The sequence below is a fragment of the Panthera pardus genome, unplaced genomic scaffold (assembly GCF_024362965.1).
Source record: "Panthera pardus isolate Hobbes unplaced genomic scaffold, ASM2436296v1 HiC_scaffold_24, whole genome shotgun sequence".
NCBI lineage: Eukaryota > Metazoa > Chordata > Mammalia > Carnivora > Felidae > Panthera > Panthera pardus.
In genome coordinates, this window is record NW_026526810.1 from 111737588 (window position 1) to 111840451 (window position 102864).

The 102864-nt window shown below is 39.0% G+C and overlaps 1 protein-coding gene and 1 pseudogene across 4 annotated transcripts; one reads left to right on the forward strand and one right to left on the reverse strand.

Moving 5' to 3' along the window:
• Window positions 1-7024: 7024 nt before the first annotated feature.
• YLPM1 (YLP motif containing 1) lies at window positions 7025-82554 on the forward strand. 4 transcript variants are annotated; one of them, XM_019427166.2, is made up of 21 exons: window positions 7026-8070; window positions 17125-17361; window positions 18284-18463; window positions 19230-20224; window positions 37289-39409; window positions 42025-42145; window positions 49443-49863; window positions 49976-50068; window positions 50288-50483; window positions 51155-51273; window positions 52179-52333; window positions 56077-56139; window positions 56427-56546; window positions 57021-57197; window positions 57277-57360; window positions 57649-57732; window positions 59924-60004; window positions 63152-63203; window positions 68261-68391; window positions 81641-81823; window positions 82139-82554. In XM_019427166.2, exons 1-20 carry the CDS (start codon window positions 7195-7197, stop codon window positions 81785-81787), a joined length of 6453 nt encoding a protein of 2150 aa, XP_019282711.1. In that variant the 5' UTR covers window positions 7026-7194; the 3' UTR covers window positions 81788-81823; window positions 82139-82554. The 4 variants fall into 4 exon arrangements, with proteins under 4 accessions (XP_019282713.1, XP_019282712.1, XP_019282711.1 ...); XM_053889615.1 differs by lacking the exon at window positions 37289-39409 and having other exon boundaries at window positions 7028-8070; XM_019427168.2 differs by lacking the exons at window positions 63152-63203; window positions 81641-81823; window positions 82139-82554 and having other exon boundaries at window positions 7025-8070; window positions 68261-68385.
• On the reverse strand, window positions 47420-48360 carry LOC128773035 (homeobox protein NANOG-like; annotated as a pseudogene).
• Window positions 82555-102864: the final 20310 nt, after the last annotated feature.

Below are 102864 nucleotides of genomic sequence, written 5' to 3' on the forward strand. Positions count from 1 at the left end.
TAAAAAAAAAAAAAAAAAAAAAAAAAAAAAAAAAAAGAGTTGAACTTTGTTTCTTACAGAATTCAGAGCTTTGATGGTAGAATAGCTCCTGCCTTGGTTTCTTCCTACTCCTAGATCTAGTTAAATGACCTTTTGGTCTATTTTGTGACTTCCACAGTATCTTTTCAATACATTTTTTTAAGTTGCAGCTGTTGCTATGGATAACATCCAAAGAACTGTAATGGACACAACCATCCTCAAGGTCCGGGCTCGCCTACACTGTGATCCATTGGGAATGGTTGAAAGGACTGTCTACATGGCAACTGGCATTCCACATGAACACCTATGGGTTTCTTTACGATAAAATGAGAACATGACTTCATGGTAATAGGGAGGGGAAGAAAACACTAACGTTGCCCAGGTTATGCATGACCAGGTTACTCTAAGTCTAGACACCATCCAAAATCCTTATGAAATGCCTGCCGAAGGATGCATAGGTCCAATAGTAGATGATCTGCCTCTAGATCTTGTTGTTTAGAACAGGACATGCTGCAAGAGCTAGCAGAGATGTTTATTCCTCAAAATGGCATGTAAGCGATCAGCCAATCAGAATATGACCTCAAACCACTAACCAATCAAGTGCTACCTCCCAGCCCTCACTCAAGTCCCCCTAGCAACAGCAAGAATGAAACACAAAAGAGAGAAGTATAGCTGGATTATAAAACTACTCCAGAGAAGACTCATGCAAGTTGACTATGACAGCATTGACCGTTAAGAGCTAAGAGCTAACCCCCTCTGGAATCTCCTACACAAAACCTTCTGTGTGATTTGTGCTTTAATTCATCCCTTAGTTCATTTTGAATAACAGCGCTCTCTCTCTCTCTCTCTCTCTCTCTCTCTCTCTCTCTCTCTCTCTCAGAGAGCACAGGGGTGGGGGGAGAAAAAGAGAGAGAGAGAGAGAATCCCAAGCAGGCTCCACACTGTCAGCACAGAGCCTGACATGGGGCTTGAACTCATGAACCCTGAGATCATGATCTGAACCAAAATTGAGTCGGATTCTTAACCAACTGAGCCACCCAGATGCCCCAGAGCACTTTATATTTTTACTGTTATTTGCTTTTTTCATGCTAGATTAGTAAAAATTTATCTCTGAAAAATTGGCCTGGGGTTGGTCACATAATGTGAAATCAGTGTTATTAAAATGTCACCAGGAGAGCATTACACAATGAAGCTTCTTTTACTGGTATAGATAGGGGTTCTGTATCATAAAGGCGGCTGTGATTTTTGAAAATCGTGCAGGCTTAGAAGGTTTGAGTAGCCAACTATATCTTCGTTCCCTGAGAGTAAGAATCTAGGGCATAGGATTTCTATCGCATCTCAAACAATGCCCAATTGGATCTTTATCTTGAAACAATGAGGAGAAAGAATGTGGAATGGGCTGTTTAAACAAAGGTGCTGTCTCCCAAGTAGGTGCTGAAAGACGAATGGTGGCTGAGAGATGGGATGGTGGTCACGACAGCTAGAACCTACTATGCCCTGAAACCTTTCCACTTCCCTCCACCTAATCTCATCTTTCTCAGCTTTCTGCTAATATCACTTTTCTCCTTCCCACCTTTTTTTTAAAAAAAACCTTTTTTTAATGTTTATTTTTGAGAGAGAGACAGAGCACAGGCAGGGGAGGGCGGAGAGAGAGAGGGAGACACAGAATCTGAAGCAGGCTCCAGGCTCTGAGCTGTCAGGACAGAGCCCGACGCGAGGCTCAAACCCACGCACCGTGAGATCATGACCTGAGCCAGAGCCAGACGCTTAACTGACTGAGCCACCCAGGCACCTCTTTAACTTAAAAAAAAAAAAAAAAAAAAAAAGAGTGAAGTACATCATACAAACAAGAAAGCACGAAGGATAAACACACAGCTAAATAAGTTTTAACAAAGCAAATATCTGTGTAATTACTATTTGGCTCAAGAAATAGAACATTGTTAGCACTCCAGAAACCCTACTTGTACCCCCTTCCAGTCACTACCCTTTTCCTTCTCCCCAAAGGCAACCACTGGTGTCACTTTTAACATTACAATTTCATTTTGCCTATTTTTGAACTATATGTAAAGCCAATTATACGGTCAATATTCTCTTGAACTTCCATCTTTCAGGGTTTTCTTAGGTACATTCATTGAATTATACAAACAGAAAAGTGCGTAAATCCTAAGTGGCACAGCCTGAAGAACCTTTCACAAACTAAACATACCCATGTAACCAGCACCCAGATCAAGACACCAAACGTTACCAGAAGATGTCTTCATGCCCCCCTTCAGTCAGTATCTCTTCACCCCAACGGTCTATCCTGAATTCTAACACTACATACCAATTTTGTATATTTTTGAATTTATATATGTGAAAGCATACAGGACATATTCTTTTTTGCCTAGCTTCTTTTGTTCAACATTATGTTTGTGAGATTCACCTGAGTTGTCGCCATGTGGTTATACTTCGTTCATTCTCACTGTTCTGTATTCCATTGTATAAATAGACCACAATTCCATTATCCATTCTCATCTAGGTGGACATTTGGGTTGCTTTCCAGTTTTCAGGCCTGACAAGGAGTGCTGCTGTGAACATGCCTTCTGTATGACATCTACATGCATTATTACGGCATTATATGCCTAGTAGTGGGATTCCTGGGTCATATATGTGTCTGTTCAGCTCTAGTAGATACTGCCAAATAGTATTTCAGAATGGCCATCCTAATTTACACGTGCGCCGTCAGTGTCTGAGAATTCTATCCGTTCCACTTTTTGTTTTTAAATTTTTTTTAACGTTTTTATTTATTTTTGAGACAGAGAGAGACAGAGCATGAATGGGGGAGGGTCAGAGAGGGAGGGAGACACAGAATCTGAAACGGGCTCCAGGCTCTGAGCTGTCAGCACAAAGCCCGACGCGGGGCTCGAACTCACGGACCGTGAGATCATGACCTGAGCCGAAGTCGGACGCTTAACCGACTGAGCCACCCAGGCGCCCCTATCCGTTCCACTTTTTGGCTTGCAGCTGCATAACTCCAATCTCTGCCTTCAGCATCACGTGGGCATATCTGTGTCTTCACATGGCCATCTTCTCATAAGGACACTAGTCATATTGGATTGACCCTACTATAGGATGATCTCATTTTAACTAATTACATCTTCAACGACTTCATTTCCAAGTAAAGTCACATTCCCAAGTCACATTTTTGGCGGGGAGAGGGTGGTACGCAATTCAGTCCACAGCAGATGTGATGGTAGCGGGCATCGGTTGTTGATCCTAGTGGGAAAACTTTCAGCGTTTCACACTTAAGGATGATGTTTGTCGTAGTGTTTAAAAAGAAGTGCTCTTGGGGCACCTGGGTGGCTCAGTCCGTTGGGCGTCTGGATTTGGCTCGGGTCATGATAGCACGGTTCGTGGGTTCAAGCCCTGCAGCTCTCTGCTGTCAGCGTGGAGCCTGCTTGGGTTCCTCTCTCTCTCTCTCTCTCTCTCTCTCTCTCTCTCTCTCTCTGCCTCTTGTACCACCCCCCCCCCACCCCGCTCTCTCAAAAATAAATAAACATTAGAAAAAATACTCTTGAGGCACTGCTGAGGTCCAGCCCCAGCAGGTCCAGGGGTTCCCGAAGGATGAACGGCGTCAGCGAAACTAACAAGTGGACACAGACAACAGCAATGTGTTAGACTGGCCGCTTTATTGTGGCAAATGTGGCATTGTATTTGTTAGCAATTTCCTTGTAGCGTGCATCATCTATGTTTCTCGGCTTTACCTAATTCTAAAAATGTTCCTTTGTGTAATCACCCATTAAGGAACCTCATGGTTATTTCTTTGTAACGTTCCCTCCTGCCTTTTGCTTATTGATTAATTTCTTCATATTATTTTCATTACGTATCTATGTTTGTCTATAAAGCATTTGCTCTGCTATTTTCATGAAAGGTCATCTATCTCTCAACACCTCAAGTGGAACGTTTACAGGGATATGACTTCTTTTTTTTTTTTAATGTTTTTATTTATTTTTGAGACAGAGAGAGACAGAGCATGAACGGGGGAAGGTCAGAGAGAGAGGGAGACACAGAATCCGAAGCAGGCTCCAGGCTCTGAGCTGTCAGCCCAGAACCCGACGCGGGGCTCGAACTCACGGACCGCGAGATCATGACCTGAGCCGAAGTCGGACGCTTAACCGATTGAGCCACCCAGGCGCCCTGGGATATGACTTCTTAAGTGTTCCTTTGAACCATTTGCAGTACAAGGAACAAAGGTATGCGATTTGGTCTGGGGTGCCGGGAGGGAGCCAAGAGGGCCCTGGGAACCCATGCCTTATGCGTTCCCAGAGAGACAATGTATACCTAGGAACTAATGAACCATTCTGTACCTTAACCCACCAGGTCCAATCATCATCTGGAATGCCTCCTGGGGGCCACGTGGGCCTACGGGTTGGAGTAACTTGTATCCATAGATACATTCCTTTGTTCCCAGAGTGGGGATTTTGAACCCATTTGTCCCCTCCTTGGCTGGGAAATGTATGGGGCTATCCTTCCTTTAGGTAGAGGAATCTTTATAGGGGGTGGCAAGGGCTGGATGTAGGGCCGCATAATTTCCCTGTGGAATCTTATTTCTTTCCCCAATGGTTCTTTTCCCGAGGGGCCTGTCGTGGGCAATTCCCCAACTGACAAATCCCCAGGTACTTTCATTGGTAGGGTGGCTGCCCCGACCAATGCCAAGGCCAAATTACATAAAAGCAGGAGTACAAGAAGCTTCACTTTCAGTGGACCACCATGCAGTCCCAATCCGTCCACTGCCCAGGCCCTGCCATCAGGCTGGTTGGATAGCTTGGCTTTCGGCAAGGCGCATGAGTGGCTCAGTTGGTTAAGCATCAGATTCTTGATTTCAGTTCAGGTCATGATCTCATGGTTTGTGAGATCAAGCCCCATGTTGGGCTCTGTGCTGACAGCTCAGAGACTGCTTGGGATTCTCTCCCTCTCTCTCTGCCCTTCCCCCTTCTCCCCCTCCCCCCCGCCCTGTGTGTGTGTGTATGTGTGAGCATGTGCACTCGTGCTATCTCTGTCTCTCTCAAAATAAATAAACTTTAAAAATAACTAAATACTCAGGGTTGCCTGGGTGGCTCAGTCGGTTGGGCGTCCGACTTTGGCTCAGGTCATGATCTTGCGATTTGTGGGTTCGAGCCCCACGTCAGGCTCTGTGCTGACAGCTCAGAACCTGGAGCCTGTTTTGGATTCTGTGTCTCCCCCTCTCTCTACCCCTCCCATTCTCATGCTCTGTTTCTCTATAATAAATAAATGTTAAAAAATTTTTAAAAATAAGTAAATATTCTTCATAAGATTTGGGTGTTCCCTTTTATTTCTGGTTTGCTAAGCTTTTTAAAAATCATGAATGGCGGGGCACCTGAGTGGCTCAGTCAGCTGAGCGTCCGACTTCAGCTCAGGTCATGATCTCACAGTTCGTGGGTTCAAGCACTGCATCGGGCTCTGTGCTGACAGCTTAGAGCCTGGAGCCTGCTTTGAATTCTGTGTCTCCCTCTCTCTCTGTTCCTCCCCCGTGCATGCTCTCTCTCTCTCCTTCAAAAACAGATAAAAACATTTTAAAAAATAAAAAAAAATAAAAATCATGAATGGATGTTGAATTTTATTATATTCTTTTTCTTCATCTAATGCAATGACCATCTGATATTCTCCTTTAGGCTATTACTATGGTAAATAACTTGTATTTTTATATTTTTCAAAAGAGAATTTCAATAGCAAATATTAAAATTGCAAGTAAGTGGGATTTATGAGTTGGATAATATTTTCTTTCTTTCTTTCTTTCTTTCTTTCTTTCTTTCTTTCTTTCTTTCTTTCTTTTCTTCTTCTCTTTTTGAGAGATGAAGGGGCACAAGGGCAGGCATCTGACCTGGCCCTAATGTTCTGTTTCTTGATCTGGGTGCTAGTTACACAGTGTGATTGGTTTGTGAAAATTCACTAACCTGTACGCTTATGATGTTTAATTTCATGTATATATGGTATACTTCAAAAAGTAAAAAGAGAATGAAAAGCTCTCCCCTCTGAAAGATCCTTGGATGCCCCACTTTCTACTCGCATCCACCTCCTCAGAGAGGTGAAGATCTGGGTTTGCTAAGATGGAAGAAAGGTCAAATCTTTAAGTGGTGCACGACTGACACACTGGCACACTTAGCATTCTCAGAGTTAGGTTCTTCTTTTCTTTCCAGAATTCAGGGTGTATCAGCCTTGTTTTTCAGTAATTCACTCAAGCCAAAGTTGAGTATTTTGCTGACAGATTGGATTATTTTCTAGGTCACCCTCTCTAGACAATCTTTGCATCTGGTTTTTGCTATCTTTGCTTTAGCTGAGATTCCCCAACGTGAATTTTTATGTGTTGAGTTATTCTAAGGAATTCTATTTCTCACCTTTTACAATAACTGCAGATGTTACCTTTCATGTAAGTGTACACCATATATTGGTGTAGTCTTACGTTCTGTCTTCAGAATGTTTCTATTCTTCACAGATTCGTTCCTAATTGGAATTTTTGTTAGAACTGAACTGAATCTATTCATTGAATTTGAGAGGAACTGACAGCTCTACAATTTTTCCTCTTTTCATTCAGGATCATGGTAAGCCTCTCCATTATTTCAAGTCTAACTTATCCCCGTCGGATATGATCCTGTATGGTTCTGTAGTTTTCTTCATATAAATTCTACATATTTCTTATGAGAGTTATTGCTACTTGTTTCATGGCATTTTTGTTGTTGTTGAGATTGTTGCTATTGTGAATGGAACCTTTTTTTTTTCCATTCAAAAATGAACCCGTGGAGCGATACGATCTCTACCACCCCTTTCGGCTGTGAGACTCTATGGTTCCTCGATTCTATGAGAACATTCTACTCGCGCCTACATTATCCGAACCCGAAGGAAGATGGCGACCGAGAGTCTCCAAGCAAAGGGTCGCTCTATCTCGCCTTTGTTCTCCTCTCGGTGGCTACTGCGCAGGCGTAGTCGCCCCAGTGCCGTCCCCGCCTTCCCGGTCGCGGGCCCAGCTCGGTAGCGCCGGCGCACTGGCGTGCTCCGTTTACACGCTCCGGGGCCTGTAGGCGCCGCGAGTTCCGGCTGTCGCCGTCGCCGCCGCAGCTCCTGGAGGTCGGTTGCGACGAGTAACGGCGCCGGGACGAGCCCTGCGCCGCCTTCTCCGATATGTACCCGAATTGGGGCCGGTATGGCGGGAGCAGCCACTATCCGCCGCCGCCGGTCCCGCCGCCGCCACCGCCGGTGGCGCTTCCTGAGGCCTCGCCGGGGCCCGGGTATTCGAGCTCGACGACTCCCGCGGCCCCCTCCTCCTCGGGCTTCATGAGCTTCCGCGAACAGCACCTGGCGCAGCTCCAGCAGCTGCAGCAGATGCACCAGAAGCAAATGCAGTGCGTGCTCCAGCCCCATCACCTTCCTCCGCCCCCCCTGCCGCCCCCGCCTGTGATGCCGGGGGGCGGCTACGGGGACTGGCAGCCACCGCCGCCACCGATGCCCCCGCCACCTGGGCCGGCCCTCAGCTATCAGAAGCAGCAGCAGTACAAACACCAGATGCTCCACCACCAACGAGACGGGTCTCCTGGTTTGGTTCCCATGGAGCTGGATTCCCCCCCTGAATCTCCCCCTGTACCGCCGGGGTCATATATGCCCCCGTCTCAATCTTACATGCCCCCACCTCAGCCACCACCCTCGTACTATCCCCCGGCCTCGTCTCAGCCCTACCTGCCTCCCGCTCAGCCGTCCCCTTCTCAGTCCCCACCTTCCCAATCCTACCTGGCGCCCACCCCCTCTTATTCTTCCTCTTCCTCCTCCTCGCAATCCTATTTGAGCCATTCCCAGTCCTATTTGCCCCCTTCTCAGGCATCTCCTTCCCGCCCCTCCCAGGGCCATGCTAAATCCCAGCTATTAGCTCCACCACCACCGTCCGCCCCTTCTGGGAATAAGACAACTGTCCAGCAAGAGCCTTTGGAGAGTGGGGCCAAGAACAAGAGTGCTGAACAGCAGCAAGCTGCCCCTGAGCCAGATCCCTCAACAATGACTCCACAGGTAAGAAAGCATCTGCCTGAACTGCATCTTTCACCTAGAGGGCCCTAAGTGAGCAGGCCTCAGTGCTTTAACCAGTGCTTAGGCTAATTCCAGCACAATGAGTAGCTAATTTACACTCCAAAGGATTCCTTGAGAGTCAGAAGTCTGACATCCCAGCTTTTCAAGTAGCTAAATGTGGATTATTAAAAGAACAGTTCTTGAAGATGTTCCTAAACACCATGGAGTAGTGAGGTGGGTTAAGAGTTACTTCTCAGATGTATTCTTTGGTTTCCTCTGACTGACCTCCTAGATTCTGTTGCTCTCGTAAAGCGCTTTGTTTTAAAATTGTATTTTAAACTCAAATTTCCATTTGAGAGGCAGCATAAAAAAGAAGCTTCCCAAAGGGCTGATACCTGAAGTGCATATGAACCTTATGACCAGTTAGCTTCTTTAAAAAGTTATTTAGGGGGCCACCGATAGCTCTCAGCTACGTGAATTACAAGGTGTTAGCAAATGAAGAATGAAGTCATGTTCTAACAGAAGCATCCTAATTATGCTTATAGATACATATGCAATCCATAGGAAGTCTCTTCACCTTTTACCCTTTTGGGAGTATCTTGGTTATTTAAGGAATGGACCCATACATCCTTTTCTCACATCACTTAAAGTTGTAAGATATAGCCAGTTTGCTGCATTGCACTGTTACCATTCACTCCAGAGTAACTGCTGTGGAATGTGGCCAAGGTGGAAAAAAGTTAGTGATATCTCTTCCTTTATGAGAGAGCTGTTCCTCTAAACTTCTTTAAGTGATTCTTCCTACAGAGCAAAGATATCTAGGATAGCAGTAATAAATGAGTTCCTCCCTTAAGAAAAAAGACAGAACTAAAGTAAATATAGATAGATAACTTGTAGATAAGAGTAGATAACTTGTTATGATAACTTGTTATAGATAAGAGTAGATAGCTTGTTATGATTTCTTGAAATAGACACTTTTAGCAATTACTCATCCACCTTAGATTCCCTAATGAAAAAGGAGTCTTTTAATCTACAAGCTGAGATTTACATGTAAAAGGTTTCCAAAAAATAGGGATATGGTACTCTAATTTTGTGGTGGTTTGGCATTAGAAATTAAGAACATAAGTAAGTTGTTTTAAGTAAGCAAGATGTTGTGCTTGGCACATCATCAGGAGAAAACACTTGTAATGCTGGAGTAAAATAGAAGAAGGGATTCTGTTGGCTTATACCAAATTAGTACCATCCCACCAGGTTATTTCCCTCAGATTCCTCTAAAATAGAGACAACATTTCTGTCCCCCGTTCCCAACCCATTCTGAAATTACCAGTGCTTTTGTTGTCAAACACTCTCAGAGGTAGCCCAAGCCAAAGTACGACGTCTATATCCTCCTGTTTACTAGACAAACGAATTGTTTTTGGAGGGAAAGGAGGAGGAATCAGACCAGTCCTTAATACAAATACCATGAACACTGGTTTCCTGGTTTTGCTTTTCTGCCTTTGTACCCTTGTTTGTATTGAAGTTCTTTCAATGCTTTCAGTATTCATTGCCTCCAGTTTTTTGTGGAGATCCGGGGAAAAAAAGTGGAAGATGACTTGAGAAGTGTGGGGGTCAGACCAAGAAGGACCTTGTAAGCTTGTTTAGGCTTCCTTCCCTCTGTCTAGAATTCATCCCAACTTCCTCAACCCTCTCTCCCTGCTTATATAGTTGTATTGCTTTAAAGGTACATCTCAAATGTCAGGTCTCTTTGAAGCCATCCCTGAGCTCACCCACCTGGTTTGGTTCTGTTTTTCAGATTGTAAGTCCCTTGCAGACAGGGACTATCTCACTCATCTTTTAATCTTCTGTAGCACCTAGGACAGTGCTACAAAGTTGTCATGTTCTAGACTTAGGATACTTTGATTTATTAGATTATAAAGGTTTTCTTCATGCCAGTGCCAATCTCTTAAATGAACCCTTCTGCACATGTATTATTCTTTGCTTCATACTTTACTTTTGGAATATGTCATTGGAAATTTTTATGGTGAAAGATTATAAACATACACAAAAGTAGAGACAATGGCATGGTTCCCCCTATATACCCATCGTTCAGATTCACCAACTGTCAAGATTTTATCATGTTTACTTCATCTATACTTTTTTATTATTATTGCTGCTGAAATATTTTAAGACAAATCTTAGATCTCATGTTGTTTCATCCCTACATTCTTAGTCATCTTTCATGAAAAAATGGACCTTTTCTTAGGTAAATACATCATAACACCTACTAAAAGTAGCAACAGTTTCTTTGTATCATCTGATACCTGACCCATTTAGATTTCCCCTATTATCTCATCATACTAATGGAATTTAAAATAATTCTCTGATATCATCCATGTTAAAATTCCCCAGTGGACTCAGTCATGTTTTATTGGTTTGTTCAAATCAGGATCCAATATAGACACCGTGAAGCAGGATAATTCTTTGTTGTGGAGGGCAGTCTGTGTGTTGTAGGATGTGTAAGCAGCATCTCTGGCCTCTAACTACTAGATGTTGGTAGCAGCCCCCAGTGGGAAACAGAAATGTTTCCAGACATTACTAAATATCCCTTGGGGGTTAACATCACCCTCAGTTGAGAACTCCTGATCTAGACCACTCTCTTCTATTCTCTTTTTCTATCCCATGCCATTGAATTTGAGAAATCTATCTCAGTGGTCCTGTAGAATGTCCTGCATTCTGGATTTGTCTGCTGTCTCATAGTTTTCCAATCATTTGAGTTGTTCCATTCTCTTTCACAGTTCTGGTAAACTCTGAAAACTTAGGTTTAAGTTCACCTTTCTTTTCGCAAGTGTACTTCATAACCAGAGTGGTCCTGTGTGCTTCATTTGCATCCCATCAAGAGACACACAATGCCTGGTTGTCCCACTATTAGTGGTGCCAAGATTGATCGGGAGGAACAGTCTGGTCCCTCCATTGTAAACCTTCCCATCAGTTTTGCCTCTAATGTTTCATCCATTGATAGTCTCTGCCTGAGTAAATTATTTCTCCATTAAAGATTATAACGTAATTTTTTTTCTGTCATTTCTTCATTTTCTATATGGAATTCTGTAAAGAAAAGCTTTCATAAATTAGGACTATTTAATTAGAAATACGGTTGGTATAGGAAAGACAGGATAAGTGCTTGATATGCTTCCATTTAATTTCTAATTTTCAGAGTAAAGCATTGATGATTTAATGGAATGTATCTTTTTTGAAGCATTAACTTTTCTGTATGTTTAAAGGACTGGCTAGGTAAAGTGCATACTAGCCTTTACTTCATAAATTGTGACTTTATCCTTTTATTCTCAAAACTTACTTAGGTAAAGCTGTTGACTTTGATTAGAATTTTTAGTCATTTATTTAAAATTCAGCTATTTATTGAGTAGCAACTATGTACCAAGTACCTTCCTTAGTTTAGTACCAGAGATGAAATGGTGAAGAAAATTTACATAGCACCTGCCCTCATTGACTTGTTCCAATGAGAAGAACAAGCCATTTAATAGGTAATTATGAGCAGTACAAGGTGCTGTGGAATTGTAAAATATGCCTAAAATATCACTAGACTGTTTGATGAGGAGTGGCAGAAGGTGAGGTTTTTTTGCTTTTTTGTTTTAAGCTCACCATTGTATTTACAGTGCCCTGCTCAGGGTCTAGCACATAGTAGGTGAAGAACAAATATTTTTGTAAATGATTGGATATAGCTAAGAGCTATAACCGAGTTGAAGAAGTTTCCCTTTTTAAGTGATATTTAAGTGAAACCTGAAGAATGAGTGGGAATTAACCAGATAGCATTTAAAGTAAGGCTTACTGAAAGCTCAGGGTGTGAATGGTAGACACAAACCAGATCAGGGTGGGCCTATGAGGACTTTTGGGAAGTAGGATGACACTGAAGGATTTTATACAGTCAAATGTGACAGATTGGCATTTTTGAAAACTCACTGTGCTTACAGTGTGGAGAGTGGAATTGAAAAGATCAAGGGTGATTTAGAGAGAGCACTTAGAATAATCCAGGCAAGAGATAATAGTGGCTTGGACTTGGATGGTAAATAGTGGAGATAGAGACAAGTGGTAAGACTGGAGAAGTATTTGTATACTATAATCTAATTGGAGATTGAGTAGTAGTGGAAAGGGAGGTGGCAAGGATGATTCCTGAGTTTCTGGAATAGACTGCTAGGTACATGGTAGTCCCATTTACTAATAAAATAGGAAAACCTAGAAGAGGGGGAAGAGCAGGTCTGGGGAGGAGGGGAGTTGGTTTTAAACCTACTAAGTTTGAGGTCCTTGAGACACATGATTCCAAATGGAGATGTCCAATTGGAAGTTAGATACAGGTCTAGAGTCTAGAATCGAGACCTTGGAGACATGATAGACTTGTGAGTCATCAGCATAAAAATGGTATTTGGGGCACAGAAATAGCATCATTCAGACATGTCCTCAGTGACTCCAAAAGAAGGGTGTTTTTAGCTCTATTGTAGAAAGGAATAAAACCTGTCTGGCCTTCCTAATGAAGCCAGAGCCAAACTAGTGGTCAGTTCTTCTGATTGTTCCATCGTATCAGACAACTCCATCTCACATGGGATGTTAGTTCCTCCTGAGGTCTCCTAAGGAGTGTGTGTAGAGTAAGGATAGAGTTTAAAGGATATTGAGCCTAGCCCCGCAGAGTCTCAGTATCTAGGGGAACCAACAGAAGAAAGACCAAGTGGATAGATGGAAAGTCAGGACAGTGCAGTCCCACGGAAGTGCAAAGAAGACTGTTTCTAGGAGGAAGGAGTGGTCAGCTGTGTCACTACCACTGAGAGGTCAAGCAAGATAAAGACTGTGAGTTATCTTTTGCATTTACTGACATGTAGATTATTGTTGACCTTGGCAGGAGCAGTTTCATAGTGACTGAAGCCATATTGCATTGATTTGAGGAGTGATGGAAGGTGAGGAAATGGGGATGGTGAGTATAGACAACTCTTTCAAGAAGTTTGACTGAAGGAGAGAGAGAGAGAGAATGAGGGCAGGAGCTCGAGGAAGAGGTGAAGTAAAGGAGCATTATTTTTTAATTTTTAATTTTTTTAGATGGGACTAAGATTCCTGGAGTAGAATGTGCACTTCAAGAATACTGAAAATAAACACTTTAAATAAATCTAAAAGACGGAAAACCAATTCATTATTTTACCAGATTTCTCCCCACCCCTTGCTTTAGGATGTAAGACATAGGACTTTTAGTGTTACAGGCATTTATAATAACCTGGATAGGAAAGGCAACCTTCTAAAATTAATCTCTAAAACATCTCTCTCTCTCTCTTTCTCTCCCCCTTTCTCTCTCCCTCTCTGTGTCTCTCCTTCCCCTCCCCACCTCACACACTCTCTTGCTTTATACTTCCCTGCTTGGAAAATCATTTAGCACATAGTTCATTACTGTACCAGCAAGTGGTCAGTAAGTGTTGAATAAATTAGCATCTTTTTTGGTAATGATATTTGTGACAAATAGTTCTTACATCCTTTTTAATTGTCTTCGTTCAGTCTCTTCTTGAATGTGACATGTGCAATGATTTTCCTCTACCTATGAACTAACATCCCATGTGAGATGGAGTTGTCTGATATGATGGAACAACCAGAAGAACTGACCACTAGTTTGGCTTTGGCTTCATTAGGAAGTCCAGACAGGTTTCATTCCTTTCTACAATAGAGCTAAAAACACCCTTCTTTTGGAGTCACTGAGGACATGTCTGAATGATGCTCATTTGTAGAGCTTTAAAAATGTGCCAAAGCCTAGTCCTAAGATTGAATTAGATCTGGCTTCTGCTTATTGTGTTCATATGAAGTAGAAATTGAAATTGACCTACAATGCATGCTATCAGTACATCAACAACTACGCAAGGTCCAACAAGGTTCTTTTTTTTTTTTTTTTTTTTTTTTTTAGGTTTATTTATATTGAGAGAGACCGTGAGTGGGGTAGGGGCAGTGAGAGAGAGAGAGAGAGAGAGAGAGAGAGAGAGAGAGAGAGAGAGAGAGAGAATCCCAAGCAGGCTCCATACTGACAGCACAGAGCCCAGAGTGGGGCTTGATCTTGCAAACTGAGATCATAACCAGAGCCAAAATCAAGAGTCAGATGCTTAAGTGACTGAACCACCAAGGTGCCCCTCCAACAAGGTTCTTCACCCTAGACTAGGTCTAGGAAACATTGATAATAAGATGGGTATAAATTGATTTGGAATCTAGATCTTGTACAGTCTGTAGCTGTTGGCTTCTAGTTTATGTAAGGTGGTTTGCGTCTTTGTATCTTTTAGCGATGCTTTCAAAGCAACTAAAAACTAAAGGAAACTTTTAACTTCTGCTTGAAAGAGACTGAGTTTATTAATATTTTTAAGCTGAAAGATAAGACTGTTGCTGTTTTCATCAAATAGTGGAAGAAAGTTGAAAATGTTTTAATGGTACATTATTGTCACCTGCATGGTCAGTGTCCTGTTTTTTTGTTTTGTTTTTATGTTTAATAGGAAGAGTAATTATATCCCTGGAGCTGATGATTATGTGCATGGTAATTAAAAACAGAAAGGCCCAATCATGACCCAGACTGCAAGATGTAGTTAGTGAGATGGAATTTATTCTTCCCAATGGTTTGAAGCAAGGTTCAGGTCATAGAAAGGAGTGGCCTAGAAGGGAAGTCTTCATTTGATCAATAACCATTTATTGACATTCTCCTGTGCTCCAGCAGTATGTGTAAGCACCAGATAGGATATAAGAAAAACATGAGACAACTCTCTCCCAAGAAAATTCTATTCTGTGAGTGAAAAAACAGATAACATTATGTTTAGTGAGAAAAGAGTATATATTATGTATATATTTTATGCATCTTGTTTGCATGTGGGAAATTAAAGAGGATGTACAATAAAATATTAACAATGTAGGAAATCCTGGTTATCCAAAGATGATGAATTCCCCTGAATCTAAGGAAAATGAATCCATTTAACACAGGAACCAAAAGTTTATGGTAAAAAGTAAAAAATTTGACTTGGAACACAATCTTAAAAATCAAAGCCCAAAATCATAAGAAATAGCTGAGTCTTTTTTTTTTTTTAATTGTTTATTTATTTTGAGAGAGAGGGAGAGAGAAAGTGTGAGCAGGGGAGGGGCAGAGAAAGGGAGAGAGAGAATCCCAAGCAGGCTCCACTCTCAGTGCAGAGCCTGATGCAGGGCTCAATCTCACGAACTGAAATCAAGAGTCAGACACCCAAATGACTGAGCCACCCAGGCACCCTAGGAATAGCTGAGTCTTAGAATGAACAAAGACTGGTGTTGATTTGGTTTCTGTACTATAATTTTTGTGACAAAGTCGTATGGCAGTATTATATATTATCTTGTATTTTGGTTTTGGATATGTTGAAAATAATGTAGGGGTTTATCAATTTTCCCAGGAGCTGTTTTCAACCTTTAATATTCATGTCCTTCTCTTTTGCAGTTCTTATTCTAAAAAATGTTTTGGTTGTAATTGACAGGACTTAGGCTAGATCCTCAACTATCCGTAATGAGTTCCAAAGTTCTCCAACATCACTTTTGTAAAATCCTGCACCTTTATAATTATAGTAGAAATACATGCTGTTGTTAATTATGGAAGTATAAAGGGTATTACATTAGTGAATATTTTAGTGTTATGACAACTTTTTTCCTTATGCAACCTTGTAACCATAGGGAGTTATATAATGAATACTGGGAAAATGAAGATCCTGTAGTTATGTCTGCGTGGTGAGATTTTTTATTGATTTTAATTCATCAGTTACTGCTTATTTGTACAGTTGATTCTCCTTATTTGTGTTGCCAGGAACACTGGCAAAAAAGTGACCAGGAACATTGAATTAATGAATACTAAACCACTGCTCCCAGGGGAAATACAGGGTTAGGTTCCTATGAGCTTTTGGTCTCATGTTCACCAACCAGTTAATACATAACCTTGTTTTATATGTGTTCCTGTTTAATGACACCTTATTTAATGTATATTGTTGATTAACATTGAACTCACAGCCAATAGCACTATAACACATGGGTGTGAATGAAGTTAGTATCTACAACAGATTTTCTGTATTAAACACATCAGTCACAGCTTTCTTGCACTTAGGAACACTAGACAGCACACCACACTATACTTGGGGCCACTTTAAACAGCAAAATCACCAACAAAAAGCACAGAAATCTGAAAAATGTGGTCCTCAATAGACCATGAAAAGGACACTTATTTACAGTATGAGAGCCAAACAAAAAGGCAGAGCATGGCCTTGTTCTGTCACAGCAGGAAATGTGCAAGGCAGGCAACTCAGATTTTTCACTGTTCTGCCACGCATGTCCACAAATGACAGCCAGAGATTCCTGAGTATTGATTTTGGAGTTAGAAATAAATTTTAGCAAATGGGCAAATTTGCAAATATGGAAGCCATGAATAATGAGGATCAGTTGTATTTTCTAATTATTTCTGCATTAAACTCGTTTTTGTTGTAACTTTTTTAAAGTGGAAGCATAAAACAAGCTTCCAGAAAATTGAATTATTGGAAGTATAATTTGGAAGACAAAGCTGAGACTTTTAAAATAAATAGCATTCTAAAACACAGTAAATTCTTATTTATGTGTATATAACTGGGATATAACAGGTGTTTAAAAGAGAGAAGAGCACTGGAGAGAGAGAAGGCAGAGAAGAGACAGAACTACTTGGTTATATTCATTAACTACAAGACTCCTTGATAAATCCACACCAAGTAATGGCAGATTAAAAACAAGCAGCTGTGAATATTGAAAGCATTTATCAAAAAGACTGCTCTCACTTCCAAAAGCGTATGTGTTAAGAGAGTAGAGAAGTATGTTGAATTAATATATTTGCTTAACTTAAATGTGTAAATTTAGAGGAGGAATGGAAAGATCTCGTGTACTTATGTGCCTTTCTCAGTCCAGCTTTGCCTTTTCTTACATATAGACTTGTGAACACAGATACCAACGCAGGTCTCTGTCAACACTGAGTTTCAGATATGTAGGATTGTTAATTACAATTCTTAAAAATGGCTTCTGTTGTAGGAACAGCAGCAGTATTGGTATCGACAGCACCTGCTTAGTTTGCAGCAGAGGACAAAAGTACATTTGCCAGGACACAAAAAAGGTCCTGTCCTAGCAAAGGATGCCCCCGAGCCAGTAAAAGAAGAAGTTACAGTACCCGCCACCAGTCAAGTACCAGAACCCCCTTCATCTGAGGAGCCCCCGTTACCACCTCCTAATGAGGAGGTACCACCTCCTCTTCCACCTGAGGAACCCCAGGTAACCATAAAATTAATTACTTGGTGTTTACTAAATTATTCAGCTTTTTTTCCTGATTCATTTATATATACCTTTGTCAAAACGGATATATGTTTTTATGTATGTTTTTTTTTAAGTACATGTAGAATTCTGTTACAGAATAATCAGATGAATGCCTGATCAAGTTTAGAAAAGGCATTTTTTTCATGGTTTCAGTGAATAAAGAATTAGACACTCTTCTGAACTGAGAGTCTCTAAGGACTAACGGGCTACCAGAGTGTTTTCATACTGGCAGCACAGGGCAGTATTTAAGAGCTTCAGCTTCTGTTGTCAGACTGCCCAGGCTGTAGTCGAGGCACTGCCACTTGCTGGTGGTGACCCTGCACAAGTTAGTTAACTGTTCTGTGCTGTAATTTCCTCATCTGCAAAATGGGTGGTAGCTGTCTTACAGAGCTGTTGAAGCATGAAATGTGATAATCCTTGTCACTTAACATATTAACTGACACATGGAAAGTTCTCACTTTGATCCAAAGGTACCTTTTCTCCCAGAGGCCATGTGGAAACTTTATTGAGCCATAATGAGTACATTGTCGTCTATTGGTGAAAAGTGGCTAACGTGAAAAAGGTTTCTCTTAGAGGGCAAAGGACATAGCTGTAAATTGGCTTTTTGGGGGAAATGATCGCCCTACTTAGGGACAGCGGGATGGATTATTATTCCAATGAAGACTGTGGAATTTATAAACTCCTTTGTATTAGTATTTGTAACCCGTAGTCTAAATAGAGCCAGGTCTTTTATCTAAACATAAAATAGCTTTTCTCAGTCAGCCAGGGTTGTAGGGGTTCTGGACTTTATAGTATACTACTTTGTAAAATATTCAGGTTTCTTGTTAGTTTGGTTGCTGCTTTGTTACTTACATAAGAATATATTCTCTCTCAACTGTAGTCTGAAGACCCGGAAGAAGATGCCCGGTTGAAACAGTTGCAGGCTGCGGCAGCACACTGGCAGCAGCACCAACAACATCGAGTCGGCTTCCAGTATCAGGGAATAATGCAGAAGCACACTCAGTTACAGCAGATCCTGCAACAGTACCAGCAGATTATACAGCAGCCGCCGCACATGCAGGCAAGTGCTTCCTCCGCTGCACGTGGGAAGTTGCCCCAAGTCATTTAAAGGAGTTGTTATTCCTGAGAGAGATTTAAGTATGAAGAAGGAAGGATGTTAAATACTGACAAATAGATGTTTCCAAGGAGGGCCCAGGTAGTTAGCTATCTGTCACATCACCAGGGATTTGGGAAGTATGGTTTTATGGAAATGCTCTTGGGGTGAGGCAGGTATAGTGGAGTCTTCTGGTCATGTCAGCCCAGGTGGCTGTTAGAGCACTGTTGCTGAGGATCTTAAGAGCCAGAGATTCTTACCAGGTAGCTTCAGGTTGCCTACAAATCACCACAGTGACAGACAAGCCAAAATCCATCAGAAAGATCAAAGCAACCACCATAAAAACCTAAGGAAATACACCATAAAAGATACTTGTTTTTCTTGTATCTTGAAGATACAAACTTGTGTCTGTGTGTCTATAATAATGGATCATTTCTCAAGTTCTTAAAATGACCCACGGTAATATTAAAAACCTGAGAAGTAATTATTGCTGAGATAGGTATTTGCTTTGGTGTTTAGTTGGTTTCTCCATCTCGGTGATAACTTAACAGAAACGAGTCAAAGGAAGAAAGATCGTCACTGAAGAGATGTAACAAGCTTATCCTTAGTGTCCCAAAGTCTCTAGGGTTTTAATTTCCTAAGACTTCAAATGCCCTGGATTCATTAGTATTTTAACTTTTGATGAATTCTCCTCTATGAATGTCTTGAATAATTGTTACCCCTTTATTCGTAGACCATGTCTGTAGACGTGCAGCTGCGGCATTATGAGATGCAGCAGCAACAGTTTCAACATCTCTACCAAGAGTGGGAGCGGGAGTTTCAGCTGTGGGAGGAGCAGCTCCATTCTTATCCTCATAAAGATCAGCTTCAGGAGTATGAGAAGCAGTGGAAAACATGGCAGGGACATATGAAAGCGACTCAGACCTATCTCCAGGAGAAAGTCAATTCATTTCAGAACATGAAGAACCAGTATATGGGGAACATGTCAATGCCACCTCCTTTTGTTCCATATTCTCAGATGCCTCCACCTCTACCAACAATGCCCCCTCCGGTATTGCCTCCATCATTGCCACCACCAGTGATGCCCCCTGCCCTGCCTGCTTCAGTGCCACCGCCTGGCATGCCCCCACCTGTGATGCCACCTTCTCTACCAACCTCCGTGCCCCCACCTGTGATGCCTCCATCCCTCTCTTCTGCAGGGCCCCCCCCGGTTCTTCCCCCACCTTCCCTCTCTTCTGCAGGGCCCCCACCGGTTCTTCCCCCACCATCTCTCTCCTCAGCGGCACCTCCACCTGTCCTGCCCCTCCCACCATTGTCTTTAGCCACACCTCCTCCAGGATTACCTCCCCCTGGGGTTCCACAAGGGATACCTCCTCAGTTAGCAACGGCCCCAGTTCCACCCGCCTCCAGTTCTCAGAGTTCACAGGTTCCAGAGAAACCTAGACCAGCACTGCTTCCCACTCCTGTGTCTTTTGGTTCAGCCCCACCCTCAACCTACCATCCTCCACTGCAATCAGCTATTAGCCCATCAGAACAAGTGAATTCTAAAGCCCCTCTGAGCAAGTCTACTCTGCCATATAGTTCGTTCTCATCTGAGCAAGGACTTGGGGAGTCTTCAGCTGCTCCATCTCAGCCAATCACTGCAGTCAAGGACATGCCAGTGAGGTCAGGTGGACTGCTTCCAGATCCTCCTAGAAGCAGTTACTTGGAAGGCCCAAGAGGCCCAAGGTAGGTCTGCCTTTGTTTGGATGATTGGTTGGTTTGGCTTGGCTTTTTTGTTGATTTAGGCTGGGTAGGCCTTGGTATAAAAAGCTTTTTTTATATGATTTTTATATTCTCTTTGTACTTTTATATATATTCCTGGTTTACAATTAATAATGTTAGTGTTGTTCACTTACTCGATGTGACATAATAAAATCTAGAAATAGTAACATGCCCCATTTCTTTGATGTCACTGCTTTTATTCTACATGTAAAGATTATAATTCAGGGTGAACGTCATGTTTCAGAGTAATGCTTATCAATTTTTTATTGACCTTTTAGCTATAAAAGTAATATTTATTAAATTTATTTATCTTTTTTTTTTTTAATTTGACAAATAACTGAATTGGTAACTTCTCTTTGTTAGATAATATGCTAGCTGTTGGAGATAAAAATGAATAAGCCAATATTCTAGTGAAATAAAGCAGCAAAATTTAGTGTAAGGGTAAATAGGACTTTTATCCATTTGCTCAGCAGATATTTATTCCTGCTCTGTGCTTATGGCAGTGAATATAATAGAACAGACAAATCCCTGCCCCCATGGAGCTTATTTCCTGTATATTTCACTTAATCTGGGAGATATTTTCCTTTTGTCTGAACCACATTTTTATTTAGAAAAGCACACAGAAAAATTAACCAGTAGTTTCTGAGTTTCTTCTTTGCTTTTTAAAAAGTGTTAAATTCATTTTTTCAAGTTTATAGAAGTGTATTCTTCTACCCAAGTTGACCTAAATGTTAATTTTCCTATAGAAGAACATTTTCAATCATATTTTTTCCAATTGAAAATTGATAGAAATACATATTCCTTATACTAAATCTAGATAGTACAGAAAAATATTTTAAAAAGTCCCCTAATTTCACCATTTAGAAACAATAATTTAAAAACATATACATCAGAAAAATTCGATCGTACTGAGTATGTTGTCTTGTAAACGTGCTCTTTCCACTTAGTATGTTGATTAATTTTTCACCTCAGGGTCAATGTATCTACATTATCATTTTTAATTTAAACTTAATTTCAGCCTTTGGAAACAAAATATATCATTTGTTCCCCAAATTTGTAACTCTGAAAACAACATGGTGCAAAACTCCATCCAAAGTCAAAGCTATTTAGAGGCCAGGCAACTCCACCGTATAAGGTGTTGACAGTTTTCTAGACAGTTTATTTCTTGCATTAAACCTAAATGTGTTGCTGTGACTACTACCTGCTCTAGATCTGCCACTTTGGTGCAACACATAATTAACACGAGTTCCTCCGGGTACCAGAAGCCTTGCCAGAGGCTTTACATATGTTATCTCATGGAATCTTCTCAGCAGCCCGTGAACTAGGCAGGTTCATACCCTACATTTACCCTTTACAGACTGGGACTGAGCTGTTTGAGTAATTTGTTCAATATCACGCAACTGGGAAAGTAGAGCCTGAGTCCACACCCAGTGGGAGCAGAGTCCGGAGAGTCCCCAGAGTGAAAGCACTATTAGTTAAGCACTGTGTTTCATGCCGTGGTTCAGTGATATTCATACTGTCAGTGATTACAAGTGCATTTTGTAGTCTTGATTTAGTTGGAATGTGTAACTTTTTAATTTGTATTCTTACTTATCTCTTGGATTAGGCATTGCCTTGTAGATCTGGTGACTAATTTGCTATCAGAAAAGGACATTCTTAACACCTTGTGAAACAGATTTCCTGCTCTCTTTTTTTCTCTCATATTAATATTTTCTGTCTTGCCTACCAAATCTTGTTGTAAATTTAGCACCTATTTTAAGTTTTTTCTTGCCTTAAGGTACCTTAATAATTTCAGTGCTAGGAGGATCTTAGCAACTATCTAGTGCAGTATCTCCTCTGTAGCAACTCGTATATGTGCTGCATGTGGTGCTGTCATCCTGGGTCTTGCACCTATTTTTATTACTTCTTATTACCTGATTTATTCTTCTCCGTGATCTCATGAAGTAAACATAGACAGGAAGCTGAGATTTGGAGAGGTTATAAATGAATTGCCTCAGATGACGTAGCTAGTAAATGGTTGAGATAGAATTAGAATCCAAGGCCTTCTGATCCACATTGAAGTTCATTTTACTTCCTGTGACAAGTGGTTGATGGCCTCTGATTAAACACTGGCACTGTGATCAGGCGTACCACTATATAAGGTGTTGACAGGTTTGGGGGAAGTTTATTTATATTGAGTGAACCTGAATGTGTTGCTGTCACTTCTGCCTGTTGATTCGATCTGCCTTTGTGGTGCAACACATAATGAATTACCCTGTCCCCCTACTATAGTGTGTCCCTACAGTTATTTAAACGCCACGCTCTTGTCTCCCCGATCCTGCCTCACCTGCTCTTCTCTGCTGTCACATAAACTCAGATTCTTCTTTTCTTTTCACACTAACATTGGTTCTAGCCTCCTCCTGCCACGTTGTTCATTGTCTTGTGAAGGGCCTTTGGTCAGTCTCCTTCAGAACAAACACTTCAGACGCAGGGAGCCATAGAACCCATTACCAACTTTGCTATGAAGAACATAAATGGATAACTAAACAAATTGCTTTTGTTGGTCCTCACTCTCACAGCGTTGGCTTATGTTGAGCTTAATTAACACCCATTTGGCTTCCCTGGTCTTTTTCACATTAGCTGTTATTAAACCAGGTCTCTCTCATCCTGAACTTGTGCAGTTTTTGTTTTGTTTTGTTTTTCTCTTTTTCTAAGACTTGCTTTTTACATGTCATCTGGTTAGGTTTGGGCCAACCTTCTGGCCTGCTGAAATCTTAAGAAACATTGATTACATTGCTTTTAGATGTATGTTCCGCTCCAGCTTTTTCGCCTGCAGCTTAGATAAGGATGGCTTTTTTTGTTGTTGTTTTTGAATTGGATCCTGCTCACATCTACCCTGTTTTTAAAACCTTCCCCCAGTCTAGCTTATGTCATGTCCATTTCTATTATTCTTCTGCTTTTGCTCTCTGGGCTCATATTGAGTGTAGTTTGTGACTATTTCCCAAGCATAGTTCTTTTTTCTCTTGTGTAACTAAGTAAAAAAAACATATATCAGTGGAAACTGGTGAGTGAAAGAGAATGAGGTAGAAATAATCCACACTGTTAAGGAAACTTGTGAATTTTTCTTACTAGTTGAATCCAGAGTTTGCTATAAACACATAACTGATACGGTAAGCCACTCTGTTTTGCCTTGTTTTTTTTTAACACAGCTGGGTAGAAAAACAAGAATGCAGAACACAGATAACTGATTTACCAGTAACACACTATTGAAATAACACATGATTAAGGGGTGCCTGGGTGGCTCAGTCAGTTAAGTGTCTGGCTCTCAGTTTCGACTCAGGTCATGATCTCACGGTTTCGTGGGTTTGAGTCCCGCATCGGGCTCTGTGCTGGGAATACGGACCCTGCTTGGGATATTCTCTCTCTCTCTCTCTCTCTCTCTCTCTCTCTCTCTCTCTCTCTCTCTCTCTCTCCCTCTCTCCCCCTGTCTCTCTGTCTCTCTGTCTCTCTCTGCCCCTTCCCCACTCACACTGTCTCTGTCTCTCTCATAAATAAATAAACTTAAGAGAAGTTTTAAATAACACACTGTTAAGATAGAGTTTTTGCAAAATCCAGATTTAGGCTGCTGTTTAAAAAAACTGAACGTTTCCAAAAGGCAAGTGATAGACCTGCATCATGTGTAAATATCATACTACATTGTTGAGCATCTGGAGCAGCTATTTTGAAATTGTGTGTATGTGTGTGTATTGTTGGATTCATCAAGTCTTCTAGAAGACTGCCCTGCTCCAAGAATCTATTAGGTCAGTGGATGTTGGTTTCCTAGAACCTTTTATTTTTCAATCGTAAAACTTATTTATTGAAGAGTAACATACAGAGATGTGCACAATCTTGGGTGTGCAGCTTAGTGAATTTTGACAAAGGAAACACACTCATGTTACAGTACTGAGATCAAAAAATAAAAATTACTGGTGTCTGAAAAGTCCTCCTCATGCCCCTTCTGATTTTCCCTTGCCCCAAAGATAATCACTGTACTGATTTTTTATGCCATAGATTAGTTTTGCCTATTTTTGAAGTTTGTAGAAGTGGAATCATACTGTATATACTCGGTGGAGTCTAGCATCTTTCACTCGACATTATGTTATTGTGAGGTTTATCCATGTTTGTGTAGCTGTAGTTTGTTCATTCCCATTGCTTTACAGTATTTTGTTGTATGAATTTACCACAGTCTATCTGTTTTCATAGTGATAGTCATTTAAGTTTTTTGGTTATTATGAAGAATGCTGCTTTGTGTCTTTTGGTGTTGTATGTGTCCCTTTAGGTGCATCTGTGTGTGTGTGTGTGTGTGTGTGTGTGTGTATTTAATTTTGTTTAGAAATATACAAAGGATTGGAATTACTTGATCATGGGGTATGTGCGGTCCTGCTTTGGTAGATGTTGTCAAACAGTTTTCCAAAGTGATTGTATCCATTTATATTCTCACCAGCAGGTTTTTTGTGTTCCAGTTTTTTGGGGTTTTTTGTTTGTTTTTTGCATTCTCATCAACACTTGGTATTATTAAAATTTTAAGTTACAGTAATCTTGGTGGATGTCTAGTGGTATTGTGCTATGGCTTTAATTTGTATTTCCCTGATGACAAATGAGGTTAACTTCTTTTTCCATTTGATTATTAAGTTGGATTTCCTCTTTTACGAGATGCTTATTGAAATCTTTTCCCCATTTTTCTATCGGGTTATGATTTTTTCTTACTGATTTGTAGGAGTTCCTTATGTGCACGAGATAGCATCCTGTGTCTAGATTGTCTTGACTGTTTTTTCATTGTGCAGTCCTTTTTCTTTCTTATCTTCAGTATGCCAAAAAAAGTATCACCTAGATCCAGTGGGCCAGTTTTACTTTTGAAATTTTAAAGTAATTTTACAAATAATGTACAGAAGTAACAAAGGGATAGTGAAAAACTGCTTATTCAAAATTTTAATAAAAATTTTAGAAGAGCAAAACCCTGCATCAGGTAAATTTTGGCACAAAACATAAACATAAAAGATGAAATAATCCTGTCACTTATTCTTCTGGCAAAGCAGAATGGTCCAGGTTCTTGGCACAAAATATTATGTGATGACATCCTTGCAGTTTAATAACTAAGTGGATGATAGTGCTACATTTCCTTTCTGTCCTTAGAAATATATTGTTCATTCATCGAATCTTGAATTTGAGAATATTCATCTAGGATACTGTCATCTGAGGACTTACAGTTGGAGATTTTACTTACGTGATCAATGTCACATCTTTATTAGAGCTTAGAGTCCTTCTGTCTCTGTGTTTATTTTTTGATTTGGACACAGCTTTCTCTCTCACTTTTCTCTGCTGTTATAGTCAGGAAATGAAAAATTTTTAATTCTCAATTGTACTCAGTGAAGCCTAAAAGTAGGCTGTAATATTTTGGGCAATACAAAGCGGGGTGAGGTGACAGCCTATTTCACTTTTGCCTCATCTTTAGGCGAGTCCATCATTCCTTCATTGTCTTTGTATTTTAATCTTCTTTAGCATAGATGGGGATAACTGATAAGTAATGATGAGTAATGATTTTGAGGGTAAGGAAATTGCAGAATGCTTTAAGATTCAGAGAAAAAGTCACTTAGGATCCCATAATGTGTCTTAGATTTATGAAAGGTTCTAATAGACCCATATAGTAATTGCAAGATAATGTAAGTTTCATTCTGTTTTTTAAGGAGTACATTTTCTTTGTTCTTGGGAAGCCTATGAGAGAAAAGTCACAAAGTTTCAATCCTTATGATGGAGCTGTTTATTTTTTATTTTTTAAAAGTTTTTATTTAAATTCTAGTTAGTTAACATGCAGTATAATATTAGTCTCAGGTGTACAATGTGGTGATTCAACACTTTCATACACCACCCGGTGCTCATCACAAGTGCACTCCTTAATCCCCATCACCTATTTAACCCATTCCGCACCCACCTTCCCTCTGGTAACCATCAGCTCGTTCTATGTATTTAAGAGTCAGTTTCTTGGTTTGTCTTTCTTTTTTTCTTTTTGCTCGTCTGTTTTGTTTCTTAAATTCCACATATGAGTGAAATCATATGGTATTTGTCTTTCTCTGGCTGACTTATTTTGCTTAGCATGATACTCTGTAACTCCATCCACTTCATTGCAAATGGCAAGATTTCATTCTTTTAATAGCTGAGTGATATTCTGTTATATGGACACACACACACACTACAACTTCTTTATCCATCTATTGATGGACCTTTGGACATTTGGGCTGTCTCCATAGTTTGACTATTATTGATAATGCTGCTATAAACATTGGGGTGCATGTACCCCTTTGAATACGTATCAGTATTTTTGTATTCTTTGGGTAAATACCTAGCAGTGCAGTTGCTGGATAGCAAAGTAGTTCTATTTTTAACTTTTTCAGGACCCGCCATACAGTTTTCCACAGTGGCTGCACCAGTTTGCATTCCCACCAGTAGTGTAAGAGGGTTGCCCTTTCTCTGCATCCTCACCAACACCTGTTGTTTCTTGTGTTGTTGAGTTTAGCCTCCCTGACAGGTATGAGTATAATAGAACTATTAAAAAACAAACAAACAAACAAACAGTTCTTGGGGCACCTGGGTGGCCCAGTTGGTTAAGCATCTGACTCTTGATTTTGGCTCAGGTCATGATTTCATGATTCGTGGGTTTGAGCCCAGCACTGGGCTCTGCACTGACAGTGCAGAGCCTGCTTGGGATTATCTGTCTTTTCCTCGCTCTCTGCCTTCCCCCCCCCCCACCTTGTGTACACGTGCGTGTGATCTCTCAAAACAAACAAACAAAACCTTAAAAAAAAAAAACAGTTCTAAAACTAGGATCTGAACCCAGAGGGAACCCCAAGGGTTAATGGTGTCTTTTTTTTTTTTTTTTTTTGGTGAGAGAGTGTGCATGTGTGTGTGCACGTGCGAGGTGGATGAGGGAGCAGAGGGAGAGAGAGTCTTAAACAGGCTCCATGCCCGGCACCCAGCAAGGAGCCCAATGCAACGCAGGGCTCCAACTCATGACCCTGAGATCATAATTTCAGTCAGAATCAAGAGTCAGGTGCTTAACGGCTTAACCAGCTGAGCACCCAGATGCCCCTGGTGTCTTTTTTTTTTTTAAATTTTTTTAATGTTTATTTAATTTTGAGAGAGAGAGAGAGAGCGCGAGCGCAGGGGAGAGGCAGAGAGAGAAGGAAACAGAATCCGAAGCAGAGCTTCAGCATCCGAATCTGAGCTGTCAGCACAGAGCCCAACGTGGGGCTTGAATGCACAAACCGTGCTTTCATGACCTGAGCTGAAGTCAGACGCTTAACCAACTGAGACACCCAGCCGCCCGTGGTGTCTTTTGATTAATAGAAATTCTTGATTTTAATTTAGCAGTCCAATTTATCGATCTGTTTTTCTTTTATGGTTAGTACTTTTTTGTGTCCTGTTTAAGAAATCTTTGTTTACCCCAAGGCCATAAATATATTATCCTATTTTATCTTCTGTCTCGTTTTACCTTTTATTTTTAAATCAACAATCCATATAGAATTGATTTATTTGTTAATGAGGTATGAGGTAAGGATCATGGTTTATTATTTCTCATATGGCTATCTAGTTGACCCCAGCCCATCTTTTCCTCACTACTTCGTGCTATCTTCTTCATCGTGAGTCAAATGACCATATGTATGGATTTGTTTCTAGACTCTATCATTGTACCCGTGTCATACTGTTTTAATTACTGTAGCTTTAGGGGCGCCTGGGTGGCTGTCAGTTAGGTGTCTGGCTCTTGATTTTGGCTTACAGTTCATGGGATCGAGCCCTGCATCAGGCTCTGGGCTGACAGCAGGGAGCCTGCTTGGGATTCTCTCTCCTCGTCTCCCTCTGCCCCTCCCCCACTCGTGCTCCCTCTCTCTCAAAATAAACACTTTTAAAAGATTTTTAAAAAAATTACTGTAGCTTTGTAATAAATCTTGATACCTCTTAGTGTAAGTCCTCCAGTTCTGTGTTTCTAGATCAGAGGTTGGCAAACTTTTTCTGTGAATGGCCAGATGGTAAGTATTTTTAGGTTTTGCAGGCCATGTTTGGTCTCTATCACTTATTTTTCTTTCTTCCTTTTGTTTTTCACATTTAAAAATGTAAAAGATCACTCTTAACTGGATTTGGCCCTGGGGCCATGGTCTACTGACCCCTGATCTAGATTGTCTTGATTATTCTTGGCCCTCTCTGTTTCCCATGTAATGCTTAGAATCAGCTTGTCAGTTTTCAGAAACCTGCTGGAATTTTGATGAGCGTTGCATGGAATCTGTTGACCATTTTGTGGAAGAATTGACATCTTTGTAATATCTAGGCTCCTGATTGGTCATACATACTTTTTGATTGGTTTTCGGATTATAATTGTGGACCTCTTCTATTCTGTAGCTGTCTTATTTGGATTAGCAAGGGACTGTAAACAATACAGTTTTACTCTGTGCTTCCATTTGCCATGGTTGTTCCTATTTATAGCAATTACTTTTTGGAGGGAGAGTTTTGACTTTAGGGTTTTAGTTATACATATTAGAAAATACTTAGAAAAATCATCTAGCATGAAAACTAAAAGGGCAGGAATTTGACTCCAGAATTTAATATTTTGTAATTCCCATGGTCAGCTGATTTGAGTATGTTTATGTAAATATTGTGATAAGACATTTGTATTTCTGCGCATGCCTCTTAAGTTTTTATACCCACTTAGGGTCTGTTTTTTATGTTAAATCGTGAAATTTTTATACATACCTCTAATGTTTTCATACCTAGCTTTAGGGTTTTTGTTTTTTAAAAGTTTATGAAATACCTAACTGTATACAAATTTTCTAAATATTTAAACACCAAATATTTGTTTTACTTTTCATCTAACCAATGGGCAATACATGTGTTTTTCTGTGATTGTATTTAGTGACTATATGCTATGTTTGTACTTTATTTCAAATGTTTTTATATGTTAAAAAGGTCATAGCATTTCATTGTATTAATGTAAACATGGCTAATTTTTGTGCATATTTTAAAATTGAGTATCTCTTACTATATTTATTCCAAAGGCTTTAAAATTCTTTTATGAATACAAAAGGTTTTGATAGTCTAACATTTTGTTACATCCTTGAACTTTGAAAATTTGAAAGTGCAGTATTGATAAATAATTGCCATTTATATGTAGTGTCGAAAGTATATTTCAGTTGGTTTTTTTCTGACCCCCAAAATAAAAATAAAATGATGACCCTTGGCTGTTGATCAGCAATTTAATCTGAAAGCAAAGTACCCTATCCTGTCATGGAAATTGCATATTATATGTGCAGGCATGAGGCTTGCAGTAGTGAGTTAATTACCTTTTACAACCATGTCACCATGTTCTCTTTTCCTTATCTGTACGTTTAGTGCCTCTTGCTTCCTTTATCTTTCCCTCTGGCCATTCTTTATATGTGCTCTTCTCTTTGTTCAGAGTTCCTTTCCTGCCAGTTTTTGCTTTACTAATTCCTAGTGCAGGAGCACTTCAGTAATTATGTGTTGAGATCCTTTGGTGAGTCAGACAAAGGGGATACCTCTGTAAACAAGGCCAGCCATCATGTTCCATTTTATCAAGTTATGTTCTAAGTTTTAAGTAAATCAAATTGTTGGTTTACCTGTCTCACTCTTCCCTTGGACTATGAACTCCTTGAGTTAAGTATCCATTTATTTCCAGCACTAACATAGTACCTGACAGATGTTCAGTAACTGTTACTTATGCTGGAATGTCTCAGTTATGGATGAAATTCTCAAGGCATTCACAAATTGGTTAGGAAGGCAGTTTGTTTATATTCAAAATTTGATTATAATATTAGGTAACGAGTTGACAAGGGTTCTTACTGACTCTACCTTGTGGAGAATAGTCTCCTCTTAGCACTTCCATGAACCGATCATTGCTGAATTGAATCCAAAGCAGATGGTTTTACGCAACTTTAATGATCTAAGGTGTTTTTCCAGGCACTTTGAATTAATAAATGGCACTTCAAGAAATGGAACGAAACCCTCACAAGCCCTGAAACAGTATCATATATAGCTAAATAAGTAAATAAGTGGTCTCCCTCTTTAGTATTGTGGTGTGTCCTCTGATAAGTCTCTAGTCAGCTCCTGTCCCTGTGCCCAACAGTAGCTGTGCCAAGCCTTCACTGCTGTGCAGAGACCATCTGGACTCTTGTCTCCACAAACATTTTTCTTTCGCTTTGTATCTTTAATTTAGATTCCTGCCTCCCAGAGGAAATCAAGACTTTCAGGCCCAGTGAAACTCACTTCCCACCCTTGTGTTTACCTTACCTTATTATCCTCATCTTTCTTCTTCTAGTCTCAGAAGAAGCTCTTCTTTCTCCCAGTTAGGGCTAATCTCTCTGTGTCACTTAAACTCATTTTACATTTTTATCAAAGTGGTACATACATAGTTTTCAGAAATCAAGAAAAACAGGCAGCCACTGCCCCAAGCCACCCTAGATGTGTTTTCTAATGACATCTTTTCATTCTTTAGCTGTTTCTTTTGGTAGTTACCTTCCTATCACTAAAAAATATGCTGCTGCTTTCTTGAACTTCCACATTTTAAACGTTATATATTTACTCCCAGTTCTAACAGATTTGCTTCTTCCACTACTCTAACCCCGTATGTCTAATACGTGTCACTGTTTTTAGATAAGCAAACAATGTCCACTGTAGAGATAAGCAGTGTGTTATAATTATATTTCCTTTAGTGTAATGACTTTTCTAGAATTTCCAATTGTCTTCTTGAAAAATCTTTAAAATAATTCTCCAACCCTACTCCCAAAAGCACCATCTCTTTTTCTCTTGAGGTGATCTCTCTCCCATATTTATGCATCTTCTTGCTTTTCACCTGGCTGGGTTGGCTGCTTGGTTGCTTTCAAGATCTGCCATATGGCTGTTACTCCAGCATTTCCCTTGATTACCCTCCTGGGTTGGATTCACTGTTTACTGAATGTCATGGCTTCCTGTTTGTGGTTTAGTGCCTCTTTTTGCCAGAGTGCATGCTCAGGTAACTTAGTAAGAAATTGTGGTTTGGAGTCAAATTGTCTGAGTCTTGTGTGTCTGAAATGTTTTTTGTTTTTTTGTTTTTGTTTTTGTTTTTTTAATTTTTTTTTTAATGTTTATTTATTTTTGAGACAGAGAGAGACAGAGCATGAACAGCGGAGGGTCAGAGAGAGAGGGAGACACAGAATCTGAAACAGGCTCCAGGCTCTGAGCTGTCAGCACAGAGCCCGACGCGGGGCTCGAACTCACAGACTATGAGATCATGACCTGAGCCGAAGTCGGACGCTTAACCGACTGAGCCACCCAGGCGTCCCTGAAATGTTTTTATTCTAACCTCACACTTGATTATAATTTGGGTATAGAATTTAAAGTCAAGCATTTAAAATGTTTTAATTTATTTAAACTAAAAACAAAATTAGTTCACCCATTTCTCCTATGCCCACCCCTGCCTCTGGCAACCACCAATCTGTTCTTTGTATCTATGAGTTTGGCTTTTATCTGTCTGTCTATCTATCTATCTATCTATCTATTTTTAGATTCCACGTATAAGAGAAATCAGTATTTGTCTGACTTATTTCACTTAGCATAGTACCCTTGAGGTTTATCCATATTGTCATAAGTGGCAAGATTTCATTCTTTTTTGTGGCTGAATAATATTCGTGTGTTTGTGTGTCTGTGTTACACATACATACATATGTATACACACACCACAGTTTTTTTATCCATTCTTCCATTGATGGACCCTTAGGTTGTTGCCATATTTTGGCTATTGTAACTCATGTGCAGTGAACATGGGATGCATATATCTCTTCAAGTTAGTTTTCTTGTTTTCTTCAGATAAATATCCAGAAGCGTAATTGATGGATCATCTGAGGGTTCTACTTTTACTTTTTTGAGGAGCCTTCATACTGCTTTCCATGTGGCTGCACCTGTTTACATTCCCCTCAACAATATACAAGGTTTCTTTTTTCCATATCCTTGCCAACACTTATTATTTCTAACCTTTTTGAAAACAGCCATTCTCACAGGTGTGGGGTGATATTGTGGTTCTGATCTGTATTTCTTGGCTGATGAGCGATGATGAGTATCTTTTCATGGGTCTCTTGACCATTTGTACATTGTCTTTGGGAAAATGTCTATTCAGGTCCTCTGCCCATTTTAAAATCAGATTATTTGTATTTTTGCTAGAGTTATAGGAGTTCTTTATATATTTTGATCAGTAGCCCCTTATCAGTTACAAGATTTGCAAGTGTTTTCTCCCATTCAGTAGGTTGCCTTTTCGTTTTGTTGATGGTTTTCTTTGCTGTGCAGAAGCTTTATAGTTTGATGTCATCCCACCTGTTTATTTTTGCTTTTATTCTCCTTGCTTTTGATATCAGATTCAAAAAACCATTGCCAGGGCCTGTATCAAGGAGCTTACACCTATGGTGTTTTTCTAGGTTTTGTCCTAGGAGTTTCATGGTTTCAGGCCTTACTTTCAAGTCTTTAGTCCATTTTGAGTTAATTTTTGTGTACAGTGTGAGATAACACTGTAGTTGCATTCTTTTCTACATGACTCTTCACTTTTCCGAGTATCATTTATTGAAAAAACTGTCCTTTCTCCATTTTATATTCTCGGCTCCTTTTCATAAATTAATTGACCATATACACATGGGTTTATTTGGGGGCGCTCTGTTCTGTTCCATTGATCTATGTGTCTGTCTGTATGCCAGTACCGTACTGTTTAATACCATTTATGTACTATATAGTAAAGTTGAACATAATTATTCCTCAAAAGTTTAGGATCACCATTCTATTTTCTTCTGCCAGTCAATATAGGTGCTATACTGTTCTGATTCTCTTCCTTTTTAGATGATGTCTCCCTATTGCTAGAAACTTTATTCCCCCCTGGTATTCTAAAATTTCACAGTGGTTTTTTTGTTTGTTTAGTTTTAATAGTTATACTGATTATTTACTAAGCTAGACCTTTTCTGTCTGAAAATTAGAGTCTTTTAACTCTTAAATCTTTCTATTTCTTCATTAATTTTATTTTTCTTGTTTTCTGTTTTTCTGGAACTCCTCATTAGTAGGTTTTTGGACCTGCAGGATTGATTATATTTGTCTCTTTTTCATTTGATTGTACTTTCTGAGATACTTCTAATCTTTTTATTGCATTTTATTTGGAGAATTTTTAAATTTTTGTGCAGTTTTCTTGGTTCTGATCAAGTTTTATTCTTGATTTATGTTTACAGTATCTCATTATGAATCTTTCTGAGGATATCATTTGAGGGTTTTTTAAAAGTTATCTTCTGTCTTTTGCATTATCTCTGTTTTTTCTCCAGATTTATGACCCGTTTACCTTTGGTCTCTTCCTTCCATTTTGGAGACATTCCTCAAGTTTCTAGTGATCCTTGGTTGTCCATTTATATTTAAGAGCGGGGGACACTGACAAGCTAATTGGAAGCTCTGTGTGCATATGAGGCGCTCATCAACTGTTGATGCGCCCAGTCAACAGATTCAGGCCTTGCTTATGTGGTAGGGCAGAGAACTGCCAATGTTAGAGGACCCTCGGATTCAAGAATATAGGGACATTCATCCCAGAGAAAGTCTAGTTGATGGTTCTGAATATAGATTTTAATTTACACATTTTTAGCCCCAAGTCTTACCCCTGTCCTTCCCCAGCACCTCTGGTATCTGAGAATTCTGACTCTCCCTGGGTTTCTGTGGGCAGACCAGCCCCGTTTTGATTGTATCTCCTTCTACCAGCATTCTAAACTCCAGCTTCTTCTTGCATATGTTACCACTCATGTTTGCCCTTTGTCTTCCAGAATTTAAAAACCATTTGCTGGCGGTCCCCTTTCTGTTTATAGTCAATTTATGTATATTGACATTCCTTGTGATGACTCTGCGTGGTGTCAACTTGGCTAGGCTATAGTACCTTTCATAGAGTTCCCTTATGTGTTTCTGATTAGGGTGGGTCACAAAGAGATTTTTTCATCTGATGTGAAATATTTATCCCTGAACAACTAAAAAAAAAAAGATTCTTACCTGTTTCCCAGAAAAGGGTATATAGTCCCTTTCATCTTTTTGTCTTTGGGAAAATCTTCATTCTTCTCCTAGCTGGTTCACATTCTCTCTTTGATACTCTGTAATTGAAATTTTGAGATATAGGGGCACCTGGGTGGCTCAGCTGGTTAAGCATCCACCTTTGGCTCAAGTCATGATCTTGCAGTTTGTGAGCTCGAGCCCCTCATCAGGCTCTGTACTGACAACTTGGAGCCTGGAGCCTGCTTCACACTGTGTCTCCCTCTCTCTCTCTCTGCCCCTCCCTTGTTTGTGCGCCGCACCTCTCTCTCTCTCTCTTTCTCTCTCTCTCTCTCTCAAAAATAAACATTAAAAAAAATTAAATTCTGAGATATAAAATTAACTATTATTAATACATCTAATGTTAGAAGATGACAAAGAATGATCAACCAAGGACATTTAACTAATACATGTGTATGTATTTAAACATATAGTATCAAATTAAGGAAGAAATACTCATAACTATTACAGTCCTGCTTTCTGCAATTGGTCATGTAACCAGTTGGTTGGTATTTATAACTATATTCTTCCACTACACATTTCATAGTCCGTTTGTTCTCAGCATGCATTTCAGTTGGTCCTCGTTTTTTGCCTAGTGGAGTGACCCAAACCTTCATTCTTGAAAGGTCTGGGCTCTTGGCAGTCCTGCCTGGATTGAGTTATTGTAGTTTTCTATTGACTTTGATCACAGGACATGCAAGCGCTAAGAGGTGTTCTAGAGGCTCTCCATTCCAGACATTTTCCTCCGTACCCTCATTGTGTCCTAGTGACCCAATATCCCCTTGCAACTCAGGACCAATCACTACCAGCCAATGTAGTTACTTCTTTCTTGGCCTGTTTATTCAGAACCCAAGTAGCCAGGTGGCAGTCTCAAGTTGAATTTAATGGAGTTACTGTGGTGTTTCCTGATGGAAACATTCTTCCTTTGAAACTAAGACTTCCAGACCAGCAAAAAGCCTAATGTCAACAGGGATAGGAAATAAATATTCTCCTGAAACTGAATTTAGCATTCTTCATTGATTTCCCAAACAAATGAAAGAAAAACTCTCTGTTTCTCATTAAAATCATGAAAGGCATCATCATCCATTTAGTCGCCTAAGCCAGGAAACTTGGAATTGTCCTAAATTTTTCCCTTTCTATTATCATTTTAATTTCACTTGTTAGAAAGTCCTATCCATTTTACCTTTCTTCACATCTTTCACTTTTACCTCCTTCTCTACATCCTCATATCAGTCACTGCCTTAGAACAGGCTTCACTTTAACTTACTCAAATTGTAGAAACAACCTACGGTAAACTTCTCCTACCTATCTGCTACTTTTCTGCTAGAGGAATCTTTTAAAAATCAGACCATCGATAGTGGCTCTAAGTCTCATTAGGTAATTCCTAACTTCTTACCCAGCCGAATTAATTCATTGGTGGTAACAGAGATCCGAAGTCCTACGCTTTAATAAGTTAAAGGCTTACTCTCTTTTAGCACTTATGTGATGACTCTACAGTGTCAAGAATCCAAGTTCCTTCTGATTTGTTACTTCTCATCCCCTAGTATATTGCCCTTATCTACATGGTCCAGGATGCTTCACCACCATGTCAGAGCCAGAATGAAAAGGAGATGGTGAAGAGGAGGATGTGCCCTTCCCTTTGAGGCTATGACCCGGAAGAAGCTGTCGGTCATTTTCACTCTCAGCCCAGCCAGAACATGTCTACAAGTTTTAGCTACAGGAGAGTTTGGGAAAGAGAATCTTTAGTCTCGCTAGCTTTGTGTCCAGCTAAGAATGAAGAAGCTCAGATACTTTAGGAAAAGGGGGAATGCATATTAGAGGAGCACCAGTAGTCCCTGCCACACAGAGTGTACAAAGTCTTCTGGAGCTCGATTCTTGCCTACTCTTTACCTTATCTCTTTGTTCCCTACCTTTCCACTCCTTTCCCAGCTTTCCTACTCTCTTTGCTTGAGCCATGTTTGCACTTCCAGACGTGCTTTGCTGGTGTGTGTTTCTCTGCCTTTCCTCATGATGCTTCCTTAGATGTCCTTGCCACCCATTTCCCTTATCTCCCAATACACCCTGTTAGCCTGGCCTCAGAGAATTTGTCTTTCAAGACTTAATTTAAGCATCATCTATTATATAAAGCCTCTATTGGACAGCACCCCCTCCCCCCTTACCCTGGTAGAATTGACCATCCGCTCCTCTGTTGCCCTTGTTGTATGCAGATAGACTTCTGTCATTGCACCTTTGGGCATTTATTTATACTTAGATTCTCTTTCTCCTTGATTGTAAACCCTTTGAGGCACAGATGACGTTTTATTTGTATATCCCCTAGATGTAGTATAGCTAGACAGACAAGGAATGTCTAAATATTTTCTGAATGGGCGAGTGGGTCCGTAGCAAATTGTCAGGGCACTGTCCAGACTTTAAAATATTAGGGCACATTCTTAAGATATAGCTGGCTACTGGCTTTTTGAATTTTTGTCCAGTAGTCCAGGTGATAATGTTAGCTCCAACAATATTTATAATCATCCTATATTATCTCGTTAGTTGTTTCCTACTAAGATTTTAGTTCTATTTTAATTCTGAAAATACTCTCAGAGTTAGCCGTGGCACTTTTTCCCCCATTTAAGATGAGTGGGCTTTTCTGTCTACTAAGTCACAATACTTATGATTGCTTTTTAACAATTTAGTGTATCAGTGACTTGCTGCAGGAGTTGTTTTGGAGTGGATGATAATAATACTGACATGATTTCCAAAGCCTGTCCTAAGACCTTCTGAGCACTGCCACTTTAGCATACCGATTCTAAGATAGATACCTCAGGATTTATTTAATGACTGAAAGAGTCATTTTTGTAAACAGATTCTAAGGCAAGATTGCCTTAAATATTCTTACATGGAGAATATTTTTTTTTTCTGCTTTACTGTCTTGAGTAATATCTTTTGTTTTACTTGTAGATTTGATGGTCCTCGAAGATTTGAGGATTTAGGGTCAAGGTGTGAAGGACCGAGACCCAAAGGGCCTCGTTTTGAAGGAAATCGCCCCGATGGGCCAAGACCCAGATATGAAGGTCACCCAACAGAGGGCACTAAAAGCAAATGGGGAATGATTCCCCGGGGGCCAGCATCTCAGTTTTATATTACCCCCAATACATCCCTCAGTCCTCGACAGAGTGGACCACAGTGGAAAGGCCCCAAGCCAGCTTTTGGACAGCAACATCAGCAGCAACCTAAGTCACAAGCAGAACCTCTTTCAGGAAACAAAGAACCATTAGCAGACACCAATAGTAACCAGCAGAAGAATTTTAAAATGCAGTCAGCTACATTTTCCATTGCTGCAGATATAAAGGATGCCAAGGCGGCTCAGTCAAATGAGAATCTAAGCGACTCTCAACAAGAGCCACCTAAAAGCGAAGTCTCGGAAGGGCCCATAGAGCCTTCTAATTGGGACCAGAATTCTCAAAGTATGGAGACTCAAATGGACAAAGCCCAAGCTGTTACTCAGCCTGTACCCCTTGCAAATAAACCTGTACCTACTCAATCTACTTTTCCCTCAAAACCAGGGGGGATGGAGGGAGGAGCAGCAGTGACAACATCATCATCATTAACTGCAGATAATGATTTTAAGCCTTTGGGTATTGGTCTGCCCCATTCAGAAAACAACCAAGATAAAGGGCTGCCTCGGCCAGATAACAGAGATACTAGGTTAGAAGGCAATCGAGGCAGCAGCTCATCTTACAGAGGTCCTGGGCAAAGCAGAATGGAAGACACACGGGATAAAGGACTAGTAAATAGAGGTCGAGGTCAGGCAATCAGCCGTGGCCCAGGGTTGGTCAAGCAAGAAGACTTTCGTGATAAGATGATGGGTAGACGAGAAGACAGTCGAGAGAAGATGAGCAGAGGAGAAGGCAGCCGGGACAGAGGGTTGGTGAGGCCAGGAGGCAGTCGGGAGAAAATGCCAGGTGGTCTGCAAGGCAGCCAGGACCGGGGTAGAGCTGGCAGCCGAGAAAGGGGACTACCTCGGAGGGCTGGCAGTCAGGAGAGAGGACCTCCACGAAGGGCTGGGAGTAGGGAAAGAGTACCACCACGAAGAGCTGGGAGTAGGGAGAGGGGACCACCTCGAGGGCCTGGCAGTAGGGAAAGGGGACTGGGAAGACCAGATTTTGGTCGTGACAGAGGTCCATTTAGACCAGAACCAGGAGATGGTGGGGAAAAAATGTATCCATATCACCGAGATGAGCCTCCTAGAGCTCCATGGAATCATGGAGAAGAGAGAGGGCATGAAGAGTTCCCATTAGATGGTAGAAATGCTCCAATGGAACGAGAAAGACTTGATGATTGGGATAGAGAGAGATACTGGAGAGAATGCGAACGTGACTATCAAGATGATACACTAGACCCATATAACAGAGAGGACAGGTTCTCAGCACCACCATCTCGATCTCATGATGGAGATAGACGAGGCCCTTGGTGGGATGATTGGGAGAGAGATCAGGATATGGATGAGGACTACAACAGGGAAATGGACAGGGACTTGGACAGGGATGTGGATCGGATTGGAAGACCCATGGATATGTATGATAGAAATTTGGATAATGAGTGGGACAGAGATTATGGGAGACCACTGGATGAACAAGAATCACAGTTTCGTGAACGGGATATTCCATCTCTTCCACCTTTACCACCCCTCCCACCTCTTCCACCTTTGGATAGATATCGGGATGATAGATGGAGAGAAGAAAGAAATCGAGACCATGGGTATGATCGAGATTTTCGTGATAGGGGTGAGTTGAGGATCCGAGAGTATCCAGAAAGAGGAGATACATGGCGGGAAAAGCGAGATTATATCCCTGACAGAATGGACTGGGAAAGAGAACGGTTGTCAGACAGATGGTACCCATCTGATGTGGATAGACATTCCCCCATGGCGGAACATATGCCCTCCTCACATCATTCTTCTGAAATGATGGGGTCGGATACAAACTTAGACTCTGACCAAGGCCTTGGAGGGGTAATGGTTCTCAGTCAGAGGCAGCACGAAATCATTTTGAAAGCTGCACAAGAACTGAAAATGCTTCGGTAAGTTGACTACTTAAGATTTTCTTTTAGTCAAAACCGCATTCAGACTGCTTTTTTTTAAAGTGATGCGATGTATGTGAATGGAATCGTTTTGCTTCAAGTTCTTGTAAATTTTAATTTATATTTCTGGCCATTCAGTGCTGCTTTAGGGTTAGGAAATGTATTTTGGAACTGTGTTAATTGTAAGCTTATGTCCTGAAATGTGAAAGTTTGATAGCCATTCTTGGCTTTTATAGATGTGTTGCTGACATATCATGCCTGTACATGTTTCAGTGTCAAACTTCAACTCTCCAGTGCTCTGGATTTCACAGAGCTCATATGTAACATCCTTTTTTTTCCCCAGGAGGCATTTTGTTCTTTGGTATTAGATCTTATAGACTTCATATTCACTTATCTTTGATAAGACTTTGGAAAGTGCTGTAAGGTTTTTCCTCTGTTGAAGCTCAGAATGGTTTACCTGAAAGCGTCCTCAGATTTGGCTAACTGCTGATACTTTCTTTCTGGGGTGTTTTATCTTTTCCTTATAACTAAAAGCAGATATCTCTACTTGAGGATGTTACTTATTTCTACATAATCAAATATTTTCTTTGTGAAATGGAGAATAAAATTTGGATTTCTTGATTTAAAATCACCTATGTATAAGTATCTATCTAATGCTTCCCAGGGAGTAACAATTAAAAAAAAAAAAAAAAAAAAGAAGAAGAAGAAGAAACATTGCATGCTTACTGTGTGCCAGGAACTGTACTGAATACTGAATACTTTGTGTATGTTCATTCAATCCCTAAACCAACTATGTCCTGAGATAAGAATTTAGCAGTCATTGATAGATTGTAAGCTTTTTGAGTAAGTTCTTAGGAATGAGCAATGTTTTGAGAAAATAAATTAATGGTTAGGTTTTGACATACTCCAGTGTATTGTGTTTCCTTCATTTTTCAATTCTGGTCTATGTGGATTGTACCGATTGAAACTATAACTGAAGCTTTATGACTAGAAAAGTACAATGAGGAAAAATCCCTGTAGGTAAAGATGGAAGATCCGGTGCCTCAGGCAACACAACAGATTTCTGTCTATAGAAGATATGCTCTGAGAGATTTTACTTTTCCAGATTACTCATGAAGAAGATGTGGAAAGCATGATAGAGAACGTTTAGTTACCACACCATTCACTTTCAAATTACAGACGCCTTTAACTTAACACCCACCATGTGCTGGGCACTGTGCTAATAATTAGCCTACATTGTCTCAGTCTTCCGGTCTCAGATCCTTTTATCTCAAAGGCCTGCAATGATAAGTAGACATACCCTACTTCACAGATGACACTAAAGCTCAGAGAGGTTAAGTCCACTTGGCTAATCAGTGGCAAACCCAGAATTTGAACCCAGTCTGTCCAGCTCTAAAATCTGTTCTGTTTATGGAGAACACCAAGCTGGTTAGTGTTCCCAAACTGCCAAGTTTTCTTTCCTTTTCTTTTTAAAATTTCCTTTTCATCCGTTATTACTTTGTATAGAAAACCTTTTGATAAAAGGTGCTTCTTCTTCATCATCCTTTTTTTAAGCTCTTTCTAGGCAACATAAGCATAACTAAAATATATGAAGTGATGGATAAGAATTGTCATAGTTGAATACAAGTAAGCTATGTTGTATTGGTGTGAAGTCATTTACATGAGGTAGAAAATAAACTTTTTTGACCCTTAGTTTGTGTCCATTTGGGGCACTACATCCAGTGTAAGAAGAAAATTGTAAAAAGTCTAAAGAGGTTGTAGTAGATGTACACCTGTTTATGGTGGGCATTGTAAGGAAAACTCAAAAAAAAAAAAAAAGAAAAAGAAAGGAAGGAAGGAATTGGACCAGAGAATTCAAGAAAAGCATGAAGAGTTCCATGAATCCTTTTTAGGAATATGAAGTATTGTTTTTAAAGGTATAGACTGACATTAGCTCTCACTGGGCCATAAACTAAAGTGCCCACAAGAACCAGACAGGTAACTATAATGAGTGAAAGTGGGCCAGGGTAACTCTACCGAGTGTGGTGAGGACTATAGCAACCCGCTTCATCTGAAGTGGACGGCCATTACTCCAGTCAGCTGATTGTTGGCATGTGGGGACATAGACCCATTGTTACCAAATCTCTTTACAATTTGAATTTATATGTGAAATATTTTGCTTCGTAAATAACGGCAGCTAATTCAGATTTTAAAAACTGATGGAAAAGCCAATTAAAAAAAAAACAAACAAGAAACTTTGTAGGCCGTATTTGGCCACCAGTTTGCAACTTCTCATCTAGCGAGAGAGTATTGAACAAGGAAAATAGTGAGAGAACTTTTTGTTCAATGAAAGAAAAAGGTGACCAGTAGATGCTATTTTAGAATAGACTAATGAGGCAGGTTGTGGAACCTGTCCTTGAATAGGTTTAGTAATTTATAGTCATTTATAGGTTGTAGAAGACTAGTCAGTTAGCTACATAAAGGCAAGAGAGTGTTACCCTGGAGATGCCCTGGGGGCACCATAGAGGGTTTTGGAACAGGGTTCTTAAGATCTCTTTGTCTTTGATATCAGTTGTAGTCACTGGGTCTGGAGTAAACATGCCTTAATGTACAATGGCAATTTTATTTGTTCACAGGGAACAGAAAGAACAGCTTCAGAAGATGAAAGACTTTGGGTCTGAGCCACAGATGCCTGACCATCTGCCACCCCAGGACTCGAGGTTGCAGAATGCATCTTCAAGGCCTGGAATGTACCCGGTATGGAAAAACGTGTGCTCGGGAAATGAAATGATTCCTACTTTGTATGTTTATATGTTGTTTGATTTTTTCCCATTGTAATAGGTATAAATTTCCTCTATAAAAAATGTAAATTTGCGGTGCCTGGGTGGCTCAGTCAGTTAAGTGTCCGACTTCAGCTTGGGTCAGGATTTCATGGTCAGTGAGTTCGAGCCGCATGTCAGGCTCTGTGCTGACAGCTCAGAGCCTGGAGCCTGCTTTGGATTCTGTGTCTCCCTCTCTGCCGCGCCCCCCCACCCCCCGCCCCACTCATACTCTGTCTCTCTGTGTCTCTCAAAAATGAATAAACGTTAAAAAAATTTTTTTTAATGTAAATTTGGGAAAAGTAAAAAGCTAATGGTAATTGGCCTTTGAAAATCTTTTAAATGTGGTCAAAAGTGTGACAGCCACTTTTTCCCCCTAGGTTTTGATAAATACACCAAGCACACCTGAGCTACATGGCTTCATGTTCACACAAGTGTAGAATTTTCCTAATAATCTCTTTTGTTGAAATGGTCCTGTTTTTCATCTGGGCAGTGCAGAGGCCCCTTATGAGCCCGCCTCCTTTGAGCCTCAGCGTCTCCCCACTGCCTTGGGCTACTGGTTCCTCAGCTAGGGAAGGGATCAAACATCATGATCTAGTTCAGGCAGTAGAGTTCTGTGAAAGGTTTGTGTGATCAGGTTCTCCCTTTGTTTTGTGTTCATTGTTGTTGTTGTTTGTTATTTTACCTTTAAGCCAGTGATGACCTTTAAAAATGTTGTCATGCAAATAGCTTTATAACAACACAATGAGAGGGAAAACCCAAATCATTTCATGAAATTAACTCTTCACTTTTCAGTGTGCCCTTTCATCATAACACATAGTCTAACACAAAACAGATTACATAGTTGTCACCAATGACCACCATGATGTTGCCTCCCCATATCATATCTCCTGACTTGTGTGTGCATCTGTCTGCCTCCAGCGTTTCTCTCCGGATGTGTCTCCTGTCAAACTCGGCATATTCAAAATGGACCTCAGTATCATTTTCCATTAACCTTGTTCTTTCTCCTCACCATCACCTACTCACCCAAACTGGAAACCTAAAAGTCAGCCTTAACTGTTTACTGTGTCCTGCCCTTCCGTATCCAGTCATTCTTTTGATTGATTTTACTACCTTCTTAATATTGTTCAAATATACTGTCCTCCACTTCCCCACAACCTCAGTTTTGTCCTTCATCAGTTCTTGCCTAGATTATTTCAGAAACATCCCAATTCATCTCTCCATCTCATTCTCCTCTGATCCATTCTCCATTCTGCTAGAGTGATTATTTTATTGTATTTTTGAATCAAATTTTGAGGTATAGTTTACATATCTTAACTCACTTTAAGCCCACTCATTTTAAGCCTACAGTTTGAGTTTTGACAAATATAAAGAAGAACGAAATTTCTGTCACCCCAAAAAGTTCTCTAGTGGCACTTTGTACCCCTACACTTCACCTTAGGCAGCACTGATGGGACTTCTGGCCAAAGTGGACACTTAATTTTTTTTTTTTTTTTAACATTTATTATTGAGAGACAGAGAGACAGAGCATGAACATGGGAGGGGCAGAGAGAGGGAGAGACACAGAATCTGAAGCAGGCTCCAGGCTCTGAGCTGTCAGCACAGAGCCCCACGTGGGGCTCGAACTCACAAACCATGAGATCATGACCTGAGCCGAAGTCAGATGCTTAACTGACTGAGCCACCCAGGCGCCCCAAAATGGACATTTATTTTATTTTATTTTATTTTATTTTTAAATTTTTTTTAACATTTATTTATTTTTGAGACAGAGAGAGACAGAGCATGAACAGGGGAGGGTCAGAGAGAGGGAGACACAGAATCTGAAACAGGCTCCAGGCTCTGAGCTGTCAGCACAGAGCCTGACGCGGGGCTCGAACTCATGGACCGCGAGATCATGACCTGAGCCGAAGTCAGCCGCTTAACCGACTGAGCCACCCAGGCGCCCCCAAAAACGGACATTTAAAAACATAAATCTCACCATGTTGCGTGCACCCTCGCTTCAGAATGCTGTATTCCCCGCTGCTTACGTGATCAAATCTAAAGTCTTGTGCATGACCCTTTATGTTTCTCCTGAGCTGGCTTGACCTCTGCCTACCATTACTTGCTCTTCTCCTCCCTTCCACTCTGCCTTCCTTCCACGTGGAGCTTCTTACAACTGTGCGAGTGTGCCAGACTCTTAACTTCCCCATGCCTTTGCACGTACATGTTGTTCTCTAAACCTACAGTTTCTTTTCTTTCTCTTATCCTCTTCTCCAACTAGTTAATTCTTGTTTGTTTTTTAGAAGTCAGCTTTGTATCTTCTCTTCCCCTTGGGTAAGATGGGTTGCCTTCACATGTACCCCAGTAACATCTTGTACAAGCTTCTGTCATAGCCATTATCCTGTTGTATTTTGTCTGTTACCTTGTCTGTCTTTCCTTCTAAACAGAGCTCCTAATAATAGGAACTGTGTCTTTTATCTTTGTATCTCTTAGCAAATAGTTGAAACTCTAGATTATAGTTCCACATTTCTGCCTTATTCACTTAACAAATCAAAAACATTTTTCATATTCCTACATACTTTATTACTTTTGATGCATAATTTATTAAAACTATTCTACTTCTGTTGGACATTTGCTTCTAATCCTTCAGTCTTATTATTAATATAACTTCAGTGAATGTCTTTGTATCAAGTTCTTACTCTAGGTAACTTATTTAAAGAAAAAAAATTTCATGTTCATTTATTTTTGAGAGAGAGAGACAGAGCGTGAGCTAGGGAGGGGCAGAGAGAGAGAGAGAGAGAGAGGGGGAGACATAGAATCTGAAGCAGGCTCTGGGCTCTGAACTGTCAACACAGAGTCTGACACGGGGCTCAAACTTACGACCTATGAGATTATGACCTGAGCCAAAGTCAGATGCTTAACCAACTGAACCACCCCGGGTCCCATAGATAACTTCTTAAATTTTAAGATCCCCAAAATCCCAAAGTAGGATATTTCAGTTACAGAATAAGGACATTTTTAATGATTCCTGGAATATAGCTAATGGCTCTCTAAAATAGTTGTATAAAGGGGCTCCTGGGTGGCTCAGTCTGTTAGTCATCCAACTTTGGCTCAGGTCATGATCTTGTGGTTCGTGAGTTCGAGCCTCGCGTTGGGCTCTGAGCTGTCAGCACAGAGCCTGGATCCTGCTTCAAGATTCTATGTGCCCCTTTCTCTCTGCCCCTCTCCTATTCACAGTTTCTCTCTCTCTCTCTCTCTCTCTCTCTCTCTCTCAAACATAAAAAACATTTTTTTTAAATGTATAAAATGTATGCTAGAGCCTTGCAAGCACCAGCTACTTGATATTTTTGGTTGATTTAGTAGCTTTAATAAAGTGTTTTAATATGCATTTTTGATAGTGAACACGAGTATTTTTCCATATTATATTTCTTCTTGTAAAAATTCTATTTTTGTCCTTTATCCATTTGTCTGTTTGACTTGTAAGGTTTTTTTTCTTACCAATTTATATTACTCTTTTTGTTTTAAGTTTATTTATTTGGAGAGAGAGGGAGAGAGCACTCGCATGAATGGGGGAGGGGCAGAGAAAAAGGAGAGAAAGGACCCAAGCAGGCTCTGTGCTATCAGCACAATGCTGGGCTCGATCCCAGGACTGTCAGATCATGACCTGAGCCGAAATCAAGAGTCAGATGTCCAATGAGCTGAGCCACCCAGGCGCCCCATTCTTAATATACTGTAGATAGTAATTCTCATATAAATACTGTAGGGATTTTTTTTTTTTTTTTTTTTTTTTTTTTTTTTACAAATGTATCTATTGCTTTCACTGTGTAGTATAAAGAAAACACTTTTATTTATAGACATAATCTGAAGAGTTCTTAAGATACTTGGAACAGGTCTGGGTAGCTGTACTCCAGATACCATAGTTTTTGTCCTATATTAGCAATTTTTTTAGAGTGCTACAATCAAATGTTTACCCTTAGGTAGCAACCATTTGGCTTTTACTGTGGGTTGTAGTGACCTCTAGTTAAACAATGTTCCTTACATAATGGCCAAATCCATTTTGTTACCCAGGAAGTTTGTTCTTAAAGTACAGCCCATACATGAGTAAATAGGTAAGTAACGTATGTTGTTGGGTCTCTAAGGTCTAAAATAGCTGTCAATGAAAAACAAACCAGAAACAACGAACTAAGAGAAAAGGATAATGAGTGTTCGAATCAGGCTTGCAGAGATTAAAATAAAATTTGACAGTTGGGTTTCAGCATTGAGTAGATAGGACCTATCTGTCAAGAGATTCTACTGTCTCCTTAATACACATTTCTATTGACATTTGGTGATTGCTTTGGGAAGACAAATGCAAACATTGCACACAACAGTGGCACTTCCTCTTGGAGAGGTTACTAAATGTCCCATTCAGTTTCTTTGTTTTGTTGTTTCCTGGTGCTGATGTTGTGTGTTGGTACTAGTCTTGCCACAGACTACTGTTGTCAACCAGACAACAGAATTACTCAGGGAGGTTTTGGTTTTTAATTAATGCCAGGATCTCCCCCTACAGAAATTCAGTAGATGTAGGGTGGGCCTGGGACATTTATATCTCAAGTGGCTAGCACCCCACTTTTTAAGTAAGGAGAAAAAAGAGAGGGTGATACATTGGTAGGAGGGTGATAGTGTTGAGGACAATTTTTTTAAGTGGGTATTTTATTTATTTGTACTTAAACCTATAAACCAACCAGCCAAACTGATACTATTACCATGCTACATTAAAATACAAAACATCTTTCTACAAATAACTAGAATAACGAAGAAATTAGGAGTTGTAGTAAAATAACACAGGGGGCAGAGGAAACCAATGAAGCACATTATAGCTTGAGCCTTCATCATAACATTTGAGGTTACTAATAAGTAAAGCCTCACAAACTCAGAAAATACAAGTAATCCTTCATCATTTGCCTTTGTATTTTTACTTCCTATTCTTGAAGTTGGATTCTAGAACCTAAAGATATCCAAATTAGTGTTATATCTAGTTACTTGTAGCCAGAAGCATCTTTTATCATGTTGTCCATAGCAGCCAATGCTACTGAAACCTCTTCGATTAGATTCCAATCGTACCTTCTCAGTTGAAACAATAAGCATAATGAGATACAGTATCAAGGCAGAGATACAGGGCCCTAAAAGACAAATCGTAAGAGAAGTAATACAGCCACTGCCCAAACTGAGATTGAATAATATACTCATCATGTCACACATCTTCAGGCTGTGTGTTCACAGAGTACTTTGGGAATAAACCTATTACTTGCTGGGTACTAAGATGCTTAGCACTTTAATAAAGTGCTAAATATTAAGTAACATTAATTAATATTTAATTAATTAATTAACTAATATCAAAAAATATTTAATAAAGCATTTTACACTGTGGCTTTCCCCAGCAGTTTCTAAGATGGACTCCAAGTCACTGACAGAATTTTGCTGGAACTGGATCTGGGATTGCAGGGATTCCTCTCCATAGTTGTGGAGCTGACTATTCCAGGCTTGGGGGCACCAGATCTAACTGTTCCAGAAATGGTTGCTCCAAGACTGGCTGTTCCAGGTCTGGTTACTCCATATTGGAAGGTTTCCAGAAGTGTTCGTCAGGTATCCCCAGTGATAGGAAGAGAAGCCTGGGTATTCTGTAGTTGCTGAGCCATTCTGAGTCATACTGTTGCTGTTCTTTGGCCACTTCTGCCACCTCTTACATTTCATTCTCTGGTTCTGGGACCAGGATTTAACCTGCTTATAGCTAAGGTTCGGAATGTTGGAAAGTTCTTGCATCTGCTGGAGACTGAGGTATTTCTGTCTCTGGAATCTGTCATTGAGTACATATAGCTGGGTCTAAGAGAACCCGGTTCTGATCTTCTGTTTCTTGCCCTGGGCCATATCTTCCTTCTTCACTGTGCTCTCCTCTACAAAAGTGGGTAGTGGTTTTACTCTGGGACTGGTGGAAGAAACGAAGCTGTCCTGAATAAGCAGACCATGGAGGAAGGAAGAGGAGAGACGGTCTCCGTGTAGGGTGTCTCAGCAGATGACATGCAAGGATGCATAATTTTCTTCAGGCCCATAAATCTCAGAAATTGGAGAAGAGTCCCTAGAATTGGGTGCTTCAGGGCAAGGAGGGCACTGGGCCTGAACTGGATCCACATTCATGTTGCTGAACTGAAGGTAGAAGGAAAAAAAAAAGAGAGCAAGATTATAAGAAAGGCCCAGGTTTACATACCGAGGTGGAAGAACTTAGAGAAATATGAAGATCTCCAGATGTAAGAGTGTCAGAAGGATGGGAATGAAGTGGGTCACCACCGCAATAGCAGGAGCCAGCCAGTCCAATCTAGCAAAAGGTCGAGGACAATTTTTGATAACCTAATTGAGGTATAATCTACATACCATATAATTTGCCCATTTTAGGTGATTTTTAGTAAATGTACTGAGCTGTGCAACCATCATCTATTTCCCTAATGACTAATGATGTTGAGTGTCTTTTCAAGTGCTTATTGGCCATTCGTGTATCTTCTTTGGAGAAATCTCCAAATTTTGCTGATTTTTTTTCTATTATTTGTCTTACCATTAAATTATACTAATTTTTCAAATTTTAAATACAGTTCCTTTATTAGATACATGATTTGCATATTTCTCTCCAACGGTGTATTTTGTTTTATTTGATTATTATTTTTTTAACGTTTATTTGTTTTTGAGACAGAGCGAAACAGAGCATGAACGGGGGAGAGTCAGGGAGGGGGAGACACAGAATCTGAAACAGGCTCCAGGCTCTGAGCTGCCAGCACAGAGCCCGACGCGGGGCTCGAACTCACAGACTGCGAGATCATGACCTGAGCTGAAGTCGGATGCTTAACCGACTGAGCCACCCAGGCGCCCCTGATTATTATTTTTTTAAGTTTATTTATTTTGAGAGAGCTAGAAGGTACGCTAGTGGGAGAGGGGCAGAGAGAGGGAGAGAATCCCAAACAGGCTCAGTACTATCAGCGCAGAACCCGATGTAGGGCTCGAACTCCCAAACTGCAAGATCACACCCTGAGCCAAAGTCGGACACTTAACTGACTGAGCTACCCAGGCACCCTTCCAATGGTGTATTTTAAGACACAAAAAGGTTTTAAAAAGAAAAAGAACTTTTTCTTGTATGGACGGAAAATCGGGTTTTAATTTCTACCGACGTGTGAGAACATGATGGTATGCTCCTCCACTAAATGCTCCTCCACATTTACCCTATTCTCCAGCCTCCAGGGGCCTATAGACCACCCCCTCCTATGGGTAAACCACCAGGAACAATTGTAAGACCCTCTGCTCCACCAGCAAGACCATCTGTTCCTGTGACCAGGCCGCCTATCCCAATACCACCACCACCACCACCTCCTCCTCCACCTCCACCTCCTCCGCCAGTAATAAAGCCACAGGCTTCAGCTGTGGAACAGGAGCGCTGGGATGAAGATTCTTTCTATGGCCTCTGGGATACAAATGATGAACAAGGACTGAATTCAGAATTTAAACCAGAACCTGGAACAATCCCATCTGCTCCAGTGTTACCACCCCCACATGTTCACCCTCCCATCCCCCCTCCTGGCCCAATGCCTATGGGTCTGCCACCGATGTCCAAACCACCCCCAGTGCAACAGACTGTTGATTATGGCCATGGCCGAGGTGAGTAATGGTGACAGCTTTGTATTTGGGATTCTCAGGAAATCGTGAGCTTCAGCTTTGTCTTCTTTAGGCTTCATTCTTACAGTGTTTTATCCCTGATTTGGTTCACCAGATATGTCCACTAATAAAGTTGAACAGATACCCTATGGAGAAAGAATAACTTTGCGCCCAGATCCACTACCTGAAAGATCAACTTTTGAGACAGGTAGGAGTCCCAGAGAGATCAGTATTTTTAAACCTTTTAGGACCTAATTATCATGTGATTTTGATAAGGTTATCTGGGCCTCCCTTTAATATAGCTGAAAGATTCATAAGTTGAATTTAGGACAATAATTTATACTAGCTCTAAAGTTAGATTTGCACTTTTCTGCTTTTATTTCAGAAAAGGGATATAGCTCTTACTTTGTACTAATTGTTTTTGTAGAACATGCAGGCCAACGTGATCGTTATGATAGAGACAGAGACCGTGAGCCTTATTTTGATCGTCAAAGTAATGTCATGGCAGATCATCGAGATTTCAAAAGGGATCGAGAAACACACAGAGACCGAGAACGGGATCGTGGTGTTATTGACTATGACCGGGATCGATTTGATAGAGAACGCCGACCTCGAGATGATAGGTACGTGTTATGAAAAATACCTTTTTGCCAGGTGTACAAAATACCATAGACTTACGTTCAGCAAAAGTCATTGTATCTAAGGGAAATTTGGTAAATGATGTATACTTCTCATACATGTGTGTGTAATTTGGAGAAGGAAAAGCAGTTCCAGACCAATCTGCAGGAAACGAGATGCTTGAGTTTTCTGAGCTTGAATTCCAGAGAATTAAATGGGAGATGGAGATAGCCTGTAAGGAAAGGAAATAGTATTGTCAATAAAGGTACAGTCATTACTTCATTAGTAGGTAAACAACGTATTTTTGCAGTTCATGAGCCCTTTAGACATCTGTGTGCAAGGCAGATCTAAATGGAAAAGTGGGGCACCTGGGTGGCTCAGTCAGTTAAGCATCTTGATTTCAGCCCAGGTCATGTCGTGAGATCATGCCACGTGTTGGGCCCCCCTGTGCTGAGCACAGAGCCTGCTTATGATTCTGTCTCTCCCTCTCTCTCTGCCCCTCCCCCCTCAAAAAAATAAAATAAAAGGAAAAGCAAAATAAAAATAAAAATATTGACTATGTGTAGTAGCTACCCATGGAGAAAATTGGGCAGATAGTGGTATTGCATTGTAATACAGAGACCTCCTTTTTTTGTTTTTTTTAAATTTTCTAAAGTATTTCCTGTTACACCTCTAGGACTCAGTCATATCGAGACAAAAAAGACCATTCCTCATCCAGAAGAGGGGGATTTGATAGGCCATCCTATGACCGGAAGTCTGACCGACCAGCCTACGAAGGACCATCCATGTTTGGAGGTAGAACAAGTGCCTTATTAACTATGAGGATGTTGAGAATACAGACCACTGGAGATGTTTCCCCCTATAGCTGTGGATTTAAACTTTCAGAATAAAATGAATGCACCGATTTATCAGAGATGGGAGCATTATCATCAAAAATAGCAATGTAATTAATGAAAGAAAACATAAATTGTTCTTTGGTATTATTAAAGAAGTTTTGGAAAATAGAAACAAAATCAGTTATAATCCCACCTCCTACCACACCACAACAACTATAATTTTGTATGTTTCTTCTCATTCTCTTTTCACGTATGTATTAATGAAGTTGTAATCAAAGTGTAAATAGAATTTCTTTATCATGTTTATTCTCAGTGATACGTAACATTTTTCTGTATGTAAACCTATTATAATAATGGTTCTATGATATACCATTGAGTGGATAAAGTAGGAGACTCTTATTATTGGACATTTAGGTTGCTTTTTGTTTTTCACTGTTATACACCTAAACCAAAAATGCATACCTATTTGTAAGAACAAGCTTTCCTAAGCTAGTAACTCTTGTTCTTAAAACTGTAAAACCAGAAGTTATAGACAGACTGTAAGTCATACTTGGGACTATCGGCAAAGTATGTATTATTCTTCTATGTCCTGTTGCTTAACTTTTTCCCTAAATTTAATACAAACAAAGATGAAGTCAGTGTTTTTCAGAGCATTCTATTTGCCCAAAATCATATACCTAAATCTTTTCATTTTCTTGATTTCAAGAAATGTAAATTTACATTACTTTAAACTTTCTCTGATTAAGGTTTAGAAGTGGCCTCCAAATCATCATGAATTTTATTACCTTAGGATGACTGAAGAGAGTTAAAATTTTAAATAATTACCATGTAAATAGTAATTTTGTTCAATTGCTGGAATCCTAGGAGAACGAAGAACTTATCCAGAGGAGCGAATGCCCCTGCCAGCTCCTTCACTAAGCCACCAGCCACCTCCAGCCCCACGGGTTGAGAAGAAACCCGAATCTAAGAACGTAGATGATATTTTGAAACCACCTGGCCGAGAGAGCAGACCTGAGAGAGTGAGTCCTGTGTAGTTGACTAGCTTTCTTGCAAATCAGAAGCTATCAGGAGATCTTTTTAATACCCTGAACGTAATTTCTCTACTTTTCTGTGACATGGTAATAATATCAGATTCAAGGCATCTTATCATCTACAAGTCATCATATAAATTCATAAATTGCCTACCCTATAGAATTTAAGAAATTAGAACTTAATTGCTTGGCAAAAAAAGATGTCGAAAATTTTACAAAACAATTCATAAGAACTTCATTAATTGCATTTTGAAGAGGGGAGGAGGGGAAGTGGATTTGGTTCTATGGTATGTGGAACAAAAAAAGGGAGAATTAGGAGACTTGATTTATTTGGGCTTATTTTCCTTGTGACCCCCAAATATATATGTTCTTTATTTTGTTTTCTTTCATTTTAATTTTAATTCCAGTTAGTTAATAGTGTTACATTAGTTTCAGATATACCAGATAGTGATTCAACAATTCCATGCATCACCCGGTGCTCATCGTAACACTTGCACTCCTTAATCCCCATCACCTATTTAACCTATCCCACCCAAGCCCCCTTCCCCTCTGGTAACTGTTAGTTTATTCTCTATACGTAAGAGTCTGTTTCTTGATTTGTCTCTCTGTGTTTCTCTTTTCTTTTTGCCCTTGCTCGTTTGTTTCTTAAATTCCACATATGAGTGAAATCATAAGGTGTTAGTCTTTCTCTGACTTATTTCACTCAGCATTATACTCTCTTGCTCCATCCATGTCATTGCAAATAGCAAGGTTTTATTCTTTTTTTTTTTTTTATTTTTTTATTTTTTTATTTTTTTTTTTAAATTTTTTTTTCAACGTTTTTTATTTATTTTTGGGACAGAGAGAGACAGAGCATGAACGGGGGAGGGGCAGAGAGAGAGGGAGACACAGAATCGGAAACAGGCTCCAGGCTCTGAGCCATCAGCCCAGAGCCTGACGCGGGGCTCGAACTCACGGACCGCGAGATCGTGACCTGGCTGAAGTCGGACGCTTAACCGACTGCGCCACCCAGGCGCCCCGGTTTTATTCTTTTTTATGGTTAAATAATATTCCGTAATTTATATATGTATATAAAAATGTATGTGTGTGTATTTATATATATATATATAAATGTATGTGTTTTATATATATATATATATATATATATATATATATATATATAAACGTATGTTATATATATACCATATCTTATTTATACATTCATCTGTTGATGGACACTTGGGCTGCTTCCATATCTTGGCTATTGTAAATAATACTGGTATAAACATAGGGGTGCATGTATCCCTTTGAATTTATGTTTTTATATTCTTTGGGTAAATACCAGTAGTGTTATTGCTAGATCCTAGGGTAGTTCTATTTTTAACTTTTTGAGGAACCTGTATACTGTTGTCCACAGTGGCTGCACCAGCTTGCATTCGCATCAACCCTGCACGAGGGTTCCTTTTGCTCCACATTCTTGCCAACACCTGTTGATTCTTGTGTTGTTGATTTTAACCATTCTGACAAGTGTCACATGCATACGTTCTTAAATTTATATTGCAGAATATTTAGAGTTTGTTTCAGTAAACTGATGCTAGAGATTTCCATCAAATATTTTGACTACATATGACTATATAATTCATTGTTGTAAAGTCTATTTCATCTATTATTAGTATAGCTATTCCAGCTTTCCTATGGTTGTCTGTTTGTATGATTTCTTTTTTTGCATCCTTTAATTTTCAGTCTATTTGTCTTTGAATCTAAAGTATGTCTCCTTTAGGAAGGTGGGTGGGGGGTGGGGTAATAGGCGTTGGTATTAAGGAGGGCACTGGTTATGATCAGCACTGGTTATGATGAATCACTAAATTCCACTCCCGAAACCAATGTTACACTATATGTTAACTAACTAGAACTTAAGTAAAAAATTGAAAATACAAAATAAAGCATGTCTCCTTTAGAAAGCACAGCATATAGTTGGATCATGTTTTCCATTCACATTTTATTGTTATTATTGATATAGTTAGCTTAATTCCGTTTTTGTATTATTCAATTGTATAGAGCTAAAACTGACTTTTGTATATTGATCTTATATCCTGCAACATTGCTAAACTCTTTTATTCGAATTAATTTTTAGTGGATTCCCTAGGATTTTTTATATATGAGGTCATGTCATCTGCCGATAGAGAAGGTTTAACTTCTTCTTTTACAATCTGAATCCCTTTTTTCTTTTTTTTTAATTCCCTCGTTGTCTGGCTAGAACCTCCAGTACAGTGTTGAATGGATGTGGTGAGAGTGGACATCTATGTTTATTCTTGTTTTTAGAAAACTTTCAGTATTTCACCATTAAGTATGCTGTTGCTATGGGTTTTCAGTAGATGCCCTTTATCAGGTTGAAGAGGGTTCCCTTCCCTTCCTAGTTTGTTGAATGTTTTCATCATGAAATAATGTGGAATTTTGTTGAATGCTTTCCCTGCATTAATTGAGATTTTGTTTGTTTGCTTTTTAATGTGTGTGATTTTATTCTTTTATATGTGATTTTTGTTTTCTTTATTCTGTTGATAATGATATATTAATTACAGTAATTGGCTTTTGGATGTTAATTTGCATCCCTGGGATAAATCCCATTTAGTCATGGTGTATAATTCTTTTTATATGTTGCTGGATTCCTTTTGCCAGTATTTTTTTTAGGGATTTTTGCATCCATATTCATAAGACATATCTATAGTTTTCTTGTGATGTTTTGTCTGCTTTTGGCATCAGGGTATCTGCTTGATTTGAGATGCTGGCCTCACAAAAAGAGTAGGGAGTTCCTTCCTGTTCTATTTTTTGGAAGAGTTTGTAAAGAGTTCTTTAAATGTTTGTTGGAATTCAGTGATGTAGCCATCTGGGCCTCTGAGCTTTTCTTTGTAGGTAGTGTTTTTTGGTTACTCAATCAGTCTCTTCACTTGTCACAGATCTATTCAGGTTGTCTGTGTTTTCTGGGGTCAGTTTCAGTTGCCCTTTGTCTTTCTAGGGATTTGCCCATTTCACCTGAGGTGTCTAATATGTTGCTGTACAGTGGTTCCTAGTATCCCTTTATAACCATTTTTTATTTCTATAAAGTTGGTAATCATGTCACTCCTTTCATTTCTGAGTCTAGTAATTTGAATATTTTCTCTTTTTTTCTTAGACTAGCTAAAGGTTTGTCAATTACGTTGATCTTTTCAAAGAACCAGCTTTTGGTTCCATTGATTTTTCTTTATTGTTTTTCAGTTCTCTATTTTATTGACTTCTGCTCTAATATTATTTCCTTCTTTCTGCTTGCTCTAGTTTGGTTTATTCTTTTTCTAGTATCTGAAGGTTAGGTTATTGATTTGAGTCTTTCTTCTTATTAATATAGGCAGTTATAGCTATAAACTTCCTTATAAGCACTGCTTTGGTTGCATCCTGTAAGTTTTGGCATTTTTATTTATCTCAAAGTATTTTCTGATTTTTAAATTTCTTCTTTGACCTATTGGTTATTTAGGAGTATGGTGTTTAATTTCCACATACCTGTGAATTTCTCAAATTTTTTCTTACTGTTCATTTCTAATTTCATTCCGTTATGTTCAGAGACATACTTTGTATTATTTCTACCCTTTCAAATTTGCTAAGGTTTGTTTCATGGTCTGTCATATGGTGTATCCGGAGAATGATATGTCACTTAACTGTAAGACCTCATTGTAAAAAATATCTTCTCTGAGTGATTTTTTTGGTTTTTCATTGTGTTTCAGATTGTTGTTATAATGAGAGGATTGCCTGGCAGTGGAAAGACACATGTTGCAAAACTTATTCGAGTGAGTATGGGAAAGCCAGAGAATTGGTTGCTTTTGTTAGTCACTTGCCTTCATGCAAGCAGCATGGTGTCAATCCAGGTATTTCTCATTTGATCCGTTCTTGTTGGCCCATGTGGGAGATGCTATCCCATAAACATCTTGTTCTGCTTAAACAGGTATTTTTGCCTCTGCTTGATTTGAATCCACAAGATTGCATATTATTTAGCCATGAGAAGGAACTTTGTTAGTAACGTTCATTAATATATTCTATAAATTCTCTTTAACTCTCTTGACTGTATGATTCTTAGGATAAAGAGGTAGAATTTGGAGGACCTGCACCCAGAGTCCTAAGCTTGGATGATTACTTCATCACTGAAGTGGAAAAAGAAGAAAAAGACCCAGATTCTGGAAAGAAAGTGAAAAAGAAGGTATGGCATATTCCTCTCAGATTACATCTTGATTCATTGATAGTATTGGAAGGAAAACATGTTCAGAGAGTAATGTGGCTTTTTTTTTTTTTAATGTTTCTTTGTTTTTGAGAGAGAGAGAGAGAGAGGGAACAGGCCTGGGAGGGGCAGAGAGAGAGACGGGGAGACAGAATCCGAAGCAGGCTCCAGGCTCCTAGCTGTCAGCACAGAGCCTGACGCGGGACTTGAACTCATGAACCGCAAGATCATGACCTGAGTTGAAGTCAGACACTCAACTGACTGAGCCACCCGCTCGCCCCAGTAATGTGGCTTTTTTGAAGACAAAGAAAGACTTCTCTTTTTTGAACACAAATTTTAGTACTTAGGTGTGAAGGAAAGACTACAAAGTTATCTCTATCCTGGTGGTAACTAGGGAAGAGGTTTAGGAAGATTCTTTGTCTTTGCTAACTCCATATCTCTTCTGGGGTATCTTAGGTAATGGAATATGAATATGAAGCTGAGATGGAGGAGACCTACCGGACCAGCATGTTCAAAACTTTCAAAAAGACTCTGGATGATGGCTTTTTCCCCTTTATCATCCTGGATGCCATCAATGACAGAGTTAGACATTTTGACCAGTTTTGGAGCGCAGCAAAAACCAAGGGATTTGAGGTAAAAGAACTGTAGAGTACTTTGTGTTACCATGTAAGTGCTACATTCGTTTGCTTAATCACTGTTCATTCTTGCTTAGGTATATTTGGCTGAAATGAGTGCAGATAACCAGACTTGTGGCAAGAGAAATATTCATGGAAGAAAGCTTAAAGAAATAAATAAGGTGATTTTTGAAAACATAGGAGGTGTTGTATTCCAAACTTCATTTTGTTTGTATGATCACTGTTGTCTGGAAATAATTGTTTATCTCCTTTACTTTCAGAAAATCTTTTCTACCTTCTTTAGTAAATGTTTCTTATCCTTTGTATCTAAGTGAAAGAGGTGTGGCCTACCTCTTCCTGGAAGTAGCCTGTTAGACTTCACACTATCAGTTAAATTTGTCTTAGATGCTCACTTGGTCTTTCTTTGAGTAGTTTCCCGAGATAACTTGACCTCCTGAATCTCTCAACAGATGGCTGACCACTGGGAAACTGCACCTCGTCATATGATGCGTCTGGACATTCGTTCTCTGCTGCAAGATGCTGCTATTGAAGAGGTAAGTGTCCTTTGCCTTGAAAGCAGTGCAAAAGGGACCTTTTTTATACCTGCTTTATTTCAAAAAAATTTTAAATTACAGAAAAGTTGCATGAGTAATATAAGAACACCTATTCAACTTTCATTGAGATTTACTGATTGTTAATACTTTGCCACATTTTTCTCTACACAGAGAGATACGTCTTCTTACTTCTACTGTTATCACTGTTATTGTGAAACCGTTTAAGAATTAAGTTGTAAACCTCATAACCTTTAACCCCTCACCTCTAAATACAGTATTTGAGTAGGTATCTCCCGAGAACAAGGGCATTCTCTTAACAGAACTAGAAGTCTCAATTATCAAATTCAGGAAATTTAATACTGATAAAGTACTGTATTAAGTAGTACAAATTTCCTAAATTAAATTTCTTGAATTATCTCATATATAGTCCATGTTCACATTTCACCAGATGTTCCCATAATGTGCTTTAGAGCTATTTTTAAAAATCTAGGACCTGGTCCTTTAATATAAAAAATACTTTCTCAGCCATGTCATCGTCAAGAAAAACAAAGAATTTTTGGAGAGTGTAGACCATTTGTTTTGTAGAAGGCGCCTCAATTGGGTTTTGTCTGGGTGTTTCCACATGATTAGTTTTAAGTTAAACATTACCAGGGATGCTACGTAAGTGATGCGGGGTCCTTAGTGCATCATATTAAAAGCCATGTGATGTCAGTTTATTTCATTCCTGATGATTGAAATGTTGATCACTTGGTTCAGGTGGTATCCATCAAATTTTTCTACCTTTATCCCTTTGTAATAATCTGTAATTTGATACCTTGTTAATATCCTGTTCCTCAAAAGATTTATCACTCATTGATAATTTTTGCCTACATCAGTTATATCATGGAAGAAGAGAGAGGTTTGTTTTTTTTTTTTTTAAATCAGTTGTGTACTTCTGTTTGGTTTGACAACCTGTGAATGAGGGTTTTCTATACTTAATGTTATCATTGTATTTTTATGTATTTTATCCCCCAGAGTCGTTCCTCAACCCATTTCCTCTGGTTTCTGCCCCAGCCATTCTCCAGAGACTTTCTCATGAAAGATTTCTATGACAGTAGATAATTCTCACTTCTGTTTCTTAATTTTGCAGCCACATATGACTTAGTTGACCCATGTCCACCTTCTTGACAACATATTTCTTTTGGCTACTGTGAGTCCACCTTCTCCCAGTTTTCCTCCTGCCTCTCTGGCCGTCCGTTTCAGTCTCCTTTGCTGGCTTTTTCTTGCTACTCAGCCCTTAAATGTTGGAGTTCTTTAGGGCTCTGTCTTAGGCTCTTATCATTCTGCACATTTGATATAGATAATCTTTCTGGTAGCTTCGATTGCCACATATGTGCCCTTGATATTAAACTGTCAAGACTGGAATGAATTTTAGCAGTATCGTAACACTAATTATGTTTTGGTAGAGAGGTTATGGGTGATTTTTATAATTCTACCATTGTTTTCCAAATTCTCTACCAAAAAACATATACTACTTTAGTGCATCTCAAATGCAGCCTATCCAGTATGTAAATCATACAGACCTGTTCCTCTTCTGGTATTCTCTATCTTAGTAATTAGACCCACCAATCACTTGGTTGCCGAAACCTTGACTCTTAATACCTGTGTTACCCTTTGCTCTTTATTCTCTGTCCTACCAACTTTCAACCTTATCCTTCCACCATGTAGTCAGGCTCCAAGTTTTGTCAAGTTTACCTTATAAACACTTTTCTTACCCATTTCCTCTCTGTTTGCATTGCTTCCATTCTGGGCCAGGCTACGATCATCATACTTTTCACTATGTCCTTTCTTACATTTTGAAATTTGAATCATACACATGTTTTACTTGATTGGAAAAATGCCTGCTAAAGGTTTAGAAAGAAATCTTAGTAATCCATAGGCATTCAAAACAGGTAATCATCAGCTTAGAATAGATTATTATTCTCAAATTCATAGGGAATTATAAAGATGGGTAGCCTGAGAAAACAAAAAGCAGGAATATCATTCTGTCTTTTATAAGTTCTGTTTCAAAGTTTAGGATTTAAACTTCCTTAGGGTGTAACAGTGAGTCTGTGCTGCCTTGCTCTGGGCACCTGTGCTTGTTTGAGGTCTCAATAAGGAACTCAACATTTTCCTAAATGTTAACTCATTGCTTTTTATTGGGATAATGTAGGTAGAGATGGAAGATTTTGATGCAAATATTGAAGAACAGAAGGAAGAAAAGAAAGATGCAGAGGAAGAGGAAAGCGAACTGGTAGGAGACAGACCAACCACTTTGAACAAAGTGTCTCTATTAAAATCCTTAAGGGTTTAATCTCAGATCTGTGATCAGATTACTGCTGCTGATATGCACCTTAATGGTCAAAGTTTCCATAATCATCTTTAAGGAGATTTTTGGATACTTTTTATTTTTCCCCTGACCAAAAGAACCTTCTACTGTACTGTTACATGAAAATTTTAGAATGCTAAGAAACATACCCTCCTAGTCACTCATCTATTATGGGTGGCTTTAGGGGAGTATACTTTTCAAGAAAATCAATTACATATGAAAGGGCATTCTCACATTCCAGCAGATATGTGGTACAACCTACCCAACATATGCATAATTGTCTCGTCTTTGCTACAAGATTTCAAAATTGAGTTTCTGTCAACTGAGGCAGAAGATCTTCTAGAATGAGGAGGCAGAGGGTTGCCACTGACTGCTGGATTTGTTCTTCTGCATTTTATCCTATTGAGTGATGGGGAAAATGATTTGACTGTGTAGGCAATGCATTTTGCTTAGGCTGATTAGAGGCTTTGTAGTGTGAGTTCAAAGTTCCCGTGTACCTACTGTGAATGCTTTTGATCACACTTCTGTAGAGATGTTTGCCTTACCCTGTCATTGAAAAATACGCGACCTGTAGAGTTATGTTACTTTCCAGTGTTTGCTAATGAGACACAGAGATTAGCAATGCCTTGAAAGAGTGTTTCTTTTTTAATTCAAAACATCATTTGTTTTATTTAATACTTCAGCCCTTGCTAAAGCTGCTTCTCATATTCTTCTGAAAATGTACAAAGCGAGAACCCTGATTCCTACCCCTAGAGAATACAGACTCTCTAAGAAGTGGTCCCATCAAACCCATGTGTGATACAGAGGACTCTGAAAAGAAACTGTGTGTACATAGAGATGGTGTCAACCTCTACATTCCTAGATTTCATATGCGGATTAAAAAATAAGCTTTAAAGATAATGGCATTTGAGTCTCAGTATGTTTTTTTGTCTTTAAACAAAATATTTTTCTTAATTAGGTTGTTTTTTGACATATATGATCTAAAATGTAGGCAGGAAGTTCATTTAAAGGTCCACGCTGTTCTGGAATATGGCTAACGACCTCGTTAGCTCCTTGCAGCGTGTTTACTAGGAAGTGATCATGTGAGAATTCTATAATGTTAGCTTTCTGAAGCTCCGTCTTCCTTTTGTGGAGATTTCAGTTCAGGACATGGTTCATAACATCTGATTTGTGTAGGCGTAGATCAAAGCTTGGAACTTTTCATTGAATGTACTAATTATTTTGAAAAGTGGAACACGCTGTAAATACTCTATTTTTACACCAGAAACATGGCAAAGAAGCCTTAAAACTCTACCCTGCTGGACTATCTCTTTTATTTCCAAATGGCCTAACATTTCAAGCAGTGAGAAGATGATACAGTTGTAAGGAAGAACAGGGTGGTTCCAGCAGAAGGAAATTAATATACTCATTTTGCTTATCTTTATGTTATAAAACTTCTCTTAACCCATTCAAAAATGCAGAATCCAGATCTTCTACTATTGGGTTCCATTCCAACAGTAAAAGATTCTTGGAGAATTTTAACCAAAGGGTTAAGAGCAAGTCTCATGTCATTCAGACCATTTTCATTGAATTCTCAATAAACTTGGCATTTTCTACTCTGTGCTGATCAATGCAACTGGGTGAAATCCAAACTTTTCTTGGTTAAGAGAATCTTTTTTGGGGGTCATCGGTATGATATTTTTCCTTCTTTAGTGCTTTAGTGAATTTAGTAGATACGACTCAGAATTTATAGATATATTATTCTAGTGATGCTTAAGGTTTTCAGATGATTTTTGAGATATCACTTGTACAGATTTCATCAGTACTTTTAGCACCATCACTTCAGCATAGCTTTGTCTTGGTTTGTTCTAGAAATGTATTTGGGAAAGATGATATGACTTATAACCTGAAGTACTACCAAAGAAGTTGAAAGTGAATTCTTAGTTTGACTTAAACACTAGAAATGTACAAAACCTATAGGTTTCCTGGAAGAATTCTGATGCTCCAGTACTCTAACACAACAGTTACTGTCATGAAACGTTCAACACACTTTCCACCTTACCTTTGTGTCAGTCTGTTCCATGACCTTGAATATTCCCAGTAGTAGATATATTAGTTCTTACAAGAAGATGCTGACACCTTTGATGAGTCTGTTCTGTACAGTAAGTCCTAATATTAAAGCTCTGTATGTTAGGGTTTAATTGAGAACAGGGTCCAAATGAAGGAAAAGAGGAATCATCACCATACACTTGCTAGGTGAATAAACGAAAAGGATTACTACATAATTAAATAGGTACATTGGAAAACTTGAAAATCTTATGGGACTTTGTTTGAAATAAACTACCCAGTTATTTTATTAAATAAAATATAAATTGCCTGTGGAGATTTCTGGTTTTTCGTATAATAGGAAAATATCATTTTAAAAGACATTGAAAACAATAATCTGGGTTCCAACTGACGCAGAAGAAATGCTCTCACATTGATTCAGTGAAACCAGCCTTTGTAAGATCGAACTGGTAAATGGGTTGAGTCATTTTTAAATGAAGTTGGAACTTCATAGTTGTGTTCAGTGATACCATTGTTTTCTTCTTTCTGTTGAGTAAAGTTACACTGAAATATAAAGTAGCTGTCTTGAAGAACACTCTTTGTACCTCATGGCTACTATCACTTGAGAATTGCAGTTGTATTTAGAAAATAAGCTAGCTAGTTATTAGAAGTCTTCTGCTACTCTGAATGATATTAATACTAGCACAGAAACGACCGTACGTCCTCTCCATATTTACTATTTACCTGTTGTTCAGACTACAGCCGGGTGTCCTGAACTGTAGCTGCCTCAAAGCGCCTTCATGATACTATTCTGAAGTGACTACTCTGAAATCTGGGCAGGGAAGTTTGGTGAATTGGTAATTCAGTTTCTTCAGAGATAATGAGACTGTGTTTTCCCTAAGGATATATATATATAGATATATATATATGTAACTAGTGAGTGGAAACTGAATCCGTTCCCAGTTTTAATGCTTTTCCAGTTCAACAGTGATATGCATGTATGTGTCTCTTTCTAACCCTTCGAGCTTCTCTCTGTGTGCGATTTAGGGTTACATTCCGAAAAGCAAATGGGAGATGGACACATCTGAGGCCAAGCTAGGTGGGTATTTCCTTTTTCCTGTTTTTATATGTGATACCTGATGGTAATGGTCATAGATCTTTCTGCTGTAAGAAGAACAAATTTCTCCCAAATTTCTGCTTTAAGCCAAGATTCTTGGCCTACCTTACGTCCTCAGTCTGTTGTGCTAGCTACATCTTGTTTAACTAGTTACATCTTGGGACAGAGTGAAAGAAGAGTATTTTAGAGGAACTGCCTTCAGTACCACTTCAGGGTATGAGAGTAAGCGGAAGTATGATGCATTTAGCAACAAAATGCTGTCACTTGTAAAATCCGTTCTGTTACATTAATCAGAAATGTTGGTGCGATGAGATTTCTGCTTTTTTAAAAGAATATTTAACTGCAGTCCAAAGTTGAACCTGATTGTGAATACTTTGGGTAATAATAGTAGTAGGAATAATAAATACTGAAGTTTAAACATTAATTTAAAGGCAGTTATTTTCCTTGTGTAATAGATTAGAGTTTCTGGGTACGGGGAGGTAGATCTATAATTTAGGTTTTTGAGGAGCCTGCTTTGTAAGAGTCAAGTTTCCTTCAAGTTATTTTTAGTGCCAGATTACAAGGTAAACTGGTTAAAATGATTGCCTAAATCAAAACTTGGAGTTGCTTAACGTGAGGTATCCCGTCAAGCAGAACATCCTACATATCCAGTGGATTTTCCTCCCAATATTTCATGGTCATAACTGCAAAACTTTTTTTTTCATTTACTTTTTTCACCTCACTTAAAGAGAATCCTTTAACACATCGATTCAGATGTATTAATAAATAATCTAAGAAAATGAGATGAGGACTTTCTAGAAGATTGACCTTACTAATGTATGTAGTATGACTATCAGTCTCTGCGTTTCTCTTCCTGGTATCATGCTGTACTCCAAAACTGAAGTAGCCTTCTAAATATCTTAAGTTCCTACAAGAAATCTGAGTCATTTAGCTGCTTCACTGTTGGGGACACACTGTGTTTCTGATGTAAGAGGAGTGCATTTTACACACAACCGCAAAGTTTTGCCTTTTATTTTGCTCACGTGATCACGTGGGCAATTGAGGTTCACTAGGCCCTGTGTAAAAAGCAGTTCCATAAACTTCATTGTTACTACATTATTGGGAGAGGTACTTTGTTATACAGTCTAGAATTTTTTTCTACTGTATGATATGTGAAAGTTATATGTGATTACTGACATATTCTTATGCTAGTCTTCCCTCCTTGGGAAATCCTAGTCAATGATCTCTTCCTCTAAACTTTCAAAGCATTTATAAATGTTTAAGTGCAATTACATATGTAGGAAAATAACAGGCACAAATTACTTTTTAAATAATAATGCTTAGGTCTGCTTATTTTGATATTAGATTAAGTCTGAAGTTCTGTACTTTGAGAATAACTTGTAAGACTGTAAGATCATTTCCTTCTTCTGGTTCTCTAAATAGCAATTGTCTTTTGGGGCAAAAAGAGATCATAATAAAGAGACAACAGGATTGTAAAAATGATAAATATTTTAGCCAAGCGTATAATGTTCACAGGCATTACAAATACATGATCTAGGATAATACTTTTTTAAACTTGAGCTAGTCCATTTTCGATTTTTCTTTCTAATTTCTAAAGAGAAAGGAAAATGGAATTTAGCTCTGATGACTATTGAAGAATATATGATATTAAACTTGGTACTGATTTCTGGAAAAAATTCTGGCCTACCATTTGCTTCTCAGAAAATATATTTTATACAAATTCACTCCAACTTAAAGAGAGAGTGTTGGGCAGTTAATTCCAGAAATGGATTTGTTAAATCATTTTTATTTACTTATTCAGTTAAAGGCACTGAAGGTGTAGTAATGAATCTAGAAAATAAATCCTAACATGTTTGCTGCTGCTATTTTAGGAAGAGTGACAGTGATGTTTTATATAATGACTGGCATCTTGCACCACGGTGTTATTTTGAGAGCTAATCTACCTGTGGAGGAAGGCAAATTGAGTGTGAGCATTCTTGAAAGTGCTTTTGCTTCTTTGAGGTTGGTCCATGGAGCCAAATGAGAAGAAGATTCTTCTCTAAAACATGAGGCTCTTCATCCGAGAATCAGCCTATTTACAGTGCCCTTCCTTATCCTAACAAATTTAATAGATTTGATTACAGGGTACAATTTATTTTTCTAGGTACTTTACCAACATTCGTAAATTCCTTTTGGTAACATGACTATGCTGGATGGAAACATACTAAGCTTCATCAGTGTAACACACTGAGCAAGAAGTGATAAATCCGTGTAACTGAGGCGTTTTGATTTACAAATGAGTCTGCCAGTGAGAAAGTGCTCGTTTACCTTTCATGCAACTGGTTAAATCTCATTGCAGATTCTTGATCTGTGTTAATTAAGTACAGTATGCAGTTCAGCCAATGTTTGAGTGTTAAATTGGAAGTGGTGTAATTCTAGAAAGATTCAGAACTGGCCTGAAATACATCCGGCATCGGTGTCATGGAGTTGTTAAAGACCGCCTGTGGCCCACTTCACTTGCACCTGACTGGCTCCTTCTCAGCTGGGACACAGGCACCCTAATGCAAGGGTGGGTGTTACATGCCACATCGGATGCTGGGGTTCAGCACTGAAGCTCCTTAAATTCCAATGATGTGATTTTGGTTTCTCAAATTGTGAGAAACTGAAAGAAGGTTTGAGACTGTTACCCTAATTTAGGTTTCTCCATACCGAGTACTTTTACTTTTCTCATCTGTCATTTGTCTCTGCTTATGAGTTATTGTGTATTGGCCTCCTACATGTCAGGCAATATCATCTCTTCACAGTTGGAATGAAATTATTATTCATATAGGCACATAACCCTTGTGTGTTTACCATGAACAGATTTTCAGAAACACCATTTATGTTTAGAAAATGCATACGTGTATGTCTACAAAATTTTTCTGTTGTGCTATAATAATATATACTGTTCTGAAGATGTGGGAAAATTCTGTGACCTGCCAAGTTGGGTATTTAAACCTTCATCTTCATCGTAAAACTTCATTTTTGAAATTGAAACCTCTGAAAATCCTTAGTATGAGTGTATGGGATACCAGCCGTCTGCTGTAATTAACACCCCAAATTCCTCTTCCCTCACCTTATGCCATACGTCTGTGTGTTTGGGTTTCCAGGATGCCATGTGGAAGAGGTATGAACCTTTCTTCAGCCCCAAGAAGGAAGCTTTAAACATGTGTGCACAAATTAAACATTACGAACAAGGGTGTTCAGACTAGTAGTTCATGTTCTTCTGATCTTCCATGTTACACATATGGGACTCCTGGTCTGTAACTCCTGTCACATACCCAGCGTATGAGGCACAGTTCTTACAGTTTTCACACTGCCCTTCTGCAATGCTGCCTGGCCATGCTCCATTCCAGGGGTTCAGATACGAAATTATTCCTTTGAAGTATGTTAACATCAAAGTTGATCTTAAGTTTGGAAATCCTCTGAGGTTTATTTAATAAGTCTGTTGGAGCTTCCTACTCTTCTGGTAATACTGTAGACTGTTGAACTAGAACAGTTTTATTGTTTGTGAGACTTCATTGGGTTTATAATACCATAATCTACATCCCTGTGCAATCAAGGGGACACTTCTTTAAGCATTTGTATATCATGGCCTGTCATATACATGAAAATAGAGCCATTTGGTACAGCATGTGATTTGCAGAGGAGATTAGGAAACTGTTTCTGTTGAACTCATCCACGTTAGAAAATTTTCTAAAGCAATATGATAAAAATTTATTGAGTTTTGTACAGTGTTGTAGTTTGCCTTGCCGATTTTTCAGTAATATTGCTTTTATGGGGGAGGGTTTTAGGAAATAAAAGCTTTGCCAAGTATGTGAAATCTTACTGGTTTTTGAAGCCTGTATGGTATGGTACAGTTAGTTGTGTGTGAATCTTTTACATTTGAAGCATAAACTCCCCCTCCCTCCTGCCACGGCTTCCATTGTGCTTTTCTTCTCATATCAAGTTCTCTCCAACTTGGTGCCTAAAAGACTTCTATTATATACACTCTGCACCCTTTTTGGAGTTTAATGAGGTGTGGTTACTGTGTATTTCTGACATTTTGTAGGTTTTCTTTTATTGACTTAATAATAGTGTGTGTGTGTAACCGCAGATGATTCCAAAGTTCAGTGCTTCAATATAGTTAAAAATATATATAGCTCATGATATTCTACATACAGAATTCAAAATCAGTATTAATAACCAATGGAAAACACTACACATTTTCATCGCGTGTTCTTCTTGCAGACACCTAAACTCCTATCTCCTAATTTCTGAATCTGCAATCTCCATTCATTTAAGTGGTTACAGTTTGGGCCCCTTAGGAAACCCAGCCCTCTCAGATTGAGGATTCAGAAAGAAAATTTAGATCTGGTCACTTTGGCTGACTAGTTCTTAGCCTCGGAATGGTCAACAGTATTTCATAATATAAACAAAGAAAAGGGCGATCTGTACAATCATCTTACTCAGAAACATTAACTTACGGCAAATCCTCGTACAACCGTTCCCAAGGAACCGTTCATCTAAAACCTTCTTTAAACGTTAGCTTGGCTCATTAAGTTGTTGGTGCTACCTGCTTTTTGTATGACACAGTATCACGTGATTACCGATCAAATGGGTGGTGTTAATATTGTATCAAAGGGGAAAAAAAAAAAAAGTAGAAGAAAGAGTTTTTAGAAAAACCCGTCTTTGCATTTTCCTTCAGGACATGAGAGCTGAAGTGTGACTTGGGGGGGGGGGGGAGGGGGCGGGGGCAGGGAGGCCAGGAGACCAGTGACTTTTCTTACTCTGCCTGTATTTGTTACTTAAACCAACATCGTAACGTAATGCCTGCCAGTGTGAACATCAAATAAACGATGGAAATTGCACAGAACTTGGTGTTATCTCCGCCAAGAAGATAGTTGGATCTGCAAGTGATGCTGCCCTCAAAAATGTGGATGTGCCCTCTGACAGTGCTCCAGACTTCTTTTCCTTTAGTTGTGTGTTGTGTGCAAATTCACACTCTCCCTTAATGCTGCGGCTCTGTGTTTGTCCCTCAGACAAGTTGGATGGCTTGAGAACTGGTACTAAAAGGAAACGTGACTGGGAGGCAATTGCCAGCAGAATGGAGGATTATCTTCAGCTCCCTGATGATTATGACACTCGTGCTTCTGAGCCTGGGAAGAAGAGGGTAAGAGACTTTGTCAATAATTGCCAATAGGGGAAGGGCCCCGTTAGGCATCTGGTTTTGGAGAGTTATAGGCAGATAAGAATATGAATGCTATTTTTAGAGTGACTTAGTTTATATTCTATCATATTACAAATTTTTAAAAAATGAGTCAGACCTTACAAATTACCAGATTAGAAATGTATAGGTATTTTAAAAAATGAAAAACAGAATCTCACGTGGCTAGCACGTTGTCAACCTTAAAGGAGTTTGAAGGGGCCGCTTGTGCTGTTTTGTCTGGGGCAGAATAGCCAAGTGCAGAGTAAAGTGTGGAAGACGATCTGTGGAATATCTTAATGGATTAGATCTAGAGTGTCCCGGAGTGGATGGACTCAAAGGTGAATCTTCGGGGTTCTGGCCATGAGCACTCCATGTGTGTGGTGCCATTTACTGAGTCAGAGAAAACTGGGGAAGTCCAGTTAGAGAGTAAAACATGAGAAGTTCAGTGAGAGACCATTTAAGTTAGAAATGATAATAGAACTCAGGACTCCAGAATTTCGAAGTTCAGGTAGAGGTAAATGTTTCAAGAAGTAAAGAGTAGTCAATTGTTACATGATACAGAGAAGACAAGTAAATTGGGAGCAGAGGAATGGCTATTGGATTTGGCAACATGGAGATTGCTGATGATTGATCAACAATCAGGCAGGTTTTCTTAGAGAGTTGAAGGGCACAAGCCAGTTTGGAGCTGACTGAAGAAGGAATGGGAAATGAAATATAGAACAGCAAAGGTAGACAACTTCTTGAAGTTTTGCTGTGAAAAGGAGCAGAGAAATGAAACCAGGATATTGCATAGGCTTTCCACATAGACGTTTATGTATATCCTTTTAAAACAAAATAACGAAGCAAAAAATATCATATTATGTGTGATCCAGATAAGCCTTTTCTAGCTAATTTGTCTTGATTTTTGTATATAAGTGTATACAAACTACCATTCTTTTCAAATAGCTGCCTAATATCCATTGTTTGGTTGTTGAGGTATTTATCCAGCCCTTTATTGGTAGATACTTAGGCTCTTTTCATTTTATTGTTAATATAAACACTATGGTGAAAGTCATAGTGCATATGCATATTGTTTTGAAAGTATATCCCTAGGGTAGATTTTTAGCACTAAAGCTGCAGTCTTATAGAGTGTGATTTATCATTTTGACAAATACTGTGAGGTTGTTTTCTAAAAAGGTTACACCTATTTATATACCCACTGTAAGTAAATGCCTGTTTTTCCACACTTGCACCAAAGGTGCTGTTATCAAACTTTTAAACTTTTGACATCTGATGAGTGAAACAAAAATGGTATCTCAGTTTGCATTTCCTTAAATAAGATGAGGTTGTGTATCAGGGCGCCTGAATGGCTCAGTTGCTTGAGCATCTGACTCTTCATTTTGGGTCAGGTCATGATCCCAGGGGCGTGGGATCAAGCCCCATGTCATCAGGCTCCATGCCAAGTGTGGAGCCTGCTTAAGATTCTCTCCCCCCCCCCCCGCCCCATGCCCCCACACACTCTCTCTCTCTCTCTGTCTTCTCTCTCTCTACTAAACAAAAAAGAAGATGAGGTTCTGTATCATTTATCTTTACACAGCATTTCTTTTTTATGAATTTCTTCAGTACTTTTAATATTAAAAGAGTATTTGTTGTAAGAAAATAAAAATGCCAGTAACACATCATGACATTGGATAACATTACGAAGCACCTCAGTTTTCAAAAGCTCTTTTAAATACTTCATACAGTCCCTAGGCCCACCTCTGTGTATGTGGCTTGTGAGGAAGGGAAAGGGAGATTAGTGGCATTCTGTATGTGCCTAGCTCCACCCGGGCACTACTTGCATGGATTCATCCTATTCCAGTTTTAAGGTTGGAGCAACAGAAGCAGAAACAGCTGCAGGCGCCTGGGTGTCTCATTCGGTTAATCATGGTCCATCTCTTGATTTCAGCTCAGGTCAGGATCTCACAGTCGTGAGATTGAACCCTGTGTCAGTTCCATGCTGGGTTTGGAGCCTGCTTAAGATTCTCTCTCTCTCTCTCTCTCTCTCTCTCTCTCTCTCTCTCTCTCTCGATTCTCTCTCTCTCTCTATCTCTCTCTAGATTCTCTCTCTCTGTCTCTACCCTTCCCCCTCCCTGCTCGTATGCACAGGCTGTAAAAAAAAAAAAAAAAAAGAAAAGAAATAGCTCTTCCTTGAGAATAATAATTTGGTATAGTACAGTAACAATGCATAATCTCAAATGAGAAATATTTTTCTCTAGTTTATTTTTCGTCAAATAACGATTACTCTACAGAGTATGTGATCCCACGTTGTTTACTTCATAAGCTGGGTGGACAAAGTGACGTGAGCTGTGCACATCCTAGTTCTTTTTTAAGTTTTAATTTAAATTCCAGTGAGTTAGCATACAGTATAATACTCGTTTCAGGTGTACAATATAGTGATTCAACACTTTCATACAACATCTGGTGCTCATCATGACAATTGCACTCCTTAATCCCCATCGCCTGTAATATACCCCCCCACCCCCTCCCCTCTGGTAACTATCAGTTTCTTCTCTGTACTTAAGAGTCTGTTTCTTGATTGTCTCTCTTTTTTTTTCCCCTTTCATCTTTTGTTTCTTAAATTCACCACATGAGTGAAATCAGATGGTATTTGTCTTTTTCTGACTTATTTCGCTTAGCATTATACTCGTTAGCTCTATCCATGTCTTTGCAAATGTAAGATTTCGTTCTTTTTTATAATATTCCATTGTGTGTGTTTGTGTGTGTATATATATACCACATCTTCTTTATCCAGTCATAAATCGATGGACACTTGGGCTGCTTCCATAATTTGGCTACTGTAAATAATGCTGCTATAAACATAGGGGTGCATGTATCCCTTTGAATTAGTGTTCTTGTATTCTTTGGGCAAATACCCAGTAGTGTGATTGCTAGATTATAGGGTAATTCTATTTTTAGAATTTAGGTTTCTGAGGAACCTCCATACTGTTTTCCACAGTGGCTGCACCAGCTTACATTCTCACCAACTGTACAGATGTTCCTTTTTTTCTGCATCCTTGCCAACACCTGTTGTTTCTTGTGTTACTGATTTTAGCCATTTTGCCAGGTGTGAAGCGATATCTCATTGTAGTTTTGATTTGCATTTCCCCAATGGTAAGTGATGATGAGCATCTTTTCATATGTCTGTTGGCCATCTGTATGTCTTTTGAGAAATGTCTGTTCATATCTTCTGCCCATGTTTTATTTATTTTTTTAATTTTTTAACATTTATTTATTTTTGAGACAGAGAGAGACAGAGCATGAATGGGGGAGGATCAGAGAGAGAGGGAGACACAGAATCCGAAACAGGCTCCAGGCTCTGAGCTGTCAGCACAGAGCCCGCCGCGGGGCTCGAACTTACGGACAGTGAGATCATGACCTGAGCCGAAGTCGGACGCTCAACCGACTGAGTCACCCAGGCGCCCCTCTTCTGCCCATGTTTTAATTGAATTATTCGTTTTTTGGGTGTCAAGTTTCTTATATATTTTGGATATTAACCCTTTACTGGATATGTCGTTCACAAATATCTTCTCCAATTCCATAGATTGATTGCCTTATAGTTTGGTTGATTGTTTCCTTTGCTTGCAGAAGCTTTTTATTTTGATGTAGTCCCAATAGTTTATTTTTGCTTTTGTTACCCTGGCCGAAGGAGACATACCTAGAAAGAGGTTGCTATGGCCTGTGTCAAAGCAGTTACTGCATGTGTTCTCTTCTAACATTTTTATGGTTTCAGGTCTCACATTTAGGTCTTTAATCCATTTTGAATTTATTTTTGTGTGTGATGTAAGAAAGTGGTCCAGTTTCTCTGTTTTATATGTTGCTGTCCAGTTTTCCCAACACCGTTTATTGAAGAGTCCGTCTTTTTACCACTGGATATTCTTTCCTGCCCTGTCGAAGATTAATTGACCATATAGTTGTGGGTTCATTTCTGGGTTTTCTATCCTGTGCCATTGATCTGTGTCTATTATTGTGCTCTTATCATACTGTTTTGATTACTGCAGCCTTGTAATATAACTTGAAGTCCAGGATTGTGATGCCTCCAGCTTTGGTTTTCTTTTTCAAGATTGCTTTGGCTATTTGGAGTCTTTTGTAGTTCCATACAAATTTTAGAATTGTTTGTCCTAGTTCTGTGAAAAATGCTGTTGGTATTTTGATAGGGATTACATTAGATGTGTAGGTTACTTTGGATAATACAGACATTTTAACAATATTTTTTCTTCCAACTGATGAGAATGGAACGTCTTTCCATTTCTTTGTGTTGTCTTCAGTTTCTTTCATCAGTGTTGTATTGTTTTCAGAGTACAAGTCTTTCACTGCTTTGGTTAGGCTTATTCCTAGGTATCTTATTATTTTTGGTGCAGTTGTAAATGGGATTGTTTTCTTAATTTCTCTGTCTGCACCTTTATTATTAGTCTAGAGAAATGCAACAGATTTCTGTACATTGGTTTTATATCCTGAGACTTTAACTAACTTCATTTATTAGTTTAGCAGTTTTTTGGTGGAGTCTTTCTTTTCTTTTTTCTTTTTAAGTTTATTTTATTTATTTTGAGAGAGAGAGAGAGAATGCGTGAGTCAGGGAGGGGCAGAGAGAGAGAGAGAGAGAGAGAGAGAGGGAGAGAGAGACAATCCCAAGCAGACTCCTCACTGTCAGCATGGAACCCAGCACGAGGCTTGAACCCACAAACTGTGAGATTATGGCCTGAGCTGAAGTCAGATACTTAACTGACTAAGCCACCCAGGCGTCCGTGGGGGAGTCTTTCTGACTTTGGGTAGTAGCATGTTGTCTGCAAATAGTGAAAGTTTTACTGCTTCCTTACTGATTTGGATGCCCTGTATTTCTTTTTGTTGTTTGATTGCTGTGGCTAGGACTTCCAGTACTATGTTGAATAAAAGTGGTGAGAGTGTTACTGACCTTAGAGGAAAAACTCTGTTTTTCCCCATTAAGGATGATGTTAGCTGTGGGTTCTTCATGTATAGCCTTTATTATGTTGAGGTGTGTTCCCTCTAAAGTTACTTTGTTGAGTGTTTTTATCACAAATGGATGTTGTGCCTTGTCAAATGCTTTTTCTGTATCAGTTGAAATGATCATATGGCTCTTATCCTTTCACTTATTGATGTGACATTGATTGATTTGTGAATATTGAACCACCCTGACAACCCAGTAATAAATCCTACTTGATCTTGGTGAATGCATTTTTTAATGTATTGTTGGATTTGGTTTGCTAGTATTTTGTTGAGGATTTTTGCATCTGTGTTCATCAGGGATATTGGCCTGTAGTTCTTTTTTTTTTTTTTTCAATATATGAAATTTATTGTCACATTGGTTTCCATACAACACCCAGTGCTCATCCCAAAAGATGCCTTCCTCAATACCCATCACCCACCCTCCCCTCCCTCCCACCCCCCCATCAACCCTCAGTTTGTTCTCAGTTTTTAAGAGTCTCTTATGCTTTGGCTCTCTCCCACTCTAACCTCTTTTTTTTTTTTTTTTCCTTCCCCTCCCCCATGGGTTTCTGTTAAGTTTCTCAGGATCCACATAAGAGTGAAAACATATGGTATCTTTCTTTCTCTGTATGGCTTATTTCACTTAGCATCACACTCTCCAGTTCCATCCACGTTGCTACAAAGGGCCATATTTCATTCTTTCTCATTGGCACGTAGTACTCCATTGTGTATATAAACCACAATTTCTTTATCCATTCATCAGTTGATGGACATTTAGGCTCTTTCCATAATTTGGCTATTGTTGAGAGTGCTGCTATAAACATTGGGGTACAAGTGCCCCTATGCATCAGTACTCCTGTATCCCTTGGGTAAATTCCTAGCAGTGCTATTGCTGGGTCATAGGGTAGGTCTATTTTTAATTTTTTGAGGAACCTCCACACTGTTTTCCAGAGTGGCTGTACCAGTTTGCATTCCCACCAACAGTACAAGAGGGTTCCCATTTCTCCACATCCTCTCCAGCATCTATAGTCTCCTGATTTGTTCATTTTGGCCACTCTGACTGGCGTGAGGTGATATCTGAGTGTGGTTTTGATTTGTATTTCCCTGGTGAGGAACGACGTTGAGCATCTTTTCATGTGCCTGTTGGCCATCCGGATGTCTTCTTTAGAGAAATGTCTATTCATGTTTTCTGCCCATTTCTTCACTGTAGTTCTTTTTTTTAATGGTGTCTTTATCTGGTTTTGGTATTGGGGTAATGCTGGCCTCACTGAATGAATTTAGAAAATTTCCTTTCTTTTCTATTTTTTGGAATAGTTTGAGAAGAATAGGTATTAACTCTTTAAATGAATTTGTCTGTGAAGCCATCTGGTCCTGGACTTTTGTTCGTTGGACATTTTTTGATTACTGATTCAATTTCTTTGCTGGTTATCAATCTGTTCAAATTTTCTGTTTTTTCCTGTTTCAGTTTTGGTAGTTTATATCTTTCTAAGAATTTATCCACTTCTAGATTGTCCAATTTGTTGGCATACAGTTTTTCATAATATCCACTTATAATTGTTTGTATTTCTGTGGTGTTGGTTGTTATTTCTTTTCTCTCATTTGTGATTTTACTTATTTGAGTCCTCTCTCCCTTTTTTTTAATAAGTCTGGCTAGAGGTTTATCAATATAATTTATTGACTTTTTTCCAGAGAACCAGCTCGTGCTTTCATTGATCTGTTAGTTTCTATATCATTTATTTCTGCTCTAATCTTTATCATTTATTTTCTTCTCCTGATTTTAGGTTTTGTTTGTTGTTCTTTTTCTAGCTCCTTTAGGTGTAAGATTAGGTTGTTTATTTGAGATTTTTCTTGCTTCTTGAGGTAGGCCTGTATTGCTATATACTTCCCTCTTAGAACCACTTTTGCTGCATCCCAGAGTTTTTGGGCCATTGTGTTTTCATTTTCATTTGTTTCCATTTCCTTTTTATTTCTTCTTTTTTGTCCTGCTTGATGCATTCGCTATTTAGTAGCGTGTTATTTAACCTCCATATATTTGTGCTCTTTCCAGTTTTTTTCTTGTGGTTGACTTTTAGTTTCATAGTGTTGTGGTTAGAAAAGATGCATTATATGACTTTGATCTAATTGAATTTCCTGAGGCTTGTTTGGTGGACTAATATGTGATCTATTCTGGAGAATATTCCATATGTACTTGAAAAGAATGTGCATTCTGCTGTTTTAGGATGGAATGTTCTGAATATATCTGTTAAATCCACCTGTTCCAGTGTGTCATTCAAAGCCATTGTTTTCTTGTTGATTTTCTGTGGATGATCTGTCCAATGATATAAGTAGGCTGTTAAAGTCCCTTACTATTATTGTATTATTATCAGTTAGTTCCTTTATATTTGTTATTAACTGTTTTATGAATTTAGGTTCTTCCTTGTTGTGTGCATAAATATTTACAATTGTTATATCTTCTTATTGGATTGTCCCTCTCATTATTATATAGTATTTTTTGTCTCTTGTTACAGTCTTTTTTAAGTCTATTTTGTCTGATGTAAGTATTGCTACTTGTGCTTTCTTTTTTTTTTTTAATTCTTACTTATTTTTGAGAGAGAGAGACAGAATGTGAACGTGGGGGGAGGGGGCACAGAGAGAGAGGGAGACATGGAATCTGAAGCAGGGTTCAGGCTCTGAGCTGTCAGCACAGAGCCCAGTGCGGGGCTCAAACTCATGAATTGCAAGATCATGACCTGAGCCGAAGTCAGATCTTAACTGACTGAGCCATCCAGGTGCCCCTACTTGGTCTTTCTTTGGACATCCATTTGCATGATAGATGTTTCTACATCCCCTCACTTTCAATCTGCAAGTGTCTACAATGAGTCTCTCGTAGGCAGCATATAGATGGGTCTCGTTTTTTTATCCATTTGGTAACCATATGTCTTTTGATTGGAACATTTAATGCATTTAAATTCAAAACAATTTTTTTTGAGAGAGAGGAAGAATGTGTGGATGTGTGAGTGAGGGAGGGGCAGAAAGAGAAGGAGAGAGAATCTTTAAGCAGGCTTCATGCCCAGCGTGGACCCCAACATGGGACTCGATCTCACAATTGTGAGATCATGACCTGAGTTGGACACTTAACCTACTGAACCACCCAGGCACCCCCAAAGTAATTATTGATAAATATGTATTTGTCATTTTATTATTTGTTTTGTGGTTTTGTCTGGAGATTTTCTTTTATCCTTTCTTATCTTTCTCTCTTTTATGATTTGCTGATTTTCTTTAGTGATATTTTGGATTTCTTTGTCTCTATTCTTTGCATATTTATTAATGGTTTTGATATATGGTTACCATTAGGTTTGTATATCATCTCTTTTGAATATAGCAGTCTATATTAAGTTGATGCTTATTTAAGTTTGAACCCATTCTTTTCTCCTCTCCTCCCCACATTTTTGGGATATGTTGTTATATTTTACATCCTTTTAGTTTGTGAGTTCCTTGACTGATATTTTACAGAAATATTCATTGCTACTGCTTTTGTCTTTCCTACCTTTATACTGTCACTTCTGGTTTCTCCTTTCCACTCAGAGTTCCCTTTAACATTTCTTACAGGCCTCGTTTAGTGATCATGAACTCCTTTAGTTTTTTGTTTGTCTGGGAAACTGCCTCTCCTCTTTGGAATGATAGCCTTTGCTGAATAAAGTATTCTCAGCTGCAGATTTTTCCCCTTCATCACTTTGAATATATTATGCCATTCCCTTCTGGCTTAGAAAGTTTCTGCTGAAAAATTTCCTGCTAACCTTACAAGTTTTCCCTTGTAAGTTACTACCTTCTTTTGTCTTGCTCCTTTTAAAACTTTGTCACTACACTTGGCCAATTTAATTACAATATGTCTTGGTGTAGATCTGCTTTTGTTGATTTTGATGTGCTTCCTGGTTCTGGATATGTTTCCTTCCCCAGATTAGGAAATTCTTCAGCTATTATTTCTTCAGATAAGTTTTCTGCTCCCTTTTCTCTCTCTTCTTGTAGGAGTCCTATAATATGAATGTTATTACATTTGATGAAGTCACTGAGTTCCCTATGTCTGTTCTAATTTTGCATAATTCTTTTTCTCTCTTTTGTTCAGCTTGGTTACTTTCCATTACTCTGTCTTCTAGATTGCTAATTCATTCTTCTGCTTCTTCCAGCCTGCTGTTTATTCTATTAACCGTGTTTCTCATTTCATTTATTTCATATCTTTGCTATGTTATTCCTTATCTTTGTGTTAAGAGTCTCACTCATGTGTTCCACTCTTTTCTCAAGTCCAGTAAGTATCCTTATTATCATTACTTTAAATGTTCTATCAGGCATGTTACTAATATTTGTTTTACTTAGCTCTCTGGCCAAGGCCTTGTCCTGTTCTTTCATTTGCAGTAAGTTTCTGTCTTCTCATTTTGTCTAAGTCTCTGTGCTTACTTCTGTGTGTTAGGAATGTCAACTATATCTCTTATTCTTAAGGGTAATGACCTTATGAAGAAGAGGTCCTGTAGTGCTCTGCTTTGTGGTATCCTCTGTTCCCTAGGGCCTGGTGCTTCTGGGAGTGTGTCCAGTGTGTTTTGCGTATCTTCTGCTTTTTTGTCCTGGCCATTTTATCCTTCAGGCCAGTCATCTGCAGAGGCTTTCTTTGTCTGTTGTGGGCAATGTTTGGTCCCTAGCCTAAATGTGGTGTGTTTTAACTATATAATGTGGTGCATTTTAACTATATGTGCTCTGGTCTGTCTGTGAAATGAGACCTGTCACCATCACTGCCAGAACCAAGGCTCCGAAAAGTTCCTACATGGGGAGATACAGTGTGAGCAAGGGTTTGGGCTGGTCTTCTGGAGGAGGGAGCCTACCATGCTGGGACTGAGGCAAGTGTGAGTGGGAGAGGCAGTTCTACCAGAGCACAGGGAGGTGGGGCTTGGTTTAAGCAAGTTAGGTAGTAAGTGTTGGCACTTTACACTGGTTCCCACGGGCAGTCCTATGCTTATACTGAGGGGCAGGGTTGAGAAATGGTGCAGGCCAGTTTCTTTGTTCCCAGAGGGGTCTCTCAGTGAACTCTGTCTTTCTGGGACATACTCTGAGATGAGCGAGTAACCTCCCCAGTGCTCTTCAGATCGCTATTTCCATGCTGTATGTTTGCCTGCCTTCTCTTTAAGAGCAAGGCAGTGCCCTAAGGGTTCTCCTCCAGCCAAGCCTGCCGACCTTTAAAACTCCACGCTGGTTGCCATAAATCATGAAATTTGGCCCCTCTTGCTCTCTTACTGTGGGATTTGTTTTCCCCGGATGCTCCCCAGTGTGTTAGTGTGTCTCTCGCCCTTCTCTCCCACCACTGCTCCCTGCCTACCATAGGGGCCACCATCCATTTCTCTCCCAAACTGTTGTCTCTGCACTTTCTGCCTTCTTTGATGTGGCCTCCTCTCTACCTTTAATTGTTGCAGTTGGTTCTGCCAGTCTTCAGATCAATATCTAGGTATTTAGGATGATTTGCTAGTTATCTAGTTGTGTTCATGAGCCAAGGTGAGCCTAGAGTCCTCCTACTTTGCTGCCATCTTCTTAACCCCCACATCCCCGTTCTTTAAGCGACTTATCATTGTCTCTCCTCCCCTGCCTCACATCCTCATTTCAAATAGTTTTTAACTCTCAAACCACTCACGAAAATCAGACTACAAGGAGATCCTTTGGGTAGCAACAAATGCAGAATTCATAATTTATTCATTTGTGGGGGTCTCTTGATTCCTTTAATTCAGCTTTTTACAAATACCAGATATGTTCCTAGGATTAGTGTCCACTGTAACAAGTAGTTATGTAGAGTTGATCATACTAGAGTTTTACCAAAATGGCTAGGTTTTTTAAATACAATTTTTTAAAAATTTTGCTTGCTTAATTGGGCATAAAATGGCAGGTCAAGGCGACTTTGTGTTTCTTCGATATCTGTAGAAGGTGAACAGATCCCTTATTTGCTGGACATTTACATTTTATAGATATTTTTAGTGACAGTGGATAAAATATATGTACCTCAAACCTTTGAGTGTTAGTCAAGGTTTTTCTGTATTATAACATTTTTTTAATGGCTAAGATAAGTGGCAAAAAAGATTATAAATCTCAGTAAAAGTACCTCTAGGAAGATTAGGACGGACACTGACATTTAAGAAACCATTTCTAATTGAAAGTCATTATTCTGCTTCTTATATATTTGGTGTTTTGGTAATCATTCACTCATTCTACAATGTTGAATGTCTGTCAGGTCTGTGGATGAGACCTCTTAAGGAGCGGACCTCCAGTGGAGGAGTCTACCATGTAAATAAATAATACAGCACCAGTATACGTTAGCGATATGAATAAAACATTTTCATTTCAACTTAAAATTGTGGGCATTTGTGCTAAAACATATTGCTTATCTAAGAAATAATTACATACTTTTTCTTTTAATCCTGTGTTCTTTATTTTATCTGAGTTTTAAAGACTTAGAATTTATACTGCAGGCTTAAAAATTAGCTCTTAGTTTGTTCAGGGTGGCACCGACCAGTGTGTTTAACTCTGTGTCAAGGATGTACTATGGACTGGTTACAACATTTCTTTGTTCACTGGCCAGTCTGTCCATCTGTCCATCCTTCATCCTCCTCAGCCATAGTCATCTTTTGCTAAATGTATCCCCCTGATCCCAAGGGCAACTGAGAGAGTGTATGAGTCCCTCAAAATAAATATAATCAGCATAAATACATAGTAGAAAGTCCAGAGATGTCTGTATATAAAGCCCACATTAAGTAGGCTTTTTTTTTTTTTTCTTTTTTACTAAAATCCATGAAGGAAATTTAGGTTTTCCACGCACTAAATCTACTTTAAAAAGAGTTGGGTGGTATCAGTTTTTCCCCACTGCTATCACTACATATCCTCTCTTTGGCCAAGTGGTTGCTGTTTGGATTCATTACCAGTCCGGTAAATGGTAATACGGAAGGTCAGTGTGCCTCTAAGAGCCCTGATGCATTTCCATGTCCAGTGTGAAGAACATGAAGTATGCATGCTCTGGTTCCCATTCCTTGTCACAGAGAATAAATCACAAGCTATATTGAAAATACAGTCTCTGCAGACTTTGGTGTTATGTCCACAGTTTCATAGTTTCTCAGGTGTTTCAACTTTTGCAGAATGTGATATATCTGCTTGTTCTTTTAATTGTTAATATAAGAATCTATATTTGATATATTATTAAAATTTAAAATGTATCTCCTTACATTTTTAAATGTCAGAATACCTGCCAATGGGAAATATCCCTGATCTATGCATTTAGTTATAATTTTTCCACAGTTATAATATTATAACTGATATCCAAATGGTATCAGTTGAGTCCATCTCTTCATCTCTTTATCTCATGGATGAAAATGATAATACTCTCTCCCTGTTTTCTAAGATTAAATTTCAAGAAATATTTATTGTGTAGAGACAAATAAAACTCAGTTGACCTAGGGTATTCACAGTCTATTAGGGAATGCAGGTCTATAAGTAGATCATTGCAAAATAGTGTGGAAGTTCAAAAGTAAACGTGTCAAAACCCAGAAGTAGCTCTAAGGAAGCAATGGTTAATTATTTGATTGGCAAAGAACAAGAGAGACAAAGCAAGGATTGATGACTAGACTCATGCCAGATGGACAGGGTTAGGGCAAAGACGTTTCAGGAAGGGAGGCTAGAATATGCAAGGTTACAGAGATGGGAAGTGGCCCATTGTGCTCTGAGAGCCAGAAATAATTGTGTACTACTTATACAAAAGCTGTAGGCACTGCCCAGAAATGCCACTGGAGAGTAGACAGGGCCAGATCCAAAGGGACCTATTGCTTGGATTTTATTCTTCAGGCAGGGGACAGATTTAAAGCCAGTGAGAGTCATGACTGTGTGTATTTGGGGATCATTCTGGCAGGATGGATTGGAGAGAGTGAGCATGTAAGGTAGGAAGACTAAGCAGAGGAAGAAATGAGGTCAGTGAACCAGATAGGAGCCACAGAGGATAATGGAGGGGCCAGGACTGAGCTGAGAGCTGAACTTTCCAGGGGCTGGAAGGATTAGGACTTGGTGACTGACTAGAGAGTTTCCTTTCTGTAGCTTAAGACATGTGGCTTTCTCCACTTCTCCCCAGTTAATCTCCAATGTTTTTTAATTCTTAGTTTCAAATTAGTTACCTACCCCCTAGACTATCCAGAGAGGGAAGAGGCCCTTTGCTTATTTATTTTTCCTAAAGCCCAGCCTAATGCTGTGTTCTTTTTAGGTGAGATGGGCAGACCTGGAAGAAAAGAAGGACGCGGATAGGAAAAGGGCCATAGGTTTTGTGGTCGGACAGACTGATTGGGAGAAGATCACAGATGAAAGTGGTCACCTGGCTGAAAAAGCCCTCAATCGAACCAAATATATATGAGACTTAGTTTTTGAACGGAGTCATTGTTCCTCTAAGGTAAGATTGCACACTCATATGAATAGCCTCTACTGTGTGGTTGTTTTGAAGGGTTTGAGATAAAGGAGACAGCATGCTTTGCTAAAAATGCTTCTCGTATTATTTTTTGGTTCTTAAGTATGTGCTAGTTGCCAACACTTAGAGTGCAAGGTATTGGAAAATGGAGCAGTTTTCTACAACTCAGCTCACTTAACGTAAGACTTGAGAAAAGCTTGGATTCTGTAGATTTGAGGAGTAGAGTGTTGAGATACTAAAGTCTACTGAACTTTTCTACCTGCTATCTCCTGGCATGACAGCCTTTTCTTTTCTTTCCAGGTGGTTCGCTTTGAGGTGATCTGAAGCCACGGCCTCATGGAGCTTCGTTGTGTGTCACCTTGCCTTCCACGTTTCAGTTTTTGTTTTGTTTCTACCACTTTAGTTTTTTAAAGTTCTCCAGTGTCCCCAAGAGGTATTAGAATCTTGCTGTACCCAAGCAAGACATTAATTTTTCTTTTTAACGATTTTGGGGAGGGAGGGAGTGATAGCTTAACTGCTGAAGCCAGGTGGGGGTCTGCTGGAAGATTCCAACAGAAAATATTTCCTCCACTGTACAATGTCACAGACTATCTCTATCATCATTGCTTTGTGGCTGTTTTTGTTTTTTACTGTATGTAACTGGTAGCTGATTGTACTAGGATTAAAAACAATAAACTTTCACGATAAAGCCGATGAGATTCATGGGCTACACAGCATGGGCCCCTTTCTCTCGTTTTCTTAATTTTATTTTTTTTGCTTTTTTAATATGGTGTGTTCTAATTACGTGCTAGCCGAACATCCCAAAACCTCTTTCCTATAGAATATTATATAGCTCAATATAATACATAGCACATATTGTAAACACAAGGAAGTCTCCGTAATCTTTGTTTTATAGCTTTCTTTATCTTTGCGTCTTGAAGACTAGTAGAGACAACTGCAAATATTCATCAGTTCCCTGGAGCACATCAGTTCTGTAGCACGATGTTTTATTGTTTTTTATCATTATTATTACTTTGATCCTCTTGCTGTTGCCTCATGCCCCGTTATGTTTTGATTTTTCCCTCATCTGGCTTTGACTCCTGGTGGACAAAACTGATGTACTCCATAGAACTCAGGAACTTGTTGCCTTATTGCTGAACTTGAATTAACTGATGTTTGCATCAAGATTTCAGGGAAGGAGTATGGAGATGCGCAGCCCTCTGGCAGGCAGCCTTTAAGCCCTTCAAGTTTTCAGGTTCTTGCCAGATTGCTCATGATTGGAAAGCATGGCCTTCTGCACAGAATTTCCCCTCTTGTGGATAGTACCAGGTGGAACCTAGAAATATATGGTGCTAAGACCCAAATATCATTCCAATTTAAAAACAGAAAAACATTCTTTTCCCTCTTCTATTCTGCAAAGCAAAAAAATATCATTTTCTAGCATGAGAGAAGACCTAGAGAAGAGCCTTCCTCCTCAAACACCGTTTCCACTTTGTAATCCAACTCTGCAAGTTCTAAATGTGTTCACAAAAGGCTTGAATATTTTGAAATACTCACTTTTGGGCTACAGACAAAAACCTTTTAGTTTTTTGACCTACGTAAATACCGTGTGACCAGAAATGATATTTATTAGCATTTGAATAGTACTGCTTTGGGTGTCAAGAACGTGAAATTACAGTACTGAAGACCAACTTAATGCGAATCCTCACAACTTTCTGTTCTTTTTATCTTCTCTGAAATTCTGAATGTTTACATGTAAGAGGCTTTTAACAAGTCAATATTGAACGTGTAGTTTGTTTCATTAAATAACACCTACTGTTTGTAGTATTTAACAACTTACTTTGGTTGCTTATTGGCTGACAGTATACTTCTATGTACTGATCTTTCTCAGCTGCGTTTATGACGTTGAGTGAAGGTCCATCACAAGATAGCCAATAGAATTATTGTGTGTACAAAGACTCACTTGAATCTACCAAATGCCTGTTCTTATCAAAGACAGTATTTCCAGAATGTGTTCTCTAGTTCAGAAGACAATGGAGATATATATGTTCTTACAGAGAATGTCTTACTTTAGTTTTCTTAACCATTTTATGTTCTAACAGTATTCAGAATGCCAATGAAATAGGAAGTGGTAATCACCTGTGAATCACCATAAACCTGCCATATTTTTGCCTTGCAGCCATGGCTTTGTGTCTATGATCTTATACCAAAGGGGATAAGGAAAGAGGAAACAATCTGTAGAAGATACAGATTAACATGACCTTAGGGGATAAACATAGAATGTTGGCTACTTTCGGAAGTTGGTCTAACAAATAACTTCAATGAAAGAAGATTAATGAAAAAAAGATGAGGCCCCCAAAAGAAAGTAATAGAGACTGTCAGTTGATATTTGATTTTGCTAGTCTAAAGGACTATTACATTCTTGAATTTGCATTATCACTGGACTCAGAATAGAACACCCAAGAATTTATTGGAGAAATTTCGTGTTGGTAGAAAATACCTTGATAACACAAATATTTTAAGTTTATTAAGAGATGTCCTTGGAATACAGGGGACCAAACTTGGATTCCACTTATGTGCTAGCATTTTACTGTTGTTTTATTTACATAGTTCTTATCTCCGAAAGCTGCTTGGTATGTGTCTTAAATTTTTTATTTTAATCCTATCAAGTTGATTTAAAATCTTTTGTGGTGTCTGGTGTCTTAATAATAATCTGATATTGGGGAGAGTTCCTCATATCTTTAATGTTTCAGACCTTTTAAACTGTGAAAAATCTCATTTCAGTGATTCAGCTCTGCTTGATGAGATGCAGAAATTTTTTCTATTTAGAAATCATTTATTTAGGGTTAAGTTGGCATATTCAAAATACATTGTAATTGATTACGGGGATCAGAAGCCATCAGTTACTCTCTGTTGGTTGACACTGACTTGGATTCTCATAATTTTTGAGAAGTTATATTTGAGTCAGATATCAGTGATTAATTCAGAAGTTTATTGACAGAGACAAAGGTCTTAAATTTTCTGGTTGGATTTACTTCCTTTGTGAAAGAATTCCAGTTGTTGATTGAGCAAACCAAGTATTAAATTCTGAGTTGGACTGACTGAAACTTTCAAACTAGGTTTTCTATTAGGTATTTTATGTTACGGTAGGCTTTTTTGTTAAGTATTTTGTCCTGCTGACTGTGCGAGTTTCAGGTATTTTTGGTAATAGTGGTGTCTACAGCCTGTCTTACTGGTGGGACCATAAAATCAACAGGTTGTCAGCTACAAAGAGACCATATAGTTGCTTCACATACATTTTAGAAATACCAAAACTGAGGTGAATTTTACTAAGCCATACGAGAATGATTCCTCATTTTTAGTATCGACGGACCCTGATACAAATTCAAGTTCTTCTCTTAGAAGCTATGTGACCTTAAGCAACTCATTTAACCTATCTGAGCTTCCATTTCCTCATCTATAAAGTGACAGTAACAAACTCACCTAGCAAAGGTTGCAGTGAGGAGTAAATGGATGATGTTGTAAGCTGCTTGGCACGGTGCCAAGCACCTAGTAAAAGGTGAAAAAAAAATGGTAGCTGTCATCATCGTCGTTAATTCGTTTTTAACTCGTACTTATATGTGCTTGAGAAATTTGACATTTTCGCTTGGCTTGAAGGTAATTGTCATCTTTTATAGCCAGCTCTTATAGACTGAGCTATGCCATGTGAAATGGTGTGGCGTGTGTGTTTCGGGAGAGTAATACTTCGGAAGCATTTTCAGGTAAGCAATGAAACTGATTTTCAGAACCAGTATGGAAGCTTAAGAGGTTAGGTGCAAAGGTTAGCTAATATGCACCAAGGAGGGGATAAGTAGTAACAGAAAGCAGTTACCAGACAACAGGTGTGTACAAAGGTGAAAGCGCTGAAGCATTGATTTGTCTTGATTTTCATATATTCAAAGAGAAAATAGTAATTTTATGAATAAGTAATACATCCATGTGGCATAAAATTCAGAAGGTTCAAGGGCAAGTGAATTAAAGTCTCCCATCCCAACCCTCAGCCTCCTCCTATCCCATCTGTAGAAGCAACCAGTGTTGCCTGTTTCTTTTGTTTCGTTTCAGAAATAATTCTGTGGACAAGCGTTATTAACATTTTTGTTTTTGTTTACTCGGATGGTAGAGTGCTACACAAAGCACCTTATTTTTGTGTTTTCTTTCTAATAGTATGTCTTAGAAGTCATTCAGATCATCTATAGAACACTCCCATTCTCAGTTCTCCCTCCCCCTCTTCTCTCCCTCTCCCCCCCCCCCTTTTCTCCTCTCTCTCCTTTCTCTCTTTCCTTCTCTCTCCCACTCCTTCCCTCCCTCCCGGTCTCTTTTCCTCCCTTTCTCCCCCCTCCCTCTCTCTCTCTCTCTCTCTCTCTCTCTCTCTCTCTCTCCCTCTCTCTCCCTCTCTCCCTCTCTCCCCCTTTCTGCCTCTCTCCCTCCTTCTCGCTCTCTTTCCCTCTCTCCCCCCCTATTTAGTTTCCCAAAGTTACCTTCTTATTTTAAGGAGCTTTGCTGAAAAATGTTAGCAATTGCTTCATTTATATTTCTGTTCTTTTCATGGCATGGGATATATATTGTATAGGTATATTTCTTTACAGTTTTATCACATGGGTGGGTTTGTGTGTCCACCCCCATCTTCCTCCCACCCCCATCTCTAATCCTTGGCAGCCTTTAATCTGTTCTCCATTTTTGTAATTGTATCATTTAAAGAATGTTATGTAAATGAAATTATATAAGATGTAACCTTTTGGGATTGGATTTGTGGCCTTGTTTTACTTGACGTAATTCTTTTGGCATTCATTCCAGTTATTATGTGTATCAGTAGTTTGTTCCTTTTTGTTGCTTAGTAGCGTTCCATCCCTTTTCCCTTTTACAGCTGCAGAATATTGTATATCTTTATCATAATTTAATATACCAAGTTTTCGTTGATGGATATCCGTGCTGTCTTTGCTCTTATAAATTTTGAATTTCGTATATCATCATCACTCTGCCACCTCCTGTACTTGCCTGATTTCTAGCAATGAAGGAATACTACCAATGGCATCCTTTACATAGACATTTTCAGAGAGTGACAGTTGCTTGAGAGCCAGCACAGCATAATGGTGACCTGTCAAGAGAAATGACAATAATGAAATGACAAAAACAGACCTTGTTTCCTGGAAAGCCCTGCATGATAGGATTCTGACAAAGCAAAGAATCATGATGCATCTTAGAGGGCCAGAGACTGTGATGATTCCCTGGGCCACACATAACTGAGAGTTAAATCCTTACGCCTCTCTCCTCTGTACCTCTGGATATTTATGCTTTTCGGTGACTGATCTGATTCACTTCTTAGACCCCATTGCTTTCACATTAGACCCTAGTCAACGAGCGTCCCCATGGCTGGGGCTGAGCTGCAGTTAGGCACAGCCCTCTGCCTGCCAGCAGGACCTTGCATTTGTGATCCTATGAAGAGTTTGTAGATTTAATGGTTTATTATGTAAGAAAGGACTTGACTTTGAGTCTTCTACTTAAGAAGCTTAAACTGCCTACCAAATATTCACATTCTTGTTTTTGACAATGTTAAGCTAGATTACAGATCCCTCTTCTGTATTTCAAGAATTGAAATAATCTCTTCCACCATAACTTGAAATCCCCCTCATACCTATTACTTCTGACAGTGAATTCTAATTCTTGACTTAAGTATGTCTAATGTTTATTTCTTTTACAGCATCTAGCTAGCTTGGTGCATGGCTCATGTATCTGTAGAGTGAACAGAGAGGCTATCTCCTGCGAGCATGGCAGTAATCACACACTTACTCAGAGTCGGACAGGTAACTAAGGAGTGAGTCAGAGGGTGGAGACTGGCCAACTGGAGAACAAGGTAGGTCCAGTTACAGGGGAGGCAGCGCCTGCTTAGCCACAGCAGATTGTGGCCATATAGGGACATGGGCCATTGCCAGATTTTCTGGGTTTTCAAGAGAAGTGAAAAATCAGGGTTTTTATGTGAAATCAGCGTTTGGGCATTAGGAACCTATTTTGGGTTCTGTTTAGTTTGGTAGGGAGTTTTTTGGCAAATGCTTTGGCCTGTGCAGTTCGCCTGCCATTTCAGACTTGAAGGCTGCCGATTTGAAACTCTTGATGTTTAGAGAAGAGGTTGGAAAGACCTTAGGGCTCATTCCTGTCCAGTCCCTTCATTTTAGAGATGAAGTTTCTGAGGCCAAGAGAAGACCAATGACTTGGTCAAAGTCTTACAGTTACTTGATGGGGAAACAAGCCTAGAACTTGGGTTTCCTCATCCCTGACTCGGCACTATGTTTTTTCCTTACTATGATACCTCCTTTCTGAGGGCCTTCATAAGTGCTAAGGTGGTGAATGCTCCAGTATTGTGTGTGTTGTATGCACGTGCACATGTGTGTGTTTTCTAAATTCTGTGGACCTGAAAGTGCATTCTGATGTAAACATATCTATCAGGAACAATACAATTCAGTTGGTTACCTCTAAAATCATCTTCCTTGCACTCTCACAGGTATAACTGTACACTTGGAGTCTCATTTATTATTTGTTAGATTGTTGAATGTTTTTAATCACAGAAGCTTAAAATTTTGACAAGTATTGAATTAATTATTATGTAAGAACAGAGTAGAGGAAATCATGTTTTGCTGTTCAGATGGCTCCTAGAAGTAATTTTGTGTTCTGTAATTTGTGATTTCTCATGTAATATAACTAACCTGTTTGTTCCAGCTCCAGTGACAAGCATCATAACCTACTTCACTTGGAAGTTCCCTATTACCCATCTTATTAAGGACAAACTCAGCAGCTTGATAATTAAGTCTGTCAGTAACATGATCCCAACTACTTCTCCAGCTTCTTCTTCCACCCTTCTTACCACATGCACACTACACTGTAGGCGCTGTCCCTAAAATTTCCTGTTTCCTTTAGAAATTGTATCTTAAGGCCCAACTCACATGCTACCCTCTACCTGAAGCTGTGTTCTTCCTGATCTTCCTGTTTTGCTCCCTCCTCCCAGCTCTCAACAGGGTTTTGTGTGATTTGTCCTATGATCTCTCTCTCTCTCTCTCTCTCTCTCTCTCTCTCGCTCTCTTTTGCATGTAGCTTTGGTATATTTAATTTTTTTAAGCAGAATTAACATACAGTGTTATATTAGTTTCAGGTGGATAATATAATGACTCAACAGCTCACCACAATTAGTGTGATCACCATCTGTCACTAAACAGTGTTATTACTGTCTTATTGTTGATGAGGATGCTAATTGATGCAGCCACTGTGGAAAACAGGGAAGTTCCTCAAAAAATTAAAATAGAATTATCCTATGGCCCGGTAACTCTACTACTGGGTATTTACCGAAAGAAAATGGAAAAATAGATGCACCCCTGTGTTTATTGCAACATTATTTACAATAGCCAAGATACAGAAGCAATCTAGGTATCCATCCGTAGGTCTATGGTCTCCTCTCAATTTATCTTTCTAGTAGAGTAACTTATATACCTGTCTGTTCTTTCTTCCCCATCCCATTCTTTCTTCCCATTCCCATATGCAAGCTCCTAGAGGGCAAGATCTATATTTTGCTCCGCTTCCATCCTTGTAACACCTAATATGCAATACCTGTCATGTATAGTTGGTGCTCAACAAGCATATTTAGAGTTGATGTGATTAAATTTAAATATAAATTAATTCACATAACTCTAATTCTTGAGTTTGCTTTTTCACTGCCTCTGTATCTTCCAGTTGGTGGTATATCCATAAGTATTCTATAAACCAGGCATTACAAATTCAAATACCTGCTATGGACAGGAAGATGAGTGAGAATTGGCTAATGGTTTCATAATGGCATGTTCTGTTCTTTTGTCAGGAACATACATGTTTGGTTCTTTCATCAGGAACATACTTTGTTTACAAACTAGACATGTAGGAATATTCTTCATTCTCATGGAAAAATGTCCTCTTTCTAATTTTTCTTGAAACATTTTTCACTGTGTATCTTTAGTTTTCCCACATTTAGTAGACGTATAAGTACAAGTGTTCATTTTCTTTACTGTGTGAAAAACAACCATGGAAGCAGAATGATAATGGTACCTGACTCTCAGCCTGGGGAGGCAGTAGGGCGTGGCAGGGACTGGGATGATGCAGGGTACTTGCCCTGTCTCAGTGAGACAGTTCTTCTCCAGCCAGTGGTTGCCATGAAGCAAGGTAGACCAAATGTTACCAGATGAAGATTAAGTTGAAAGCTGGATTTTTATGTGATGTAGCCTTTTCAAAATACTATGGAGACCACATATTACCAACAGGCCATCATTTGGGGACTTCTGACATACACCATAAAAGATGTCTGAAAGACAATTACTGTAAAGAAGATATCCATAGGAGAAGAAACATCAGGTTTGCTACATACATAGTATGTAAATATTTTGACCAGTACCTTATAACTGATATTTTGGAACGAGCAATTCTGTTTCATTGAGGCAGATAGCAATACGTACATATACATAATACACTGATGCTGAGTTTGCAGTAGGTTATTTTTTGTCCACTGCTTGCTGTTACACGGATGCACGTATTTTGCCTCCCCCTTGGGCACATCCTTTCTGTGCCTCCACTTATCAAGATGGTAGGTAAGCATCTTGTGTGTGCACAATTAAATAGTGTGCACACACTTATCCCAGAGAAAGAAGACAGCAAGAATTCCCTTTGGTTAAGTGGAACAGCTGAGCAGCCATACTCAGATGTGAATTTAACCAGAATGTTCTGCTCAAAACTCTCCATTGCTTCCTACTATTTCTCCTGGGGAAAGAGGATGAATGTCATTAAAGCTTCTTTGTTGGCACCTGTCAGTGTCAAGGTGGGTATACTTTTGCTATGTTTGATTTCTTAAAGTATGTTTTTGGGCATTATCTTTTTCAAACCCATTTCAGCCATAAAGTACGAATTCGTTCATTCTTATCATTTAAAGAAATTAAAGTACTACAGATAATACTAGAATCCCTATTGAGCAACAAACCTTTTGGAGGTAATTACTGTTATCATTTTGGAGTGTGGCTTTGCAAACCTTTTTCTGTGCATTTATACACATATATATGTACCTATAAGGATATAGTTTTATTGGTTTTTTTACATGAGTGATATTCTTTACATGTTTTCTGCAGACCCTTATGTCTGTGTATACATATATACACACACACATACATATATAAATATACATATGTGTATGGGTATATTCCATAATATCTGTATAACATAGATTATTTCTCTTATTTGTGACAGTTTTTCACTGTCATGACAATGTTGCCTTGAACATTCTTGTAAATGCCGTTTTGGGACATAGTTTCAAATTTTCCAGGAAAAATACAGAAGAATTTAATTATTAGGCCATATGGAAACAATTCTTCCTTTTATGTCCTCCTAATAATTTTCTGTATATGTGTTTTAGAAAGAGTCCTAACTAATGGCTGGGATATCAAAAGAAGTTCTTTTCTTGGTATTTTAAAATCCAGGTTTTTATGCTGCTCTGATTTGAATTCAGTCTTTTGAATAAATTTAGAATTGATAAGGATAAGCAAAATAAGTTCAAAGTAGTAGACATACATAGATCAAAACTATTAAGCTTTTGGGAATAGGTGCTGTTTCAGTGGTGGGGAAATTAAATTGTCATTTGAGAAGATTATCTCTCTTAATCATGAAGTTCTTCTTTCCAACTCTTTCTCTTCTTCCTTTGGAATTATGACAACTGGATTCACAGGTGCTATGAAAATATCTTCTCACATTACACATCTTGTTTAATACTAGTTTGAAAAATCCTGGAAAATAACAGGTTTTGATACTGTACCCTTGCTTTAAAAAAAAAAAAAAAGTACTGGTTTGGTGAAATCTGGAATACCCACTTCTCATGAGAGGGTCTAGTTCATTTTTTTAGGTATGAAAACTTTTATTAAAAGTTATTTACACGAATAACTAATATCAGAAATGAAAGGGAGGGGCCATCACTAAAGAGTCCATAGACTTCAGACATTAAAAGAGTAACAAAGAAATACTGTGAACAACTCTTTGCCCACAAATCTGATAACCTAGATGAAACAGACCAGTTGCTTAGAAGACACAATCTTGCAAAATTCAAAAAAAGAAAAAATAGACAATTTGAATAAGCCTGTATCTGTTAAGGAAATCAAATCAATAATTATTAACCTTCAAAAACAAAAAGCGCCAGACCTAGATGGGTTCACTGTATCCCAGGATCAAACATTTCAGGAAGAAATTATACTAATTCTCTATGATCTCTTTCAGAAGATAGAAGCAAAGGGAATACTCCCTAGCTCATACTATGAGACCAGCATTATCCTGACATCAAAACCAAAGACATTACAAGAAAAGAAAACTGCAGACTACAGATTTCTCATGAATATCTATGCAAAATTTCCTAACAAAATATTAGCAAATTGAGTCCAACAATGTATAAAAAGAATTATGCACCATGGCCAAGTGGGAGGGTATGCAACATTCAAAAATTAGTTAATGTTGTCCTGCACATCAACAGGCTGAAGAAAAACACACACACACACACACACACACATCATATAAACAGATGTAGAAGAAGCATTTGACAAAATCTAATACTCATTCATGATAAAAACCCTCAGTAAACTAGGAATAGAGGGAAACTTCCTTAACTGGATAAAGTGTAACTACAAAAAGCCTACAGCTAACATATTTCATCATGTTTAATGTTCCTACTAAGATCAGGAGCAGGCAAAGATGTCCCTTCTCACCATTGCTTTTGAAAATTGTATTGGAAATCCTGGATAATGCAATAAGACAAGTAAAGGAAAGAAAAGATACACAGATTGGGTCAGAAGAAATAAAACTGCCTTTGTTTGCAGAAGACAGTACTGTTTATATAGAAAATCCAAAAGAATCAACAAACTCCTGGAGCTAATAAGTATAGCAGGGTTGCAGGATACAGGGTTAATATATAAAAGTCAATTGCTTTCCTATGCACCAGCAATAAACAAGTGGAACTTAAAAACAATACCATTTATATTACCACCCCTAAAAATAAAATACGTAAGTATAAATCTAACAAAATGTGTGCAAGATCCATACGAAGAAAACTATAAAACTGTGATGAAAGAAAACTACATAAATGCAGAGATAGTCCATGTTCATGGATAGGAAGAGTCAATATTATCAAGATGTCAATTCTTCCCAAATTGATCTATAGATTCAATGCAATCCAAATCAAAATCTCAGCAAGTTTTCTTGTGGGTATTGACAAACTGATTCTAAAGTTTATATGGAGAAGCAAGAGACCCAAGATAGCCAACACAGTACTGAAGAAGAACAAGATCGAAGGACTGATATTACCTGACTTCATGACTTACTTACAGAGCTACAATAATCAAGACAAAATAGACAACAGGCAGAAATAAATGGAACATAAATGAGATCCCAAAATAGACCCACATAAATGTAATTAGCTGATCTTTGACGAAGGAGGAAAGGCAATACAGTGGAGCAGAGATGGTATTTTCAACAAATGGTGTCAGAACACCTGGACATTGATATGCAAATAAGCTGAACCTAGACACAGACCTTACACCCTTTACAAAAATTAACTCAAAATGGGTCATAGAACTAAATGTAAAACATAAAACTATAAAACTCTTAGAAGATAACATAGGAGGGGTGCCCGGGTGGCTTAGACAGCTAAGCGTCTGACTTTAGCTCAGGTCACGATCTCATGGTTCATGGGTTTGAGCCCCATCAGGCTCTGTGCAGATAGCCCAGAGCTACTTCGGATTCTGTATCTCCCTCTCTCTCCGCCCCTCCCATGCTCACACTGTCTCTTTCAAATAAACATTTAAAAAAAAAAGAAGAAAGTAAAAGAAAGAAGGAGGAAGGAGGGAGGAAGCAAGAAGAAGAATAAGAAAGGAGGAGGAGGAGAAGGAGGAAGGAAGGAGAAGGAGAAGAAGAAAACATAGGAGTAAACCTAAATGACTTTGAGTTTGGTGATGACTTTTTAGATCACCAGAGACACAACCCATGAAAGAAAGAATTGATAAGTTGGACTTCATTCAAATTAAATTTTCTGCTCTATGAGCGACACTGTCAAGAAAATTAAAAGGCATGCCACAGACTGGGAGAAAATATGTGCAAAATGCATATCTGATAAAAGACTATTCTCCAAAATACTCAAAGAACTCTTAAAATTCAAGAATAAGAAAACAACCAATTTAAAATTGCGCCAAAGACTTTACCAGGTAGGTCACCAAAAAGATATACAGTTGGAAAATAAGCATATGAAAAGATGCTTCATATCATACGTCATCAGGGAAATGCAAATGAAAACAAGGTATCCTCACATACCGTTAGAATGGCCAAAATCTAGATCACCGACACCACCAAATGCTGATGAGGATGTGGAGCAACAGGAACTCTTCTTTGTTGCTGGTGAGAATGCAACACAATGCAGCCACTTTGGAAACCAATTTGGCAGTTTCTTAGAAAAGTAAACATACTCTTACCATATAACTCAGCAGTCATGCTCCTTGGTACTTACTCAAAGGACTCAAATACTATGGCCAATAATAATCTGAGCATGGATATTTATAGTAGCTCTATTCATAATTGCCAAAAGTTGGAAGTAATCAAGATGTCTTTCAGTAGGTGAATGGATAAATAAACTGTGGTACATCCAAACAATGGAATATTATTCAACACTAAAAAGAAATGAGCTGTGAAGCCATCAAAAGCCATGGAGGAAACATAAATGCATATTAATAAATGAAAGAAGAATCATATACTACACACTATGTAATTCCAACTATATGATGTTCTGGAAAAGGTAACAATGTGAGGACAGTAGAGATTAATGGTTGCTAGGGTTTAGTGAGCAGAGAGGTTTTCCAGGGCAATGAGACTATTGTGTATGATACTATAATTATGGATACATGCCATTTACACCTGTCAAAACTCATAGAATGCACAACACCAAGGATGAAACCTAATGAACACTGTGGATTTTAAGTGATGCTGATGTATCAATGTAGTTTTATCAGTTTGTAACAAATGTACCACTCTGATGGGGATGTTAATAATGAGGGGGCCTGTGCTTTTATGAAGGCAAGTAATTTTATGGGAATCAGTGTATCTTCTGCTCAATTTTGCTATGAACCCAACATGACTAAGTCGGTTTTTAAAAAACAAACAAACAAAAAAAGTACTTCAGGGAGGTTTTATTTTTCATAAGAGTCTTCTGCTTTCACTACATGTGAATCTGAGTGTGTCAGTAAGGCCTCTACAGGATTTGAAAGGCATTCCTAAAAGTTTATTGTCAGGGAAGCATGCTGACATTGGAGGCCTTGAACCAAGAATTGGTAAGGTTCTGGTTGAATAATTGTGTAGATTCCATAAGCATAGGATTACTCTTTATGTGTGCATGTTTGGAAGAATTACAAAATACGAATAGTGCTCCATGTGAAGAGTCATATGCTAGAGCAGTTAGTTATAAAACTTGACATGTAAGAATTGCCTGGGGATCTGTTAAAACTCCAAAGGCTCAAGCTATATACACCTCATAACAATTAGAGTCTAGAGGTGGGACTGGGGCACCAGTAATTTTTTTTAATTTTTTAAAAGTTTATGTTTTTAGTAGTCTCTACACCCAGTGTGGGACTTTGAAATCACAATCCCGAGATCAAGAGTTAGCTGTTCTTCCAACTGAGCCAGCCAAGCACCCCAGCACTGGTCATTTTTAAAGCCCACCAGGGAGTTTCAGTGTGCAGCAAAGTTTGAGAACCAGAGTTCTAAAGGAAGTGTTTAATTTTATTCCATCTCCATATGAAGATAAGTTCATTAATAATAATTCCCAAAGGCCCTGGTCTGTTAGTACTTTGCAGGTGTGGAAGATGTTGGAGGTGTTGGAAGGATACTTGTTAATAATAATTTTTTAATTTTTATTTTGAGAGAGAGTGCACGAGTAAATTCATATACGAGCGGGGGAGGGACAGAGAGAGAAAGAGAGAGAATCCCAAGCAGGCTTTGTGTTGTCCGTGCAATGCCCAGCGTGGGGCTTGATCCCATGAACTGTGAGATCATGACCTGAGCCAAAATCAAGAGTCGGATACTTAACCGACTGAGCCACCCAGGTGCCCCAATAGCAATAATAATCAATAAAACTTCTTAAATGCAAAATAAAATCCATAAGCCTTTGTCAAAGAGTTAATGCAGTTTCCAAAGGTGCTTGACAGAAAAGAAACAGTCTAGGCACAGGGAGAATCTGGCTTATTGGGAGCAAATAAAGCCAAGATTTTAAAATGTCTTTTAATGTGAAACACGTATGTGCCCCTGGGCCTGAAAACAAGCCACAACCTTCCCAGTTGTGGCGAAGGTTCCTAACAATAGAAATGAGTTGCGGTACAATGTTATTTAAACTGGAAAGTTCTGAGGAGAATTTTGATTTGTAGAGGAGGTCACAGATGAGAGAAGACAAGTGCAGAGGGCAGAAGGGAGAGGCTATTTTTCTATGACTCTTCTGATTACAAAGAGAGCAGATTTAGCTGCTAGTTCTCATTATCTGTGTATGCGGAACAGAACCAAACAAGCCTAACAAAATGAAAATTGATATCTAATCACAAAGCTAGAAGGTACCTTATTAAAATGACCTGCTTTGGTATTGAGATAATTAGTTGTGGTTTTAAGTGTCCTTATGGAAGCACTCTCATTCATGGTGGTGTGGACTTATGTTTGCTTCTTGCTTAGGGGACATCAGTTATTCAATAGAACTCGGTCAAACATTCTGATTCTACATGGGCTGTGTGGTTTTTGTTTTAAATTTGTATTTTAAAATAATTATAGATTCATAGGAAATTGCAAAAAAAAAAAAAATGTGCAGGGAATTCCTTATGCATCCTTCACCAAGTCTTCCCCTATGGTAATGTCATATAGAGTTATGTCTCAAAACCGAGAAATTGACATTGGAATACTCCACAGAGCTTATTCTGATTTACAAACACTCATGTGTATGCGTGTGTGTGTCTGCGCGTCTGTGTGGTTCTATATGATGTCATCCTGTATAGTTTCATGTAACACCACTGTGATCAAGATACAGTGTTCCACGTGAGGTTTGAAGAACTGTAAAGGGATTCAGAATGAGTCACTTTGCTTGTGGTCCCACCAGCTTGAGTTCAGGACTTTTTATTTTGGGGGACTGCTGCTTTGTGGGGCTAGGTAGCATAGCTTTTGCAACATAAAGTGACTTTTCTTATGTGATCATCATTAAAGGTGTGTTTCTCAAGGACTATGTTTTGAGGAAGAAAATCATGGTCACTTTATGTGAAGGAAGTGAAATGATAAGTTTATACCCCAAAACACAAAATCTGTTAGTGGTCTTTATTTTGGGGGCAAGTCCACCAATTCTGGCATAACAACAATGGACTCGATCCTAGAAAAGTTCCTCTTCTGCCAAGTTTTAGAACATTTGAGACTTGTTCAATAAATGGTGCATCTTTCTAGTTCCTGAAACAGAAGACTGTCAATCCCCCAGAGAAATGCCCTGGTATGTTTGAAGTGAATAGGTATGATTCTACAATAAAGAAATGGAAAGTCGCTTAATAGCATCTTCTAAGCATTGTCAACATATTAAAATCCGCCTCACTTATGTTTTATAGGTAATTGCTGTCTCCAGAACTTAAGGATACATAATCCTATCTACTATTTACATGGCGTGAGGATTTTAATTGTCTCCGCACCTAGTATATCAAAACTAAGGGGCTTAGGAATGTAAGTTCAGTGTCATTAAACTTTTTGTTCCCAGGATTTGCTGATAAATCTATAGTCTAGCAAAACCGTTTGCATGTGTGGTTTGTTCTAACACCTGCAACCCAGTCTTTCTTGGAAACTCTTATTTCTGACATTATTTTTAGCAAGAGTTCTAGAGGAGAGAAGAGTTCTAGAGTGGGTTGGTTGGAAAACTCTGGTGGATCCAGCAAGCTCAGCTCTGATGAAGTAATGAGATATGTGATGAGAAGTGAAATGTCTAAACATCAAGATAGTAATTTGGCAAAAGCAGCTTTGGGGTGTTTATAAAAAGAATACATCCCACTAGATGTAACTGTCTTAGGGGTCTTAGGGTCTTAGGGATTTAAAAGAGTAAGACTTCAGCAAAGCATTGTCTCATAACACTGGATTTGAAAAAGTCAATTTATTTGGGAACAGAGTAGCCAAAAAACATTAAGAGCCTTAAATATTCTGAAAAAGATAATCACAAATCCCACATTCATGAAAGAGCAGAGGAGGAAGATCATCATTAATGACTATAAAATGAAAAACAGAAAAGAGGCCAGATTACTTGCAATAAAAAAGTAAGCTTATCTTTATAGAAATGTGCTCCTGAATATAGATTTTAAATGTTAGGAGAGGAAAACCAAGGTTGTGTCAGTATGTGCTCCCCCTACATACCCATCTAATCTTCTAAGGAGTGGAATAACAAGGATGTTTTGAACAACTGTGCAGGAGTTAAGAAAATATTCAAGCCAAACAGTCTATTCAGTGGACATTGAGACATCCCCCAAAAACATTTGTGAAAGATGGCAAGTTGAATAGTTTTAGAAATAATGTCTTAGTCACTAAGCTTATAGTTAGGAGGGTGTCAGACTGCAATGTATTGGCCTGTAAAAGACAAAAGCAGGTCAATGTCTTTGGTAACCAACTAGCAAATAGCAATAGTAGTCATGTCATGTGCCAAGTAAACGCGTCAACATAGGAGTATTGTTATAAAGAGTAAATGAGGGAATGCATAGAGACTTTATAGCACAAGGCTTTTTTTTTTTTAGCTGGACTTTCTTTACCTCTCAGAAAACATTAACATCTCAGTTTGAAGCTAAGTTCTATGTTGTCATCACAGGTATTAGTGCATTTTACTGCATGGTTATAGTAAAAACAAAATTCAGAGTATGTTTTACATCTATAATGTCACACATCCATGCCATTCCTAAGCTAAGACTTCTTTTTCAGCTGTGGAGCAGTACAAACTCATGACTTTGCTAACAGTTCATGACTGCTGTGTAATAACATAACATGCACTAGGAATGTGCTGTATTATTTTACCTAAACATGTATTATTTTACCTAAACCTTAGAACAGTGCTGTGAGGTAGGTTACTATTTTATCTCTATTTGACAGATGGGAAAGCTGAGGCGGAGAGAGTAACTTGCAGAGGTCCATAGCTGGTAGGTGCTTGAGCCAGGATGAAACCACACTCCAAGGCTCATGCACTTTACTGAAGTCTCTTCTTAAGGAAGCTATTGGTTAAGAGGGAAGTGAGGGTGGGAGTGGGGCAGCAGATTAGATAACTGAGGATCAGGTAGGGAAAAGGTTAGGGTACAGACAACATTCTTGCCCAAAGCTAAATTTCCAGACAAGAAGCTGAGATAAAGGAATAGGAGTCTGAGCCACAGAAATCAGTAAATGGAGGGGATGGGGGGTTCAAAGGGAAGACTAGCACCTAATGCGTGTTTGAGGGGTGACTGGAGAATTTGGAAATAGCAAAACAAATCTGTGAGCATGAAGGGGTGAGATAGTACGAAACCAAACGACCTGAAAGACTCTTGGTGAAGGAGGAGCAGATTCTTCAGTGAGTAGGTGGATGTGTGAACTGGTGAGGCTTGGGGTGGATGTTCCTCTACTGTTTTCATTGTCTCAACCTGCCCTCGACATTTCCTCAGATATTCCCGTCTTCCTCTAGAGGCTAACATCTAGGGGCTTGAGGGTTTTCTTTTTAGTATGACTGAGTATTCAACTCCTGCATACTTAGGTTTGTGTAGTCTGAAAGAATTACTTCAATAGGAATTGTATACCCCTGAAAAATACACTGCTCATGAATTCTCTTTTTCTACAGGTGAGCACTTAATACATATTTTTCAATCATAGGTACCGTGATCTACCTCCAAGATACAGTATGCATTATTAATACTCTCAAATAGGTAATCAGAGCTCATTCCTTACAGTGTGTGTTATATGTACTTAAATCTGGCCAAGAATGTCTTTATACTTTCATAAGAAGTATTACATTTGTTATATTTTCACAAGCTTATGTTTTCCCCCCAGAGCCTCAAGTCCTGAAGCAATTCTTAAGAGTTGTAGAGCACTTCTCAAATTCAAGTGTGCATAATTTAATCACCAGCCTGGTAGAACTATAATTTACTTTAGCCAACGCGTTCTTCATCCCTCTCTTACCCATAACTCCCTCATTATTGTTTTTTATTTCTCAGTCCTGAGAAAATGAACTTGCATTATGTGAAATCTATGCAAATGCATAATAGAGTTTGTATAGAAAACATCAAAGGTTTCTTTAAATTTCTATTTTGTTCTGAATGCATACATCATAAAACTTGATCTACTTTACAGAGCAAAAAGTTGAAAATACAAAGAAAAGAATCAGAATCAAAGATTATGAAAATTTAGATTATATCATCCAGGAAACTGCTTACCAAAATTTTAGCTACTTTTATAAGGATTTTTAAAAGAATATTTTCTAGCAGCACCTGGGTAGCACAGTCAAGTGTCCAACTCTTGGTTTCAGCTCAGGTTTGTGAGATCGAGCCCTATGTCAGGCTCCCCACTGACAGCACAGAGCCTGCTTGGGATTCTCTTTCCCTCTCTCTCTGCCCCTCCCCCCTCTCTCTCACTCTCTCTCAAAAGGAGTAAACTTAAAAAATATTTTCTAAAGGCATATGTAAAAGTTATACGATAGATGTCTTGTTTTAGATTTTTTTTCCTGATGATTCTGTATTTTGTTACTGAAAACAAAAACCTATAGATCTCCATGTAGTAATGGGGCTGAGGTGCAGAACCTTATTAAAGATTGCATTGTTACCTCCACCCCGTATGCTTTGCTCTTCCTTGGATGCAAAGGAAACAGTTCAGGCACCATCAATATGCCTGGGTGGTGCCTTTGTCCTCCTCACTGTGCAAATCTGGTTTGGAGCTGGGTGTACCTCTTTGAAGCCATGTTTGAAATAGGGTTCCTAGTGAACCTTTTCCTGCATGCAATGCCAACTAACTGCCTACTTTTAATCATTAATAGGGCATTAACTCCCCAGTGGTGCCAAAATCATAAACCACAGTCCAGGTCCTACTGTCTACCCATGAAATTAGACTAGATGATTAGACATAAAAATATGTCTACCATTGAAAGACTCTGAAAATGTCTAATTTGGGAGAGAACAGTACCCACATATACCTTAATGGAAAGAATGGCCAGATCTTTAGCAATGTTATGACAGCTAAAAGAACTTAATAACCGGCTCAGAATGTGTTCCCAACAGAGAAAGAGAGATACTTGGTAAAAACAGAAAAACATAACAAAGATAGAATTCTTATGTTGGCAGGCATGTATATTTATACATTCTTCTGTGTTTAGGTCAGTGGTTAGAGAACACTTCTGGAAGGACTGTAGTACACAAATGTTTTCAATTTGAGCATGTACATTTCATCTAATTGGTCCCTGGGACAAGGTTCACTGCCCTGGATGTGGCGTGGCTAAATCTTTAAAACACACGCTAATGAATTTCAGGTTTGGGACAGAAAATGGCAGCTCCATATCAGACAATCGTGAATTTCGAATTGTTTCTCATGAATATCTTCAATAGTTATTGAAGTGGGTTCTTCTGCCGTCTCCAAACACAGATAACTGTTCTTGCTCAAGATACTCTGTGCTTGCCTACTCTTAAAACTTAAATTTGGCAGATTCCTTCATTTTTGAAGGGAAAATTCTGGGAGAAAATATGGCAAAGATAATCTGAGTGCAGATGGATATATCAAAGGGCACTTACAAATAACCTTAAAGCAACCTGAAGATTAGTTTGGGCTGAGTACATCTGTTTTGTTTTTCCTCTCAGCTGTTTGAAGTAAGGGAAAATTCAAAAGAAAGTTCTTTATTCGTACCTTTTTTTGTTGATACATCTAGCAATAGTTTAGGGATTTTATCTCCTCTGATCCAGCCCACCCAAAAAGTCAAGGAAGTGGGGTAGTTGAATATAGAAACTTGTTTTATGTAGATGGGAAACAAGGAAGCTAATGAAGTCACAGACATCCCTTATTCGGAATGACAGAGCCTGAACTCTGTAGGACACCCCACCCCAGCTCACACACCTTTACCAAAGACTTGGCTCTGACTAGCTCACAGGACAGATGCAGTTACTCGGCTTTGCACATGTCTCGCCTGTATACTCAGAGTGCGTCACAATTTGTATTGGGCCAGTGGGGGGGGGGGGTGGGTATTGATTTCATGAACTCCTGGGTCTGTGAAAGATTGACCATGGCCTGTACTTTCCTTATGGAGTGGGAGAATTTCTGTTTCTGTGTGTGATGCTGTGTTTCACCCCGATTTATGCCATTCATTGTCTGTGAGACTATGCACAGGCTGTGCAGATCTCCTATCTGGACCTCAGTTCCCTCCTTTCTAATTTAAGCTGGGTGGGCCAGATATCTCCTAAGGCCCTTTCTAGCTTCCAAGTCTGAAGTTCAGTTTCTTCTGCACATAAGAGGCTGGGCATCAGTTGTACTGGTCAGCTAGAGACTAGTTGGGCTGTCCTGCTGATAAACTCCCAGCAGATGAATGAATGAACAGCAACACTCACGTCCTACAGAAAGTTTGCGTTGGGCATGCTGGAATGCGCCTGGAAATCCTGGGTGATGAAGCACTCCTGAGTGCTAGGCAGGGCTTGTCAGATGACAGCGTCCCAGCAGTGCTGGATACTTCCTGGCCATGGTAGTCTGTTTGCAATCACAGAGCAGCATGAGGTGGTCCAGCATGCAGTCTGGCTTCGGAAGGGCTTGGGTTCCTCCATACTCCTGACCGTCCCCGCCACCCCAAATGCCCTACCTTCCTTCTACTTTGGCAAGTTACCTCACAGCTCCAAAGCTTGGGTGTGGTTGTTTTTCAAATGAAGCTAATATCTACTTTTCAGGGTGAAAAGCTTAAAGCTAATGTATTTGAAAGTGTCTAGCAAACAAGTGGAGCTCGATAA

What these genes read in the sequence shown, in the direction of transcription:
- YLPM1 (XM_019427166.2), top strand. Translation starts at nt 7,195, where the DNA reads ATGTACCCGAATTGGGGCCGGTATGGCGGGAGCAGCCACTATCCGCCG. An exon ending in CGCCGACCTCGAGATGATAG is followed by an intron (nt 50,484 to 51,154) that starts GTACGTGTTATG and finishes TTACACCTCTAG; the next exon opens with GACTCAGTCATATCGAGACA. An exon ending in CAAAAACCAAGGGATTTGAG is followed by an intron (nt 57,198 to 57,276) that starts GTAAAAGAACTG and finishes ATTCTTGCTTAG; the next exon opens with GTATATTTGGCTGAAATGAG.